General features: G+C 48.0%; 36 protein-coding genes, 2 long non-coding RNA genes and 3 other non-coding genes across 74 annotated transcripts in view; 13 read left to right on the top strand and 28 right to left on the bottom strand.

The window, feature by feature from the left end:
* The window catches only part of LOC9660278 (germin-like protein 5-1), an 8,176-nt gene extending 3,131 nt beyond the window's left edge, over positions 1-5,045 (top strand). The window contains exons 2-5 of the mRNA XM_024674390.1: positions 4,254-4,321; positions 4,386-4,522; positions 4,582-4,718; positions 4,765-5,045. Of these exons, the coding sequence (XP_024530158.1) occupies positions 4,254-4,321; positions 4,386-4,522; positions 4,582-4,718; positions 4,765-4,938 (516 nt within the window). The 3' untranslated portion in view covers positions 4,939-5,045. The remainder of the gene's footprint in view (positions 1-4,253; positions 4,322-4,385; positions 4,523-4,581; positions 4,719-4,764) is intronic.
* A 2,009-nt stretch (positions 5,046-7,054) lies between these two features.
* Positions 7,055-8,891, bottom strand: LOC112346080. Of its 2 annotated transcripts, XR_002992278.1 has the most exons (9): positions 8,806-8,891; positions 8,689-8,740; positions 8,493-8,608; positions 8,115-8,440; positions 7,929-8,053; positions 7,822-7,865; positions 7,588-7,739; positions 7,355-7,504; positions 7,055-7,295 (listed from the first exon to the last, which is right to left on the bottom strand). It is a non-coding gene; the product is annotated as an uncharacterized LOC112346080 (long non-coding RNA). The 2 variants fall into 2 exon arrangements; XR_002992279.1 differs by lacking the exon at positions 8,806-8,891 and having other exon boundaries at positions 8,527-8,608; positions 8,689-8,731.
* On the top strand, positions 8,627-10,687 carry LOC9659479 (regulatory protein NPR5). 4 transcript variants are annotated; one of them, XM_002969441.2, is made up of 4 exons: positions 8,739-8,789; positions 8,964-9,426; positions 9,496-10,255; positions 10,330-10,687. In XM_002969441.2, the coding sequence occupies exons 2-4, from the start codon at positions 9,007-9,009 to the stop codon at positions 10,470-10,472; spliced, it is 1,323 nt and encodes a 440-aa protein (XP_002969487.2). In that variant the 5' UTR covers positions 8,739-8,789; positions 8,964-9,006; the 3' UTR covers positions 10,473-10,687. The 4 variants fall into 4 exon arrangements, with proteins under 4 accessions (XP_024529901.1, XP_024529902.1, XP_024529900.1 ...); XM_024674133.1 differs by having other exon boundaries at positions 8,627-9,426; positions 9,496-10,266; XM_024674134.1 differs by having other exon boundaries at positions 8,627-9,426; positions 9,496-10,270; positions 10,330-10,403.
* An 804-nt stretch (positions 10,688-11,491) lies between these two features.
* On the bottom strand, positions 11,492-13,747 carry LOC112346077 (putative MYST-like histone acetyltransferase 1). 2 transcript variants are annotated; one of them, XM_024674130.1, is made up of 15 exons: positions 13,689-13,747; positions 13,536-13,617; positions 13,411-13,479; positions 13,126-13,364; positions 12,996-13,073; positions 12,908-12,942; positions 12,743-12,848; positions 12,560-12,691; positions 12,372-12,500; positions 12,224-12,317; positions 12,103-12,170; positions 11,977-12,051; positions 11,859-11,929; positions 11,752-11,812; positions 11,492-11,700 (listed from the first exon to the last, which is right to left on the bottom strand). In XM_024674130.1, the coding sequence occupies exons 1-15, from the start codon at positions 13,689-13,691 to the stop codon at positions 11,614-11,616; spliced, it is 1,329 nt and encodes a 442-aa protein (XP_024529898.1). In that variant the 5' UTR covers positions 13,692-13,747; the 3' UTR covers positions 11,492-11,613. The 2 variants fall into 2 exon arrangements, with proteins under 2 accessions (XP_024529898.1, XP_024529899.1); XM_024674131.1 differs by having other exon boundaries at positions 11,752-11,801.
* On the bottom strand, positions 13,717-17,399 carry LOC9659478. The gene is made up of 14 exons (XM_024674129.1): positions 17,115-17,399; positions 16,664-17,055; positions 16,412-16,583; positions 16,135-16,352; positions 16,030-16,090; positions 15,902-15,974; positions 15,776-15,853; positions 15,561-15,721; positions 15,342-15,510; positions 14,808-15,282; positions 14,434-14,745; positions 14,138-14,377; positions 13,944-14,077; positions 13,717-13,883 (listed from the first exon to the last, which is right to left on the bottom strand). The coding sequence occupies exons 1-14, from the start codon at positions 17,329-17,331 to the stop codon at positions 13,745-13,747; spliced, it is 2,841 nt and encodes a 946-aa protein (XP_024529897.1). The 5' UTR covers positions 17,332-17,399; the 3' UTR covers positions 13,717-13,744.
* Positions 17,400-18,500: 1,101 nt separating this feature from the next.
* Positions 18,501-19,916, bottom strand: LOC112346078 (zinc finger MYND domain-containing protein 10-like). 2 transcript variants are annotated; one of them, XM_024674135.1, is made up of 12 exons: positions 19,857-19,916; positions 19,737-19,802; positions 19,633-19,689; positions 19,532-19,576; positions 19,407-19,463; positions 19,237-19,350; positions 19,122-19,178; positions 19,003-19,072; positions 18,874-18,929; positions 18,721-18,805; positions 18,597-18,639; positions 18,501-18,544 (listed from the first exon to the last, which is right to left on the bottom strand). In XM_024674135.1, exons 1-11 carry the CDS (start codon positions 19,890-19,892, stop codon positions 18,599-18,601), a joined length of 684 nt encoding a protein of 227 aa, XP_024529903.1. In that variant the 5' UTR covers positions 19,893-19,916; the 3' UTR covers positions 18,501-18,544; positions 18,597-18,598. The 2 variants fall into 2 exon arrangements, with proteins under 2 accessions (XP_024529903.1, XP_024529904.1); XM_024674136.1 differs by lacking the exon at positions 18,501-18,544 and having other exon boundaries at positions 18,605-18,639; positions 18,701-18,805.
* Positions 19,917-19,934: 18 nt separating this feature from the next.
* LOC9660277 lies at positions 19,935-22,686 on the bottom strand. Its single transcript, XM_002969202.2, has 10 exons — positions 21,985-22,686; positions 21,778-21,903; positions 21,534-21,710; positions 21,306-21,440; positions 21,136-21,254; positions 20,951-21,086; positions 20,773-20,902; positions 20,640-20,719; positions 20,434-20,568; positions 19,935-20,373 (listed from the first exon to the last, which is right to left on the bottom strand). The coding sequence occupies exons 1-10, from the start codon at positions 22,546-22,548 to the stop codon at positions 20,155-20,157; spliced, it is 1,821 nt and encodes a 606-aa protein (XP_002969248.1). The 5' UTR covers positions 22,549-22,686; the 3' UTR covers positions 19,935-20,154.
* Positions 22,687-23,235: 549 nt separating this feature from the next.
* Positions 23,236-26,659, top strand: LOC9660276 (cryptochrome-1). Its single transcript, XM_002969440.2, has 3 exons — positions 23,236-24,532; positions 24,655-25,595; positions 25,656-26,659. Exons 1-3 carry the CDS (start codon positions 24,220-24,222, stop codon positions 26,466-26,468), a joined length of 2,067 nt encoding a protein of 688 aa, XP_002969486.2. The 5' UTR covers positions 23,236-24,219; the 3' UTR covers positions 26,469-26,659.
* Positions 26,660-30,931: 4,272 nt separating this feature from the next.
* On the bottom strand, positions 30,932-36,366 carry LOC9659475 (neurofilament heavy polypeptide). Of its 3 annotated transcripts, XR_002992287.1 has the most exons (7): positions 33,921-34,174; positions 32,549-33,861; positions 31,880-32,485; positions 31,735-31,803; positions 31,439-31,672; positions 31,279-31,351; positions 30,932-31,181 (listed from the first exon to the last, which is right to left on the bottom strand). XR_002992287.1 is itself a non-coding variant. In XM_024674224.1 (6 exons), exons 2-5 carry the CDS (start codon positions 33,404-33,406, stop codon positions 31,484-31,486), a joined length of 1,722 nt encoding a protein of 573 aa, XP_024529992.1. In that variant the 5' UTR covers positions 33,407-33,861; positions 33,921-34,174; the 3' UTR covers positions 31,177-31,351; positions 31,439-31,483. The 3 variants fall into 3 exon arrangements, 1 of the variants encoding a protein (XP_024529992.1); XM_024674224.1 differs by having other exon boundaries at positions 31,177-31,351; XR_002992286.1 differs by lacking the exons at positions 30,932-31,181; positions 31,279-31,351; positions 31,439-31,672; positions 31,735-31,803; positions 31,880-32,485 and adding exons at positions 35,173-35,801; positions 35,875-36,102; positions 36,248-36,366 and having other exon boundaries at positions 33,631-33,861; positions 33,921-35,108.
* A 4,947-nt stretch (positions 36,367-41,313) lies between these two features.
* On the bottom strand, positions 41,314-43,503 carry LOC9659473 (UDP-glucuronate:xylan alpha-glucuronosyltransferase 1). The gene is made up of 5 exons (XM_024674548.1): positions 43,407-43,503; positions 43,147-43,338; positions 42,466-43,097; positions 41,577-42,397; positions 41,314-41,526 (listed from the first exon to the last, which is right to left on the bottom strand). The coding sequence occupies exons 1-5, from the start codon at positions 43,433-43,435 to the stop codon at positions 41,452-41,454; spliced, it is 1,749 nt and encodes a 582-aa protein (XP_024530316.1). The 5' UTR covers positions 43,436-43,503; the 3' UTR covers positions 41,314-41,451.
* Positions 43,504-43,780: 277 nt separating this feature from the next.
* Positions 43,781-47,316, bottom strand: LOC9660275 (shikimate O-hydroxycinnamoyltransferase). 6 transcript variants are annotated; one of them, XM_024674113.1, is made up of 7 exons: positions 47,204-47,303; positions 47,094-47,153; positions 46,753-47,007; positions 46,429-46,652; positions 46,279-46,336; positions 45,281-46,136; positions 43,781-45,003 (listed from the first exon to the last, which is right to left on the bottom strand). In XM_024674113.1, the coding sequence occupies exons 6-7, from the start codon at positions 45,785-45,787 to the stop codon at positions 44,062-44,064; spliced, it is 1,449 nt and encodes a 482-aa protein (XP_024529881.1). In that variant the 5' UTR covers positions 45,788-46,136; positions 46,279-46,336; positions 46,429-46,652; positions 46,753-47,007; positions 47,094-47,153; positions 47,204-47,303; the 3' UTR covers positions 43,781-44,061. The 6 variants fall into 6 exon arrangements, with proteins under 6 accessions (XP_024529881.1, XP_024529883.1, XP_024529882.1 ...); XM_024674115.1 differs by lacking the exon at positions 47,094-47,153 and having other exon boundaries at positions 46,753-46,918; positions 47,204-47,316; XM_024674114.1 differs by lacking the exon at positions 47,094-47,153 and having other exon boundaries at positions 46,753-46,915; positions 47,204-47,310.
* A 77-nt stretch (positions 47,317-47,393) lies between these two features.
* On the top strand, positions 47,394-49,332 carry LOC9659472 (probable mitochondrial adenine nucleotide transporter BTL3). The gene is made up of 4 exons (XM_002969438.2): positions 47,394-48,192; positions 48,284-48,587; positions 48,651-49,109; positions 49,159-49,332. The coding sequence occupies exons 1-4, from the start codon at positions 47,639-47,641 to the stop codon at positions 49,225-49,227; spliced, it is 1,386 nt and encodes a 461-aa protein (XP_002969484.2). The 5' UTR covers positions 47,394-47,638; the 3' UTR covers positions 49,228-49,332.
* On the bottom strand, positions 49,308-50,206 carry LOC9659471 (uncharacterized protein C12B10.15c). 2 transcript variants are annotated; one of them, XM_024674119.1, is made up of 5 exons: positions 50,017-50,206; positions 49,865-49,957; positions 49,638-49,800; positions 49,539-49,593; positions 49,308-49,481 (listed from the first exon to the last, which is right to left on the bottom strand). In XM_024674119.1, exons 1-5 carry the CDS (start codon positions 50,156-50,158, stop codon positions 49,434-49,436), a joined length of 501 nt encoding a protein of 166 aa, XP_024529887.1. In that variant the 5' UTR covers positions 50,159-50,206; the 3' UTR covers positions 49,308-49,433. The 2 variants fall into 2 exon arrangements, with proteins under 2 accessions (XP_024529887.1, XP_002969243.2); XM_002969197.2 differs by having other exon boundaries at positions 49,643-49,800; positions 50,017-50,203.
* Positions 50,177-50,250, top strand: TRNAN-GUU. The gene has a single exon. It is a non-coding gene; the product is annotated as a tRNA-Asn (tRNA).
* A 78-nt stretch (positions 50,251-50,328) lies between these two features.
* LOC9659470 (28 kDa ribonucleoprotein, chloroplastic) lies at positions 50,329-51,814 on the bottom strand. Its single transcript, XM_024674118.1, has 5 exons — positions 51,726-51,814; positions 51,154-51,632; positions 50,971-51,072; positions 50,617-50,916; positions 50,329-50,554 (listed from the first exon to the last, which is right to left on the bottom strand). Exons 2-5 carry the CDS (start codon positions 51,616-51,618, stop codon positions 50,504-50,506), a joined length of 918 nt encoding a protein of 305 aa, XP_024529886.1. The 5' UTR covers positions 51,619-51,632; positions 51,726-51,814; the 3' UTR covers positions 50,329-50,503.
* Positions 51,815-51,950: 136 nt separating this feature from the next.
* Positions 51,951-54,648, bottom strand: LOC9660274 (probable methylenetetrahydrofolate reductase). 2 transcript variants are annotated; one of them, XM_024674111.1, is made up of 13 exons: positions 54,557-54,648; positions 54,270-54,510; positions 54,032-54,214; positions 53,899-53,959; positions 53,761-53,840; positions 53,536-53,709; positions 53,306-53,479; positions 53,134-53,234; positions 52,970-53,081; positions 52,835-52,915; positions 52,599-52,776; positions 52,208-52,545; positions 51,951-52,146 (listed from the first exon to the last, which is right to left on the bottom strand). In XM_024674111.1, exons 2-13 carry the CDS (start codon positions 54,486-54,488, stop codon positions 52,063-52,065), a joined length of 1,785 nt encoding a protein of 594 aa, XP_024529879.1. In that variant the 5' UTR covers positions 54,489-54,510; positions 54,557-54,648; the 3' UTR covers positions 51,951-52,062. The 2 variants fall into 2 exon arrangements, with proteins under 2 accessions (XP_024529879.1, XP_002969241.1); XM_002969195.2 differs by having other exon boundaries at positions 54,270-54,496; positions 54,557-54,642.
* Positions 54,649-54,727: 79 nt separating this feature from the next.
* LOC9660273 (tRNA (adenine(58)-N(1))-methyltransferase non-catalytic subunit trm6) lies at positions 54,728-57,444 on the top strand. 3 transcript variants are annotated; one of them, XM_024674384.1, is made up of 15 exons: positions 54,728-54,837; positions 54,897-55,006; positions 55,057-55,183; positions 55,235-55,316; positions 55,376-55,446; positions 55,510-55,551; positions 55,608-55,732; positions 55,786-55,879; positions 55,929-56,025; positions 56,125-56,336; positions 56,410-56,515; positions 56,571-56,657; positions 56,706-56,802; positions 56,862-57,031; positions 57,089-57,444. In XM_024674384.1, the coding sequence occupies exons 1-13, from the start codon at positions 54,752-54,754 to the stop codon at positions 56,790-56,792; spliced, it is 1,326 nt and encodes a 441-aa protein (XP_024530152.1). In that variant the 5' UTR covers positions 54,728-54,751; the 3' UTR covers positions 56,793-56,802; positions 56,862-57,031; positions 57,089-57,444. The 3 variants fall into 3 exon arrangements, with proteins under 3 accessions (XP_024530152.1, XP_024530151.1, XP_024530150.1); XM_024674383.1 differs by having other exon boundaries at positions 55,929-56,336; positions 56,956-57,031; XM_024674382.1 differs by having other exon boundaries at positions 55,929-56,336.
* On the bottom strand, positions 57,416-58,942 carry LOC112346145 (glycine-rich cell wall structural protein 1.0-like). 2 transcript variants are annotated; one of them, XM_024674386.1, is made up of 3 exons: positions 58,670-58,942; positions 58,135-58,618; positions 57,416-57,972 (listed from the first exon to the last, which is right to left on the bottom strand). In XM_024674386.1, exons 1-3 carry the CDS (start codon positions 58,845-58,847, stop codon positions 57,636-57,638), a joined length of 999 nt encoding a protein of 332 aa, XP_024530154.1. In that variant the 5' UTR covers positions 58,848-58,942; the 3' UTR covers positions 57,416-57,635. The 2 variants fall into 2 exon arrangements, with proteins under 2 accessions (XP_024530154.1, XP_024530153.1); XM_024674385.1 differs by having other exon boundaries at positions 58,135-58,942.
* A 2,560-nt stretch (positions 58,943-61,502) lies between these two features.
* LOC9659469 (putative oxidoreductase TDA3) lies at positions 61,503-62,879 on the top strand. The gene has a single exon (XM_002969435.2). It carries the CDS (start codon positions 61,621-61,623, stop codon positions 62,860-62,862), a length of 1,242 nt encoding a protein of 413 aa, XP_002969481.1. The 5' UTR covers positions 61,503-61,620; the 3' UTR covers positions 62,863-62,879.
* LOC112346131 (probable pre-mRNA-splicing factor ATP-dependent RNA helicase DEAH5) lies at positions 62,790-66,462 on the bottom strand. Of its 2 annotated transcripts, XM_024674306.1 has the most exons (3): positions 63,428-66,462; positions 62,926-63,368; positions 62,790-62,856 (listed from the first exon to the last, which is right to left on the bottom strand). In XM_024674306.1, the coding sequence occupies exons 1-2, from the start codon at positions 66,445-66,447 to the stop codon at positions 62,975-62,977; spliced, it is 3,414 nt and encodes a 1,137-aa protein (XP_024530074.1). In that variant the 5' UTR covers positions 66,448-66,462; the 3' UTR covers positions 62,790-62,856; positions 62,926-62,974. The 2 variants fall into 2 exon arrangements, with proteins under 2 accessions (XP_024530074.1, XP_024530072.1); XM_024674304.1 differs by lacking the exon at positions 62,790-62,856 and having other exon boundaries at positions 62,858-63,368.
* Positions 66,463-67,000: 538 nt separating this feature from the next.
* Positions 67,001-67,619, bottom strand: LOC112346167. The gene is made up of 3 exons (XM_024674446.1): positions 67,422-67,619; positions 67,122-67,358; positions 67,001-67,039 (listed from the first exon to the last, which is right to left on the bottom strand). The coding sequence occupies exons 1-3, from the start codon at positions 67,617-67,619 to the stop codon at positions 67,001-67,003; spliced, it is 474 nt and encodes a 157-aa protein (XP_024530214.1).
* A 1,129-nt stretch (positions 67,620-68,748) lies between these two features.
* LOC112346189 lies at positions 68,749-69,147 on the bottom strand. Its single transcript, XR_002992326.1, has 2 exons — positions 69,085-69,147; positions 68,749-69,044 (listed from the first exon to the last, which is right to left on the bottom strand). It is a non-coding gene; the product is annotated as an uncharacterized LOC112346189 (long non-coding RNA).
* An 8,295-nt stretch (positions 69,148-77,442) lies between these two features.
* LOC9659468 (peroxisomal (S)-2-hydroxy-acid oxidase) lies at positions 77,443-79,461 on the bottom strand. The gene is made up of 11 exons (XM_002969194.2): positions 79,174-79,461; positions 78,923-79,047; positions 78,815-78,861; positions 78,658-78,735; positions 78,463-78,587; positions 78,336-78,402; positions 78,217-78,279; positions 78,089-78,158; positions 77,924-78,024; positions 77,769-77,873; positions 77,443-77,696 (listed from the first exon to the last, which is right to left on the bottom strand). Exons 1-11 carry the CDS (start codon positions 79,320-79,322, stop codon positions 77,511-77,513), a joined length of 1,116 nt encoding a protein of 371 aa, XP_002969240.1. The 5' UTR covers positions 79,323-79,461; the 3' UTR covers positions 77,443-77,510.
* Positions 79,462-79,626: 165 nt separating this feature from the next.
* Positions 79,627-81,297, bottom strand: LOC9660271 (ER membrane protein complex subunit 8/9 homolog; the record flags this gene model as incomplete). Its single annotated transcript, XM_024674445.1, has 7 exons — positions 79,627-79,758; positions 79,815-80,004; positions 80,060-80,423; positions 80,478-80,638; positions 80,705-80,761; positions 80,826-80,978; positions 81,031-81,297. Coding segments are annotated over 5 exons (669 nt in total), but the record flags the coding sequence as incomplete, so codon positions are not given.
* On the top strand, positions 81,289-82,814 carry LOC9660270. Its single transcript, XM_002969434.2, has 2 exons — positions 81,289-81,516; positions 81,999-82,814. Exons 1-2 carry the CDS (start codon positions 81,323-81,325, stop codon positions 82,573-82,575), a joined length of 771 nt encoding a protein of 256 aa, XP_002969480.2. The 5' UTR covers positions 81,289-81,322; the 3' UTR covers positions 82,576-82,814.
* Positions 82,815-86,045: 3,231 nt separating this feature from the next.
* LOC9660269 (fructose-bisphosphate aldolase-lysine N-methyltransferase, chloroplastic) lies at positions 86,046-88,256 on the bottom strand. 3 transcript variants are annotated; one of them, XM_024674172.1, is made up of 15 exons: positions 88,153-88,256; positions 88,004-88,110; positions 87,873-87,936; positions 87,687-87,794; positions 87,558-87,617; positions 87,398-87,505; positions 87,274-87,346; positions 87,169-87,215; positions 87,037-87,114; positions 86,942-86,977; positions 86,801-86,884; positions 86,613-86,746; positions 86,463-86,551; positions 86,257-86,408; positions 86,046-86,203 (listed from the first exon to the last, which is right to left on the bottom strand). In XM_024674172.1, the coding sequence occupies exons 1-15, from the start codon at positions 88,243-88,245 to the stop codon at positions 86,078-86,080; spliced, it is 1,359 nt and encodes a 452-aa protein (XP_024529940.1). In that variant the 5' UTR covers positions 88,246-88,256; the 3' UTR covers positions 86,046-86,077. The 3 variants fall into 3 exon arrangements, with proteins under 3 accessions (XP_024529940.1, XP_024529941.1, XP_024529942.1); XM_024674173.1 differs by having other exon boundaries at positions 88,004-88,099; positions 88,153-88,242; XM_024674174.1 differs by having other exon boundaries at positions 88,004-88,103; positions 88,153-88,234.
* Positions 88,257-90,288: 2,032 nt separating this feature from the next.
* LOC9659465 (tubulin beta chain) lies at positions 90,289-92,081 on the top strand. Its single transcript, XM_002969432.2, has 4 exons — positions 90,289-90,375; positions 90,520-90,927; positions 90,987-91,256; positions 91,319-92,081. The coding sequence occupies exons 2-4, from the start codon at positions 90,534-90,536 to the stop codon at positions 91,990-91,992; spliced, it is 1,338 nt and encodes a 445-aa protein (XP_002969478.1). The 5' UTR covers positions 90,289-90,375; positions 90,520-90,533; the 3' UTR covers positions 91,993-92,081.
* Positions 92,082-92,174: 93 nt separating this feature from the next.
* LOC9660268 lies at positions 92,175-92,747 on the bottom strand. The gene is made up of 2 exons (XM_002969190.2): positions 92,533-92,747; positions 92,175-92,464 (listed from the first exon to the last, which is right to left on the bottom strand). The coding sequence occupies exons 1-2, from the start codon at positions 92,738-92,740 to the stop codon at positions 92,337-92,339; spliced, it is 336 nt and encodes a 111-aa protein (XP_002969236.1). The 5' UTR covers positions 92,741-92,747; the 3' UTR covers positions 92,175-92,336.
* A 210-nt stretch (positions 92,748-92,957) lies between these two features.
* LOC112346081 (pentatricopeptide repeat-containing protein At4g16835, mitochondrial-like) lies at positions 92,958-94,984 on the top strand. 2 transcript variants are annotated; one of them, XM_024674138.1, is made up of 2 exons: positions 92,958-93,376; positions 93,447-94,984. In XM_024674138.1, exon 2 carries the CDS (start codon positions 93,471-93,473, stop codon positions 94,719-94,721), a length of 1,251 nt encoding a protein of 416 aa, XP_024529906.1. In that variant the 5' UTR covers positions 92,958-93,376; positions 93,447-93,470; the 3' UTR covers positions 94,722-94,984. The 2 variants fall into 2 exon arrangements, with proteins under 2 accessions (XP_024529906.1, XP_024529907.1); XM_024674139.1 differs by lacking the exon at positions 92,958-93,376 and having other exon boundaries at positions 93,390-93,631; positions 93,680-94,984.
* TRNAP-UGG lies at positions 94,759-94,830 on the top strand. Its single transcript has one exon. It is a non-coding gene; the product is annotated as a tRNA-Pro (tRNA).
* Positions 94,985-96,379: 1,395 nt separating the features above from the next.
* On the top strand, positions 96,380-96,451 carry TRNAP-UGG. Its single transcript has one exon. It is a non-coding gene; the product is annotated as a tRNA-Pro (tRNA).
* Positions 96,452-97,571: 1,120 nt separating this feature from the next.
* LOC9659464 (glucan endo-1,3-beta-glucosidase 3) lies at positions 97,572-99,468 on the top strand. The gene is made up of 4 exons (XM_002969430.2): positions 97,572-97,751; positions 97,853-99,109; positions 99,166-99,196; positions 99,263-99,468. The coding sequence occupies exons 1-4, from the start codon at positions 97,664-97,666 to the stop codon at positions 99,390-99,392; spliced, it is 1,506 nt and encodes a 501-aa protein (XP_002969476.2). The 5' UTR covers positions 97,572-97,663; the 3' UTR covers positions 99,393-99,468.
* LOC9659234 (coiled-coil domain-containing protein 94 homolog) lies at positions 99,452-100,749 on the bottom strand. 2 transcript variants are annotated; one of them, XR_002992280.1, is made up of 4 exons: positions 100,522-100,749; positions 100,021-100,428; positions 99,596-99,968; positions 99,452-99,535 (listed from the first exon to the last, which is right to left on the bottom strand). XR_002992280.1 is itself a non-coding variant. In XM_002969189.2 (3 exons), the coding sequence occupies exons 1-3, from the start codon at positions 100,717-100,719 to the stop codon at positions 99,690-99,692; spliced, it is 885 nt and encodes a 294-aa protein (XP_002969235.2). In that variant the 5' UTR covers positions 100,720-100,749; the 3' UTR covers positions 99,462-99,689. The 2 variants fall into 2 exon arrangements, 1 of the variants encoding a protein (XP_002969235.2); XM_002969189.2 differs by having other exon boundaries at positions 99,462-99,968.
* Positions 100,750-100,760: 11 nt separating this feature from the next.
* Positions 100,761-101,717, bottom strand: LOC9659233 (thioredoxin domain-containing protein 9 homolog). Its single transcript, XM_024674140.1, has 4 exons — positions 101,660-101,717; positions 101,324-101,599; positions 101,098-101,256; positions 100,761-101,026 (listed from the first exon to the last, which is right to left on the bottom strand). Exons 1-4 carry the CDS (start codon positions 101,684-101,686, stop codon positions 100,844-100,846), a joined length of 645 nt encoding a protein of 214 aa, XP_024529908.1. The 5' UTR covers positions 101,687-101,717; the 3' UTR covers positions 100,761-100,843.
* A 1,998-nt stretch (positions 101,718-103,715) lies between these two features.
* LOC9659232 (pentatricopeptide repeat-containing protein At1g11290, chloroplastic) lies at positions 103,716-105,378 on the bottom strand. Its single transcript, XM_024674102.1, has 2 exons — positions 105,273-105,378; positions 103,716-105,225 (listed from the first exon to the last, which is right to left on the bottom strand). Exon 2 carries the CDS (start codon positions 105,208-105,210, stop codon positions 103,858-103,860), a length of 1,353 nt encoding a protein of 450 aa, XP_024529870.1. The 5' UTR covers positions 105,211-105,225; positions 105,273-105,378; the 3' UTR covers positions 103,716-103,857.
* On the bottom strand, positions 105,214-107,801 carry LOC112346073 (putative E3 ubiquitin-protein ligase RING1a). Its single transcript, XM_024674101.1, has 12 exons — positions 107,594-107,801; positions 107,491-107,530; positions 107,220-107,387; positions 107,117-107,168; positions 106,972-107,030; positions 106,833-106,914; positions 106,651-106,771; positions 106,541-106,582; positions 105,942-106,481; positions 105,749-105,871; positions 105,488-105,688; positions 105,214-105,432 (listed from the first exon to the last, which is right to left on the bottom strand). The coding sequence occupies exons 3-12, from the start codon at positions 107,377-107,379 to the stop codon at positions 105,403-105,405; spliced, it is 1,410 nt and encodes a 469-aa protein (XP_024529869.1). The 5' UTR covers positions 107,380-107,387; positions 107,491-107,530; positions 107,594-107,801; the 3' UTR covers positions 105,214-105,402.
* A 62-nt stretch (positions 107,802-107,863) lies between these two features.
* On the bottom strand, positions 107,864-110,168 carry LOC9659231 (high mobility group B protein 15). Its single transcript, XM_024674095.1, has 6 exons — positions 109,377-110,168; positions 109,221-109,299; positions 109,004-109,166; positions 108,863-108,949; positions 108,379-108,788; positions 107,864-108,315 (listed from the first exon to the last, which is right to left on the bottom strand). The coding sequence occupies exons 1-6, from the start codon at positions 110,153-110,155 to the stop codon at positions 107,983-107,985; spliced, it is 1,851 nt and encodes a 616-aa protein (XP_024529863.1). The 5' UTR covers positions 110,156-110,168; the 3' UTR covers positions 107,864-107,982.
* A 408-nt stretch (positions 110,169-110,576) lies between these two features.
* LOC9659230 (60S ribosomal protein L37a-1) lies at positions 110,577-111,199 on the bottom strand. The gene is made up of 5 exons (XM_002969185.2): positions 111,146-111,199; positions 111,054-111,093; positions 110,916-111,004; positions 110,776-110,858; positions 110,577-110,712 (listed from the first exon to the last, which is right to left on the bottom strand). The coding sequence occupies exons 1-5, from the start codon at positions 111,146-111,148 to the stop codon at positions 110,649-110,651; spliced, it is 279 nt and encodes a 92-aa protein (XP_002969231.1). The 5' UTR covers positions 111,149-111,199; the 3' UTR covers positions 110,577-110,648.
* A 74-nt stretch (positions 111,200-111,273) lies between these two features.
* Positions 111,274-113,899, bottom strand: LOC9659229 (formamidopyrimidine-DNA glycosylase). 6 transcript variants are annotated; one of them, XM_024674099.1, is made up of 12 exons: positions 113,642-113,899; positions 113,429-113,480; positions 113,301-113,358; positions 113,178-113,246; positions 112,988-113,113; positions 112,883-112,933; positions 112,755-112,832; positions 112,563-112,655; positions 112,417-112,516; positions 112,283-112,317; positions 111,931-112,227; positions 111,274-111,643 (listed from the first exon to the last, which is right to left on the bottom strand). In XM_024674099.1, exons 1-12 carry the CDS (start codon positions 113,865-113,867, stop codon positions 111,299-111,301), a joined length of 1,530 nt encoding a protein of 509 aa, XP_024529867.1. In that variant the 5' UTR covers positions 113,868-113,899; the 3' UTR covers positions 111,274-111,298. The 6 variants fall into 6 exon arrangements, 5 of the variants coding, with proteins under 5 accessions (XP_024529867.1, XP_002969230.2, XP_024529864.1 ...); XM_002969184.2 differs by lacking the exon at positions 112,417-112,516 and having other exon boundaries at positions 112,556-112,655; XM_024674096.1 differs by lacking the exon at positions 112,563-112,655.
* Positions 113,900-113,903: 4 nt separating this feature from the next.
* Positions 113,904-115,072, bottom strand: LOC112346074. Its single transcript, XM_024674103.1, has 5 exons — positions 114,757-115,072; positions 114,468-114,692; positions 114,381-114,408; positions 114,207-114,315; positions 113,904-114,137 (listed from the first exon to the last, which is right to left on the bottom strand). The coding sequence occupies exons 1-5, from the start codon at positions 115,015-115,017 to the stop codon at positions 114,053-114,055; spliced, it is 708 nt and encodes a 235-aa protein (XP_024529871.1). The 5' UTR covers positions 115,018-115,072; the 3' UTR covers positions 113,904-114,052.
* Positions 115,073-115,371: 299 nt separating this feature from the next.
* Positions 115,372-117,845, bottom strand: LOC112346072 (pentatricopeptide repeat-containing protein At2g33680-like). Of its 6 annotated transcripts, none has more exons than XM_024674093.1 (2): positions 115,555-117,845; positions 115,372-115,510 (listed from the first exon to the last, which is right to left on the bottom strand). In XM_024674093.1, exons 1-2 carry the CDS (start codon positions 117,817-117,819, stop codon positions 115,493-115,495), a joined length of 2,283 nt encoding a protein of 760 aa, XP_024529861.1. In that variant the 5' UTR covers positions 117,820-117,845; the 3' UTR covers positions 115,372-115,492. The 6 variants fall into 6 exon arrangements, with proteins under 6 accessions (XP_024529861.1, XP_024529857.1, XP_024529858.1 ...); XM_024674089.1 differs by having other exon boundaries at positions 115,372-115,706; positions 115,755-117,845; XM_024674090.1 differs by having other exon boundaries at positions 115,372-115,679; positions 115,755-117,845.
* Between the last annotated feature and the right edge of the window lie 3,570 nt (positions 117,846-121,415).

Here is a 121,415-nt window from a genome sequence, read left to right as displayed (position 1 = left end):
GGCTTTGAATAACACTGCAGAAACTTGCAAGCTGAAAATTACGCGCACACGGCAAGGTCCTGGGGATACCGTATTTTTAGAAAGGTTATTCTGAGTAACGTGGCGACCAGCACAAATCCTTGATGTGGCAGGACTCGCTACCGTGGTGGGACTCGCTGATATGGCAGGACACGCTGATGTGGCGGGACTCACTGACACGGCAGGACTCGAGAGCAGAGGCTCTAAGAGGTAAAACAAACTCTGTGTTGAGTTAAGTAGCGGCCAACACAAATCGCTGATGTGCCAGGACTCCTGGAAAGGTAAATCCTTTCGAAATTGAATGTTCGTTTTTTCAGGAAAGCATCGTTGCCATGTGTATTTTCGGTTCCCCCTACTCCAAGGTTGCAAAGAACAAGGAGATCCTGAACACATGCTACACTCCTTGACGAGCCAGAAGCTTTCCAGTTCCCATGGTATACTATTGTTTGTTACCAGATAGCAGCGAAAATAGTTGAAGAGTTCAAAGTTTACGAGAGACAAATTCGCTCACGTCACTGTATAACAATGCATTCATTGACGATGAGGCACTGACTGGTGGAAACAAGTCCTACTGGACTGCAAGGTTTCCTGAATCTGCATGAATGATTTCCAAACTCTCTATGGCATCAGCATCCTCAACATATCACCTTCTTCCGATCTGGTGACGGGGCTGAAGAAAAAGCCTGGCCCTTGCTGCCCTTGGTGGCCGATCTTGCTGACTTGATATCCATCTTCACCTGGAGCTTCCTCACAGCACTCTCGTTCTTCCACAATAGCTCTCACCGATAATCCTTGTGTATCTTTGTAGCTGGCCATCTCCCATTCCGGACAGCCACCGGGAAGGAAATCCAGCCAGAAAGGACAGTACTACACTTCAAAATCGCTAATGTCACACATGAGCCTGCTCCACATGTTGCAACATCCATCTACTTTTCGAAATTTTCATTTTTCCATTTGAAAAACCATAAATATAAATAAAGAAACCAATGATTTGCCTGAATGTTATTCTTTTCGAACTCAAATAACTGAGAATGTAAAATTGGCGCACTTAACTCCTTGTTCTGACGCATGCTCTGGTACATATCTAGCTCGTGCATCTTCATATACCAGGCCATAAACTCGTCAACTGCTTGCCTGTTCGACCTGCAAGTGCTTTAATTTGTGCTAACATCATCCCTTTTGATGCCAAGCATCAAATAGCAATTGAATTGATGTAGGATTAGGTTTCAATGATGGAAATTACTAAGCAACGCATGAGTAAGATAAGAAGCAAGCACCCAAGTGCAATCACTAATAAAACATCTAAATTTTGTCAAGTCAAGTATAATAGCAAACTCAAACTTCTAATCACTAGTGCTGACTTATGGAGAAAGTGGTGGTGGAATATGAATGGGATCAAAAGGGTGTGATAAAGAAATATTAAAGAAATATAATAAACACCAGTTTAGAATTATTTTTGCAAAATTTATGTAATTTATAATTTCTACCTATTTTGAAGTCCTAAAAGTAATATGCAAAAATAAATCTATATTGGTCTAACAACTTTATGTAATATCACATATCACAAAGTTCTTGGACAATTTATAATAAAGCTGGTAATAAAAACGCTAGCCATAGTATATGATTCTCAGTCTTGAGTTGTTACAATGGCCTTATCTGTATAACTTGGTAATATGAAAATTTAATTGGAACTTTTATCAAAGTCAATTTTTGTAACCTCTAACTACTAGTACTAGAGTTTAGTACACACCACAAGTATAACCTGGTAAAGGAAAGGTAATAATATGATAATTACTCCCACACTTTTTGGCAGCAAATGAAATGATAACCATGATTAATGGAAATGCATATAGGTTAGCCTTGAAGTACACCTTCGTATTTGCTGACCTAATTACCCAAAGCTTTGGCCTTCGTCCAAGGAATGAATTTTCAAAGTTTTGATGACTTTTTTGTCAACTTTTGAATTTAAATTTACTCTGATACAATCTGATTTAGTCAAACATAATCTTGAAATTTGAGAATCAAATTTGTTATGAAAACAAAGTTTGTACTTGGATTTTTAGTTGGGCCTTACGATCTAAAACAAGATGCCTCACCAACAAAAATAGCATCCAATTGTACACAACAATGTGACAATTTTACAACGTGACAGCCATGACTCAGATACTATTCGCTAGTAGTACTTCTCCACCTAGAGACGAAAAGAAAAAGTATTCAGGTGATCTTCAAATTGGGGACCTTGCTCATGTCATGTGTTCTTGGGCCCAGTCTTGGAGAAGTACTACAAGCGTGAATAGTTTCTGAGCCATGGCTGTGCTTCATCCATTCTATACGAGGCTTTAGCTCTTGCTATTGGCATTCTTTGCACTCTGACTTCCATTCGCATTAAAAATTTCCCAACCATAGATTTTCCCTTGATGAATGGGTATTATCTGCCTCCACGATGTAATAGTCTGAATGCGTGGAGCCATCAACCTTGTTGGTTACACCAACTTTGACACCATATTATATTTCGAGATTAGATACATGAAATCATTAGTGGAAATTTTAGGCCAGCTTGCAATCTGTAATTGTACAAAGGCAAAAAGAAGAAGAAAAAAATCCATGTAAGAAGCGTATAAATGAACCACTTTTTCACTGTCATAATCATGTGTGTCCGACTGAGGAGCATGGGACTAAACCTACATCACTCCCCCATGGTCCGCCATTCTTCGCCATCATTAATGGTGGTGATGGTGACTCACAATCACCACCAACAATATTTTCGAGACTTACTATATATTACTTGAGTTGCTTCCACTTTAGAGCAAAACCTTCACGGAGACTTCCAGTGTTCTACGACCGTAGATGGCTGGAAAGAGAAAATCAAATTCTCCAACGGTGTTCACGGAGATCCTTTTCCTGTGACCCTATGCAACAGTTTTGTCGCTCGTTTCCTCTTGTAAGCTCCAAAACTAGCTGGGAGTAGAAAATGGAATCGATTCCCTCCAACTAAGCTAAACGATGCACGAACTCGACACACTTTGCAAAGTGATCACCTGGATTTAAAGAAAGAAAAGGAAACAGAGAATGCTTGTATCGACTTTCAGAGTACCAAGTCGAAAGCTGCTTCTGGATTTTCTCGATAGAAACCATTCTGTTGGGTGACCTGATCAAGCTCCTCTATCCACCCGGCAGCACAAATCTCCAATGGTACGAGCTAAAACCATTGCAAAACTCGTTACAAGAATATTCGGAAGGGAAGGCCACTTTAAGAATCATGGCCGGATTGTTTGGGTGTGGCGGATGCAAGTCCGACGTCGTGGAGTTTCTCCGGGTGATGTGTCATTGGATTTTCCAAGAAAGACGCATCGCTGGAGAAGCTGGGGATGCTAAGCTGAGATTGACTAAGTTTCACTGATTTAAACAGTAACGTCTCCTCCCTAGAAGCCTGTCGTGAGAAATATCTGATTGTTCTGGGACTCAAGAGGAGTGCGTCATCCAAGACGGTGTATCCTGGGGAAAAGGTAACAAAACTTTGAGCTAAAGTTTCTCTCCAGGTTTGCGTGGACGGATTCGATGGAGAGAGTTCAGCCCGATTCTTGCGTAGCTATCTTCTTCTCTGTTTTGCTTTTGCGATAATTCTTCCTATAGATTATGACAGACACAGCACATTGAGCGAACAAAAAAAAGGAGAAAATATTTCCCGTATCTGACAAGTGTAAGTCTCCTTGTATGTACCAAAAACTCTACGTCATGTTTTTTCTTGCCATCTAAAACAATCAAAGGATTGGTTTGTAAGAACTTGTGAGTATGTATGCATTCGTAGAATCTACGATTTGGAACGTGAGTGAGACCTGGTCAGGTCAAAATAGTTTTACCTTAATTTTTTTCGTAAAGAAAATATTTAGAAACGTAACCAGCTTGGCAATTGAGACTACGCGTGTTTTTGGAGAGTTTTTAATCTCCGACTTTGAGACTTGCCACAGTATATAAACCCCACACTCTTGGCAGATTTATCATCGTTCGCCCCCTCTCGTTCTCTTCCTGAGTCGAAGTTTCTGACAAGGAGACGAGATAATCTTCCTTTGGCTAGATCTCGAGCGATGGAGTCCAAGAAGTCGATGCTGGTGGTAATGATCCTGGGCGCTGCCGCCGGGAATGTGTTTGTGAGCGCTGCCGACCCCGACCCGCTGCGAGATTTCGAGGGGTCGGGAGCTCTTAGCAATTTCGTGCTGCGAGATGTGTTCAAGAATGGCGTCGTGAGCAATGGACCCGGTGGCGTTCGCGCAGCGATCAACACGACACTGTTCCCAGGAATCACGTACTTTTCTTAACTCTTGGCCTTTGGAGATCCCAATCGAGGTTTTCCTTGGTTTTCTTTGCAGGTCTCAAGGGATAACTTATGTACACTTTAACATGGTTCCCTGTGGAGTCAATCTCCCACACACCCACCCTCGAGCTTCCGAGCTCCTCACCATGATCTCTGGCGGGCCACTTCAAGTTGGATTCGTGGATACAGCTGGTAGGAAAATAAGATTCTCTGTCTCGATCTTATAAAGAACATATGGGGTGATTTTCCAGGAGTACCACACATCAACCTCTTGAACCCGGGCGACATCACGATATTCCCGCGGGGAATGATGCACTTTGAGATCAACGTCGGGACCAAGCCTGCGTTTTACATCTCGGCTCTCAACAGCCAAAACCCAGGAACTCTGGTAAACAAAGCTTCTCTCTTAACGTTTTTCTGATGCGTGTGTGTAGACAAGTGGTGGTGCTCTCTTGATGATCCCGGACAGGTCCGCTGCAACTGCGCTCAACGTAGGGCTGGACGTGATCCGGAAGCTCAAGGCCAATATGCTGCCATATACACCCCGGCTCGAGTTGGCCCCGCCCGCCGTGTGCGTTCCCGGCCGAGACATCACCACCAAGATTTAAGGTCCTTTGTTTACATTGTCCACTGTAACTAAAGTGATCCATCCTTGACTTGTTTGGCTTTTTGATGGAAACACTTATATTTAAAGGCTGACTTTGTTTCGAAGCAAGAAGTCTCGTGCTGCTGCTGGATTTTCTGGACGATTTCCCTCTACCTACTGATTTCATTGCAGAATTGCTTGGGTAGTGGTTGATCAAGTGGTTTCTATTGCAAAAACGACTAGGTAGAGGATGAGAGCGACTTGATCGCTGTATCACCGAAGCTTGACTTAATGGAGCAAATGTAATGGCTGGGATGCCCCAACTAACTTTTCAAATGGTTGAAAACCTTTTCTATGAGAAAAGTCGAGATATGATAAAGAGATTGTTACTCGAAGGCTGTAAGGAATTTGAATTAAATTTTTTTCCAAAAACACACGTTCTCTTGAATGCATGCATGCAAGCTCGATGTCCTCTTCCCTCATTTCGTTCTTATTTTTCCTTTTTACACGTCTTTGATCCTCTCTCTCTCTTCTCCTATTGTTTCTCAAGCACAACGAGACATTGATCGCATTTGGATACTTTTTTTCTTTACCGTTGGATTTCAAGAAGCTTTGTTGGCAGTGGTGATCTTGGGTGCTTGAATGTGTTAGTCGCTGCCAATCCCGATCCACTGCGGGATTTCGCGGGGTAGGGAGCTCTTAGCGATTTCGTGCTACGAGATGTTAAGGGGGATGTTCGCAATAGCCCGGTTCGTCCTTGAGATCCTTTTCAGTGCATCGTTCGTCACAGGAAAACCATGAGATCGCCTGGGTACAAAAGACTTGGATACTTTCGTGGTGCTTTGGGATGCCCCAACTAACTTTTCAAATGGTTGAAAACCTTTTCTATGAGAAAAGTCGAGATATGATAAAGAGATTGTTACTCGAAGGCTGTAAGGAATTTGAATTTCGTGCTACGAGATGTTAAGGGGGATGTTCGCAATAGCCCGGTTCGTCCTTGAGGTTTTTCGTTCGTCACAGGAAAACCATGAGATCGCAGTGGTGAAGATTTCATGGTGGACATAAGTTATTCCTTGAGACTTTCGTAGAAACAAACGAAAGAACAAGCCATGAGTTCGAGGTGCTAACTAACTACCTCGTTGAGCTGAAAGTACATCGTTCGTCACAGGAAAACCATGAGATGTATCATTTATATCTAATTTGTTGGGGTTGAATGGGAGAGGATGCATGTTGCCAAAGTGTCTTTACGAGAGGCTGCAATCGTCCCAGACAATCTCTGGAATCACGTATTCTTTTTTCAGGCCTCGAACTCATGGCTTGTTCTTTCGTTTGTTTCTACGAAAGTCTCAAGGAATAACTTATGTCCACCATGAAATCTTCACCACTGCGATCTCATGGTTTTCCTGTGACGAACGAAAAACTGAAAAGGATCTCAAGGACGAACCGGGCTATTGCGAACATCTGATCTTGATATGATGATCATATCCTTGACTTGTTTGGCTTTTTGATGGGAACACTTATATTTAAAGGCTGACTTTGTTTCGAAGCAAGAAGTCTCGTAGCACGAAATCTCGTAGCAAGATTGGAAGGTTTTTTCAGTTCTCAAAACTCATGGCTTGTTCTTTCGTTTGTTTCTACGAAAGTCTCAAGGAATAACTTATGTCCACCATGAAATCTTCACCACTGACTTGAAATCGTTCACTTTCAGCTCAACGTTGGGACCAAGCCTGCGATTTACATCTCGGCTCTCAACAGCCAAAACCCAAGAACTCTGGTAAACAAAACAACATCGCCAGCTTCCTTCTTACTTTTTTTCTGAAGTTATTTACGTTATTCTTTTTTCTTAATAGTTTTTGTGTGTCTGTTTCAACAGACAAGTGGTGGTGCTCTGTTGATGACGACAGCGCTTAATGTAGAGGAGCTCAAAAGGCCAATATGCTGCCATACACACCCCGGCTCGAGTTGTGTGCGTTCCTGGCCGAGACATCGCCACCAAGATTTAATGTTCCAGGCTTTTCTTCTTTGTTTACATTAAAAAAATATCATGCCAATTAGCACAAAGGGGAGCATGGTGGTGTTTCTGTTGCGATCAATCTCTTTCTTTCAACTCATTGTCAATGAAGGTGAAAACTTCTGCAGAGTCAAACTTGATCTTAGTTTATATTTTAGCTTAAATTGGTATGATGTCTTCAAGTGGACAAGTTTGTGAAGCCATGCAACTATTAGGAACGCAGATTTCCGGCCAGCTAACACTGCTTGTAAAATAAGTACTTTTTGCCACTATAGTTAACGCTTTGAGCGCCAAATAAAAAAACCTCGTACCTGATTGATCCACGACGAACATCTTGCCTCACGCGTTGTAACGTATTTGTTCCAGTGCTGCCAAAGGAGCCAAAAACTTATTAATCTCCCACACCATGAGGAAACAAAGACCTCACCAAAGACATCGAGAGAAAATAGAACCGATATCCCCCTGTGTGGATCGCAAAGTTTCAAGGGCGCTGATTTCAATTCAGAGCCCAGCAACAGGGAACGTAGCCGCGACCTGAATTGGAACCAGCACCACCGAAACCTGCAATCCTTGGCTGCTGCAAAAACAAGCACAGGGACGGATTTTTATACACGGAGTGGCCACTGCAAATCGGCAAAAGAAAAAGAGATGTCTCCATACCACTGGAAGATGACAACATGCTCGCCTCCCGCTGCTAAACTCGCGTCCGGCAACTCGCTCGAAAGCTTTGGTGGGAGTGTCGCCATGTCATTCCAGAATGTCGACACACTGTACGCGCAGGGCGAGATGGTCCCCCTTTAAAAGTTGGATATCTGTATAGTGTAAACATCACATTAACAAAGAAACAAGAGAATCACTAGGTAGAAAAACAGAGAGGGGACAGGCACAGATTACCAGAAAGCTTTTCGAGGCTGGAGTTCCGGATATGTGTACCGCCTCTGAGAGCCAAATGAAAGAGAATGTCAGTGCCCATAATAAAAACTAGGAGAGGCATTTTTCACCGTCCCAATGCTGCCTCGTGAAACAAGCCCCGGAACAGCTCAACTGTCTCGCATAGATCCAGGATGATCCTACAACGTAATGCTAGTGCCCCTTTTTGTCGATGCTCTTTTTTATATCCCGTTGTCTGCCAAAGAGAAGCTGTAATCAAGAGAAAATCTCCTCTTAGAAAAGAAACGGACGCTTACCTGATAAGTCTCGTCACGGTGAGCGGAGCTTTTGACCTCGTTTGTGCTGCTCGTAAAAGGTCGCAGCACCCAAAGCTTCCGCTCGCTGGCTGGTTCGCTGGCTTGGAAGTTAATTTTCTGGCTTTAACACCCCCACCTGAGATAACGTAAGTCTCCGTACCGCATCCTTTAGTTATCTTTTCCAACTTTAAAAATTCTTTTTCTCGATGAACCAGTCATACCTGTGAAAGCAAGGTGCTAGACAAAAGTGTGCACTGGATGTGTACCTCTAGAGTCCCAATCATCGGGCCCCCTTGACCGGTTCTTCCCTTTCCAATGGCGGGTAGCTGCAAATATGAAAGTTAATAAGACCAAGCCAATCATCCAACCGAGACAAACCAAACGCGAAGAAAAAAACTGGAGTAGCGTTTACCCGTCCATTTCCTAGCATAAGGAAAAGACCGAGTCATCAATCCCCCATGCTAAAAAAAATGTAAGGAGCGGTAGCGGCCTTCCTAGAAAGAAAAAGAGAGCTCTCGAGTCAACTCCTAGGCACAGAAAAAAGTGTGAAATGGAGAGAATGAAAGAACAGCACCATGAATGGACAAACAGCGTTCTTGTTGCCTTTTCGCGGCCACAAAACATCCCTGTAGCGATCGAATCAGCAGATGTGTAATCAGAAGAAAGAATTCAAAGGTATGAAGCCTCTCACCTTTTTGATCTCGCTGATCACGACCAGTTGAGTGCTGAGTTCTTATAATCGTCTTAGACTTTTCCCGCCCCATCTCTTGCCATCTAAGAGCATAGAGTTCTTCATGAGATGAATCCTTGCACAGCTTTGCTTCAGGATCTTCACACGGTATTTCGCAGTCCCGGCTCCGCTGCTAGTTTGTTCTGAGAAAGGTTTCCCGGAATGAGTCTCGAGGATTCGGAGCCTTTGAAGCAACTGGCAGAGGACTTCTCGAACCTCCTAGATAATGGCCAGGCCTTCAGTGACGTTGCATTTGCAATCGACGGGAGGCACGTCTATGCTCACAAGTGTGTCCTGGCTGCACGGAGTCGATTCTTCCGGATGGTGCTGACTAGCAATGGACCAACGCAAGCCCCCCTGGTTATGCCGGTCTCGGCAGTCGGCCACGACGCCTTCATGCTCACGTTGCGATTTCTCTACAGTGGTCAGCTATGTTTGCTACCTTCGAATTCTCAGCCTGACAGAGGGTGCAAGGAAAGCTCTTGTTGGCATTCACAATGTAGAGCCGCGGTCGACTTCGCGCTGGAAGCCCTTCATGCCGCTCAAATGTTTGGCATTGACGAGCTCTCCGTCTTGGTACAGGTCTGTAAGAAAGAGAGAGAGAGAGAAGCCAATGATTTAAGTAATCCAACTTCTTTACCTTTACAACAGAAGGAGCTGGCTGCGATGGCTGAGAAGGCATCGATCGAGGACGCCATGAGAATCCTTGTCACAGCTCGCGAGCAGGACCTGCTCCAACTGTGGTCAGTGTGTTCCAAGCTTATAGCCAAGTCTGGCCTGTCAACGGAAGCGCTAGAGAAACATGTACCGGTGGAGATAGCTGCCGAGATAGAAGCCATCCGACATAAATGTGGCTACTACAATGCCTCCAGAGCCGATTGCAGCGACTCGCTGGACGAGCAACGGACACGGAGGATGCAAAAGGCACTGGATTCGTCGGATGTTGAGCTGGTGAAGCTTCTGGTCATGGAGGAAGGCCTCAGCCTCGACAAAACGTTCGCTCTTCACTATGCTGTCGCGCACTGCAGCCGAAAAGTTGTGAGCATCCTGCTACAGCTCGGAGCCGCCGATGTCAACGCTGTCGATGTCGAAGGAAGGACACCTCTACACATTGCTGGAGAACTCGCTGATCCAGAGATGATAGCGGTTTTGCTCGACCACCATGCGAGCCCACACGTACGTTCTCCAGCAGGAACCACCGCTCTGGACATGGTGCAAAGTCATGTGTTCCAAGCACTGACTTTAGCGTCGGAAGGTGGAGCACCGGCGGACCACAGTAAGCTCAAGCTGTGTCTGGAGCTGCTGCAGACTGCTGAGCCAGTTTCCTCACAAGAGCGTATCGTTCAGGATGAAGGTAACTGCTTGCTAATGGCTCCAGGGCGAAACAACGATTTCTACCCGGCTCCTAAAGGTACACAGTGAGTGAGTAAGCTTTGAGTTAGCGGATGAAATGAAGAGGCTTACCGATATAGTTTGTCAAAGCAGGCAATTCACCGACATGGAGCAGTGACAATGACGAGGTGATCGACCCGATAATACGGCTGGTGGTATCTCACCCACACTATTCTGCTCCTGTCCCGTTCATGAACCCGCACCAACAAGTGTCTCAGCATGACTCCGTATGGTAGCTCCAGAGACCATATACTCACTCCTGTAAATTCAACACAAATTGATTCTTGCACAGTAGTTGCCAAAGATAGAAGTCCTGTCAAAGAGAAGAAGTTCCGTCACGATAACACGATCGAATTGAAAAAAAAAAAGAAGCTAGGTAGCTACCTCGTCAGAAGACAAACAGTTTCCTTCTTGTTGGCCAATCTTTCGAGAATAAAGCAAGAGATCTGCACTCCAGAAGTCGTAAAAAATCGAAAAGAAACTAAAACGTGAAGCATAAAACTCGCACTTACCCGAGAAGACGACAGCACGCTGACTGACCCACATTCTTCTGAAGAGCCGTCCGAGAGGTAGCTAGCTCTACCCAGCTTTGTTTGCTAGCAGGCTTCCTGTTCTTGATGACTACTTCGAAGCTATCTGGATACGGAACGGCAGAAATGTCCAGACAACGCTAAGAAACAGTTGTAAATTCCCGCGGACAACGAACCTTCTCCGCAGCCTTCCTGTTCTTGTCCTGGAGCTTGAATGGTCTCTCATTTAAGCTGCTAGGCTTTTCCAACATCGCAGTCTGAATCTTCGGCCATGGATCTTCTCAGTAGCTCTTCATCAGCTCTGCTCCTTGTGAATTCTAGGACGCTGAGGAAAAACCTGTGCCGTTCTAGGCCCGTTCTCCATCGCACTAGGCGTGCCAGAGTCCAGATGTCTCTAGACTTTAGTTCGTCTTCGTTTTCTTCTTCCGATAGTCGCTTCAGTGCAGATGGTTTGAAAAGGGAGATGCGGCTGCTGAGTGAACGAATCCGTGAGGTAAAGGTGTCGGAAAGTCGCGGTGAGGACTCAGCCGTAGACGGGTTCAGTAGCACAAACTTTGCTAGTGACATGCTGCTGCTGAGAGAAAGGATTCGCCAGGTCCAGCTGCGAGAAGATGGTGCTAATTCTGACGAAGCTTCAAAGTCGGAGTGGATGCCTTGGGAGAAGAACTGCTATCCTGCTATCCAACTAGAGATATCGCTACTTCTGGGACTCCTACACGAACAGCTGTTGAATATGAGGCCGAGCAAAGTTCTTATAATCTTGTCCCTGCTCTCAACTGTCACAGCTGCATCATCTGTAGTCCTACTCACGTCTCTTACAGTCCTCCTTCGGTCCCTCTAAACTACGTCACCGTGGCCTTTTGATTGCATATGTTGTTGGAGTCCAGTTCATCTTCGCTGGATCAATGCTCCAGGTTGGTTGTGGTCCGACATTCTGCATTCAGCGAAATTGCGGGTCACATACCAGAGGAAAGAAATACGGCACCTTCAAATGCTCGTCAACCACGCGTGCTGTAACTGAAAGAATGTGCTGGCCTTTCCAGTACCTGGAAAGAATGAGAAAAAAAGTATAAAAAGGAAGACTCCACGTACTTGATAAGATTCAGAGATTGAAGAGTTTGAACAATGTCGTCAGTGCGAATGGCTGTCATGGTACTTAAATCCTATATGAATTATAAGAACATGATTTAGAAAAAGAAGACCAAGTAACCTTTATAGACAAATTTCCCCGATGATCCTTGAGAATGCTCAGTAGAATTCGCGTCCAGTAGCTTCTAAAGCTCACCTGCATCAAGTAAATATAAGGTGCAATAAAAACGAAGCTTGAACATTTAACCTTCCCAAGGTCAGATAGCGGGCGCTCTGGTGTCCCCGATTTACCCTCGCGCTTTGTAAGTTCATACGCTATGCCAGATCCATACATAAGTAGAAAAACAAACTTAAACGTCAGGGCGTACCAAAAGTAATCAGCAAGCGTCCGTATCCGCGTCGCTGAAAAGGAGGTAGCGTTAAAATGCAGGCCAAATTGTACTCCTCCAGTGAAAGCTTTTCCTGCAGAAGAAACACGAGAGATTAGAAAACGAAAAGCTGCTTTCAACAAGTTGCCTTTGAAAAATATCCCATTAAATGGAACCCGTCTTCATCAATCTCGGTGAGAATATAGAACAAGAAAGCCTCGACGTCATAAAATAGAGTCTTATGATCCAGAAAGAGCTTCGCAAACAGGCACAAGTTCTGTAAGGGAAAAATAAATAAATATCAACAGAAAATCTACACGGAACCAGGACAATTACCTGGCAATAGAGCTTTTGTAGTAACCCATCCACTTCAAAGAGAGCCAAAGTAGCTTTGCCGCTTCCATCGTCGGACTGGGCACTCATTCGATATATTTCCTTGCCTGGAGGCCGCTTCAGGTGGCACGTTATCTAAAACACATGAATAGTTATATGCAGTTCCGCACAGACAGCTTAAAGTACCTTATGTTGCTCAATAGTTCTTCTCTTCTTGACATACTTGAGACAAAACTCGCAAATGTAAAGCTTGTGCTCGTGCGCGTACTCATCTGGATAGGGCGAATAGTACCTGCGTAAGCCAAACAATAGTGTTTTAATCCTTGTGATATTGATGAGAAATGCACTTACCAGGTGTCCATCTCATATTTTCCCAGTTCCACAACCTGAAGAACAAGCACCTAGAATCATCGTAAACCTCTCGGGCCATGCTAAGAACCTGTATGTTCTTGATCTTCGTCTTCTCCTCGTGCTCCTTTTCTAGAGTTTGATCGATGGGTGCAAGCTCGTCCACTCCCTACAGAACAGCATTTCTTGAGCGACAAAGAAGTATAGAAAGTCTATAAAACCTTTTGGACGTTGTGAATCTCGTCATATCTCCGCTTAAAATTCCTGGTGAGCTTCCTGTCTGACGTGCCTGGAGTGTCGTGCTTGCTATCACAGGATCCCTGTCCACCTGAATTCGGTGTGCCAGGAATTGTGAGTGGAGCAAGCTTCTCAGCCATCATAGACTTCAACGTTGGAGCAACTTCCGTGTCCAATCTCTCTATCCGCCCTGGAGAAACCCACTCGTCCATGCGCTTGTTCACTACATCCACAACTCATCATCCCAGACCTCAAAGAAACCCACTCACGATCAATGTAGTGAACGTAGTACTCAATTCCATCCTTGGAGGCCCTGCGATCGATGATCTCGGCCGAATCTAGAGAGAAGGAGACGATCAAAACCGCTGGAAATATCCCAAAACCGGATACTTACGCCGCGCATTGTCCCACGACGAAACGCAGATAATCTTCGATCCAGCCACATATTTCGGATCAGCAGCGCCGATCGCCCTCTCCTAGAAAACAGGATCGACCATCAAGCCGAGAGAAGATCGTGGACGCGCGAGCGCGCCAGAGAAGAGCTTACCATTGCCAAGCCCCAAAACCCTAGCTTATGCCACGTGTCTAATGGGAGATTTTAGATTAGTTATCTGGAAGGACCCGGCCTAGCAGCTCGTTTGGAGTGCTAACTCCGGACTCTTCCATGTCTGTGAGAATGGCGATGGCGGCATCGTTCTCTTGGACGGACAAGCACGACATAACCGCGTCCTCGTAGAGCTTGCTGCGAGAGAGAGAGCAAAAACTTTGAGAAGAACAAAAACTTTAGAAGCTAAGCACTTGCCTTCCAAATTTGTGTCCACATTTGTGAGACTTTCTGATCAGCGTGACGACTGATTCCGGCCATGGGAGTTTCATCGCGTTCCGGACAAGCATGGCACAGTCGCTTAACGTAGGACTTCCTCCCAGCTCGAGAACCTGAGGAGACAAAGTATTTAGCACTTCCAAAGCTCGAAAAATCGTAAGGACGAAACTTGCCTTGTCCAGCAGCTGAATGCTCAGCTCAACTTCGCGCTTGCGCGTCCATATCTCCGGAGGTTGAGCTTGTAGATCTCTTTCCCAGGTCCATCCCCATATCTCCTCAATCTCGTCCATTTCTCTAAAGTCGAACTTCATTGCAGCAAGCTCTGCACGCTTCTCTTCCAGCGTCAATGGCTTGTAGGCTCCCTCGATGTTGTCCGACGCTGGTTCATTGCCAACTACAGCAGGGCTCACCTCCTACAAAAGCGAAAATGTGATCCTCACAAATGTAGAAGGAATCTTGGAGCACTTACCACGACTTCCTCTTCTTCTTCGTCTTCGTCGTCTGTTGTTTTCGATGCTTCTGTTGTTTCATCAACCTCACCACCGTCAACGGGTTGAATAATCTCTTCTTCATCTTCCCTGACTACATGTCCTTCTACCTCTCGTGGCTCTGCTTCAGCGTCCTCCTCCATCTCGCTGTCCGACTCCTCGATCACCATTCGTGGATTTTCTTTGTACAAGTTTTCAAGTCCCACTCCTTCAATAAAGCATTTTCGTCGATATTGTTGTCTCGGGTTTCTCAGATCTATTTTAGCCAAGACTGTTTCAAACTCTTCATCTACCTGCAATACAACGATGGAAGCCTTAGAAAAAGAATTTTAAAAAATTGCTTGAGAAGACAGACCTCTTCGATAGTTTCTTCTTCCGGTGGCATCCACAAAGGCGCTCCTTTGGCCAGATTTATCCTGCGCGCCTTTTGAACCCTTTGATACAGGAGCCTTCTGTTCCCGTCCGTTGGAAGACCCTGAGCTTCAAGTTCTTCCTTCATTTCAGCAACAGAAAGCTTACTTGCTGCCTTGGGCTTTCGAACGTCACTAAGTCTCTTCCGGACGTTCTCTTTTTTCAGCCTCTCTAGTATTGCAGTGTACTCTTCTTCCCTGGCATTTTCCCCCAAGGCATAGACGCCTTCAAATTGCAACAAATGAATCAGCTTTCGCTTATATTCTTGTCGCTTTATGCTGCAGTACTGTTTGTAAGACTTCTCCACTGGAGGTGAAAATCTGTAGCCATCATAATCGGGTAGAATCCTGTTTGGATCCTTACGAGCAGCGGGCGTCCATCTTCTCCGTGTGCCAGTTAGACCACCTTCTGCTATGTAACTGCAAATTACAAGCTTCGTATCAAGAGCATGAAATAAACTGTAAGAAAGAAAACTGACCGTGCAACAAAATCAATTTCGCATCCTATGTCTGCTTCCTCCTGTATGGGCTCAATCCACGAGCTTACTAACGTGCGTCCCTTTCGATTCATAAACATAGCTCTTGGAGTTAATTTCAGGCCTTCTTGTAGCATCAAATCCAAAACTTCGACAAGCTGTACAATTCTACCTGCATAAGCAATAGCAATGAACACAGAATCATTTTTTTTTCCAAGTTACCTTCCAAGCAAAGCGAGCGTATCAGCAGCGAGAGAGGATCACCGTGCTTCCCATCACAATGGAGAACGTGTAGAGAACCTGGGAATAATTTTGTGAGAGCCCGAAAATGACGCATTGCCTCGTCCATGAAGTTAAATTTCACGTAGCATTCAACGATCAGTCTGCATATCGAACGTAGGAAACAGGAAATGTTTATAATGATTAGACTCACTTACGCATATGTTCGAGCATTTGGCTTCACTTGAGGATACAGCTCCGTCATGTGTCCTATCAGCACTATGACTTCATGAACCCTGTGAATGGAAGGACGTTAGCATCTCTATACGCGTGACCAAACACACCTTTCTCCGTTGTCACAACGTGTTTGAGCTTGTATCATAAGGTTAAATGACTCGGTATCGGGTTTCGTGTCCGCTGCAAGCACAAGGCACTTTGTGAGTCATTGAGCACGTAAAACGTATGGACTCACGTCTTAGGTACTGCATCTCTTCAAAAGTGTCTTCTGCAATGTCTGGAAAATTGGCATTTCCCTGTCAAAAGTGTAAATAGAAACCAAGATTTTAAAAACTTTTACCTGAGCAAGAAGCAAACAATTGTAATGGAAGGTAGTGGCCAGCCTTCCTCTTGATTCCATCGACCTCAAAATATTTATGGCAACACCATGCTTGCCGGTTTTGCAGTTTTCCTCGACCAATATGTCGTACAAATGCTCACTGGCTCTGAAACCACCATTTGCACCTTTCATAAAAAGGTCATTTGCTTCGTTCAAGTATCCAGCATTGAAAAGCTCCTCTGCGCAGAATCCAGATCCATTCAACAACGGAAAAGATAAAGAAGAATAAAAAACGTACCACAAGTCACCACCCAAGCAGTACGAGTATCCAGGTTTGCACCTTCAATAGCTCCGAGAATTTTCTCCGCTCGATCACGAAGGCCAGCACGTCCAAGCAGCCTCGCGACGGCAACGAAAGTCTCTTGCAGAGGCGTCTCTCCCGACGCGATTTCCTTCCTCAAAGCCTGAAGCTGCACTGAAAGAAAAGAGAAAAGCTAAGTAGCCATCTCGTAATCTCTAGCGGAGAGGAAGAAAAAGGAGAGAAACTTACCGCTCCTTCAACGTCATTCGCTTGAGCGTAAGCAGCAACGAGGCCATGGAAGGATCGAGGCCCCGGTTTCAATCCAACAACGTCCATCTCGGACATGACCTCCTCCACACCATCAATGTTGCCACTCCTCGCGTTCTCCATGAGCGACTCGAGGAAGTAGAAACGGAGCTCTTTCTCCTCGGCATTCATCACCTTCCTGTACAAGCTCCTGGTCGCAGCAAACTCGTTGTCTCGCTGGATGGTAGAAGTTTCACCACCCCCTAGCGACTCAGCCTCCTGTTCTTCCGAAGAATCGGTGGTTTTCTTCTTCCTCGCAGAAGCCTTCTTTGGAGCCTGGGTTCCCCCTTCCACATTGGATTTCTTCGTCGAGCGCGAGCGTTTAGCTGCGGGATCTTAAATCCAAGAACTATGACTAGTAAGATCGTTGCGCAGTCGAATCGAAACTACTTACCAGCGGGTAGTGGCTCATCACTGGATGCCCCTGCCGCCGACGCTTTCACAAGAACAAGCCGCGAGGAGCCTATTTCGCAAGGAACGCATCCCATCAATACGATCAATCCAGCGGCATTGCCAGACGCCAGGCGCCGCTCGCCACACCCGAGAATCGCGCGGCATTTCTCCCGGCGGAACCTAAACGCGCAGCAGTACGAGCTCGCTAGCGCGGCCATAGCCAGGGTTTTGGGGACAGCGCCCGCGTAGGATCCACGTCAGCAGCCCCGTCAGCTCCACGTTTAAATTCAAACGTTGGCGCTAAAGCGTCGCTAGGCTAGGAGCTCTTCGTGTTAGCGCTTGAGACCAAGTCACATATCTTCTTGTGGATCTTCCAGTTTGCGACTTGGCAGCTCCGGCCACAATACCTGGAAGAGCAAAAACGTTTTACAAATTTCTCTTGGAATCGATCGAATTTTGCAAGCTCACCAATCATTTTTACAGCGTGAGCATCGTTTCTCCGCTGGAGCGCCGCAATCTGCGCACTTGGGCGTATCCATGGACTCGCCAAACTGGAACATCCGCATTAGTTCGTCCAGCTCTGCCGGGGAATCGCCACTCAATCGTGGGTCGGATCGTATCATCTCTATCTGATCTTCAGCAAGTTGTCCTGAAAAAACAAGAGAAAACGAGCATTTGCCAACTTCTTTTTTCGAAAACTAAGCTTACTCCAGTCTCGTCTGGCAAGCAGCGCTGTTCTCATTTCCGGTATCTGAAGTAATGTCGTCAATGTCAACGCCTTTGTAACATCGAGAACTCTGGTATTCGTACCTCCTCCATGATCAAGTGTGCAGTTCTTCGGTCCTCCTCCGTCGCAAACACTTTGAGAGAAATTTCTTCTAAAGCCTGTATAAACACAAATGTTGAATCGGTGATTTCAGCTACAGTGTTACCCATTGTAAATCCTTCAAAACCGGCAGCTGCTCCAGCACCATTTCATTCAGATACTTTCGCAGCTGGAGTGGATCCCGGTGTCAGGCAGGGACAGAAGACAAGGAAGAGAACCTTCTACCTTCAAGACTTGAGCCTGGCGGAAGTCATCGTAGGTGTATCTAGCACGGCACTGAATGTCTGCAACAAGATTATTCAATGCCAGCCAGACCTGCAAAGATCGACACTCAATCGCCTTGACAATTCGAGAGGAATTAAGAATTACCTGTGCTTCAGACTTGAAAATCCTGAACCGATCTTGTGGAGTAACCTCAACCCATTTTCCTTCCTCATACTTTTCTGTCTAGTATTCCAAATTCAAAAGAAGAAAAATGTTGTGAGCTGATAATTTGTAAAACGTACCACGACTTTGGCTTTAAGATTTCTTCGTCTTTCCCATGGGGGCGACTCCACAAGGTTGACAAGCCCCATAATCACATCATGCGTGTCAATCAGCCGGGCCTGTGCATTCATAGCTCAGAATGATAAAATAACACCTGATTGTCGATCTAACCATCACTCCTGGAGGAAGATCATTGACATAATCGCTGAAGTACCTAGATAAACAAAAACAGGAAAAAGAAATGATCAAAAGTCAGAGAGTGAATCAGCTCATGCCTTTGATTAGAAACGTTCACGTTTTATGTTATCAGCAACAGCAGACAGCATGTACCGCAAAATTGTCAAGGACGCGATGGCACAGCCAAACTGTATCTCGCCAGCCTGGAAGTCACCGAAGCTCTCTAAGTCAATTCAACTATGGCAGCGAATTGCGTAAAATCGACACTAACCTTTTCTTCCATCTCAAGTTCTGGCTTTAGAGACATGACTTGCTGGGCAGTTCTTTCTGTTCATCCAAAGATCCAAAGGTAAATATCCATTCTTAAGACTCAGCATTTTTTGAAGGATCTAAGCAAAACCTTTATAAGCGGCGTCTTTTGAAGCATTTGTGTTGAGATACACCAGTTTTCGATAGCAATAATCAACAAGCTGCGAGAAACAAAAAGTTATAGCAACAAAAAAGAAGTGGAAACCATACCTCAAGAAGGTTGCTGCTACCCAGTGCTTTACACGCTTCCTTGTGAAAGAGCATGATCTGCGAGGGAAACTAACTCTTGTTAACACTACGGGCTTCCAAATTTCGTCTATCGCACCTCAAACAACTTTATAACTGTTACTTCCTGATAGAAAATCAGGCTCAGCCTTATTGTAGATGACATTCCAGCCAAGTGCTTCATTATATGAGGCAAGACCTTCTCTTTCCAGATCTACGCTTGTCACAACGATCGAGTGAGCTCCATAGATAGATAGATATTTGTATTACCTCGATAGCAAGAAGCTCATGAATCAAAACTCCTAGCTTTTCAAACGAAAGCAAAGCCTGCAGCACAAAGAAAGAAGAAAAGACGATCAAACAAGTGTTTATCTACACAAGAATCGAGATCTCACCTCCATAATGAACTCGTCACAGTGAGCTATAGTGTTATAATGGGCCTGATCAAAAGAAACAAAAAGAATCACGCATCACAACGATCGCGATCTAGACAAACCTGGAGATTAAGCTTTTCTAGCTTCCGGTGTTGCTTCATCCACGCAGGACATCCCACCTGACAGCAAAACTTCACAGAAAAACGAAATGCAAGACAATCCATGCCTCTTTCACCGAGAAACACTTGAGATTCTCCACAATGTGCTCCGCCTCATGAGCTGTAAGCAGCACCTGGCATAAAATCGAGCAAGAATGAGACGAGAATCAAGCTCTCGACGATCAAACCCCGTCCACCGCCTTGAGATGCCCCGGCTTCTCCATAACCACAGCAAAGAGCCCTAAAATTTCGAAATTTTCCCCCTCAAAAGGCAAAGACTTCCATTCCTTATTATTACGAAGAAACAAACGGTGAAGAAAAAAAGAGAGAAGCGCCTATCCTACTCCAAAAGATCAAATTTTTTTCTTCACCGTCTCTAAGGTCTAAGAACTTGTCTTTGAATCACGTCGAGCATAGAACCTTTTTTTTTGGCTTTTGGTGTTGCTGTCGTCAATGGTAGCTTGCGATCGAGATAGAAGAGAGAAACTATAGATTGCTGAGAAGAATCTTACCGTCCCAGTTCCATGGGTTCTTGTCGGGGCTCAGAAGATAGAACGCGTAGCCAGCAGCCGCCGTGCACGCCAGAGCGACGCTCGCGCTCAAGCACGCATTCCACAAGCTCATCTTCTTCTGGAGAAACTTGCAGTGATCCAAAGCCTTGATCGACTCGGCTTCCAGCTTGGGATCTTGTTTCATCTTGAGACTCTGCACATACAAACAAGAGTTAGCGAACATCTCAAAGGAAAGGGCATTTTCAGCTCTCACCTGGAGCTTTAGTGATGTCACCGTGCTCTGTAACTCTTTGAGTGGCGAGAGCATGGACTGGGATTCCCTCCAAGTACCCCTAAGGAACTTTAGGACACGCACGCTGCCTTTCAACCTTTCCGGATAGAGCTTCTCCTGCAATAGTACAAGTTCGGTAGACACAAGAGTTCAAGGACTGTCACAAAGAAAACTTAAGCAGGACTCACCCATTGCTTGTAGCTATCGGGTGACTGAAACAAACACCACCTGAATAGATCGCAGCCTTCAAGGGACAACTCGGCATCATCTGCCAGGGCAAGCTTAGATGAGGGAGGCCATCAGATAATGCAGATAGTTTACCTTCTTCGGCCACGGTAAGGGACATCGGAAGAAGCTGCTGAGCTACAGTCTTTAGTGCTCGAGTGCGAGTAGAGCCTCCAAGAGAAATTTCTTTCACTGTGGGATAAATCGCCAAATACCTTTGCGTTGCCTGCACGCGAATGTCAATATCTTGCCCGCCAAAAATGAGTAGTTGTACCTTAGTTCTAGACGACTCGGGTGGATACGCCATATGGAGGCACGCAATGAGCGCGTGAGGAGAAATCAACCTCTCCTTCCTTGTAGCACCAGTCAAGAGAGAGGGGCGGTTCTTAGCGAGGTCTTTCATCACAAAGCTGCAATAAATGCAACCATCAGTCATGAGATAAACAAGAGCTATCGTACCCCTCAAAAAACTGGAGAGCAATGTCCCGAGTAACCGGAGTGCTGGAGCTACCAACAGCGAATGGCAGAAGATTATGGGACCACAGATATAATCCAGCAAGCAGATCCTCACGAGCTACCTGCGATAAATGTTAAAACCTTCGGAGCACAGGACAGTATCAAACACCAACCTGGCCGTACATCCAGGCCAGTACGTAAAGCTTCGGTGGAGCTTGAAACTTCGGTTGTCGAAGCGTTTCCATCATTCCCAGTAGCACTTCGGACCTTCTTCTCAGTAGTATGGCCACAACAACGAGCACAGCAATCTGCCAAAGACACGCGCAAGTTGGTTGCGACCGGTCAGGATATATGTGAAGAGATAAAAGAAATAGCGCCACAAAATGTCATGGGCTAGCTACCTTTGTGCTGTTGGAAACCGTAGGACCACTCTTCCCACCCTTTTGCTGGGGCTGAGCCTCGAACAAAACATCGTTGAGGGCCCAGGAGACGAATTGTGACAAAGCGTCCACGGACTTCTGTCCCAGCCAGTTAGCTGTGGCTCTACACACTTTGTCAGGAAGATCCCCGATAGGAACCTTGAAATGTGAAGGAAAACAGCCAGCATTAGTCTCTAAGCATCACGAGAAGCATTTAAACTCTCACCTGGACGCTCTTGAGCAGCGGATCCCTCGACATCTTGTCCCACGCGATCTCTACCGTATTTACAGGCGAGAAAATCTTGACGAAGTAATCCACGCAACGAATCAATTGAATATCGTCGTAAGACGCCTGGAGGAGAAATCCAAGTGTCAGCATGCATGGAATTCGAAAAAAGAAAAACCAAAGAAGAAAAAACGATGAAGAACATACCGACAAGGTGGCGAGATAGTCTGCCAGATCCACTGGGTCAATTGCAGCCGCAGCATCGGCAATAGAAACCTTTGGCTTCTTTGCCTTTTTTTTCTTCTCGCCTCCATTGGCGCTGCCTCCTCCTCCATTCGCAACAGCGGCATTCTTAGACTCAACATCGCTACCTTGCTCCTCATCGTCGCTGCCGTGAGGATCATGGACGCCATTCGCGGCGGGGGTGGCAGCGGCGGCGACACTGGCGCTCCATGCAGCCTTCCTCGACTTGCGCCGCTCGGTTCGCGCCTCCGCCTCCTTCTCCAGCGCCTCAAACGCCTTGGAGGAGTTCTTCCCATCTTGACCTAACCCAGCGCCCCCTTCGCCTCCTCCTCCCCCCTCGGCCTTGAGCTTCCTCTCCCGCAGCCGCTGCTTCTTAGGGTTTGTCACCTTGTGCCAGCCGTGATCCGGCGCGCCAGGAGCCCCCGATCCATTCCCGCTGCTGCTCGCAAGCTCGAAATCTCCATTGCTTTCCATCTCGTCGCTCCAATCCTGGAGCGGCGACGAATCCACGGCAGCTGCTGGCGCCATAGCCGCCCTCTTCCTAGCTACACTCTCTCCGTGATCTCAGGTCGATCTTCTCCTCGCGCTCTCCCTCTCACCGATTTCTCGCTCGCGCGCTACCTAGAATTTCCCTCACCTACAAAAAGAGGTTTAGCCTAGCGATCGTTTAAACACTAACGTGCCACGTCCCATTAGACAAAAGAATTACCTTTTTCACGCCATTTTTGTCATCGCGCCGGCATATTCTCTCAAAGGGTCTGCTAATAGAAAAGGACCTTGCGAATATTCAGTTAAGCCCCAGCATATTCTGCTGGCGCTGGGTATATTCGTTTTACGCTTTGGAAGCAAGAAACCGCGGGGAGACTCTCACTTCATAGACAGCTCTGCACAGCACAATCATGCAATCGAAAACAACATTGACACGGCATTCTTGACGAGATCTTGGGACTTAGATTGATTTATTTTGTTCCTTCTTGTTTTTGCATTGAAGGCTTTCTTTTTAATTGATCTTATTTTAACAGTAGGAGGTGGCGGGCCTTTGACTTCTCGATCCTTTGAGGTTTACATTTGCATCCATTGCACTGTGGTCTCATGACTCCATTTGAGCGCCAATCACCCCAAAACCATGTAATAATAATCGAAAAAGGTGGCTTGGTCAGCACAAAGCTTTTTTATTATAAAATTAGATCCCGAGATAAAACTAGGAATAAAATTTTATTGAACTAAATTTAAGTTTTTAGTAATATATCAACATTTTAACTTAGATTACTATTTGATCGACCTTTGTTCTTTCCGGATAGATTTCAGCATGAACTCATATGAACAGCAATGTAAAAAAAGCGGAGCTCCTCCAACGAGGTAAGATCGATCGCAAAGAGTGCGAGATAGGCCTAGCAAGACGCAAATTCTAGAAGATAGGCTCACCTCCCGCTTAGAGATGACGGCAGCGCTCGTCATTGTACAAAAGCTCCGACATGGCTGCGCGTGAATCGCCACTGGTCCGTCCACCTGGCGCCTCGTGATTCGTCCACGGGTGACTGCTCTTCCATGAATGGCATATTCCAATCCATGTACCAGAAAATGCCCCACGCAAGGGCGACAGGAAGAATATCTCTAAATCATCGGGCAAAGAGTGGAGAGTAACATTAGCCGTGGCACTGCACGCGGTGGTGGGGCGCTATACGGACGTAGACGTGGCGCTGATCACAGTGTGCCCTAATGCGCTGTTTGGCAGACCCATCTTCTTACTACTATCCACAAGCTCGCTCAGCAACTGGACAAAGCAGTGGAAGAGATAAGCCTTTTTTTTCTTTCCCTCTCTCTCTCTTCCTTGTGGATTGGCGAGGCAGTGGAAAAGCGAAAAAAGAGAAAGAAGGCACGGAATGCGCTAGCTGGGCAGCTGGAACAGCTATGGATTCCGCGACCCAAGAAGAGAGCGAGGCAAAAGGAGCCAGGAAAGCACCTGGAGTGAGAAGACAAGGTATGGCGCACCGCTGGGCCGGGGAATCTCTAATCGGCCTCTGCCCAATGCCATATTCGGGGCTGGGAGCCGAGCATGACTGAAATCGCGCTCGCATTTCACCTCCCAGGTCGCTGATCATCGCTTTCGGTCTCTAAAACAGAGAGAGAGAGAGGAGAGAGAGAGAGAGAGACCAAGCCTAAAGTAAGAGAGAGGGAGTGCGAGAGAAAGAGAAAGAGATGGGTAGCAGCACAACCATCGTGTGGTTTCGGCGAGATCTGCGAGTGGAGGACAATCCGGCGCTGGCGGCGGCGTCCAAAGCCGGGGCCGTGGTTCCGCTGTTCATCTGGTGCGCTGAGGAGGAGGGAGAGTTCCGCCCGGGGAGAGTGTCGCGATGGTGGCTCAAGCAAAGCTTGATGCACCTGAATTCCTCGCTCACCAAGCTCGGCTGCCCGCTCTTGATGCAAAAGTCCCGCGGCAGCAGCCTCAACGCACTGCTTCAGATCGCCAGGGACACCAAAGCTACTCAGGTTTTCTACAATCACCTCTATGGTGAGCACCATGGATTTTCCATCTTTCCTATAGTTCCTCGAGTTCTCTCCAGTTCCTCCAAGTTGTCTTTCGATAGCCAACTTCTCTTATGATCTAACTCTTTCGCTCCTCTTCCTCCACAGATCCCGTGTCGCTCATCCGAGACCACCACGTAAAGCACGGCCTCTCGCAGTACGGCATCACCGTACAGACCTTCAACGCGGATCTCCTCTACGAGCCGTGGGAGCTCTTCGACGCGCGAGGCAATCCATATACACACTTTCAATTGTTTTGGCAGCGCTACCTCGGCATGGACCACGAACCCGACGGCCCACTACTCCCGCCAAAGCGCCTCTCCCCGCCAGCCGAGCCGGGGCTCGGCCACCTCGGTCTCCCAGCCGAGGAGCTCGGCCTCGAGGACGACTTCGAGAAGAGCAGCAACGCGATGCTCGCCCGGACTTGGACGCCCGGCTGGAGCAACGCCAACAAGTCCCTGGACGCGTTCCTGGCCGGGCCGCTGGCCGACTATGGCGACAACCGCGGCAAGGTGGACGGTGGCACCACGTCCATGCTCTCGCCGCACTTGCACTACGGAGAGCTGAGCATCCGGAAGGTGTTCCACGCCGTGCGCAGCAAGCAGCTGCTGTGGATCACCGACGGCAGGCAGCCCGCGGAGCGCAGCGCGAGCTTGTTCCTGCGAGCGCTCGGCTACCGCGAGTACTCGAGGTACCTGTGCTTCCACTTCCCCTTCACTCACGAGCGATCGCTGCTGGGGCACCTGAGACACTTCCCCTGGAGAGTTGACGAGGGGTTCTTCAAGGCGTGGCGGCAGGGGCGAACCGGGTATCCTCTCGTCGACGCCGGGATGCGCGAGCTTTGGGCGACGGGCTGGCTCCACAACCGGATCCGCGTCATCGTCTCGAGCTTCTGCGTCAAGTTCCTCCAGCTCCCGTGGCGCTGGGGGATGAAGTACTTCTGGGACACGCTGCTGGACGCGGACCTCGAGTCGGACATCCTCGGGTGGCAGTACATCTCCGGGAGCCTCCCGGACGGCCACGAGCTGGACCGCATGGAGATCCCACACGTAAGCTTCCATTGCCCGCCATCTTTTCTCTCTCTAGACCAAACCCGGGGTTTTGTGCAGATCGAGGGGCGGCGGTTCGATCCGGATGGCAACTACGTCCGGAAGTGGCTGCCGGAGCTGTCGAGGCTGCCGACGGAGTGGATCCACGAGCCGTGGAACGCGCCCCCGAGCGTGCTGTGCGCGGCGGGGATCGAGCTGGGCTGCAACTACCCGAGGCCGGTGGTGGAGATCGCGGCGGCGCGGGAGCGGCTGCAGCGGGGGCTGCGGGACATGTGGGAGCACAACAGTAACAGTATCAGCAATGGCAGTGGGACGCCGGAGCCGCCGGAGATAAACAGTGACAATGGCGAGCAGCAGATCAGAGACTATGGCGGTAGCAACGGGCACCAGTGCCACGAGAGCCAGCGACGATCAAACGACCAGATGGTGATCGAGCGCCAAAACCAGCAGCAGCAGCAGCGAGACCGATGTTCGGACACCTCACACCCGGATCAGATCGTTCCAACGCTCCTCCCTGACTTTAACACGCTGCGGTCCGGGTCCAGCCGGATCCATCATCACCACCACCACCACCACCACCATCTTCAGCCGCAGCAGCACAACTTTGCGCTGGCGGGGCCGGGGGAAGATTTTCATCCCGCCAACCACAGACAGGAGCAGCATCCCCAGCAGCAGCAATTCCCTCAGCTGCAGCTGCAGCAGCCCCAGCAGCAGCATCAGCAGGCGGTCGAGATGATGGACAGCGATGTCAACTCCACCGCGGAGTCGTCATCAGCCTTTAGGAGGAATTACGACGGCTACGCGACAGCTGCGGCGGTATGGTTCCCCACACATAGCAATCGACGTAGGGTGGACTTCTCAGCTTACTTGTGAATATCTCTCTCTCTCTCTCTCTCTCTCTCTCCCTCTCTCTTTTCCAACTCTCTTCTCTCTCTCTTTCTCTCTCACGCACACACACAAAGGTAGCATAGAAAAGGATGGGTTTCTGTTGAAGTTTTTAGTAAGCTTTGTAGCATTGGTTTTGATCTGGAAGGAAAACTTTGTAGGAGCATCTCTTGCACTAACTTGCTGGGCTCTACACACAGCTTAATGAAAAGGAATCGGTGTGATTGGTGCGATGGGACTTGAATGGATGCCTCCGAGCAGGGGCTTGTGGAGAATTGCTGACTTTGGTGGGGTCTCGCGCAGGGGGAGAAGCTTTCGTATTTTATGAGTGGGAGTTGTGGGTTTTGTGGGAGGCAAAGCTTTATAGGCTTGTGCCGACAGATCCAGCCACAAACCATTGTATAAATGGTTTCGCTCGGTTTTCAGTGATTAAGCCATGAGAGATCCACTGATCGGTCACCGAGTATGATCGATCCGTGATCATCGGGAGCCCAAAAAACAAAAGGGTGTTTCAAGCCGGCACTTTGGACTAGGTATCATAGTCGCGGCCAATCCTTTTGGACGAGACCATATACCTTAATGCCATTGGGAGACATGCACTATCATTGTTTACAAGGCGGTGGTGGTGGTGGTGTTGATAGCGACGTATAGTATAAACATGAATTAAAACCTTGGGTTTGCATGGTTTCCTCCATCAAAACCTTGCTTCATTCTTTACTTATTTATAAACAAAGTGGAATCGTGGATGTGGATATGTGGGGATCTTTTCGCAAGCACGCCGGCCAATGGGAGGGCATTCCTCCGCCCCGTCAGCCAATCAAAACCAGCCTCTCGTTGCCGGGTCCACGTGCTTCATTGGACGGCCTTGCAGCCACGTCGGACGGGGCCCACCGCCACGCGTCGGCTGGAAAGAGGGCTGACGTCAAATCCAGGTACCCCATTGGCCGTTTATAAGTAGCTTGTAACCTTATTTTAAATCGGTCCTGGTTAAGGGGTGATGGCCCCTCGTGGGAGTAATGGCCACCAGACTCTGGACCAATCGGCTGCCTTTGGCCACGGGGTCGGGAGATATTTCGTACAGCCAGTGGCCACCCGCCAGCGCGACACTCTTCTTTTTCCTTTGCTTCTAAATTGGTGCTGAAAATCGGTTGGTGGTACGGCATCAATGTTGTCTGAAGCTTGGGTCCACTTAGGCTATTAAAATTCTTCCCTAAATGCTTTAATCACTCTTATATGCTTTGTCCAGCTGTAGTGGATCAGCAAATCTCTCCCGTGCACTATACATAGTAAGAATATAGCAAAGCCCTAAAAAATTTGCTCGCCGGAAACAAGGGCTTAAAATATTTTGTCCAAAGTCCCATTTTGCCCAATGGGGTACGGCTCCGAAGCAGCGTGGGCCACCCAGAGGCGTGGGGCCCAGGCCGCGACGCGTGTTTTGTTCGTGGTGGTGCGGCGAAAGCTAGTAGGTATGGTACCGGACCTGGTTGTCTGGGCTGGAAGTTTTCTTGTCGTAGGTAATTGGGCACGATATCAAAATCTGTGGCTGTGGTGGCTTGCCTGCCATCGATCCCCTTACCGCCCTCCATTTGATACACTCCAGTACCGTCAATAATGTTTTTTTTTTCTCGTCAAATTTTCTTAACTCTAGGTGACTTATACTTTAACCCTTTGATATCTGATTTTTTACCCTGTTCTTCAGTTTGTTCTCTTCGTTTTCTCTCTTCGCGCTGTCGTCTCCACTGCCTTGGCCAAGAACCGAGCGATTGCGTGCGAGGGCTGTGGTTTTAGGGCTCGGTGTCTGGAATCCGCGAGGCCAGCGCCGGATCGATCGGCTCCCGGGGGAATCTCTGAGTTTTTCTGTGCCGGTGCCTGTTTGGTTTGCACAGATTTCGTGAGAGGAGCTCGCCCGGGGGGCGGGATCTCTTAGGGTAGGAGGAGCGCCCGGATTGGAATGCGGGCAAGATCGCGATGGAGCGCCGAATTCCTGGGGATGGATCGATATTTCGGGCGGGGGAGGTGAGAATCGGGAGGAGGGGGCATGATTCACGAATGGGGAGGCGAGGAGGAAGAAGGTGGGGGATATTTCACTAGCGCGCGGCGATAGATCGTGGTGTTCTTCCCTCATGTTTCCCTTCTTCAACATGTATTCGTCCAAGGCGGAGCAGATCTTGTCGCGGTATCGTCCAATTGCGCCCAAGCCCCCTTCGGCGCCATCCAGCGCCACCGGCAGCGCCAAGCCCGATCAAGCCCCAGCGCCCGCCGATGCCCCGACGCAATCCTCCTCCTCGGTGTCGCCAGGGTGTAGGAAGGGGCGCAAGAGATCCGGCGATTCCTCGCTCGGCTCGCCCCGGAGCTACAAGCGATCGGCGGCCAACAATCGCAGCAAGCAGCAGAAGATTCACCAGCACCACCAGCAGCAGCAGCAGCAGCAGCAGCAAATCCAGCTCCAGATCCAGCAGCAAATCCACCACCAGAGCCAGCAGATGGTGCCAGTGATGGTGGACATCGCCGGGAGCTTGTCCACGGTCACTACGTCCGTATCGATGCTGTCGGACGCCCAGGCATTGCCCGGGTGGAAGATCATAAGGCCCGCGGTGGCAGTAGGAGGAGGATCGATTGGCAACACGAGCACACAGTCGTACGCCAGGAGCCCTAACGTCGTGCTCGAGGACGCGGGCAGCAGCGTCATGGTGGCGGTCAAGCCGCCAGCCACGCTGGCGAGCAGTGGCGGCGGCGGCGGTGGCTATAGCCTCCGAAAGAACAGCAGCAGCAATTCGAGATCGCTGGTGAGTGATCTAGGCTCCAATGTACAGCAAGTATCTCCTCCTCCTCCTCCACCACCGCCGCCACCACCACTACCTCCGCCGCCGCCGCCGCCGCCGCCTCGCCAGGCTTCTCCTCCAGCTCCCATCGCTGCCTTGGGAGATGGCAATGGCGATGACGAAAGGCCCAAGCTTGTGACGCTGTCGTTGCTGCCAGACACACCAGCGCAGCATCAGCTCGCGAATCCAGTCCCGGAGGTGGTGTCATCGATCGATTTGCTGGGGCGGCGGGACCGGGATAGATACAGGGACGATTCCAATCGGCTGGAGCTGAGCTTGTGCTCGGGCAGCTCGGCGCCGCCGGTGGCGCGGCGGTATGGCGCGGCGGCGCAGCCACGTACCGCCGCGGTACACGAGCAAAGGGTCCCTCAACAACAGCAACAAGAACAAAGCCGCCAGGATGCCTTCCACCATCAGCAGCACCGCGCCGGGATGGTGATCGACTCGAGCTACTTGGAGCAGGCCTATGGCGGATCGTCCGACCCGGTGGCCCTCACGGAGGATCTCGGCGGTGGCGCATCCAGCACCCGCTCCGTGGTGCTCTGGTCCAACCTCAGCTACGACAAGGTGGTGTCGGAGAGGCTGGGCGGTAAGCCGCAGCGCGCCGCCGGGCCGTACATCGATCCGCTGGGCCTCCCTACGCAGCTGGGATGCTTCCGGTATAGAATGCGGGGCTCGGAGTGCAATGCCGTGCTGTGGGGATTCCTCAAAAAGTTCATGCACACTGGCCTCCCGAGCTCTTCTTCGTCCAAGCCGGGTGGCAGGGCTGAGTTTGTGGAGCAAAGCTCGAGCTCGATGCCACAACAGCACCAGCACCAGCACCAGCACCAGCAGCAAAGGGTGATCGCTCCACAGCCGGTCCGTCCAGTGCCGCTGGTGGTCGGCTCCAACGTGTGCCTCGACTCCATAACCGAGGTGAACTCCTACGCGGGCTACCTCTCCGGGAGCCTGGAGACGGTGGAGTCGCAGCTGGAGAAGGACGGCCTCCCGGCGTTCGTCACGGACAGGAGCAACCGCGTGCGCTGGGTGAACGCCGCCTACAACCAGCTCGTGCGCTCCTCGTCGGGCGGCAGTAGCATCGGGCTGCAGGACTCGGCCAGTAGCAACAGCATGAACGCTGCTGCCACCACGGGCGCCATCGCCACCACCGTCCAGCCCGAGGTGGTGGTGGTGGCCGCGGCCCCCACGCCCACGCCGGAGGTATGCGTCACCTTCCAGAGCGAGCGGAGCCCCTACTCGGCCGTGAGCTTGGTCGGGCAGGCGAGAGTGGATTGGATGGAGGGCGTCAAGCGCTGCTACTTAAGCGGCGTGCCGTGCGAGATGCGGCGGCTGGACGACCAGCACCTGGGGAGCCTGTTCGTCTGGAAGCTCAACCTTAAAGTCGGTAGCGGCGGTACCGCGCGGTACGCCGCCGCCGCCGCCACCGCCACCGCCACCACCGCCGCCGCCGGCGGTAACCACAGTAGCAACGTCCAGGTGTACGGGCACGAGTGTTATGGTGTACGGGAGAGAGGATTTGTCTAAACCCTCTTTTTTTTTTTCTCTGAGCTGCTGTCTTTGTCACCACCACCACCATGAATGGAGTGAGTTGGACCAATCCGATTCTCAAAATGATCTTGGGTCCCGCAATGCCTGGCAAAGGAAATCTTTTCTTATTTTTCCGTCCATCCATACCATACGACCTTTGAATTTCTCTCCTCTAGCGGTGACATCACTGTGTGTTTGACGTCACTAAAGCCTTGCTGGTGGCGATGGTGGTGGCGATGGTGGTGGTGGAGAAGGATCAATCCCTTCTCCCTCTTCTCTCGCCTTTTTTTCTTCCAAGGCTGGGATCCACACTTCAGTCGCCATCTCAGGTCCTGGAAAACGATATCTAGTACTTTGGAAGTTTGATCATCGAATCGATCGATCCAAGTTCCAGCAAGAAAAATCAGCTCTCACTCTCTTTCGTAGCTAGAAAACTGGAGGGAACGTACCAAACGAAATTCTTTTGCACGGGTGGCTCTTAAAGAAGGTAAGGGGGGGCTCGAATCCTAGCTTTCTCGTTTCCTGGAAGAAGCACGGCTTTCAGATTTGGTCACAGAACAAAACAAAACAAGAAAAGAAAACCGTTTCTTTACTGAGGAGATTACAGACCTGAGAGTAGACTGACACGCGCACGCTTGAAACTCCATTGTTTCTCTAGGAATCGTCCTCCCAGTCCATGGACACGGCCTTGCGCAGCGCACCCATCATGTTTGGCTTGTCTCTAAACCTCGACCCGTCCTCCAAAACTTCTCTAAGCCGCCTCCCGTTGTCTAGGAAGATGAAGTCGCTCGGGTGCCGGGCAGTGCTACCTACGTGCTTCTCAAACGAGGACGCGTTGAAACCCTGCATTAGAATAAAGACATGGCTAGGACTCGAGAGAAACAAACAAACGTGAACTCACTCACCTGGTGGCTTTTACAATGTCGACAATTGCACAGAATGACACCGCTCTTGACAACTCCACTTCCTAACACCTGGACAAAGCGTCAACAAGGTGGTTGTCGTAAAAAAGAAACTGAAGATCACGAGATGAAAAACAAGATACCATACCTCTCCCGGCCGTGGCATGTACCGCACGGTGAGGCCCTCCAAAACTCCCGACTCGAGCAGCCACTTCGCCGACACAGTGAACTCTTTCACCACCGGATCCGGCGGAGGAGGAGCCGCCGCCTTACTCTTCCCGGGCTTGGAAGTCTCTTCTTCCTGAATCGACGTCTCAGCCGGCGGGGTGTCATTCGACTTGGAGGGACTAGCACGGTCAGTGTTTTGGCATTCTAGCTCGTTTGAGGTGCTGGTATCCGACGCTTTCTTATGTGAACCGTGTCGTGGCACCTGCTCTGGCTTGGCATCCTCCACCGGCGACTCGGTCTCGAACGGACACCTGTGTCCTTTCTTTGGTGCCAAGCATCTGCTACACCGGTAAATCGCACGGGAACCAGGGCCGCCTTTCTTTCTCATCTCCGGCAAGCAGCTCATGGAGCCATCGTCGTGCCATGGGTTGCCGAAGAACATTGGAGACAGCATCTCCTCTTCCGGCAGCGAGAGGCCATCTTCTTCACTGGATTGAGCGACCAGGCCATCGTGACGTAACCGTAGCACTTCTGAGCCTGTGATTGCCGACGAGAAGCCGTGGATGTCAACTTCGTCAAACACCACCTGAACAGCACGAGCGGTAAGGAAAAAAGAAGAAAAAGAGGAAGAGCTACGAGGAAAGCTTGCCTTTTCATCGGCATCCACCGTCTCGTCTCCACCGGGAAGCGGAAGCGCGGACCGCACGGCGGGCGGAGCTGGCAACGCCGATCTCACGGCCGGAGGAGCTGCTGTAGGCGTCGCGGTGATGACCGGAGGCACTGCAGCCGGCAGAGGAAACGGAAGCGGCGATCGTTTCGCAGGCACAAACAACGGCGTCCGCGTAGCCGTCACCGCAACTAAAGTTTGTCCGTCCATCGCCCGCTCCTCGTCGGCGTGACGCTTCTTGGAGCTCTTGGAGTCCGCCGAGCACGAAGGCTCGGACGAGACGCTCGCTTCGGAGCGATCGGCCACCATATCCGTGTTGACGGTGCAGCAAAACCGCCCAGCCGATCCAGCCACCTCCTCCTTCACAGCCGTGGCCTCCTCCAAAACACCACCCGTGTTGTTGGTCTCCTCGCGAGAAGGTGACGCATTCTCGGTGGCCGGACTAGCTTTGCTTTTCACAGCCGAGGGAGGAGCTTTGGTCTCGGGCGCGGGTGTACTTCGCTCCTGCTCTTCCTCCTCGTCCTCCTCCTCCTCATCTCTCTTCTCTTCTCCATGGAGCCGCTGCTGCCTGTGAATTCCCCTTTTGTGCTTCTTGATCACCAGTGCCTCCTGTGCTTCTGGAGCTTTTCTCTTGAGGACGATCTTTAGCCCCTCCCTCTTGGCGGCCGCTTGCCGTTCCCTCAGCGACTCGCTGCGCGTGCCATACCGGCCATTGCTGCTGATCTTGAGCTTGATCTTCTTGATCAACCCTGGCGACGAGGATTTCCCTGTGCCTGTCCCTGTCCTCCTCGGCTCCACCTCTGCGTCATCGGACAGCAAGGCCTGCGCCCTGGTTCTCATGAACAAGACCTAGAGCTGCCGGCACTGGCAATCCAGGGAAGAGAATTTTATCTCCGCCAAATCCAAATCTGGCCGCGCTGCCCCCGCTACCAGAAATCTCAGCAGCGCGCGCGCCACTCACCTCGCAACCGCATTCCCTGGCACCCCGGCGCTCGCGCTACGCTCCCTCGATTGGCTTGCTGCTCGCGCCAAACCCTAAATTTCAATCCCGTCTGCCCCTAGCGTTGAAAGAAAGGACGGTGCCGTACGTGCACGGCGGTGACGATATTTTAAATGTGGATATTCCGTGAGAAGGATATCCGCAGTATATTCCCGAATCAGGCATATTCCCCGTCGTCAAACACCCAGGGCTCTCGCTCGTAGAGCTCTCGCCCGTTCATCCGCGCGCGCCCGGCGGCGATATCCTCGCGCCGCTTGCGCGATCGCTCCGCCGCCACTGCCGCCGCCTCCGCATCCTGGAATCAAAGCAGAATCGATCGATCGATCGCTCGATCCAATGAAGAGGGGAGTCTACCTTGCGCTGCTTCCAATCGCGGTACTGGAGCAGTGTGATGCGCCCTTGCGCAGGAGCTAGCGCCTTGCCGATGCCCTCTTCCTCCCCCATTTCCCTCACCTAGGTTAGATCTCTCTCTTTCTTTCTCTTCTCTCTTAATACTTGGGCGTTGTTCTTTCGTTCTTTCTTTTTCCATTCATTTACAGCGTTACGAGAAAACAATCTTCTAATCGTCTATCGCCTCCCCTCCACGAGTTCTTCCAGTTTTTTTTCAATCTTCCAGCAATCTCCTCCGCTTTCTCACGCTCTGCGATTTCACTCCGTGCCACCTCGGGTCCTCGATCTTGATCTTCCAGTGCCCGTCCGGGTAGCGCTTCCTCTTCGCCTTGATAATGTCCCACTCGAGCAAGAACTTCTGCGTCCCCTGGAGCACGCAAAACTTCTGGAGCTCCGCCGGCATGGTGTCGTGGATCTTCCACCACATCGCGTGCACGGGGTCGCTCGCGAAGATGTGGAGCTGGTCCTGGTTCCAGTTGCAATCGTAGTCCCGGAAGCACAGCCACGGCTTGATTCCCAAGAAGTGCATTGCGTACAGCACCGGAGGCTCGGCCGTGAAGAGCTGGAGCTTGCGCCGGTTCTCCACCGTGTTGTTGTCGAAGTGCTTGAGAAAGTTGACGGTCCCGGGGAGCCTGTGCCACCAGGTGAAGATCTCGTTCAGGTACCCCTGGTCGCCACCATTGTAGGAATCGATGCTGCCGATGTTGTCAACCAGGAAGTCGAACGTACAGTTGCAAGGCTCGATCACCATCACCCCCGAGTTGAACAGGCTCTGGTCGTTTCTCGTCGCGGTGATCTCGGGCAAGTCGAACAGGAAGTCGAGGTTGCGGAGGAGAACAATGTCGGCGTCGATGTAGATGATCTTGTCGTACTGCGTGAGCTGCCAGAGCCGGAACTTGCTGTAGTTCCACTCGTTGTAGGACGAAGGCTCGGCCTTTGGGTTCCTGATCCTCTGGATGGTGAAAACTTTCCAGCCTGCCAGCTCCAGCCCCTGTCTCTGATCCGGTCTAATGCTCTCGTCCACGAGAAGAACTAAGTCCCGAGTCGAGCCGGTCGATCTAATGCTGTGAGCCAAACTGATAGCACCGCATACGTACGATTGGGCCGAGTGAAGGATCGTTGCGTACGCCTCCCGCGACTCGACGTGCTCCACTGTGATCATCACATCACGCACAAAAAGAGCTTAAGTTGCTGTGGAGAGAAAACGGAGGTCTACCTTTGGCTTTTGGTGGCATCGCTAACTGGCACGATCCGACTGGTAGCGCGAGCAGTCCCCGGACTCTTTTAAGATTAAGCTTGTATAGCCAGTAACCGTCTTGATGTTCGATGAGTTCCTGGCAGACAAAGAGGTTTGGGATCGGCCTACATTTCCCACACAAGGCGACGTAGACGAAATCTGTCCCCGTGTTAGCTGCCACCTTGGCTGCTGCGAGAAAAGCTTGCAAGCAATTCACATTCCTGGCCCAGTCGTTGCTCGGCGAGTCGCACGGAATGCTGGCGACGACAAGATCCAGAGTCAGGTTGTTCGGCACGGACGGCATCGGCATGTTCGGACAGCTCGAGTTCGTTGGATCATTTTCGTCTATGTCCTCTGGGAAAAAAGCGGACCAGTCGAGCCTCTTCTTTACCGTCTTGAACTTGAATACGTGTGGGCTCTCGTCCCCGCCACTGAAGAGCTCCCACTTGATAGACTCGGGCTTTTTGAAATTAACCAGACCAACTTGCAATGCTTCTTTAGTCCGCTTCAACGCTCGGATCTCCTTGGACGACTGCAGCCATCTCAAGAGACCATCCTCATTGCAAGTCGGATACGGCCTTTGATCCAACTGTCTTCTATCCTGGGATCTGGACGAAAAAAGGAAATGCCGGTCCAGCGATTTAGAGAGGAGATCCTTGGCGAAAGAAAGGAACCAATTACCTCAAGTTTTGTAGAACAACATCGCTCTGAGAAGTTGTGAGCAGCAGCAATGTAATTAGGGAGGCTGCGGCAAATACCAGAGCTGTGAAGGCCTTGTTCCTCTTCCGTTCCAGGAATGTGTAGCTGAATGACCCAGATTCCTCAAGTTTCTTCTTCTCCGCATCCTTTCGAACTTTCTTCTCATCCCAATTCGACAGCAAATTGGTTGGCGAAAGATCGTCACCCTCCCTGAACGAAAGAACAGAACACTATCATCAGTATGACATGAATTGGAGACAGCCTCTGCTGAGAGAACAAAGATCTTGAAACTAAAGACGCGCAGTCAGCTAGAATTGTGCGAGCAAGAGACCGAGAAAGCAGCGAAAATCTCTACCCAGTCTGACGATGCCGAGGCTCGGCCACCGTGTTGGAAATCCTCATCTCAGGAATCCCGAAAAAATGCAAAAGGATAATCGCTCGAGCTTCTAGAATTGAATCAATCAAGTAGTAATTGCCAACCTTATAACCCAAGAGACTTTCAGCCAATGCGGGCCGCTGCCCCTTTCCCAGCCATGCTTTTTTTTTTCTTTTCAGCAAATGAGGGACCGATCGAACAAACGAGTGACACCGACAGGAGACTTCACCGACGTAAAAAACAGCAACAGAAAAGAAGGAAGAAGGAAGATCCAAGAAGAAAAAGTTGGAGGCGAGAAGTGGAAGTACCTGGTAGAGTTGGAGTGACGCTACTACAGTAAGACGACTCTGACGCATTCATCGAGCCTAAAATCCAAAAAGAAGAGAGTTAGTGAGCCACGATGACGAGCGATTCTTTGTCAAATAGTAGAGAGATCACACTTACCTTGATTGCCAAGACTAAGTTCCCGTTGAAACACGCAAGCAACGCTGTCGCTGTGGCTGCCGCCATGGCTGCCGTGGGGCCAAGCAAACGATTAGATGAAGATTTCCAGGGCATCGACCGGATCAACGCGTGCGCGATCGAGCGAAACAATGAAAGAAAAACCGAAATTTCGAGAACATGATCACTATTCCTTGCTTTTGTTTGCTTCCCGTGCCTACCTGATGGCGACGCCCCATCCTGCGCGACATAGCCGTCGAGCGGCCGTGCCAGGAAACCCTAGAAAAACAATGGCGCTGTGACGACGACGATGCCGCAGCTACCCCCGCGCTGCTCGACAAATGCCAGCTCCGCGCTAGGGCTTGAATGGGGCCGTAAAGGCCACCAAACGCGAAAGTGCCATGGCCGGGAAAAGGAGCCCTATAAGAATATTCCACTTTTCAAATTTGAAACTTTTAGCGCCCTCTTTTGGGGAGAATGGAATCTTTTGCCGGTGGTTCTCTATCATCGATCGGAGTATCATTCGAGGGAGATGTTCCAACGCCTCGATCTTTCTTTGATTCGTGATTTCTATCATTCGATCAAAGAGATATAACGCTAGAGAATGAAGTACCAACACTGCGAGGAAATTAGAGTCAAAAAAGAGAGGGACCCCTCTTGGTGATGGTCCAGATAGTTGCATTGGAGCGATAAAAAGAAGAGAACCTTTGATCACTGTGTAGCCGGTTAAAGTGAGTTGTCTTTTGATATCTGATCTTCTCTTTTCTCTCAATGCTTGTGCCTGCGAACAGAGTTCTCAGGTTTACAAATGAAAGAAATATGGAACGAACCTGATGAACAGTAGTCGGTGGTGACAATCTCCTCTTTGGATTGACCCGGCACAGCCTCGGTAGCTCCTCCGGCATTTCATCATGCCAGCTCCACCACTTGGAGTGCACGAAATCGTTGAAAAGATCTCGTTCAGGTAGCCTTGGTCCCCGCCGTTGTACGACTTGATTCGAGAGATCCCGTCGACCAACATGTTAAAAACGTGCAGTTGGATGGCTCTATCACCACACTCCGGAGTTAAAAGCGCTCTTGTGGTTTTGCGGGCCGCGGACAGCTCCAGAGGAAGTCCATGTTTCTCGTCACCACCACAAACACCACTTCACCACTTTGAGCTGCCACAGCCGGAACTTGCTGTACTTCCACAGCTTGGGTCTATAACCAGAATTAAATCTCGCTGTGAGTGAGCGAGAAGCAATGACGGAATGGAGGATGAAAGGAAAACCGAAATTTCGAGAACATGATTTTACGCCTTTATCCTGCGCCGTTCAAATGGAGCCCTATAAGAATATTCCACATTTTAGATTTGAAACTTTTGGCGCATTGTTCCATTACAAGGCGATCTTTTTCTAGCTGATGCTTACAGCGCTAGAGAAAACTTCGGGAAAAAAACTTGGGACGATGGCCATGGATGGCGATCGCTTGTACGTGGATGCCTATCTCTGACTTGACGGCAGAACCTCTACCCTGGGCAGCTTGCAACTTCGAGCGGAGAAGAGGATTGAGAACCGAAGTCAAAAAAGGGGGTATCTCCCAGTTCCTGTGACAAAAGCTTTAGAATCTCTCCTAGAACCGATCGAATGTTGCGAGCTCACCACTTATCTTTGGAGAACTTTAGCGGCCAACTCTTCTTTTCGTTCAATTTCCTGCTGCACAACACTGGCCACCTGATTTAGCTCGTCAAGAGGCTTTAGCCTGAAAATAAAAGTATTAAACAAGCTACTAACCTCATGTACTGCAGTGGATCGTCCACCAGAGTTCCTTTGACGATGGAAGCTAATCTTTCAAACTCTTGCCTCCTCAAAAACGCTTTCCTTGTGTCATCTGGTGACCAATATAACACTTTGTCACCTAGGATGATCTGCAGCATGCCCTCAATGAAAGCTCGTGAAGATCGATTGCTCAAGTTGTTGGCCTTTGGGAGATCATGCCACTACAAACATCTGATTAGCAAGTAGCAGCTAATGAATAACAAAACATACCTCGTCATTGATGTAGAGATCTTTAATTAAAAATGTTTTCTCGGAATACTACTTATTTGATAAACCACACCAGTGCTTGAGTTCATGCAAATCATTGTTCAACCATGCCATTAACACTTCCTCCTTCAGAGGACATAAACCTCTTTTTTTGCAGGATTCTTTAAACATAAAACATTGGCAAAACATAGAATATACTATCGTATAATAGTACCTTTGTACAAGTTGTAGTCAATTTGGTTGCTTTGAACATTCATTATGGCATGTATGTCAAGTTTAGCATATGTAAACTTTGTACCACAAAAAACAGGGAGGTACATCCAATCGTAGTATCCAGAGGAAATGTTCATATCTCTACTCGGGCATAGCCACAGAACAGCTTCTTCCTCACACTGAGTGAAGAGTCCTTGCACTTTAGTGTTCTGAACTTGATATCAGTTCTAATTGCTTCCATGTTGTCAATCACATTGAGTGGCCTGACGAGAAGAGGCGTCCTGCCAGAAAAATTAGGACACAACTACAATGAGAAAACATAGTTTGATACACTAACTGAGTTGTCGTCATTGGACTCTGGTCGAGTCTTCCCAGACGGGCTCTGAGATTGACTACCACCACCACCCGAGGATGGCCCCTCTTCCATCTCATTGTGCGCAGTATCCTGCATTACAAAATGAGGAAATTACAAACAGATCAGACTGTGGCAAGAACTACTTACCTCGTTGTATTCTAAAGCAAAACCTTCCAAGTCAGTGGCCCAATTCTCCACTTGCAAGCACTTCAAAGCAAGCAAACTCTTCAAGAGCCTTAAGGTGGGGGAGCTGTGCCAAGAGCTTCGTAGGTGGCATCTCGTCACGACAGGGTGCAAGGTAATGTCCAATTATAGATTTCATGGCATTTGAGTTGCGATCCGCTTTTTTCCCTTATAATAGGTCACCAGACTCGACAATGCAATTAGTGAGTTGCAGTGAGGCAGCTGTAAGTGCAAGACCGAGAGCAGCAAACCGAGAAATGGGAGGATTAGCACAATCAGGAGGAGTGGCAAATGGGCAAGAGTGGCAAACCAAGCGTGATCAGAAGGAGCAGAAAGGTCACAAAAACAGGCGAGAGTGGCAAACCGATCCTGCTGATCCCTGTTTTGCCACTTTTGCCCGTTTTTGTGACCTTGCCATTTGTCCTGATCGTGTTGATCCTCGGTTTGCCACTCTCGCTCGTTCTTGTGACCTTGCCACTCCTCCTGATCACAATGAAGTTTGCCACTCTCACCCATTCTTGTGACCTTGCCAATTGATCATGCTAATCCTCTCATTTCCCGGTTTGCCACCCTCGGCTTTACGTTTACAGCTACCTTCTTGCAGCTCACTGATCACATTATTGAGTTTGGTGACCTATTACAAAGGATCACAACTAAAACACCATGAAATCTATAATTGGATATTATTAAAAGGAAATGGATCATTTTGTCCCCTTTTGTTGCTGAGAGCTATGGCGGCGTCGTGTATTTCCGCTCTCTCGTCTACAGCTATTGGCTGCGCCTCCCAGAGCCGTGGCGCTGCACGCCTCGGGCTAATATTCTTATAGTACGATCTTATATATATACCTTTTGCAGTTTTCCTTAACCACCAATATGTCCTTTCATAAAAATGTGATTTGCTTCGTTCAAGTATCCAGCATTGATAAGAAGATACATTTGCTTTCATTCTTCGTTATCTCTTTCGTTGTTGAATGGTGCTGGATGCTGCGCAGAGGGAATTTTCTACATAGTCCGCAAGAATGAGATACATACCCCAAACAGTGCGAGTATCCAGGTTTGCACTTTCAATAGCTCAGAGAATTTTCTACGCTCGATCACGAAGTGCAGCACGTCCAAGCAGTCCCCTGACGGCAACGAAAGTCTATTGTAAAGGCATCTCACCCGACGCGATTTCCTTCCTCAGAAAAGCTAAGTAGCCATCTCACTATCTCTAGTAGAGAGGAAGAAACAGGGGAGTAGCCTTCGACTTCATTTGCATGAGCGCAGCAACGAGGCCATGGAAGGATCGAGGCCCCGGTTTCAAATTTAACAACATCCATCTCGGACATGAACTCCTCAATGTTCCCACTTCTCGCGTTCTCCATGAGCAACTCGAGGAAGTAGAAACGAAGCTCTTCTCCTCGGCATTCATCACCTTCTCGTACAAGCTCCTGGTCGCACTAAATTCGTTGTCTCGCTGGATGGTATAAGTTGCACCACCTCAGCCTCATGTTCATCCGAAGAATCGGATGGGACCCCAAGGAAGGCCACAGCGAGGACCCCAAGAGCAGTACTGAAACTAAAAAACACAGTATTGACTGGTGGTGGAACAGGAAATCGATTGACACAGGACAAAAGAAAACGAGAAAAACGAACCCAGGACTTGCGACGGATGAAAGAAACTTCTCTCAAAGATAGAGCTTGAAAGAATTGTCGAGCGTTTAGCTGCTTGTTCTTGTGAGAGGCAGCGGCAGAATATTCCATTTTTCGAATTTGAAACTTTTGACGGAGTGATGTCCCAACGCCTCGATCTTACGCCTCGATCACGCTAGAGAATGAAGAAGAACTCGGGGAAAAAGAAAGAATACATAGAGTCAAAAACAGAGAGGGACGTTTTACCCCTCTTGGTGATGATCCTACTGTTCTAGAGCTCCGAAAATTGAATTGGAGCGAGAGAGGAGAAAAAGGGATTTAAAAGGGAAGAACCTTCACTGTGTAACCGGGTGCGTTTTCCTTTTAAATCTCGAGAAACTTGATCTTCTCTTTTCGCTGGATGCTTGTGCCTGCGAACAGAGCTCTCAGGTTTACAAAATGAAAGAAATATAGAACAAACCTGACGAACAGTCGGTGGAGACAATCTTCTCTTTGGATTGATCCGGCACAGCCGCTGTAGCTCCACCGGCATTTCATCATGCCAGCTCCACCACTTGGAGTGCACGAAATCGTTGGAAAACATCCTCTGTGACGAGATCTTCGCGTTACAGTCGGGGCCCCTCCCGCAGAGCCACGGCTTTCTTCCCAGGAAATGCACAGCGTACAGCACCGGAGGTTCGGCGGCAAAGAGCTCCATCTTGTACTCGTTCTCTTCGGCATCGTCGTCAAAGTGCTTGAGAAAGTTCATGCTCCTGGGAAGCCTGTGCCACCACGTAAAGATCTCGTTCAGGTAGCCTTGGTCCCCGCCGTTGTACGACTTGATCCGAGAGATCCCGTCCACCAACAAGTTGAAAGTGCAGTTGGACGGCTCTATCACCATCACTCCGGAGTTGAAAACGCTCTTGTGGTTGCGGGCCGCGGACAGCTCCGGTAAGTCGAAGAGGAAGTCCATGTTTCTCGTCACCACCACGTCCGCGTCTATGAACACGACTTTGTCATACTGCGTCAGCTGCCATAGCCGGAACTTGCTGTAGTTCCACTCGTTGTAAGCGTCTGGACGAGCTCTCGGGTTCCTGATCCTTTCAATGTGATGGATTTTCCAGCCAGCAGCTTCTAACCCCTGCCTGTCTTCGAGATTTATGTGTTGGTCTATAACCAGAATTAAATCTCGAGTCGAGCCACTCTTTCGGATGCTGTGAGCGAGAAGCACCGCTCCACAGACGTAAGACTTGACGGAATGGAGGATGGTCGCATAAGCTTCTCGAGAAACAGTATGCTCACCTGAGTTAAAAACAAAGACGAGAGAATCAGAATCACAAAATTAAGAGTAACAAATAAAGCTTGCTTACTTGTCAGCGTTGGAACTTGAACAGTCTTGCAAGAGCCAACTGGTAAGCTCATTAGCTTTCCAATCCTTTCCAGATCGAGTTTGTAAAGCCCAACACCTTTCTCTTGCCGGACAAGCTCCTTGCACTTAAAAACGTTTGGATCAAGCATACAATCGCTTACTCCAATGATGTGTGAGGCGCCAGTTTTGAGAGAAATATGAGCAGCAGAAACCGCAGCCTGCAAGCGGTCGATGTCTCTGAAGTTGGATTCGCCACACGGTATTCTCGCCACAACAAAGTCGAGCTTGAGATCTTCTGGAACCGATGGCAGTGGCATGTCCGGGCACTCTCTGTTCTGGACTTCTTCGTCTCTGTCGATGGCCTCGGGGAAAAAAGCCGACCAGGAAAAATCTCTCTTTTTGTCGATGCTAAAAAGTACCGGCTTTCGGCCTCCGCCAAGAGCCTTCCACTTTGCAACATCCGGCTTTGGAAAATTCACCAGCCCGATCCTCAAGAACCCGTTGTTCTGCAACTTGATCGAATCAATCTCCGGAGACCCTTGGAGGAATTTGAGCACTTGTTTGTCGCTGCTCGGCACAAGCTTCGTGCGCTGCTCATCTTCCGACGAGATGAGCTTCTTGTGCGCCCCGTGCCTGTGGATCAATCAATCTTTCATCATTTCAGTTTGAGTTTGTAAAGTACCTCGGCAATGGAGTGTCCAGAACGATCTTTCTGTTGAAGAACGTACCTAGAAACAGCAAAACGAGGAACGCAAACAAGAATGCGCTCGAAAGTAGCTGCGCCTTCGGTCCAATCTTCTCGTGGCATCCCACCTTTTTTCTTTGGTGCCTCTTCTCGTCTCTCGAACCCGAGAGAAATTCATGAAGTTCGTCCCTGGATCAAGGCTATAATCTATCAAGAATACTCTCAAGAACAAAATCTCGCTCAATTCAACCACGTACCCGCTCTGGCGATGCCGAGCTTCGTTCATCGTTGCCGCCACCAAAAGAACAAAACCCGACGAGAATCGCCAAGCTTTTGTTGCGCGCCGACGTGCGGGCACGCTCCGGCCATCGTACCAGCTTACGGACAAGGATAATCTATCCCTAGAAACGCTTCCATGGCCCGCCAAAACTATTCCATCCTGCCACGACCACGATCGTGCTGTCACGCAAGAACCCTAGAAACAGAGCACCAAAAGCCCTAGTCCAAAATTTTCAAATGCACGGCCACGATGCAGCAACACCGACGGCTCCGCGAGCATGCGAACGAATATCCTAAATTTTAAAAAAAGCTTTAGACATTTTAAAACGGACGGTCCTGATAAACATTCAAGTTGCGGACGAATATCCCGAATATATAAATTTAGAGAATTTTTAAACTATATTCTGCCCCGCGAAGAGATGCGCACGAATATGCCAGATTCAAAACAAACTTAGAAACGTGCGGTCCCGATGGCACTGCATCGACGGCCCTGCTTCATTCGAAAGAACAAAAGTTTAGTATACAAAGCCAAAGCGTTTTTGATTCCTTCTTCTTTCTTCTTCGATCGCTGGTGGCACGATTCTTCGTTGGGCTGGAGCTCTTCGTCCTTCCCTCGCTCCGCCGAGAATGCCGCTAGAGAAGATCATCACGATAGCACAATTCCTGGAGCTTCTCGATCTCCGGCTCGAAAAGAGCCACCACCGCATCGATGCTCCCGTCCTGCGTGTGCGATGGCAGTAAGATCATGATCCCCTCGTACAGATCCAGTACGTTGCCGACGTAGAGCGGCGTTCCCCAGCCGAAATCCACGTCGTAGAGCGGGAACCTCACCCAGCTCGTCACCACGACGTGAGGAGACATGCTGGGAGGGACGACCACCTCCGCCACCTCCTCGTCTTTCATCATCCTGTTCTGGAGCTCCATAAGTTCCAGCGCGCTGCGCAAGTAGCTACTGTCGGCCTTGACGATGGCGCCGTGGACGAGCTGCGCTGCGTAGCACAGTGGCCGGCTCGTCAGCTCCCCGGCCTCGGTCCCGGACGACGGCATGAAAGTCGCGTTGCCGAAGTAGCTCTCGGGGATGGCCGGCTCCAGCCGGCTTCTCCCGTTCATGGGGATCATTATCTGCGTCTTGGTGTCGCCGGTGATGCCGCGGGCTTTGGTGATGCACCGCCACAAGTGAGCGGTCAGGCTCTCGAAAGTTGTGACGCCTCTGGTGGTGGAGGAGGCCGGCTCGTCCGTAGAGCTGTCTCCCCCGGCTCTTCTCTTGATCCTCTGGAGCAAATCCATGCTAAAGTGGAACTTCCTCGCCGCGAGAGGAGGAGTTTTGGCAGCACCTGGGTCCGGAGCCGGCGCTGGAACCTGAGGAGGCGACAGCAGCAAGTAGTCATCCTGGAGCGGCTGAGCAGTTTCCCCGGCATTTAATGCACTTCTATCGCGAAACGGGCTGCAAGCCAGTGGAGCGCCTCGGGTGAGCCGAGACCAGTTGTCCATGAAGCTGAAGAAAGCCTGTCCATCTGCGAGACGGTGGTGCCAGGCAACGCCGAGAACTATGCCACCACATTTGAAGCTGGTCACCTGGAAACAAAAAAAGAAAACAGAGGAAACACAAGCGTCAGAGATAACCAACAGCCAGAGAAAAGAAAAAGAAAAACTTTGCAACTTCGATGAGAGAAAACAAAAGATCAAATGCAGCTCTGATGCATTCTTTTGATGCATTCTTTTCCTCAATCAATCAATCAAGCAAGCAAGAAAGCAAGCAAGCAAGCAAGCAAGCAAGCATTGAGCAGCAAGCAAGAAGCATTAGTCTAGAAGCGGTAAGCTAAAACAGCAGACAGAGAATCTATGCTAGTACCTGGACAAGGAGCAGTTCTTCAACAGATTTCGTAGCTGGAACCAGCTGGAAAAGCAGGGGACATGGGTTAAAAGGCATCAAATCCTGGAGACAGCAGTCCATGCTTGCTTCCATTAGTGCAACCCCGTCATCATTGAGATCAATAACCACCTTGCTAGAGCCGACGCTGCCGCTCAAACCAGAGGAGCAAGAAGACGATGATGATGAAGATGAGGACGAAGAGTCCTTGCACAGCCTGCCTGCCCATTCCGGATACTCGTCCAAAGCCTCTGCCAGACCCCTTTCCAGCTCCTCAACCACACCAGGCCTGGTGGGTGCCTTGAATGCGTAGATTGCCATGGCGTACACATTCGGGATTGCCAAATCACAGGTACTTAGCGGGACGTTCCTTCTTCCGCTTTTCTTGCTGCTGCTACTGTTCCTGGGCTTCACTGATCGACGAGCTTTGAGAGAGGATTGCCTTTGAGCTGCTCCTGCTGCTGCTGCTGCTGCTGCTGCTTCTTCCATAACCCGACCCGAGCAAAGTGGAGAAGACAGCACGGGTTGCCTTATAAAGAGGGAGAAACTGTTGCGGTAACAGCTAGTTCCCAGCTCCTCAGATATGAATTCCCGGTCGCAGATGGCGCTAGTACCGCAAGATTACCAGTCGTTGTTCCTTCCTCGTCATTGTCAACTTTTCGGCGTTTGTTAAGCGCTTGTTTAATCCCCGAGCACATGAAGAGTTGCCCAAGACCCACAGTGTGTACCAGGATTGGAAGGCATGCCCATTGAGCGGCACCAGCCGAAACTCGCACAATACGCTGGACTAGGCCATTATCATATCCGCGCCTAGAGCACAATATATAGCTCCCTGCCCCTGGTACCTCGCAAGCAAACCAAAAGACTGTTGCAGTCCACACGGATAATGGAATGGAGAAAAAAAAAATGCTTAAAGGCTATGCAAGAAGCAGGAGCTAACTTAGCTTCTTCCTGGTCAAGAACAGAGCTGTAGCACTCACCAAGTTATTGAAAGTTGCGCGTATCTATGCGGAAAGAAGGCTCCGCCCGTCCCCTCTCCTGCAAAAGAAAAGCAAGAGAGACTGAGACCTCTTCGTAAAACAACAAAAAGGAACCACATCGCTGCCTCTAGTGCCATACAAACCACGCACCTCTTGTCCGTCCAATAAAGAAGCTGGGGCTGCGAGTATTTAAATCCCTGTAGGAGCCGAGCCACAACATGCCTGCCATATGCTATAGCAATTGTTTTCCCTTTTGGCTTCAGCACAGGGTGGACCAATTTGCTGGAGGAGAGTCATACGTAGCCCGTAGACAATATATATAAAAAGGCCGAGAAAAGGAAGCGCCATTCTCTCTCTCTCCTGGATCCGAGAAGCTGTGAACAGAGAGACAAGACGAAGGAAAGTAAGTAGAAACAAGAAACAAGAAACTTAGAGCTCGAAAAGAACACCAAGAACAAAAGCAAAAAAAAAAACCTCTTGTTTGACGCTTGCTTGGTTGGCAGCCATAAATTTTTCTTTTCCTCGCGCTTGGTCGCTGCTGCCAGACCGGGGGGTTGATTGGCATGCCTGCATTTCTTAATCCTTTCTCTCCTCCATGGATGCGGACACATCCCGCCGAGGTGGCCCAAGTCAGCTCCTGCTGTGGCGGCGGCATCGGCAGAGAAGGGATTGATTAATTCGTATCTGGTTGGCGCTGCCCATGGAATCATGTCTCTCAGAGCCTCGCAACTGGAAGTTTGGCAGGCAAGGAAAAGGACGCACAAGAGAGGAAGAGTCAAACAAGAGGGAAGAAAGAAAACACACGACGGACTGACCAGGCAGCGGTCTCTTTCCCCCTCCCCATGCTATCAGCCAGGAATTCGAGAGCGAAATCACTGCATCGCAGCCTTGCAACGCGACAAGAGATGTGGCAAGAGCAACATACCTCAAATCAGCAGCGCCAGTTGCTTGGATCCGAGGCGGCATTGTCCGCGCCAGCGCCAGGCACGCGAAAATCATCCATCGCTGTCGCGACGGCGTCCTCGCGCTAGGGTTCTTGGCCCGCCATCACTAATGAAAATTATATCACTTTTGCGCGCTAGCGGAATATGCCGTGCGTGGGATATGCCGTTAGGGCAAGGAGGGCCCGGCGATGATATCCCATGTGTTTCATATGCGAAGAACCCACGCGGGCAGAGAATGGGGAAAGGCGATCGCGATGGCGTCGGTCGTGGCGGCTGGTCTTGGCAGACTTTAGATCCTTCTTCTCTCCGCGCGGCGCTCCTCGGGTATGATCTTTAGGGTTCTTCCTTGGGTCTCGGCAGCATTCCCTCGATCTCTGCTGTGATCCACCCCAAGAGGCCGGGCGGGCAATATTTCGATGGGCTACGATGTAGATTCTTGCGCCAGAAGCCGATCGGCATCGATCTTTGCATCGTCCGAGCTCGCATTCATCACGCTGAGCGGGGCCGACGATCCGTCGTGGCGATGCTTCCTCCCCGGCCGCGATTGCGATCCGCTCCAATGCTTCCTGCCATCGCCATTCTCCGCGTCATCGCTCTCGTCCCTGCTTCCATCCATGCCCGCCAGCTCCGCCAGCTACTGCCTGGCATCGGTGTCCATAGCGGAATCCGGCAAGCGCCAGCTCTCGAGCAGGGCGAATTCCAGCGCGTGGTCATCGGCATTGGGGTTTGCTATCCACGGGAGCAGCAAGCTTGGCAGGAGGAGCAACGCTCATCAAGCGCAGGAAAGATCTCTGGAAAACTCTCTGGAATACTTGGAGCACAGCGCGGATGAATCCATCTCCATCGCCACCACCACCCAGCGGCAAGAGAAGAGAAGTTCCAGCGGCGATTACTCCCAGTCTTTGAAGGCCGGGTCTTTGAAGACGTCCAAACATCTCTTGGCCGGAGCCTTGTCAGCGTGTATCTCCAGGTATGGTTTTCCTCCTCTTTTCTCCATAGTTTTCCTTATAGTTTTCCTACTTGGATCTTTCTAACTTCGCGATTCTTTGTTGGTCTTCTAGAACTCTCGTGGCGCCACTTGAGAGGCTAAAGCTCGAGTACATCGTACGTGGAGCCACGTCTGATGCGATGGATGTGGTGAGGACGATTCTTGCGTCAGAGGGAGTCCAAGGCTTCTGGAAGGGCAACCTCGTCAACCTCATCCGGACGGCTCCCTTCAAGTCCATCAACTTCTATGCGTACGACACGATTCGCAAGAGAATCACGACCGTGACTGGGAGAAAAGACGTGACGCCACTTGAGAAGTTGGCGGCCGGGGCCGCTGCCGGGATCTTTGCCACCATAGTCTGCTTCCCAATGGACACTGTAAGTTCTTCTCGCTCGAAGTCTAGTTTTTTATTGGATTGAGTTGATCGGTCTTTCTTCCAGATTCGAACAAGACTTGTTGCTCAGGGAGGCGACGCACTAGGAGGGATCTCCGGCTGCTTCCGCCACATAATCACCAGCCAAGGCTTCACTTCCCTCTACGCTGGGATTGTGCCGGCGATCGTGAGCATGGCCCCGGCTGGTGCGGTGTTCTACGGTGTCTACGACATCCTCAAGACAAACTATCTTGCGTCTCCTGCTGGCCAGGAAGAGCAGCGAAGGAGGATGAGTGGCAGCAAAGGGAGTGACCAGATGGAGCTCGGGCCTTTGAGAACGCTGCTCTACGGTGCCATCGCTGGTGCTTGTGCCGAGACGATGACTTATCCCCTGGAAGTCGTGAGGAGGCATCTCCAGTTGCAAAGCGCAGCGAGCAGGCTCGGTTTGATGCCAACGATCCAGGGGCTGGTGAATCGGGGTGGTGTTGGAGCTCTCTACGCTGGAATATTTCCCAGCACACTCCAGGTTTGGGAGCTCTTTGATTTCTCTTTTGCTCATGTGTTGCGTTCTCCAGGTTCTTCCGTCGGCGGCCTTGAGCTACTTCGTCTACGAGTGGATGAAGGTGACGATGAAAGTTTCGTGAGACACATTCTTCTCTCGCGTCGTGGTTGTGGAAGTGTGTATATATATATACCACGGACGATGATTGTTTCGCGATTGATCTTTGAAAATCCTGACGTTTGATTCATCCTCGTGGGCCGTTCCAGGGATCTATCTCTAAGAAAGAACTTGTGATGAGTTCCTGGCATGACATGGTGATTGAAAGAACGATGAAACGAAGAAGATTTTTTATGCTGCGCTACTAGACTTCGGATTTTCTTTTGCCAGCCATCGCTTCTGGAAAGGAAGTGATTGATCGTACGGGAAACTTCGCGAGAAAAAAAAAATGGTTACCTTCTTCGATTGGAAGAACACTCGCAACTTGATCAGCGGTGACGGGCTTGTGGATCTGCAAAGAAACAATGAGACGGGAAGAAAGGAGCGATAATTTACTTTACCGACGCAGAAATGTTGAGCCAATCGATGCAGCGAGGCAGAGAATCGCAAAACGATGGCATGGTATCGTGGTTCCAGTACGTGATCTCGCGAAACTCCGATCTCACAACCCACTCGTCTGGATCATCAGGGTTGCTTGGAGCTTTCTCAAGAACAAATCCTACATAGAAAGAACATTAACAGGGAAAAGAAATCCGAGAACTTTTGATTCTGGTTGCTCAAACCTCGGTGGTTTTGCGGCAGCGGCAGCGTCGATCCCAGCAGCCTCCTGCCCCGAAATGCTGCTTCCTGGATCTCCATTCCATCCGCCTTCGCGCCTTTCCTCGCCATTTCTTTGCATTAGCCGAAAGCAAAATTTCCAGGCAATCCACCATACCAGTGCTCTTGCTGCCGAAATACGCCGAGACATTAGCTGGCCCGTTGTGCGCGATGCTACAGGGAAGATGATGGAGCGAGCATGGCGAGAGTTTGTCGCCATAACCAACAATGCGCCCTACTTCTTCTTTTTCCATAGCCATTCACGCTTGTTCAAATGTGCTGGAGTAGCTCAGTTGGTCAGAGCGTGTGGCTGTTAACCACAAGGTCGGAGGTTCGAGCCCTCCTTCTAGCGAAAAACTTTAACGCATCGTAATAATTTTAATTTATATTTTTTATTAGTTATTTCATCACCTTTAAAGCTTACGCTTGATTAACCGAAAACCATTTGCGACTGTTTTTGATCCCAAAAAAATCTACAAACCATCATAGCAATGTAGACATGCTCTTTCTCTAAGACACTTTCTCACTAAAACTCGATCCATTCCTCTTGCATGGAAATGCGCCATTCCATCTTTCCTTCATTGTCAGCTGGTTGTGATCGTCGCTCATTGCCTTCCAGTCGCCAAAGCCACGCGAATCGATCTACCTCCCAATTCCTGGAGCAAAACGAGTGAGCCAAGAGAACACACAAACCAAAGGAAAGATCGATCGAACTTACTGCTCCATCCAAAGCGCTGATGGCGTTGTTGGCCTCGTCTGGGGTGGCAAAAGTGACGAACCCAATCCCCCGTGACCTCCCGCTCTCGGCATCGGTTAGAATCCGGCAGTCTACCACCGTTCCGTGCGAGCTGAAAAACTCTTGCAGGCCTTGGTCGTCCACGGACCACGGGATGTTGGCGACGAAGCACTTGGCCGGGTTCGCTGGGATGCTCGGTCTGGTCCCAAAGCCACCGCCAAAGCCTCCGCCTCCTCGGGGAACTTGCGGGTAGTTTACTCTCAAAGGCCGCCCCTCGAGTTCCTGGAAGAAGGATAACGCAGTTGCTCTAACTGAGATGCAATGATAAGCGCTTACATGACCATCAAGTTTCTCGATGGCAGTCTTCGCAGCATCCTCCGTGGAGAGAGTGACGAAGGCAAAACCGCGACTCTTTCCAAGCATCCGATCATACATCACCTACAAAGCACAAGAGAAAGAAAGATCTTAGCAACTAAGTTGAACGAAAACGATGGAAGGAACAGTGAAAAGAGTACTCACATTGACTTCTTCCAGTTCTGTGATGCCCACGCCATTGAAGCAGTCTGCCAGCATCTTGCTATCGACGTTCCATGCAATGTTGCCGACGTAGAGCTTGGTGTTGGGCGCTGGCTCGCTGCGAAAGCTCCCAAAGTCCCTCTCGTCGGGCTCTGGCACCACGAACTCCTTGTCCACTGGCTCCGATGGCTCCGGGGGCAAGTCACTGAGATTGGGCGGAGGTGGTGCCCAATCCTCCTTGTCAATCGACTCGGCTCCGTACCCACCATACGACTTGGCCACAAATTCTAGGGGTCTTCTCCTGGATAGTACGGCACCGAGATGGAAGGTCTCGCCCAGCGAGAGAGAAAGGGGCCTCGACGGCACCGAAACCCCAGCGATGCACAGCGCCATGGCTCTGGGAGGCGCCGCCAGCGCCGCGGCACCGCCAATGGCTGTAGACGAGAGCGAAATACACGAGGCCGCCATAGCTCTTTTCCTCTCTAGAACAGGAACAACACCAAAATCAGGCTCGCATTTTCCAATCCGGCCTCCAGCTACACAATGCATCTAAATCCTTCCACAATCCTTCTTACCTTCGCAGTGGAATCGTCGCCGGCGTCGCGCGAGCGCCTCAAAACCCTTGGCGCCCTCTACCAAGAGGGAAGAACAAAATGCCTTCTAGGGGATAAGCAGGGCTTTAAGGCGTCGGGGTCATGCAGACGTGGCGGTATCTGGGCCGTCCGCTAGTGGCCATCGACGGCGACAAATGGCCATGTAAGGGAAAATATCTGGCCCAAAATCATAAATTAGGGCACGTAAATGATCCAATGGCCAGGATGGCATCTTATCTGGTTTGCATCAACGGTCAAAGAGCTCACACAAGCTTATGATTTTTCTGTCAAAGAATTATCGCTGTAGTAGCAAAAACTTTTAGATGCCACTGAAGAACGCGAATAGATCACCACCAATGTAATCGTTGTCCACCAAGCTTACTAGATAGTAGCTCTCCTTGATCTGGAGCAAGGACGCAAAAAGCTTTAGAACTTTAGAGAGAGAGCTTCGAATGCTTGATTACCTCGAGAAGGATTTTCTTTGCTGGATCGTCTTTGGCTTTGTACAACGAGGCCCATTCGTCTTCCCAGCCTTGGAAGGCTTCGTCCTTCCAAGACATGAAGCTTATCGGATCCACCACCGTCGGCTGGATCACTTCCTTGGCAGGAAAGACTCCCCAAGTGACTGCATTCACGTCTCCCGGCCCGACGTTCGACTTTGTTTCTCCCACGGAATTCACTGCGATGTAGGTGAGCGAAGGAAACTCTTCGGCTTTTCGAATGAGCTTCTCCAGCTTCTCTGGAGAGCAAAAGAATTCGACGTAGGCCTTCTGATAGACGTATCCTCCAGGGCCTCCCCAACCTGTACAAAAACACGTCTTTAGTTTTAGAAATTCAAAGGCTTGTCGAGCTTACCAACAGCAGGAGAGTCCGATTTTTCGCCATTGACAGCAGGCTGGCTGTTGATTGTCAAAAAGCCGTCTTTGTTAATCTTTACGAGCTCGCTGTTGATTTTCTTGGTCTCTAACTGGAGACCTTCCAGCTCGGACCAGGGAAAGCTCTTTAGTTTTCCAGCACAATAGTTGGCAAATTTCTGGTCCAGTGAAAACATAACGATTCAGAAGAAAGTTGGAATAACGAATGTGAATTACCTCTGCAATATCTTCGACGGAACTCAGAGGAACAACCCACTCCTCTTGAATCTTCTTGTTCCGGGAGCGTCGTCTCAAAAACTGAAAAAAAAAACCGCTCTATTACAAGCTCACAAAACACATAACTTCCTCTACCTGATAGTCTGTCAATGCACCGTAAGCAGGGCTGCGAGAGTCGCCCCATCGACCACTTGGATACTGGTCCCAAGCAGTTGTTCGTGAAATGTAGCTCTTGGGACGATTGGCCCTGCCAAGGAAAATAAGAGCTCTCTTTTGACAAGTAAACTTCCAAAGCTTACCAAAAAATTGGTCGGACATCTTCCCTTGTTCGCCTTACATTTGTTGGAGGCCTCCAGGGAAGTGATCGTCTTACTTGGCTTATGTCGATCAGTCCGAGGTTCTGTCGAAAAATATAAAACATAAAATGTTAGAAAAAAAAAAAAAACAGATGTCGCGAAGTTGCAAAGTTACTTGAAGAATTGCAATGGCAGACTTCTCCATATTCAGCGTGTACAAATGTACTGCATTGATCCCCGAAGCCAAAATCTTTTTGCACATCTCTGTCCCAAGATGGACGCCGAAAGATCTCACTGCTTCGTCGTTATCTTTGATCGGCTCCAAAGCGGCGGTGATGTCTGCAGGAATCTGTCATATCCAACTCAAAGTAAAGTTTTCTCCAATCTGTTATGCTTTAAACTTACTTTTGTCTTGCAGAACCCAGTCATTCTAAGAAACCCCTTATAATTGTTGATCGGCATTATCCCCGGGACGATAGGACAAGTGATTCCAATCTCACGACAGTCGTTAACGAACCGAAGAAACAAGTCTGTGTCATAAAAGAGCTGCGTGATTATAAAATCACCTCCAGCATCCACCTGTGGACAAAGAATTCTTCATCACGTACAAATCACTCTTCATGATCTTACCTTTTCCTTGAGGTAAGCGAGATCCTTCTCGTATGCTTCTTGAGTTGCAGCATCACCAGAAATCACGTCGGGATGAGCCTCTAAATGATGAAACCGTGTAAGCACAACGGAAAACTAGCAAGCAACAGCAATACTAACCAGGATATCCAGCAACAGTGATGCCAAAATAGCCACCATATTTTTTGCGTATGTGTTTCACCTGCAAAAATACAAAGCTTGAATCATTCCATTCCCGAGAAAAGCAGGACGAAGAAGAAAAACAAATGCTAACCAGATCAAGAGCGCAAGAGAATCCATCCTCCACTTGAACGAACTTGTCCTGGCCATGCGGAGGATCTCCACGCAGAGCCAGAATGTTTTGGACGCCATTGGCTTTCACATTCCCAAGAGCAAAGTCAAGTTTACTCACTGGCATGTTTGTGCAAGTCAAGTGCATCATGGATTCCACACAGATCTGGAAGAAGAAATAAGGAAAACAGAAAATTGTGGCAACCGAAAAAAGATCTTACCATGTTTTGCATCTTGTTGACGATCTCCAGAGTTAAATCCGAGGTGGAGCCACCGGCGCCCCATGTAATGTCGCAGAATGCAGGCTGGTGCATCACCATCCGGTCCATCCGCTCGAACAGATTCTCGACGCCCTCATCGGTCTTGGGCGGGAAGTACTCGAAGGAGAAGATCGTCCGATTCTCCCGCTGCGCATCCTTGATCTTGTCCACAATCCGCATTGTAGGCGCTGCGAGCAAAGATCTGCATTGAGATTGAGGTGAGATACTGCGTGGATCGGGATCCCTACCTGGATCGAGAAGCGCGCCTCGCGCCCTCGCGCCCTCACGCCCTCAGCCACTAAAATACAACCGTACGGTAAACACTGTGAGGTACGAAAACCTAAGTAAGTAGCTTGACTTTTTTTGACTGTTAGCTGAGATTTAAAGGAAATAAAATATGCCCTAGCTCGCATCATAGCCCTAAAGTTTGGGTTTAGGGTTCTATGGAAGTCGTGAAGGCGGGATCGTGCGTGCTGCTCGACATCAACAATGGCGAGCATTTCGTGTTCTCGCGTCTTACCCCGGCCGCGTAAGCGTGAAATCCTTGTGTATTTCTTGCAATATCGAAGATTTCTTCCCTTCTTTCAGCACTGTCAAGCTTGGCAAGGCCAAGTATTCTCTTGCGCCGGTCATTGGATGCCCGTTTGGATCGCAATTCGAGCCCAAGTCCTCGTCGCTGGAACGATCGTCTCGCGCTGGTGATGGGAAGGTTTGGGATCGCTGGTCTGAAAATTTGGTATTGTTGCAGAGGACAATAACGCTGGCGAAGAGGAAGAGGAGGAAGAAGAAAATGCTGCAACGAAGGATAACAGGAACCTCATCGATGATAACACTGCGCAGACACTCTCGGCCGAGGAGATCCATAGCATGAAAAGGTTCTATCTTTTCATCTTCTTTTTTATCTTCTAAGATCACGGGCTTTGTAGAGAAGGCTCCTCCGGACAAGAGATTGTGAATGCGTTGATTGCAAATAGCGCGTCGTTTGAGTCAAAGACTACTTTCTCACAGGTTTTTCTTCCATTTTAGCCAAGCTCAACTACAACCTATTTACTCTTTTACTTTTGCAGGAGAAGTACAAGCGGAAAAAGCAGAAAAAGTACGCTCCTCGGGTCATAATCAGGTGTCCTACTGCTAAAAGGTTGAATCTGTTTCTAGTTTCGACGTTGGCGTGGGACTAAACGTTTTTCTTCATTTTTTCCAGTGTTTGTGAGGCATATTTTTCTAAAACTCCAGCGAAGATCGGGTAAACTAAACGATAGAAGTTTTCATTTGTTGTGACTTTTCTTCTACTTGTTGCAGGTTTATAAGAGTTGATAGTTTGTCAATGATCTTGTCATTAGCCAATGTAGGCGAGATGTCCAACGTTTTGGTCTCAGATATGGTCGGAGGACTCTTGACGGCTGCAGTCGCAGAACGTTTGAGCGGTAAGTTGATTTGTTTCTTTAAAAGATGTGAAACCTTTATCCTTTCACTTCAGGCTTTGGCACGGTTTGTAGTGTCTACTATACTCCAAAAGCTCCATCTCTGGACATTGTGGGCCTCTTTAACTTTGACTCCGCAACATCTAGTAGGTAAATGGTTATTTCCAATACACTTCATATAGTGACTGGGATGGTGTAGGATATTTCGAGTTCGGCTTTCTACGCTTCTAGAAAGCTACAATTCTGGTTTACAAAACGGAGAGCCAGCACCTCTTGTCGTAGAACAGGAGAAAAACATGGAAGATGATTCAGGCACAGGCAAACTCCCGCAAAGCGAGCAACCGATGGATGTGCAACCGGAAAAGGCTGTTACCGAGGCAGAACAGGAGAAAGACATGGAAGATGATTCAGGCACAGGCAAACCACTGCAAAGCAACCCATCGATGGACGTGCAACCGGAAAAGGCTGTGACCGAGGCCTCACAAACAAGCGTGTCCCAGATCTCCGAGAACTTGGAACCGGTCTCTACGAATCCAACAAAGCAACGACTGATACAGCAACCATCGAACGAAGACGTTTCTGATTGGGTGAAAACTGGATTCTCGAGGTAAGGTTTTCTATCTTTCTCTGCCGTTTTCGTGCTCTTACAACGCGTAATGTGTTCGTCCTTATCTATGCAGTCTGATAGTCGGGGCTTTAAACGCCGATCCTTTGAAGACTTTGCAGCAACTCCTTCCGCTTCTAGCCCCCTCCGCTCCTTTTGTCATCTATCATACTTACCTGCAAGTAAGTATTTCTTTCTTAGATTCAGCTGTTTGAGAAAATCGTTCCTTTGCGACAGCCTCTTGCGGACTGCATGTTTGCCTTGCAAAAGGAACGCACGGCAGTCAGTTTGCAGCTCTCGGAGCCATGGATGAGAGAGTACCAGGTTTGTACTACCGGTGCTGAAGGAAAAATGTTTAATCTTTTCTCGCAGGTTCTTCCATCCCGCACGCATCCCCACATGCAAATGAGCTCCACAGGTGGATATATACTAAGTGGTATCAAAACTCTACCACAATGAAACACAAAAGGTGACTTTTTCTTTGACAAAATTTAGACCAAGAGCTTCATCGTTTCGATCTCTTAGCAGCTTGATTTATGATCTTCCATTACTTGCTGACCAAATAAGGATCGAGAAATTTGTTTGCAAGATGATCTTCGCAGCCCAATGAAACTCGAGGCAGAAAAATCCTCAGGAACAAAACAACAACAAAGCGATAAAACTTCGCAAGAGGCGACAGCTCACATATGGACTGAGTGGTATAGGCCTTTTTTCCCTTCATTCAAGGCCTGACCAGATTGGAATTTGTGTGGCAGAAGCGTTAGGTGATGTTGCTCCGGCAGCTGCCTTCATTTCCCAGCTTGTCCAAGAGCGGTGCAACAGATAAGTCTTAAAAACTCTCCTTTTTCTTTCTCTTTCAGAAAGGGATTTGCTTGCAAGTTGCAACTAGAACAGACAGAAAAGAATGCTGTCCTTGAAACCACTAGAACTTGGTCGGCTGGGCACGACTCAACGTCGTGGAGTCGCAAATTCATTGATTGAAAGTGTGGAGTGAGATGGATTGAATTCTTGTAGGATGCATGCAATGTTCTTGGTTTGCTTTGAAGCTCTGGGTTTGCTTTGAAACTCTTGGACATTTCATGAAGAATAAAGATCTTATCACAATTTCTTAGATAGGATTTGGACAAACGATGCATGTGGCAAGAGGAAACTATCGACGTTATTCAAGAACTAGCACGCCTTTTACTAGTGAATCTTTCTGTGCCAACAAAAACCAATACAACTATCCAAACCACCGAGGAGATACTGAGAACAAGAGTTCCAAAAGAGAAGAGAAGAGAAAGGACGAAGAAGAGCCTTTCTTTATGTGCAGACGGTATTCACGCCATATCCTCGGTTGGCGTTGGCAAACTTGGCGGCTTGCACGGCGGCGGCCTGGGGAGAGACGAGTGCGGCGTTGAAATGGCTGCGAACGGCAAGAGGGGTGTACTGGAAGTTTGGACGAGAGTAGGCGTTGAGCATGGCTGCGGTGCCTTGGCGGAGGAGCTGGCTGTAAGGATCCGACCTCCTCGTCTGCAGCGCAGTGAGAAGCGTGGTGCTGGGTCCGAAAGTGTTCCCGGCGAGACCCCCGAACACGGCCGAGACGGTGGAGATCAGCTGGAGTGGATCCGGCCACGAGTTGACGTGAGCAGCCCAGAAGCTGTCCATATCACAACAACCAAACCATAGAATATCAATATCGATATCAAGAACGAGACAAACAGAAGATCTAGGGAGTGAAAGATGGAACAAACGAGCAAAGCCCACGAAGGAAACGAGCAAGACAAGCAAGCCCAAGCTCGTGAAAACCATGGAAACTTACTCGCAAGAGCAACCGGAGGAAGGAGTTCCAGTGGAAGGAATGCCGCCAGTGCCACCACCAACGGAAGGAACAGTAGGAATGCCGCCGCTAGAGGGAATGCCTCCGCTAGAGGGAATGCCGCCGCTGGAAGGCACGGTTGGAATGCTACCACTGCCTGGATCAACGCTACCGCCGCCTGGGCTACCACCGTAACTTGGGACGGAGCCGGAGCCGGAGCCGGAGCCGGAGCCAGGATTTCCATAGCCACCACCACCACCGCCAGTGCTTGGGACGGAACCAGAGCCAGAGCCAGAGCTGGGGCTGCCACCACCGTAGCCACCGCCACCACCGCCAGTGCTTGGGACGGAGCCAGAGCCAGAGCCAGAGCCAGAGCTGGGGCTGCCACCACCGTAGCCACCGCCACCAGAGCCGGAGCCGGAGCTGGGACTGCCACCACCGCCGCTGGAGCCGGAGCCAGAGCCGGAGCCGGAGCTGGGACTGCCACCACCGCCGCTGGAGCCGGAGCCAGAGCCGGAGCCGGAGCTGGGACTGCCACCACCGCCGCTGGAGCTGGAGCCGGAGCCGGATGATCCAGAGTAGCTTAGAGACTGATCGTAGCCACCAAAGTTCTGGGGCTCAAAGTATCGCTCTTGCTGCTCGTAGCTCTGGAACTCATTGGCCAGCGCCGCCGAAGCAATGCAGGCGATGACGAGGAGGGAGCTTAAGCTCGCCATGAAGGACGATCGATCGCCAAGAACGAAGAAGAGGAAGATATCTCTCTCTCTTTTTTGTTCCTGGAGGGAAGACCTGGAGGGAAGACAAGGGTACAACTGAGAGTGCCTTATGTTCTTATACTCGGGGACGCTTCTTTCGGTTCCTTTACTCACAGAAAAATTCGTTTTTTCCTTCGTTTATTTGCTGTCTACGTGTTTTTCTTTTAAGGAGGGTGGTGGAGGTGGTGCTGGCACGCATTTCATTTAGTTTTCCTTGACCTTGGTGCGGCTTGATGAAGTGACGCAGATTGCTACTTCATATGGTTTTCAAAGATTGAATCGTTTTTGGAGTTTTGGGAGATTTTGGAGTTTGATTTCTCCCTCTCGAGTTTTGATTCCATAAGCTTGCATGGCATGATGAGCGAAAAACACTCTCTGGAGTCCTGCGAGCATTGAGTGCCCTGGATCAGACACACATGAAACTTACATTTTTTTTACTGTTTTTTTCCTTCCTGTACGCTGGACTGGCAAGGGAGAGATTTTAAAGGAGCCAACCTCTCGCTCTCGCTCGGTGACCAGCAGGGACAATTTATACGCTAGTACTAGCCTCTGGTGGTGGAAAAACTTACAGTGTTCTTGCTAAAGTTTTAGCTGGTCTTTCTGCCATAGCCGGCTGCCTGCAAGCTTTGAAAGGTTTTAAGCACGAGATTTAAGAAGCAAATCACTCTCAAATCTTTCTCTTCCTCTTTCTTTCCTTCTCATGTCCCTGACTTTCTGCGCGCCCCCGTTTGTGAGATGAAAGCATTAAAGTTTCCAGCGAGTCCAAGCAAATAACGACGTTCCTTTTCATGCCAAGCTGTGCGGGAATTTAATGGAGTCGACAGGGGCACTCCCTCCCACTTTGTATACGGGTTTTATTCTACGCGCGCTGGCTGCTGGAATCATCAAGGAATCTCTTCAAGCTCATATAAATCCATGAAGACGACGAAACCATGTATCGATTCAAAGCCTCTTTCTCGCTACTGGAATAGCAGAAACTCTCTGGTTTTGAAAGCTAAGAGAGGAGAGGAGTTTGATTGATCGAGAGGGACTCTCGCGTGAGGATATGAGATCATATCGTACGACTGCGCAAAGGCACGTGAAACTCTCCCAAATCTACATGCTCATTTGTTTAGATCCATTGGATTGAATCAATCGATACGCGCTTCCAGTAATAGACACCGATCGGCAAGATCAAGAGATCTTTTGATGCCTTGTTTGTTATTTCTTGTGCCAGGAGAACTTGTGTGTATTTTAACTATCACTTCCTCGGCACGTTGGCTTGTGTAAATGTATGCATTCAAGGACCGCACATGGTGTATAGTATACCCACAGCCTATCACGGCATAGCTTTCACTATTCATTCTGTGCCACCATGGATTAATGACGTAGCAATCTGCAACGTGGCATGCATGATGTTGTTGATGAATTTTATTTAACACACTTGATATAATTTACATTTCAACATCATCAGAAAAGTGGAAATTGATTAACATTAACATTCAAATTGATAAACTGGTGACTACACCTCAGGATTGCATTCAGGCTTGAACCCATGATGTACGGCAGGTAGATTAGCGAAGCCTAGGATGAGGACAGAAGGCTTGGTGGTATAAGACTTCAAGGAGTTTAGCAAATGAATGGCTCAAAGATTATAATCTGTCAATATCATGCATTATAAAACCTCATAAACAGCTAACGAATAAATGAATGATAATTCACTAAGTGCAAATTAACCAATCATAAATTTATTAAAAGCATGATTAACTTTAGAAATTTGAAAAGTACTGAAAAGTTGCAAAAAAAAAAAACACATTTTTTTTAAAAATATTTTAACCTTTTGTATATAACAAAAGGCATCTTATAATAGGGTAAATCTAGTGCTCTAATTACATGATATTTTAACATAATTCTTAAAATATTTAAAGAATATTTATAGAAGTTAAAGATGGAATTATAAGCTATAATATACTGAACTATAAGGAAATAAAAACAATTTTATATATTTATTAATCTAATAGTTATATTTAATTTTACTAAAAAAAAGTTTACCAGATTATATACTCAACTCAAAATAGGATTAATAAATAGGCAAATAATGCAATAAAGGAGAAATGAACTAATAAATAATATAGGGATTTGGTAAGGTGAGATATGACATTTACATGTTATAATGGTTAGGAAAAAAATTTTAAAAAGTGAATAAATTTTTTAAAACTTATTTATTCATAATTTTTAGAAAAAATCAAATCTGTGCAATAAGTTTTATTCTGAAACTAAATGTAAACATCACAAAACTAATTTAAAAGCTATAGGAGAAAACTTTGTTAAACTATAGTTGCTAAAAGAAGAATAAAATAAATATACAAATAACAAATATACACCAAATCTAGAAACAAACATGAAACAATTCAAAACTTAACTAAAAAAATATATAACAAATATAATACAAAACATTTCAAAGACTTCAATAAAGATTCAAAAGGACTAAAAGAACTCAAAAAAAAAAAGATACACTTTAAAAATGAAGGAAACAACAAGAAATAACAAAATTGTTGATTATGATCAATAAAACATCTTTTATTATTCACAAATTTGTTTTCTATGACATGACGTGGCACTGATTTTCACCTTCCTGTTCCTAGGGCCAAGACACCCAACCGTTGTCTTTTCTTTTCCTCTCCGCCGCGCCGCGGATGATCCCAACGCCAGGCGCAGGGTGCGCGGCGGCGACGCGGGCACCTCCAACAATCCAATGGATCCGACTCCGCCCACTCCAATCGATCCCAGCGCCAGTAGCAGCAGCAGCAGCAGCGACCCGTCTCCCAGCCCCGGCCACGCCATCGTGTGCGGCGCGGGTGTGATCGGCGCCTGCACAGCCTACTTCCTCGCCAAGAAGGGCGTCCGCGTCACGGTCGTGGAGCGCTGCAGCGTCGCCTGCGCCGCCTCGGGCAAGGCCGGCGGTTTCCTCGCGCTCGACTGGTGCGACGGCAGCCCCCTCGGCAAGCTCGCGCGCGCCAGCTTCCTCATGCACCAGCGCCTCGCCGCCGAGCTCGACGGCGCGCATCGCTACGGCTATCGCCCCCTCGACACGCTCAGCCTCGTCGTGGAGGAGCCAAGGTCCGGCACTGACAACCATCACGCTGGTGGCGGCGAGGTGGTGAACGCTTCCACCCCCTCGGTTCTTCCATCCTGGACCGATGGCCCTGTCAAAGGTGCCACCCCGATTGGAAACCAGACCACCACCGCGCAGGTCCATCCGGCTCTCTTCACGCAAGCGGTGCTCTCCGCCGCCGAGGCCGAGTTTGGCGTCCGGGTCATCCGCGGCGAGGTGGAGGAGCTCCGCCTGGATCCACACCGGATGAAGCTGCTGGGAGTTGTCGTGGACAAGGAGCTCATCCCGGCCGAGGTGGCGGTGGTGGCGCTCGGCCCCTGGTCCAGCAATCTCAGCTCCATCTCGGACCTCACCAGGATCTCGGGGAGGAAGGCTCACAGCATCGTCGTCCGGCCCAAGAGCTCGCAAGATCTCACCCCGCACGCGCTGCTGCTGAGGTACAAGACCCGGGAAGGCAAGCAGCTCGCTCCGGAGGTCTACCCGCGTCCCACCGGCGAAGTTTACGTCTCGGGCATGTCCGAGGAGGCCGAGCTGCCCGCTACTGCCCACCAAGTCAAGCCCAGGAACGAGGCCGTCGCCATGTTGAGGAGAGTGTCCGAGACCGTCTCCTCCCACCTCCAAGGGGCCGAGCTCGAGACCGCCCAGGCCTGCTTCATGCCGCTATCGGAAGATGGACGGCCGCTCATTGGAAAGCTTCCAAACGTCGAGGGAGCGTACGTTGCCACCGGACACGGCTACTGGGGGATTCTTAACGGACCGGCCACCGGGGCCTTCTTGTCGGAGCTCATCGTCGATGGCGAATGCAAGACTTTGGACTTGAAGTACTTTGATCCGGCCAGGTTCTTTAGGAACAATGCCCGGAGGAAAGACTGCTTCCTGTAACGAGTAGAAAACGAAGAGTTTCGAAAACGAGAGTGAAAGAGAATTCAAAACCATGGAAAAAACCTGTAGAGGCTTTTTGACAATCCTGCCATGGTGAAATTTAGCCAGCCACTTATCCTCGTCGTTTGCTCAGACGCCACGAGTTCGGCTCGTGGTACCGATCGTACAGCGGCTCTATACGTTCCTGCCGCTTTCTCTTGCTCAGCTTCGTTGGATCGGCTTCCTTGAAGAACCTGGGAGCGAGCTCGACCAGCCACTTTGGATCGATGAGTGTAACTTCTCGCATGTACTCCTTCGTCGTCATAACTAGCTCGTGGTAGATCACCCAGTCGGGCTGACGCTGGAACAGTGCACTGCTTGGATGAATGTAGACGGGCTGGTTCTCCACTATCGTCCTGTATCCTTCCTGAGGATCCTTGCGCCCGGCATGGAAGAAGAATCCAGCACATATTGCTTTCCTGATCCTTGTGAAGTTCTTCCCAGCACTAACCACATCCAGCTTATATCTGCACACAAACAAGAACACATGAGAAAAACGAAAAGGAAAAAAGAAAACTTGTCTTACTTGTCCATGATCGTGAGCAGCTGCTTCCTCACGTCTTGTGCTCTCCTCAGTGATCGAGACTGTACAAAATTCTCGAAGCACCATGGTCCGGAGAAATTTTTAGCTCTCCACGCCTCGTAAACAGCAAGCAACGTCAGGTGATCACCCTCCGGCTGGAAGAACTTGGCTCTCTTCTGATCTGCCTGGGCCTGCTTCTCACGAGGACGATAGAAAATGTTTTGCGCCTGGAGCATCGAGATGATTGTGAGGATCTCGTCGCTGCAACCAAGGTCCACGCTCGCCAGGAGCATCTTCGACAGAGGTGGCTCCAAAGGAAACTCCGCCATCTTTCGCCCCAGCTTGGTCAGCAAACCTTCTTCATCCAACGCTTGCAAGCTGTAGAGTTGCTCCATAGCAGAAATAAGCGCCTGGGACTGTGGAGGATCCATGAAGTCGAACGAGAGTAAATCGTTGATCCCCATGGCCTTCATCATCAGAACCGTCATCCCGAGATTGATCCTCTGTATCTCCGGCACGGTCGTCGGAAGCATCTCGTTCCAGAACGAGCTCTCAGTGTAAAGTCGATAACACTTCCCGGGACCTGTTCTTCCGGCACGACCAGCTCGCTGCTTCGCTGACGCTTGAGATATAGGAGTGATCACGAGCGAGTCGAGTCCCAGCTTCGGGTTGTACACCTTCTGCTTTGCGAATCCCGGATCAACGACGTAGTAAATGCCATCAATTGTCAGGGACGCCTCCGCAATATTAGTAGCAACGACGACTTTCCTCGTCCCTGCAGGAGGTGGATCGAAGATTCGAGTTTGCATCTCGCTGGGAAGAGCGCTGTAGACCGGCAAGATGATCAACTCTGGCACGTTCGGTCCCAGACCCTTCATCCGTTCATACAAAATCTGGCAAGCGGTGTCGATCTCCTCTTGACCCGTCAAAAAGAGCAAGACGTCCCCCTCCGGCTCCGTAAGATGAATTTGCATCACCGTGATCAATGCTGCGTCTAAGTAGTCGGTCTCTGGCTGTTTGGTGTAGAGAATCTCGACTGGATATGACCGTCCTGGTATGGTGAAGATGTTACAGTCGTAAAAGTAACCCGAGAACTTCTCTGCGTCCAGAGTTGCCGACGTAACGATCAGCCGCAAATCAGGCCGCCGCTTGACTAAGCTCTTGAGCAACCCGAAAAGAACGTCCGTATGGATGGTTCTCTCGTGAGCTTCATCCAGCATGATCACCGAGTATGCTGAGAGGTTTTCATCCACAAGTATCTCTCGGAGAAGCATACCATCTGTCATGTACTTTATAACAGTCTCGGGCCCTGTGCAGTCCTCGAAACGGATAGCATATCCAACCTCCTCACCCAAACGGCAACCGAACTCTTCCGCCACCCTCTTCGCCACGGACATGGCAGCCACTCTACGAGGCTGTGTGCAGCCGATTTTCCCCCTCGAAGTATATCCCGCCTCAGCCAGGTACTGTGTCATCTGAGTCGTCTTTCCCGAGCCGGTCTCACCAATCACGACCAGGACCTGGTTCTCGTTCACAGCCTTCACAAGCTCCATCTTCAGCTTATAAATCGGCAAGCTCTGTCTCTGCTCTTGAATCGAAAGCTTCGACCGTTGTCCAAAAGTTGGAGCCTTCCCAAACGCATCCTTCTTCCACTCGGGCATGTCGTATGCAGACAGTCCTACACCCCGGAGTTCCTGCGCTAGGTGCCGCTCTCCTGTCTCTGGCATGGGATCCTCCCATGGACGATTCAAGTCCTTGGGAATAGAATCCAGCATTGTCCGCTGCTGCTGTTCGCGAAGCTCCCTTCTCTCTTTAGCCAGAGCCGACTGAGTTGTTGCTGCTCTCTGCAACGAACCGTCGGGGTTCTTGACGATCTTCACAGGCGAGAGATCCACCGAGTATCTTGTTTGTCCCCTCAAAAACGCAGGCTCGTCCTCGTTAAGCTCGATTTCAAGCTCTTCTTCAGCACCCTCGTCGTGATACAGCATACCACCACCGTCGTCGTCATACAGGGGATTCTCTCGGATGCCGACCACCCCTGAAGCAGCCAGCTGCTTTATCTCCCACCTCTCTGGAGAGCTCATCTTCTTCGAAGGCCTTCTGGAGTGCGATACGTCTGGGTCGTCGTCGATCAACGGAATCCCAGAAAGACCCTTCCTTGTCGTCGACGGCTTGTTGGCAATGGACGGATTGGTTCTAAACGCATCCTCTTCATTTCCCAATGGCTTGTGAATAGGAACCAAATCGCCCCCGGTTTTCTGGTCCACGTCTCTCATAGAAAGACTCATCTTCTGCCCCGTCAAAGACACCACCTTCACCCAAACCTCCTGGTCCCTCTCCACAGCATCCTTGGCATGCCCAACCTTTCGAGAAGCCATCTGAGAGATATGAACTAGTCCCTCCTTGCGCCCCCAGAACCCATTCAGCTGGACAAAGCAGCCAAAGTCCATTATCCTCGCCACCCTGCCCTTGTAGATCTTGTAGAGCTCTGGCTCCTCCGGCCGGGACTCGGGCTCCCGACGCTGGTCTCTTCCATTTTCCTCGTCTCTCCTTCTCCTACTGGTCCTGCTATCCCTGCTATCCCTGTCCCTGTGCCTTTCTCTATCTCTATCTTTCTCCCTATCTCGGTCCCGCTCTCTATCCCTTTCCCTCTCCCTGTTCTCTTTCTCTCGCTCCTTCTCTTTGTGCTCTCTATCTTTCTCCTTCTCCCGGTCTCTCTCCTTCTCCTTCCTCTCCTTGTCCCTCTCCTTCTCCTTCTCCTTCCTCACGGGCGGCAGAATGGCGTGAATGATCGTCAGCAGCGTCTTGACGAAGTAATCCGGCATCTCCGCCCCATTCTCCTTGAGCTTGCCGCCGAATTCCTCCACGCTCTCGCTGCCCCGGCCCAGCTCGATGATAAACTCGGCCAGCGTCTTGTCGCTGCACCCTACGTGCGTCTCCAGCTCGGCACATACCTTGGACACGAGCGACAAGTACTCGAGCTTCTTCTGGAGCACCGCCTCGCCGTCTCTCGCCTTCTCCATCGCTGCTTCTCTGCCCTAGCCCTAGCAACCCCTAAATCAAGGAAAACAAGAATATTCCATCTTTTATCTAACATTCCATATTCTATCTAACAAGGCGCTACATTCATAGATTTGAAATCTAATGGTATGAAATCCTCCAGGAGATACACGCCCTTCTCTGCTTTCTCCAGTTTCACGCCCAAGTTCTTGCAAAACAGTACATCTTGGCCTGGAAGTAAGTTACCACGATCAGCACAAGGATTGAAGATAGCTCACTCGCAATCTAATTAACTTACAGTCTTGCCTCCAGTACTCGCGAGGAAGTAAATAGTCGTTCTTGTAGTGATCCTCGTAGATCATCTGAGAAAACCGCGTAAGCTTTCCACAAAAGAGAGCACTATACTCACGTCAACCAGGTAGATGATCATGTCGTTGATCTGACTCATCCGTGTTTCCAGCCGAGGTTTGTGAACTTGATACCGCCCATTCCACGCTCTAGCTCGTATCCCCTGGAGCTCTTCCAGCGAGCACTCGAGCATTCCCGAGTCCTTCCAGCGACAGTTCTCGCACAGGCTCACAAAGACACCGCGGAATGCTGCTCCGAAAACGCTGGCTGCCGCATCGTAAAGCTCCTCGCACCTGTCCTCCTCCTCCTCGTCGGTAGCTCCCTGGAGGCTCCACTTGACGTGCTCCACGAACGACTTGGTGGTGACCCCGCACAGCTTCTGGAGCTCCGCGTGATCACTCTTGCCTCTCGTCGTCAACGTCCAGGTGTAGAGCAAGCGGCCCATTGTCTCGCTCTCGTCACTGTACGGGTGGAAGTCCCATCGTTGTTTTCGGTAAAGTCGCGAACGTTTTGTGAGCCAGTCTTCGACAAAAGCACTCGTCGCAGCACTGACATTCTCGATGTCAGTGCCTCGCAGTTTCACTTCCTGAACATTAGGAAACAAAAGCATCAGATCGAGGATCGAGAAAAGTGGCAAATGCTTACTTACCTCGAGCATCTGGCGGACAGCGGCAGTGAGCTCAATCGACTTGCACTCTATCCTTGGGACGGTATCAAGCCATGGGACAAGCAGCTCGATTATCTCCTCCGACGGTGGAGACTGGTAGTTCTCTGCGAAAAACACCAGTGCAGCGTGAGTGGCAGCGTCCGCAAGAGCCCGCGTCTCGAAAGCAGCCAGCCATTCCATTGCCTGATCGTAGCTCTCCCCGTCAAGCTGAAGTAGCAGCCAGGTATGTATAACATCGCAGGCTGCCTCACTCATGTCAAACAGCCGAGCAGCATCCTCGACGATTGTTTGTGGCATGCAAGTCGAAGGGACTTTCGCCACTGCGTCCGCCATGGCTGGAAGGTTTCTCGTGTTAGAAGTAACAATGAAAAGCAAAAAGAAAAGAGAGAGAAGGCCATGTACATACATGCCAGTGCTTCTTCGGTCGCATCTATGTTGAAGATCATACCATCCTTCTGCAGCAAGGAACCTTAGCTTCTGGATCGTAAACATAAGAAACCACTTAGTACCTCGTCATCGAAAATCCTTGCCACGTCCTGGAACATAAAGGAAAAGAGAGGCAGCTGCTGTTCGTAGAAGTCAGCAGCGAAGATTGCGAGCAAGTAAACATCCGGGACGGTCGTCTGAAGGACGTGACGAAGGGCATGGTGCCAAATTCTCCACTTGAGATCGCAAACTTGGACTTCGCGCTGGGCTGTCGAGTGGTAGAAGCTGAGAGACTCGGTGTTGTCCAGACCAAACCGAGAGAACAAAGCTCTCACAACGTGTTGCACCTGTTCACCGATCTCTGTCTCTCTCCACTTGCTAAAGGGATTCGCCATGGTTCCGGCCTTAGGATAAACTTGAGTATATATATAAGGGATATAAAAGGGGAGAGACTTACCAGCGTCACGGTTGAGCAAAAAAATCAATAGCAAAATATGTGAAACATGTTAATTATTGAAAAGAGACCCAGCGTTCTACAATGCAAGAAATGAGCTCTACAAAGAGATCACAACATTCGTCTTCTTTCATCACGAGCACACGAACTGAAAAAGATCGGCTCAAACACCGCAGTGCCCTGTTGGAGTTAGAGCTGATCGATCGCCACTCCAAAAAAAAATTCACAAATTAATAAATTAGGTTTTTTATTATAAAAACTAACCAATATTTGGTGTTGAAATTTTGTCTCTTTACTTATCATATAGCCAAATCAGTGTGGATCATCCAGATACGCGATGAATTCTAGAGATGCCAACCCTTCAATCCAGTCTAACATTAAAAATGAGCTAGAGTCAACCGGCCTCGAATATTCGCAAGAAAGTGCTCATTTAAAAATTCCAACATCTTGAGTTGAAAGTTTCTCTGTTGTAGAATGGGCGTGGCAAGAGGTTAAGAAGCTGTGCTTCACCACCAAGTAGCGGCGAGGAGTATGACAACAGGTGTCTCTATGAGCCTGTGCGATAACACTCGTCGGGAATGGTTGAGTGTTAGAGCTCCAGGGACTACGAGCTAGAATGGGCGGTGACATTGGTATAGAGCTTCTACTTGTGGAAAGCTCACAGTGTTTCAGATGGATCACTACAAGAATGTTTATTTGATTCCTCGCGAGTACTGGAAACAAGACTGCAAGTTAATTTAGCTTGCGACAGAGGCAGTTTCAAACCTTCCAGGCCAACTACAGCTGACGAATATAAAGTGTTTGGAATCAGAAGACCTGGGAATGAAAATGAATTGCCCCACAGTGGTCAATCGGAAGAGGAAAGGAAAGCCATTACTCTGTTGGATCGATCCACCGTAAAGGAAAGCATTTTTTGTGTCCCGTGCAATAGGTCTGTTGGAAAAACTTTACATACTTGAGGTCTTTCATGGATATCTGTTGTGACCTGCGAGAAAGAGATCGACAGTGAGTAGTTACAGCAAGAAAGATTGAAGAAGGAACGTTGAAACTCCACAAGAGATCTCGACACTCAATTTTAAGGACAGTACCTGTACGAAGATAGAAGATTCAAGAAAATAAATTCCATCATTTTGTGCAAGGCCTCGTCCTCACGAGCTCCTTGACCTGTGTACAACTGCGGGATGGTCTCCTCACTGATCAAACGGCTTAAGATTTCTAGAAATGACCGTCTTTAGCACCCAGAGTCAAGAGCATGGTTTTGACGAGTGGCACGCTTGTGCTACAGCGATGAAGCTGGCAGCCTCTTTGATAAGATTGAAGAACAGCCAACGCTGAGAGACTGAAGGAGATAAAAATGTTCAAACAGTGTGTTGAAAAGAAACGAATGCTTACTTGGATGGTTCCTTGGTTGCAACACCTTGAGATACCCAGCGTTTTGGATGTGCCATGAAGAAAAAAGTTTGGAGAATGTAGTGCACGGTGAGGAGGTAGTGTCTATAATGCACAAAAAGAAGGAAATAGCTGCATGTCTGCTCTAAGTCTCATTTAGTTCTTCGACAATGCCAAACAAGACGATAGAAGAAAGAACATAGCTTACCTCCATATTTCAATCTATCTCTGTGTCAGGCAAGGCTGAATGCAGGAAGCCCGATCGATTCCAAGCCACTGCCTCGAAATATCGCAGCCGCGCGCTCCGCACACTGGCTCGTAGCTCCCCGGCGGGCATCCAGCGCGCTCTACCTTGTGCCAATGCGTTGACCTAATGCCCGGCAAAGATTTCAAATCCTCTATGGAGGATCCCTTTAGGATCTTCTTTGACAGGGCTGCTGGGGATTGCTTTCCTGCTATAGCCGTGAAGACGAAGTGGGGTCTAGGTGAGCTGTTTCTGGATGGCATGATTGTGGATCACACGACGCCACTGTAGGGCGTGGTTGGGGAGATGGGAGCAAGGAGAATCCTCTTGCGGTCCAAGCCTTTGTCAAGGCACTACCTCAACTTTGAAATTGACGGCCTGCCCAGGCTTCCTCGTGGATTTGTTATTCCAGGCCGTGTTAGGGTGAGGCAATTATAGCAGGAAACGTGCCCGGGAGATCTTCCGCTACAGAGGGAGCGGTTGGAGTTTTTCCGCTGGGTCAGTACCTTAGAACGTCCATAGTCAGTAGCTTGTCTGTGTAGCTTCTGTCTGAATATGCCACGTGTGCCTGATGCCCAAGGAAGCGTTCAGTAGCCTGTGCCTCACGTGCTTTATCATGGGGGATTATGTGCTCATTAAATTACCTCTTTCTTTCATGGATGATGGTATTATCTTCGTACTGGGTTGTGCTCTACAAGCTTGCTCTGTTTCTTCAGCGTTTAGGCTTTCTGCATGTTGAGACTTCTGGTGAATGGTCAAAGTTCTAAGTGGCAACAAACCACTTACAAAATAAAACAAAAAACCAAAGTGAGTGAGGTGAAGTGGAGACTGACATTCCTAAAATCTATATTGCTAATTTTTAATCTTGTCCAACAAATTTTATTTGAGTTATCAAAACTCAAATAAATTAAATATACTACATGTTTTTTTCACCTTTTATCATATAGTGAAACCACAAAATGGAACCCAACCCTTGGACATATGTGCCAAGGGTAACAAAGCAAAACTGGAGCTTTAGGGCTTTGGGCCATTGAATGAAAAAATAGAGTTAAATTCTAAAATATATAGCTAAGGAGTGAAAAAACTAAAGCACGAAATAAATCTTAATCATATATAGAAACAAGAAATATTGAATACTCTTAAAGCATTTAACATCCTAACGCTATTTTAGCATATTAGTGGTGTAACACAAAATATGAATACTCCACTAATTAGCATCTTGGGCTTAGACTTAATGCAAATAGAAAAAAAAATAAACACATTAATGTATTAATTTAGTTTGCCGTGCTTGACCTACCCATTATCTTTAAACTCTAAACCCTTTACTAAATATGAAAGCATACTTTATGCTTTCACTTCAATCCCAAGTGTTAGTCTTTGGGACAATCTTCAAAACTTACTAAATATTAAATAACATTATATTGCAAATTTGGAGGTAAGAATAACATCATTGTGTATAAAACAATTTCTACATTTCTTAAATATACTTAATTAACAAATATAGACACTTTTATAAGTAACCAATACGACTGAATAAAGCCAATACATAGGGTATGATAAAAAGGGTGTTTTGGCAAACATAGTAAATTTATCATATAGTGAATATTGAAGGACCAAGTCCAATATTGTGGGGGTTTCTAAGTGTAAACCATGAGTGCGTGCAAATAATATAAATTTCTCATCATTTTTTAAAGTATGCTTGATTAATGACACCTTAAAATTTCCTTCTTTAGTGCCCTTTTGGTCTAACATGTATTAATTAATTTCTTAACTAGTTTAGGTAGAGATTAATAAAGGGAACTTGCAATATCAACCTCTTGTCATTATGACAGTAAAAATAGAATAACTGAAAGGACTCACTAATAAATAGCTTTTGATACTTATAGTCATTTCACAATACTATTCAAATCTAATTGTACAATAATAATTTTATTAACACATCTAACTAATACCTCTAATGATTGAAGAGGCTAATTATAAATTATCAATACTTAACTGAAGCTAAAAAGGAGACTATTAAATGGACTTGTATAAGTACACAACCTTTAATAGTATAGGCTTCAATACATGTATTAATACCTCAACTACAAATAACTAACCTAGACATCTAATACTAAGTCAAAATCAATGAGAGCACACTACTCTCATTAATTATAATCCAAATGTAAAGTGTAACATGTTATCAAGTATAATATTAAAAAAAAAAGGCATAAAAGTCACCTCTCAAGAAAAAACGCAACAACCACTTTTCTATAACTCTAGATTGCATTAAACTTAATTGTTTTTTACCATCTTTTAAAGTCTAAACCAACTGAAATAAACTCCCACCCTTCCACTAGTTTGTAATGGCTCACAAAAATAGAATGATTTCTTAGAAAAATAATCAGGAAATCATCCATTGAAAAAGTAAAAAAACAATTCTGAAAAAAGCTTTCATCCTAAAAAAAGAATGACTTTTAGTCCAAAAATGCAAATTCTTAAAGCTCAACTAACTTCCTTCTATTTAAAATATTGCATGGATTCACTTTAACACAAATTCTTGTGACCCAATAATATGCATAAATATTTAATAATATATATTCAATATCCAACAATGATATCTATAAATGTCTTAGTGAATACCAAAGACTCAATTATAAAGGTCAAATCTTTTGATATTCATATCACACTAACAGTCTTCTTCAATCATGTTCAAATCCAATACAAAGTTAAAATACTAATAAGAAAAATAGATGAAAAATTAAGCTTTAAGAAAAACACTTTATTATTTGAAATAACAATGCCACTTCTACTAATATAGGTGCTAGTAATGTTAATGCTTCAACTACACAACTTTCTTATCTAATAGCTTACTTCAAGTGCCAACAAATGCACTATTAAGTTATAATACATGAATGTTATAACATTTACCAACATCCAATGAGTGAATTCAATAAAAACTAAAGTACCAATACTAATTTAGAATAAAGGATCACTTATTGAAAATTTAGTCAAAGCTATTATAATGTTAATATTTGCAAGTAGACTAGCATCACTATTAACTACTTTAGGGTTGATAATTGTTTGAATAAATAACTTGCAAGACCATATAAATATGATATAAGAATTATAATGATTCAATCATTAATCAAACAATATCACAAGTAAGCATGTATTACTAATATAAAAGCTTATGGTAGTGCCTAGTGCTAACTCAAACTACAAAATATAATATACATTCTATATTCTATTGATAGAGATTTATGACACATAACATCACCAACTTCATTTTTGTGTCTACCCCTCTCTTTTGACCAAATTTAAAATTAATCTAACACTAAGCATTTTAACTCAAATTTCCAATAGCAAGCTTAAATAAAATTTTTTAACACTTTATCAATCTATTCCACAACATAAGACCATTATAATTTATATATATAGAAGTGGGGACTCTCATTTACATGATAAAAATATGAGCAATGAAATAATGCAAATCATCTTTTAAAGAAGAGAAGATGATTTACATGTTTGATCCTTTGTCCCTAATGACCTTATTTTGGACTAAACTTGACTAAACCCTAAACTTGTATTTGCACTACTTATATAATCCAGTTTAATAAAAGTTTATAAGAGAGTACAATAATGACTACTTAAACTAATAGGCTAATCCCTTCAATCTTGATTTATCTAATAATAATCATGCCTAAAAAGGATCCATTAATGCTGTGTTAAATAGCTATGGATTAGCTTATAACAAAGCTATAGGTAACTATCAATTATAGACTAACATCAATTTTGCAAATTCAAAGTGTAACCAAGTTGCTAATGTGCCTTACTTATGAACCCAAGCTTAAGCTTGTACAAATGGTAGATCTTAAATCCATTTAATAAACCCAAGTATAAACTCATACAATATGGTATAAAATGGTATGCAAAAAAACCTATACTTGAATACTTATGCAAAGCTATTACAACCAAATATGTAACCACTTTGTTCACTATATGTAGGTAATTAGATTATTTGCCCAATTTAGTTGGATAGTACTCATTGAGATGATACCAAATATAGCATATATGGTGAATTACCATAATGTAACTATAAACTAGTTGAATTTCAGGGCTGAGCAAAGGGACAGAATTGAATCCCTAAGTATATAATTAAAGAATAAAGGAATAAAAGTATGGAGTGGAATAATCCTATCTAATCCTAACACCAAAATAAATATGTAAAATAAAACCATTATTTTTTCCTATTAATAGCGTAATATGAGTATATATAGGGCTTGGGATTAAATTTAAGCTAGATGTAAAATAAGGAGTCAAACAATGTATTATGTACATTCATGCTTAATTTACCCACTATCCTTATTATACATTTGGAACCTTCTATAAAAAATGTTAATAATTCTATCAAGAACATAAAAAGACCACAAAACACAATAACATAATGTTCACCATTGCAAGTATAGTGGATAAACCAAGGCTTTATAAGTGATTGCCAATAGCTATTTAGATTGAGTGTCAACAAGGATAGCTTTTCTTTCTTCTTAATAATCCATATTTAATATTTTTTTATGAGCTCAATAGTTTGAGTGCACATAAATAAATTCATTGACATATATTGCATGTAACTTAATATTTTTTCCATTTCTATAGCTCCTTTATCTCAAATGCTTTTATAAACTAATGTTTATCAGGAATAAGGATTTGTAATGTAATTTCTAGTTGATGTTAAAGACTGATATGGGCTTCATGCCAAAATCTCTTTTATGATTTGGTAAAGTGAGCAAATGATTATATATATATGAATTAATAGGACTTTCTTAAAACCTGAAGAATCTAATATTTTTCAGAGAGAGAAAAACTTAAACTAATTAGTTGCCTCAAGATGTTCTTCATATCAAAAGAAAATTTGAAGATGCATATCACAAACTAAAAAGAATATTGTAAAAAATAATGATTGAGGACAAAGGAAAAATGACTAGAAAATTTAGAAGGAATTTGTAAGGTGAGAGAATAGAAAAATAGAACCTTTTTCTTATTTTAGTGTACCTGGGGCTTATTTTTAACTTCAAAAGCACAGATGGTTACAACTAATTATTAAGAGGGCCTTATTTGTGTCAAAGTCAAAGAGCATGAAGAGATTAATGTACTTTTTGAGCCAAATGATTGTTACATCACAAAATTCATCTATGGAATTTTTAAAGGGAATGGAAAAGCATGAAAGAAAAATATAAGAAACAAAACTAACATAAAAGGGATTGAAACAAAAGTAGAAATAAAACTTTTAAATGGAATAAAAATGAGAAGAATATAAAAGATATAGAAAAGTATAAAACAAAGAGCAAAATCCTCAAATTTTAAGCTTTTCCCTCCTCATTTTATACTTATATCATGCCAAGTGACTTTAAAGTCATAATTAGCATGATTATAGGGAATGAAAATTGCCTCCACCACAGAATACAATTATAGATGACAATGTATAGCAATAGGTTAAGCAATCAAAGATAAACTCAAACCATATTAATCAACACAAAGAGCTCCTATTATAAAAATGAGCTTAAAAGTAAACATTTAGTGAGTTGATATTGAAAATAATAAGCCTTGTGATAAGGATGGAGGGATTGTTTTATTCAAGTGAGGGGCCCTCCATTACTCATGCACTCCTTGTTTCTAGGAAAAATTAAATTCTTCCATTACAATAACACTAATAAAATGTTATTGACACTAAGAACTTACATAAAAAATACTAATATGGGAAATGTCAATAATGTTAATATATGTGACCAACATTGTCATAGGCATAATAGTGAATACTATAGATATGACCACATCTTTATCCTTGTCCTTGAACACAAATAATACCATCCCTCACAAGAAGGAGAGTTGAAAAACATGCAATGAAAAATTTAATATTTCATAGCATTACACTAGTTGAAGAGCATTGTTAAGGGTGCTTAGAGCAAGTGCATGAATAATTTTCATAAAGTTATGAAGAGTTAGCCACAACATACCTAATTTGATCTATTTTGATATACAAAGTAAGAGGTTTTATATTGATAATTGTGATAATGCCTTTCAGCAATTGCATTGTATTTTTTAAGGTTCATTTTTATCCAAATGTACATTTGAAAACATCTAAAAATTCCACATAAGTTGTTAACATTAAATTATTTTACTATTGTAAAGATATCTTGAAAAAAAGTGGAAAACTTACGCAAATACCAAGTATTGTCTTAAGAATGATAGATGGTAATTAGATCAAAGTAGTGGTATATATTATTCTTAGGTTTCCATAAAAGAAATTTGGCCAAACTCAAAAATTGGTAATAAGAGTGGGAGGAGTTTGCCATATGCAAGTGAGTTTAATTTTTTGATTGCATTTATAACATTAAGCTCATTTCCAAGATCAAAACCACTGTTTCTAAGTTCTTCATTGAACCTGCTGTCCAAAGTTTCAAAAATAGTATTCACTTATTTTCTTTAACTTTTCTTCTTTTAATCCATGACTGAGTAACATACTCTTCCTTTGAAACAGCCTTAAGAAATTTAAATAATAAAAATTCTAGATATAATTAAATAAATGTAAATTTAAATGCGTTTTAGGGACAATCAAAGGTGCCTCTCACCTTCATCAAAGTGAGTGTTTGAAATACAAAAATGTGCATGATCAAAACTTTAATTTATACAAAAAAGTAAATGGTTTAAATATCATAATCCCACTACATTAATAATCTATAATAATAAGAACAAAGGGTCCAGACCCTGCAACAGTCCGATCCCAGGCCTAGGGCAGCCTCAGAAGCTATAGTTCTTGGGAAGGGGAGGCCACCCCAAGCCCAGGCTAGGGCCAATGGCCATAGTTAGCAGGAATATCAACTCAATGTTGTGGCAGCCAATGGGAGGGATGCACGTGTGGCCAGGAAGGGAAGAGGGCATGGTGACAGGTGTTACACCATGCACTCCTAGGGCTCTATGGCTGCTTTGCTTAGACACAATTGTGTGGGCATTCCTGTGAGAGTCTCTACATCTGTAAGCTCCTAGAGGAGGTGCTCATAGGGATAACAGGGACAAGTAGAATGGTAGTCGAGCACACAATCCAGCCTCCTTTCAGCTTCAACTCACTTGCGAGCGGTGAGTGAGCAGCACCACAGGCAAGGCTGGTGAGGGAGTGTGCTAGAAATGAAGAGCTTTGGAGCTGACTGGCACCATGGCAGCGGGTGTGGGTGATGCAAGGTATGCAAGTGACCTGAAGGTATGTGTGACCTGAAGGCATCAAGGGAGTTCTTTGAGCTGTCAAAGGACGGGAAGCTGAAGTAGCACAGCTGGTGTTTGCTCCGCCTGGACGTATCTGAGCATCAGGGTCGTCCATGAGACAACGTTGTGCCTCTCCATCTGGCATCCGGTTGAAGACTCTCCACACATCCACCTCTTTGTAAACTACTTAGCATTTGCTGGGCAAATACTTCTAATATATAACATCATACTTGGACCTCTAATTTAAGTGCACATTATTTGAAACTAGGTTTATTAGATCCCATTGTTTAACGTATGAAACACGTCAGGGAGAAAGAGAGAACTAGAGCCTGGCAGCGATGCGGATTCTATCAATGTCTGTCTCAACGTGACTCCTGTTGATCTCGCTCACTTTGGTGCACCCGGCCAGCGCCATTGCAATCTCGAATTCGTCGCGTAGCATCTGGAGGACTTTTCTCACTCCAGTTTCGCCGTGAACAGCGAGAGAGAACACGACGGGCCTTCCAATCTATAGACAGAAAAAGAGTTAAGCAACAAGAAGCAAGCAAAATGGAAAAAAGAAGAGATTTATAGTTCTTACAAAAACTCCAGCAGCTCCAAGAGCCAAGGCTTTGAGAGCGTCAGTTCCTCTGCGAACGCCTCCGTCCAAGAACACGGGAACTCTTCCAGCGGCAGCTTGCACAACCTGCGCGGATTTCATCATTTCATCTCAGTTTCCAGGGAGAACCTGATTACCTCTTCCAGCGCGCTGATTGTTGCCGGCACGTAATCGAGCTGTCGAGCTCCATGGTTTGAAACGATGATCCCGGCTGCTCCAGCCTCCACAGCGATGTGTGCTGCATCATAGCCAAGAAAAATCCGATCGAACTTCTTTTGAATTTCTCTCTTCTTTTGGCTCACCGTCTTCGGCTGTTATAACTCCTTTCACGAGGATCGGAAGGCTAGTGATTGTTTTCAGCCACTTGACATCCTGTTCCGGGAAGACTTCCATTACAAAGAGCAAAATAGTTTGCAAAGAGAGTTCTCACCTTCCAGCTCAGAGATCTATCGATCTGTCCCGCAACGTAGGTGGCTAGTCCAGAATCTTGAGACTATAACCATAAACCAAATTCCAGCGTTTCGTTCTTCCCGATTCTTTGACTATTACCTTGTCCATCTTCCCGAGATCCAGTCCATCGAAGTTCTTAAGGGTCAAGTGACCCGGTAGAACAAATCTGCAAAGAAAGCCGCGAGTGTAAAAATCAGGAACACATTGAAAACTTGAAGAGATTTACCTGTTCTTAATGTCCGATTCTCTACGTCCAAGCCTTGGCGTGTCTACTGTTAATGCAATGGCCTTAAAACCAGCTTTCTCAGCTCGTCGGACCAGCTGAGCCACAACGTTTCTATCCTTGTAAACCTGGAGAGAAAAGAAAAACCACAGAAAAAGCTAAGTTTTCCACCAAGAAAAAGAACAAGAATTTACTCACGTAAAGCTGGAAGAATCGAATTCCTGGACCAGTTGACGCGACTTCCTCCACGCTACTAGTAGCCCAAGACGAGAGCGTCTGAGAAAAAACCACCAGCCAAAGTAAGAGAAGAATTTCTCGAGCTCAAAGTTCTAAGCAAGTTCTTGAGATAAGTTACCATTATAGTTCCATGGGATGATACTGCTCTTGCCGTTGCAAGCTCACCTAGATGATACACGATCGTTTACATAAACTGTGAAGCTTGATCTCACAAAAGTTTTTCTACCTTCTGGATGGGCCATTCTTTGAAACGCGGTCGGCGCAACCATGATGGGCATTGAGATCTTAAAACCCAACACGGTGGTAGTCATATCCACATTCGTCACGTCCACCAAGATTCGTGGACGAAACCTACGACGAACAAATTCCCAGCGAAGATTATCTCAAAGAAGGAAAATCACCGCCTAGCGCAGGCAAGCCTCGAGACAATTCAATGCCACCGATCGAAATCACCCAATCCAGCTCGAGAGAATTTACCTGATTCGCTCAAAGGCGGTTCTATTCTCTTTGAGCGTCCACTGATCCTCGGCGCCGGAAGCGTAGTAATCGAAGGCCATCTTGGGCAGCCGCTGCTTGGCGAGCTCCTCGTACTCGGTGACATTGGTGATCTCCTCGATGTTCACCATCGCCCTCTTCCTTCAACCAAAGCAAAGAAGAAAAAAAAAAGAGGAAGAGAGGAAAAAACTTGGAAGGAGAACACTATCTTGAAGCCGCGACCAAGGGAAATTGTGGTTGACAATAATTCATCTAACATCTGGGGCATATTCGCAGTGATCTCTAGTTTGCTTATACGAGCTCTCACCTAAACGCTCGAAAGACAGCCAGGCTATGGGAAGCAACGCTGCCACGTGGTCGGTGTGGATAAGACACACCCGTCGCCATGTTATCTCAAGCTTTAGCTTGTGATCGAAAAACTATTCTTCGCTAGAAAAAAACTTGATAGTTATCTCTTGAGAAGATTTCTAGCAAAACCATGGTTTATTTACAAAAAGATGGGAGATCTTCAAGCATGGCATCGTCCTCCACATTGAGGACACATGATTCTTCCAGCGCCACCGCAACCTGTGATTGGACAAGACAATAGATCCTCGAGAAAGAGAAAAGAGTCCCAGGCTTACCCAAACATCGGACTTTTGCGATGATCCCTTGGCTCTCTAGAATGGACTCCACGTACAGTCCCGTCCCCGAGCATGTCAAGCACTGCACAGAGCCACTGGATCCACACCGAGAGCAGCAAGCAGCTGGATCACCGCCCAAGACATCTCTGGCGTCCTTCCCGGCGCGATCGCCATCCAATTGGCCGTTGTTCTTCAAAAAGAGGAGGAGAAAACTAAGGATCGATTAACTGGAGCTGGAGCTTTACCTTGGCGGCGATTGGATGGGCCGCATTGGACGATCTTAGCTTGACGCTACGGTGGCGCTCTTGGAAATTGCGGCGCCCAAATCGCCACTGAGAGAATCCGGGCGAGGAAATCGGGAAGAGCATGGCTGCCGCCATCGCCAGGGCTGCGTGCTTCTTTGTCACCCAACACTATTAGGGAGAGTCCACGGTCCACGGTCCGCGGCCTATAGTCTGCTGGCGGACTATCTCATGCAAGAAAAATGTTGACCTCATTGACCACATTGACCGAGCGTTGACAACGCAACAAGGAGTTTTTCTTATGGGCCATTTATAAATTTGTAGTACTTTTGCTGATCAATCGAACAAGCCTGGGTTCAACCAATCCCTGAAAAAATTTGTAAGAATTTTGATAGCTACAAATGAAACCATCTCGTCTTACTTGCTTATATCGTCCAAATGATCGTCAAAGTCTGTGACACTTTGCTCCCTCCCTTCCAGGATGTAATCGTAGAGAATCTCGTTCGCGGTGGATTCGGCGAGGACGAGATCACTGCTTCCTGGTGCCGAGCGCCATCCTCGAGAGGAATCGCGTGTAAAAAGCTGTGAGAACTCTTCAATCTCAGCTCAAAGCCAAAGAGGGACATGACAAGGATCGACGAAACTTGCCTGGACAGCCGGTTTTTTTCCGGCTTTAGCGAGCGACTCTAGCAACCTGTTGTCTAGCTGAAGAGAAGTTAGAAAATTTCTAGCACGAAGCAGAAGGAAAAACAAAGGATCATAGCCTCACCAGAAGGACGCAAGCCGAGGAGAAATAGCGAGCAATGTGATCGCCAATCTTTCGAGGGATTCCACTCAGATCGTAGTCGTCAAATCGCTCATTCGCATGGTAGCATCCAACAATGCTAAGGCCCTCTTGATGGGAGGAAAAATACTCTTCGATCTAGGATCAAAAGTAGAAAAAAACCATTCTTTCTGGAGGAAGAATCGCTTACCTGTGTCAAAGCAAGCTCTAGCATGGGAAGCAAACCCAACTGGCCGTGAAAGAGGGGCACACAGTCCACAATCGAGACGGTAGAGGCGGAATCCTCCTCCGCCCCTCCGCCGCCGCCCCCGCCGCTTACTCTGCCGACTAGAATCCCATTCACAGCTGCTGATCTGTGCTTGAGGGCGTGGAGCGCAAGCTTGACGTAGGCCGTCTGGGAGATCTGGTACTTCATTCTCGACCAGATGGGAAGAGCCCTAAATTTCTTGTCAAAATATTTCTAGGGTTTATGCGACGACGCGATGCCGAGATCGGGATTTTGGAAGGATCAGCTGCTCAAGGCGGCGGAGAAGATGTGCCGCAACCGGATGAAGAGTAACAGGGCCAGGGTTGTGCTGAATGGCGAGAAGATCATCATGGGCCGGGCCAAGCGTGGCATTTTCGCTGGTCGCCACATCCAGTTTGGGAACAAAGTGAGCGAGAAGGGGGGTAACAAGTAAGTATCAAGCCTGCATTGTGTTCTTGGTCTTCTTTTTTCTTCTTGTGCATTACTGTAAGCTTCCAGTAAAGATTGGTCTTTGGTTTGCTAGGAAGATTTCTAAAGGATTTCCTGACGAGCTTTTGGAAGTTTTGGCATTGTGTTCTTGTCCCTTCTTTTTTCTGCTTTCTGGCTGAATTTGTGCTAGTGTGCATTGATAGTTAATTGGTTTTGATGCTCGGAGGATTTCCAAAAGCTTTTTTGACGATCAAAAGAGTATTTTTTGTCTCACTTATTGTGTTACCTGATCGTCGTTCCCAAGCATAGAAACAAAGAAAAAGCGTCCTAGCTTGCATTAGCAGAACCATCAGCTCTAAATTGATCGAGCTTTTGTTTGCCTTGCCTTTGACGATTGTTTGCATCAGTGCTAGTCATTCCGATTGTAGCTCTTTCATATTTCTCACAAAGGCTGATGATCTCAAACTTTTCTACCTTCGCAGGACTCGGCGGACATGGAAACCCAACGTTCGGCTCAAGCGTCTCTACAGCTTCAGCCTTGACAGATTCATCCGCGTGCACGTCACCACCCACGCCCTCCGCTGCATCGACAAGGCCGGGGGGCTGGACGAATACCTCCTCAACAAGCCCGACCACAAGCTCGAGAACGATCTCTGCCTCTACTGGAAGCGGGAGCTCCAGACCATGAACAGGTTCCTCTTCAAGCTCCAGTGTGGTAACGTCCCCCCGGAGCTCCACAAGGAGGTCCTCCATGCCTACGTCTCTCGCATGGCTTCGCGGCGAGGCCTCGCGCAGACCAAGCCGATTGTGATCCAAGAGGCTGAGGCTGCCGCTGCCGCCGCTAGTGCCGATGCCGCGATTGACGAAGAACCATCCGAGCACAGCGAAAGAGAAGAAGAAGATAGCAGAGGGAAGAAGAAGAAGAGGTTTGTGACGCCCAGGCTCAACATGGCTGGAGGAGGGAACACGCTCTTCTACGGCAAATGCAAGAGCAAGCGAGGAGTTCCTGGCAAGAGTGGAACCAAGAGGCGTCTCCGGCAAACCAACAAGTGGGCCTGACAAAAGCTATCAAAGAACGGAAGAACGATTGTTGGCCCTTCGATCAAAAGAGCAGGCTCGAAGACCCAGATGAAGACCTCGAGCTCCTCTTTAAGACGCTTGGACCTCAACAAAAACGACTGCTTGAGACTTTGCGCTGCGTGATCCAGTTTTTGGGAAGAATAGAGGAGAGAGATTAGGGTTTAGAAGTTCCCGGTAGTTTAGGGCAACGTGTCCTAAACTGAAGATTAGATTATAAAGGTGACAATATGTAAATGGAGCATATTCCAGAATTTAGGGTTTGAGCGAGAATGTGGGATGTGGGTATGGCTGAGGGAAATTTCGAGCCGCCAGGTACGCTCCAGGATTTCTCGCTGCCAGTTCCTCCACGACTCGGCAGCGCGATCGCCCCGGGAATGGCCGGCGTCGGAGCAGCAGCAGCAGCCGCAGGAATCCTTGATCGAGCGGCGGCGGCGGGAGCATCTGGCCGCGAGGCGAGCGCGGCGGCAGCAAGAGGCCCGCCAAGAGTTCCCGGAGACGGTGGACACGACGAGGAAGAGGATGACCAAGGCGGAGAAGAGGAAGTGGAAGAGGGCGGGGGGCCATCACGAGCTGCGGCGCAAGCGAGAGCTAGGTGGGGAGCCGCCGATCTACCAGTGGCAGGCAATGCCGGCGGCGGAGCTCCTGGAGGAGCAAGGATTGGGTGAGCTGCGGATGATCAGCACGCGAGCGATGCCTGGAGGGCCGACCGAGCGTGACAATTGCCTCATCTCCGCCAACATGCCATTCCCATACCGGACGCGGCAGCAGAAGCTGGAAGAACACGCGAGGCTCATGGCGACGATCCGGCACGACGTGAGCGTCGTGGAGGCCGAGAACGCGAGACACAAGTGGAGCCGCGAGGCCCCCGATAAGCTCCGCCGCTGGCAGCGCGACTACATTCTTATGGAGCTCTACAAGGAGGAGAAGAGGGAGAAGCAGGCTGTGAAGGTGGCCGAGAATATGAGTGAGGTGGAGAAGAGATATAGCCGGCGGGTGCAAGGCTTGCCAGAGTCGGATGACGAGGAGGAGAGGGTCCCCTGGCGATCGCCAGAGATTTTGAAGCGATTGAGGAGGAAGAAGCCCAAGAGGATACAGCCGCCACCTTTCCATTCTCTGTGGGTGAAGCGACCCAGGAACTTGAATGCTGTATACACCGGAGTGCTGCCGGAGGAGATGGACAATCCAAGTCGCAGTGAAGATCATCAGCAAGAGAGTGGCTTGGAGGAGGGAGAAGAAGAAGGGGTAGAAGAGGAACAGGACGAAGGAGCGAGACAAAAAGCTCCAAGGACGGAGGAAGAATTGTCAGCTCGAGAGGACCGGCGGTTTGACAGGTTCCAGAGATACGTCGAGAAGCTGGTTCCACGGTTTGAGGATCATCCTAGCGAGGTACAAGCTTCTTCACCGTCGCTGGTAGAAGCCGTGGAGAGTGGTGGTACTACCACTCAGCTGGCGGTCGTCAAGCCAACTTACGAGGTTCCTCCGCTTATTCCTGGGCGTGGAGCAGTGATCGTTGCGAGCTTGTCCGAGATCCTCAACGCTGGAGGACCTTGGGACAAAGACAAAGTAGCGACACTGGAGAAGTTCAAGCACGCCAAGATTCTTCCTTACCAGGTGTGCGAGGTGCTCAAGCGAGTCAGAGACTGGCGGGTGGCTCTCGAGTTTTTTACATGGGCCAAGTCGGTCCCTTTCTTCAAGCACGATGCGATGAACTACTCGATGATGATCCGGGTGCTGGGAACTTGCGGGAACTACACACAGGGTCGAAAACTATTCGACGAGATGCGTGAGAAGGGCCTCAAGCCGGATCTCGTCACGGTGAACAACATGATAAAGTGCTACGGCTGTGCAAATCGGGTGGACGACGCCATGGACTTGTTCAGGGAATTTCCGGACTTTGGCTTCGAGCCGGACGTTTGCACGTATGCTCTTCTCATCGACTTGCTGGGGAAAGCCGGGCGAGTGAGCGAAGTGAGGAAGCTCTTCCTCGAGCTACAGTCCAGGAAGCTCAAGCCCGACGAGTACGTCTTTAACAGCATGATCGCCAACTTCAGCAAGTGGAAAGACTTGGGCCTGGCCGACGAGGCTCTCGACTACATGAAAGTTTGCGGCATCCGTCCCTCGACGGTGACTTACGCAATCGTCCTCAACATGTACGCAAAGTCGCTCAACTTCATGCTCGCCGAGAAGATCTACTGCGAGTATCTCAACTCCAACTTGCCGCCGGACTTATACGTCTACAACAACGCTATTCTCTTCTTCGGCCTTGCCGGTCGCTGCCGGGAGGCGGAGTGGGCCGTGGAGGACATCGAAAAGGCCGGCCTGGTCCCGGACAAGTTCTCATACTGCACGATCATCAGCGCTTGGGCCAGGCAGGGGTGTGCTCCTGATGCGAAGAAATGGTTCGACAAGGCCAGGAGCCGGGGGATTACTCCCAGTCCCGAGATGTGCAACGCTCTCATCGACGCTTACATCAAAGCACTCGACTTGGAGCCAGTGGCAGCCATTCTCGACGCGATGCCGGGGTGGGGTGTCAAGGCGACTCTACAAACTTACACGTACCTCTTCAACTATTACTGCGAGTGCTGCAAGGAGTACGTGGATCTCTTGCGGGATTACATGCGCAAGACTGGGCACCCGGCGGATAAGTTTCTGGAAGACGTCCTGGGAGGCAAAGTCCCGCTCCAGCAGCTCCGGAGGGTGTCACAGCGTTTCTTCGACAGCCTGAGGCTGGAGAGGTCGGGGTGGGCGTCCAAGTTCGCGGACGCGCTCGTCCACTACCTCCAGACGTATGGCTACGAGGCGGAGGCGCACGAGATCTTCGCGGCGGCGGCCGCCACCCGGCTCTTCCGGAGGAACCTGTGGGAGAACGCGAACGATCACTGGTTCATATGGCTGGTGGACATGGACGAAGGCACGGCGCTTGTGGGGCTCAAGCAGGGATTGCTCATCAGCAGGGACAAGCTCCGCAAGGAGCCGGCGAGGAGGCCGGCCATGGCGACGGTGGTGACGGGGTTTGGCAAGCACAGGGAGACGAGGAGCGCGCTGGCGGTGAGGAGCGCGCTCGAGGAGCTCGACTCGCCGTTCCGGACGGATCTCGTCTACGCCAGGCTCGAGAGCCGAGGGGACTTGTTTGCCGAGTGGCTGGCCGGGAACAAGATCGAGCTAGACATTCCGTTCAATCACCCGGACTACGTCTATCCGCCAAACACGCGGGTTTGCCTGAGATTTACCAACTTGTGAGCTTTACCAATTCATATTTCTTCCTATCTAAAAGAGTAATGGTTTGTTTCACTTGTCAAGAACGATGTGCTATGCATTTCATGCTCGCGCAAAATCTATTTTCCAGGGCCTCATCAAAAAGATGATCGACAATGATCCGGCAAAAGAGAATAACACTGGACGAGTTTTAAGACGATCTTTCTTGCAACACCACCACAAACAAGCGCTCAAACAAAAATTGTAACCAAATGAATAAATTGCCTCAATAATCGTTTCCATACCTCTGGATCTCTGAGGTGGAGGCCTTCAATAGCAAAGAAAGCTCGCCTTGTAACACACACTCGGCAATGTACCGGCGCTCTGGTCTCAAAGCAGTAGCTTCCAGGCTCTAGGAAAGAAATCCAGTAAGAAAAACTAGAGACTTGAACGTAAGAAACTTGCCTGGATTGCTCTTTTGTGCTCATCCGCGTGAGCCTCAATGAGAGCGAGAAGTAGGTTCGTAGCTCGCTGCTCTTTTCTTCTGTCATGCCTTGGCCGGGATGCGAAGGGCACAACGCCATAAACTTCCGATTCTCTGTTTAGCTCCTCCAAGTCTAGTGCGCAAAACAAGAGATGTAAAAGAGAGAAAACGCTCCAGCGACATTTACCAGCCAAAGAATCCGACGTGATGATCCGAGCGAACGCACGCGCAGCGGAAGGAACTACCACTTCTTTCCCGCCTCGGCTGGTCACCTCCCTGTTCGAAAAAAATCCACTAGAGTGACTCGGAGAAACCTTGCAAATGCTTACTACCCTACATTATAGTGAACGGCCGTCCACCGGTTTGAGTGCCATTCGAATCCTGCAATGTGTTCATGTTGTTTTGCGCCATGTACTGGAGTTTGATCTCGCGAAGAGGGTCTTCAGATGGGATCTCCAGGAAGATCTCAGCCTGTAACGAAGCAAAGATATATGAGCTGGTTTCAAGAAATCGAAGCAGGAAAACCTCGTCGAAAGGATTGTCGGGAACAACAAAGCCGTAGTCCAGTGCTAAAACTGCGTTAGAATGGTCACCATAACAAATGTGAACCTTGAGGTGGAAGTTCTCTTAGCCCGGAAAAATATGTGTGTCTTAAGTTACACTTACTTCGTCTCCAGTTTGGTAGTCTCGAGATGCTACGACCTGCGACACACCACAAGGATATATGAGGTAAGGAACACCAAAAGAATGAAGAGCCTTACTACTGTACAATTGTCGTCTGCGTGAGAAAAAAGTGTCCGGGACCGCGGATCGTGATTGGCAAAATCGACAAGAGGAATCTGCAAAAAAACGTGATAACTTTCAGTCCATGCTCGAAGGAAAGATTTAGATACCATTGTCATGTCACTGTGAGGCCCTTGACCCCAAGCGCGAGAAGAAACTGCAAGACGAACAGAAAAAATATCACGGAAGAAAATCATCTAGCTCGAGAAGCTAACCTGTTGCATACTCGTGCTTGAACTGTTCAAGCGACACATCTGGATCGTATAAATGCGGACAAGACTCTACAACCTGGTAGTATAAGATGAAAAACGCAGACAAGACTAGAGAAAACTATCTTACTTTTTTCACTTCCCTGTACTCCGATTGTAAGAGGGCGTTTCTCTCGCCCGTCCCACGATGTATAGGACTGCATTCGAGGCAAGCCAACTCTTTCGGGTCCCAGAAGATCTATGCATTCACTTCCAAGTTTAACGAATTTGCAAGCAGCAGCGGGACTTACAGTGCTGTGAATTTCACCGAAGGACGGTAGACATTCGATGTAAGGTGCCCACGCCGAGTTCTTCACGGAGATTTCTTAACGATAAGAAAGTAGAAGAGAGAGAAGAAAAAGAAAGGAGGAACCAATTACCTGGCCTTTGCGTTTCTCGGCCATGACAAGAAGTGAGACCCGCGTAAACTCGTTTGCTTGATCCAACAAGGCAATCACTTCGCAGGGAAGTTTTTCAGGAGTAAGCACCTGCCTTTGGAGTTAAAAACACTTGTATATTCCAGGAGCGCAAGAGCTACTGTTATCTCTCGTGAAAGAGCGACATACCAGATCTTGTGAGAACTTGATCATGCATTCGCCGGCACACATTGGTCGATGAGCGAACAAAGCCCTGCACGAAAACAAAATCGAGGCAAAAGAAGCAGGCAAAAAGAAAACGATAGTCTTCTTCTCCATACCTCCCGTGTTTAGACATCCCAATGGCGACAGCAATGCTGTTCATATCTTCGCCGCGGCTTCTTAGCCATGACATAAACTCTAGATGCGTTCGCGAACTACCTAAGTTCTAGAACATCCAAAGGTTACAAATAATTCATTCGGAGAGTACCTGGGCATAAGCGTGTATGCGCGTGGAGCAGGAGAACCTGCGGCCTAGCCCCGCATTTCCATCGATCGCCAGGCAAAGGGCTCTCGCCCACATTCTTGGGACCTAAAACCCTAAACCTCGAGATTTTAGAATTTTTATTTCATTAATGTATTTTAAAGTAAAAATTGTGCAACATTAATACACTTTAACCGATAAAAAATTATTTATTTAATTATTAATGTGCAAACTTAGCACAAGGTAAAACAAAATATTTTATTACCTGATTATATATAAATGTATAAAAAAGAATAATAATAAAATGGTTATATCAATTCAATAAAAAAGTAGTTTTTACTATTTTAGTAAAAATATTTCTAATATAACAATTTTCATATTGTCATTTTATTTGATATTGTGAATTTAATCAAAATAATATATAATTAAAAGATTTGAAGGATATCAAACCTTTTACTTTTACCATCACAGTGAAAAATAAATAAATCCCCAAGAAAATAAATATAAAGTATATTATAATCTTATAATAAATTTTAATAATACTTAAGATCTAATATGTCACACTCAAATCCCCACCTTTAAGTTAATTAAAATAAAATTTATAATAATTAAGTTGAAACTTACATTTAATATGTGTTCATAATAGATGAAATATATTTTGTTGAAGTGAACAAAATTAAACACTTATTTATAATTTTTTAACTAACAACTTACCTGAATTGCGTAGCAATTGATAGCTTCTGTTCAAAGCCATAGTTACGATGCAGGAAACAAATATAATGTTTACATTCATTAAAAATACTTTTTTATAAATTTAAAGTATTTAAAACATTTTTACAATTTTGAATGTTTTATTTCAATTAAAAAATTAATGCATTTTAAAGTTGTAATGTAAATAATGATCAATACTTCAGAAAAAAAAAAGGTAATGAGAATATGGTGAGAGATATTAAAATATAAATAAAAATATAAAAATATTACAAACTTATTTTTCATGTTAACTAAGGATTTACAAAATGATGTTTATCAATTGCTTAATTTTACAATTTATTTCACTATTAATGAAAAATAATTTAAACTAAAGTTTTTTCTTTGTGTGATTGTGATGAAGATTGCATTTGAACGAGATATACTAAAATATATAATTTTATAATAATGAAGATAATTGTATTTAAAGAAATAAATTTTAACGTTTTAATAAAAATTGATATAAAAATAAATGGAACAATTAGATTTATAATATAACGATCACAGTATGGAAAAAATAATATATTTATAAATTAGTTACTAAGTCCTTCAACAGAGATAGGTTTGGCTAAAATAATTTAATAAATTATTTCAGAAAAAATAAGTGGTTTTTTCTATCTTTCAGAAAAAAAATTCTGTATAATACAATTATTTTACTGTATAGAACACCAGATTATATAAAATCATATCTTCAACTTGATAGTGCCATGCTTAAATAGTTCTGATTTGAATTTTTCATTTGCATGTAAATTGTCCTTTTTGTGATCTTCCGTTTCTTTTGTATTGAGAGTTGCTACAACAATACATGTTCCTTTTACAGGATGAGCCAATTACAGCAAATTCCAGGTTCGTTTCCACTGTCATCCATTCCATTTCTCTCTCCCAAATAATCCCAACCTCCCAACCTCTCACATGCAAGGAAGTTTTAAACCACAATGGGATCAAGTTTTGAAAAGTTCAAGTGCAATTTGATGATCGTAATGTCCCTCCTACATTGAAATCACAAGCAAGCCAAGCGTTGAATCAAAGAAAATAAAAGCGCTAGAATTCGTCCCCGAGAGCTCCCCGTGATCTGAAAATCAGAGTAGAAAAAACTTAAAAAAGGAAGAGATATCATGTGTGTCAACATCGATGTGAAACCTCACCTATCCTGTGTGTCTGCGTTTGCTCTCACGTTCCCATTGGAAAAGAGAAGTTTGGTGGGAGCAAACACGACAAAACATCGCAGGTTCGATTCCTGCCACCAGGCTAGCGTCCGCCCGGACCTCACGCCGCCCTCAAATTCCAGTGGATATTTTTTCCCTCTCCACCGGACGTGAGCATCGCTATCACATTCGATGGACGGACGCCATCCCTCAAACCAATCCGGCTAAATCCAGCCGGCCTGATATATATTGGGCGTGGGTGCTGCGAGGGCTTTCCCTCTTTTTCCAAGCGCCAAGCCGTTCTTTCCTCGCCGCCAAGCGTTTTTCGACACTCCAGGTATGACTTCTTGCCTCGATTCGCTCCAATGTAGGCCACATTTCGATCGAAGATCGCAACCTACGAGCTCGATCGATCGAAATATCCTCTGAAGAGGGAGATCTGTGAGATTTCTAACGGGAATCGTGATTCTTTTCTTTTCAGCGCCTCCGATCATCATGCGTGAGATTCTCCACATCCAGGGCGGCCAATGCGGCAACCAGATCGGTGCCAAGTTCTGGGAGGTGATCTGCGATGAGCACGGGATCGATCCGACGGGGTGCTACCACGGCGATTCCGACTTGCAGTTAGAGCGGATCAATGTCTACTACAACGAGGCGACTGGTGGGCGCTATGTCCCGCGAGCTGTGCTCATGGATCTGGAACCTGGGACCATGGATAGCGTCCGCTCGGGGGTGTTTGGGCAGATCTTTCGGCCCGACAATTTCGTTTTTGGGCAGACTGGAGCAGGGAACAACTGGGCGAAGGGTCACTACACAGAAGGAGCCGAGCTTATCGACTCAGTTCTTGACGTCGTCCGAAAGGAAGCCGAGAGCTGTGATTGCTTGCAAGGTAAGGAGAAATCTGAATTATATAGTTTGTTCTTCACGTTCTTCTTTCTTTCTGAACAGGATTCCAAGTTTGTCACTCACTTGGTGGCGGCACGGGGTCCGGCATGGGGACGTTGCTCATCTCCAAGATCCGTGAAGAGTACCCGGACAGGATGATGCTCACCTTCTCGGTGTTTCCATCTCCAAAGGTGTCCGACACAGTCGTGGAGCCATACAATGCGACACTGTCCGTCCACCAGCTCGTGGAGAACGCGGACGAGTGTATGGTGCTGGACAACGAGGCACTGTACGACATTTGCTTCCGCACGCTCAAGCTCACCACTCCAACATGTAAGCTTCGGTCTCTTACCATAGTTGTTTGTCTCTAAGAATTTTTCTTTCTCTTGATCCAGTCGGAGATCTAAACCACCTCATCTCGGCTACCATGAGTGGAGTGACTTGCTGCCTGAGATTCCCCGGCCAGCTCAACTCGGACCTCCGCAAGCTGGCGGTGAACCTCATCCCGTTCCCTCGCCTCCACTTCTTCATGGTGGGATTCGCCCCTCTCACGTCCCGAGGCTCGCAGCAGTACCGAGCGCTCACAGTCCCGGAGCTGACGCAGCAAATGTGGGACGCCAAGAACATGATGTGCGCCGCCGACCCCCGCCACGGCCGATACCTGACCGCCTCGGCGATGTTCCGCGGCCGCATGAGCACCAAGGAGGTGGACGAGCAGATGATCAACGTCCAGAACAAGAACTCGTCCTACTTCGTCGAGTGGATCCCGAACAACGTCAAGTCGAGCGTGTGCGACATCCCTCCCAACGGGCTCAAGATGGCGTCGACTTTCATCGGGAACTCGACGTCGATCCAGGAGATGTTCCGGCGAGTGAGCGACCAGTTCACGGCCATGTTCCGGAGGAAGGCGTTCCTGCACTGGTACACGGGTGAGGGGATGGACGAGATGGAGTTCACCGAGGCGGAGAGCAACATGCACGATCTGGTGTCCGAGTACCAGCAGTACCAGGACGCGAGCGCCGATGACGAGTACGATGAGGAGGAGCCCGAGGAAGAGCTCCAAAGCTAGAGAGATTTGGAGGATCTCTCTTCATTGCTTATAACGTACGCGAAGAAGTTTGTAAATCAAGCAATTCAAAGCTGCTCTAAATTCCTATATCTCTGGCATCGTTTGCGTTACAAAAAATTAAAAAATCTGAAAAAGATGCCAGCCAGAACAAGTCAAGAGATTAAAATGACAAAGTCAAGACATTTGAACGATAGAATCAAAGACAAGTCAAGAGATTGGAATGACAAGATCAAATCTTAAATTTGATCCACAAAGACAATTCAAAGTTCTCCAAGATTTCCGAAACGTTCATAGATATAGACTGGAATTTAAGAGAAACAAAAGCTAACCTCCGATATATCAGATCAAGCTTCTACTGCGAGTTTGGTCTTAGGACGAACGACCGTGGTGTAGATCCCCTTGTCCAGCCCAACGTAGAACTCCTCGCAGTGCCTCCTCCAGTTGAGGTGATAGATCTTCCAGAGGGCACCACCTACATTGTGGCGTGGACGCGATTGGGAAAGAAGAATCCAGAGAGAACAAGATCACCATGGCAGTTACCTGCGAACCCTAAGGCCAGGCCGATTGTGAGCTCGCGAAGAACGTTGGGCGAGTGCTTCTTGTGGAAAGCCTCGGCCGCGGCCCTGGCGGCGGCGATCTTGGGCGAGATTCGGCGCCCTGCGAAATCATCCGGCTTCTTTGGCGGCGGCACAGCAGCGGCGGGACCATGCTGGGGCCTGGCGGGGGGCTTGGGCTGAGGCGACGCCATCTCTCGATCTTCTCGGTCCAACAAACGCGGAGGATAGATTGGAACCCTAGGCGATCAAGAAGCGCGCCAAGTGGCCGCCATGCAAAACTATGACCGTTGACCATTTTAAATATAAACTCAAAGCCCTAAATATTGACCAAGATCAAACGATTCTAAGAATATGCTTACGTCTCGCTGAAAATCATGGATGAGGGAATTTTTGGCGCGTCGCTTGCAGCAATGTAGCGCAGCGAGGGATTTGGCGGGCGGGCGGCGCGTCCACGCCGACATCTCCAGCGCCGACCTCGACCGCGATGCGTTCCTGGCGGCCATTCTCGTCCAGTTCTATGGCCGATGCGGCTGGGTGGAGGCGGCGCGGGCGGCGTTTGATAGGGCCTGGGGAAGAACGGCATTCTTGTGCTCCAGCTTGATCTCCGCCTATGGCGACAACGGCTGCCTTCTCCAGGCCCGGGACGTGTTCGATCGAATGCCACAGCAGAGCGTTGTCTCGGCCACGGCGGTCCTCAAGGCGTGCTCCAGCGCCGGGGATTTGCGGGAGGCGAGGTCGTTCTTTGATCGAATGGCTCACAGGAACATTGTCTCCTGGACTGTGCTCATCGCGGCACTCGCGCAGGGCGGGCATGTCGCGATCGCCAGGCAAGTTTTCCATCTCATACCCGCTTTTGATGTGATCTCATCCACTGCGATGCTTGCTGCGCTTGCCCAGAACGGGGAGATCCACCAGGCGAGGATGCTGTTCGAGTCGATGCCGGAGAAGAATGTCGTCTCATGGAATGCGATGATTAGTGGGCTCTCGGATCACTCCCTTCTTGGCGAGGCAAAGAAGCTGTTTGATGAAATGGATCAACGAGACGAGGCGTCGTGGAATTCAATGATCTCTTCAAATGCCAGGTCTGGGGATTTTGAATTGGCAGAGGAGCTGATGAGAAAGATGCCTAGGTGGAGCTTGATCTCCCAAAATGCGATGATCGTGTCATCCGGTAAGATGGAAGGCCATACTTTTCCAAAAAGAATCTTCGATTCGATTCACGAGAAGGATTCAAGTCAGTGGACTGCGATGCTCTCTGCATATGCCGGGAAAGGGGACATTTCCGAGACGCTGGATTTCTTTGAGAAGCTGCCAGAGTGGTCTATCGTCACCTGGACGATCATGACGGCAGCTCTGGCGAGAAATGGCCGGATCGAAGATGCCAAGCTGCTGTTCGATCGAGCACCGCGGGATCAGAGGGACGCTGCGGCTTGGAACGTGATGATATCGGCACTGCTCGAGTGCGATCTACACGAGGAAGCCTTCGGCATGGTCCAGGCTATGGATCTCGACGGTGTCCGTCCAAACAAGGTGACCCTCGTTGCCGCTCTCGAGGCGTGCTGTGGCTGCTCGTCCCTTTCAAGAGCAAAGACCATCCACTCGCTGCTCCGGGAGAACGATCACTTGGGCGATCCGGCAGTCAGAACAGCGGTCACCAACACATTTGGAAGGCTCGGGGACTCGAGCTTGATACAGGATCATCCAGCCGACACTCACGCCTGGAACGCGATCCTCAGCGCTCACTCCCAGCGCGGCGGCTTCCAAGAGGCGGTGGACGCATTCCTCGCTATGAATCTGGAAGGGATCGCTCCCGACTCGATCACTTTCATGACAACGCTCGCGCTGTGCGGCCACACGGGCGCCCCTGACGAAGGCTGGCGGGAGTTTGTGTCCATGGAGGTGGATCACGGCGTAAGGCCGGAAACCGGGCACTACGCTTGCATGGTGGACGTGCTAGCGCGGGCAGGGAGGCTGGCGGAGGCGGAGGAGCTCGTCATGAGCATGCCTTTCGAGCCGGACGAGCTTGCGCTGAGAGCTATTCTCGCGGCTTGCAAGCTTCATGTGGATTGCAAGCAAGGTGTGCGGGCAGTCGAGAAGATTGTGGAGCTCGACTCGGGTGATGGAATGCCATACATAATGCTGCTCTCAAGCTTGTGTCCTTCCACTGGCTGAAATAGAAATTTTTAAAACAGATTAATGATGTCTAAATGGGCATTTGGTCTAGTGGTATGATTCTCGCTTTGGGTGCGAGAGGCCGCGAGTTCGACTCTCGCAATGCCCCAGAAATTTACCCAGTAAAAAACAATTCACAATAAGAATGGTTATTTTCTCTTATAGCGATTATAACATTAAACGGTTGAGCTTAATGAATCTATAAATTCACAATCTATTAATTGAGTTCTCTTCAGAGCAATTTGTTTAACATAATCTTTTAATATGCTGTGTTAAACATAAGATTAGTAATAATATAATAAATCTAATTTGTTAATTTTCTTTTATGTTCAATATTAAGAATATAGAAAATCTTAATAAGTTTTATTTATTAAATGGTTCTGGTTCATGTGGTGCACAATAAAGCTCACCATTAATATTTACAATTCCACAATCTACTAATTGAGTTATCTCATTATTTCCAGCATCTACGCATAGAAATTGACCAATACCAAAAACAGAGCAACTTGTTACCTCTTTGACACAATCTTTTATTTGAATATGTGTTTGAACACTTATTAATGGATCATATGTTAAACATGAAGCTGTTAAATATCCATTAATACAAGTGGAAAGACTACAAGATTCAAGAAATTGCCCATTACATTCATCCCCAATAGCAAATATGTTGGTCCACTAAGGATATGATAGAAAAGTTGATTAGAGAACATACAAAATGGGTTAGAAAACAAAAGAAATTTATTTACTCACCAATAAAGAGTATATTATGAGGAAAAGAAAAATATTTAGTTTCTTGAACATTATTAGCAAAATTTGTTTATAGATAAATGATAAATAATCTAATTATTTATGAAAGTGTTTGTATGGAAGTGCTTTTCTAAAGTAGAGAGCATAGGATTTAGCTAATATAAGATATTAAAGTATTTAAAAAAAGATTTTTTATTTTTAATTTAAATTAAATTAGTTTTGTCTTATTTGATATAAATTAACTACACAATCCTTTATTGTTACTCAAGCTACTTACTCAAGCTAAAATCTTGTGAAATAACAAGTATCTCCTTTGTATACATGTTGAGAGAAAATCGATCTCAAAATAAAACCAAGCTGAAGTTAAGCCACGTGAAGAATGGTTCACCATCATTTTGAGCTCTTCCGCCAGCAAGCATCTTCAAATCATCTTTAATTGCTACATAAGCAGAGAATATCTATCTATCTATCTATATGCTGTTATGATAGTCTAGTGGTGCCCAACTGGAAGCATGGGTTGGATTGTCCTTTCTCAAGATATTTTTCCTTTCTCACCATCTCTTAGGATCTTACCAAGCTGTTTAAAACAGCACACACATGAGACAGAATCCTAGTGCAGCACTCCATCCTTTAATTGAGCATCATCAATCTAAACACCACGACGTCTCCCGTGGCTCTCAATGCAGAACTTCCACGAACGAGGCAGCCGCGCTTCCATCACGCCAAAGATGCTGAGAGCTCCGCTTGGAGAGCTGCACGTCAGATACGCAGCTCGCTTCCACTTCTTCGTCCCCAGTCACCCCGAAGCTCTCAGCACGGCCGCGAAGGAGATCCTATTTGGAGTCTCGACTCGCATTTGCCCGCGCCACCACCAAAAAGATTGACATAGAACGATTAACTATTGTGTAAATGGGCATTTGGTCTAGTGGTATGATTCTCGCTTTGGGTGCGAGAGGCCGCGAGTTCGATTCTCGCAATGCCCCACTTTTTGTAAGCTGGTTTTTGCAATGCCTGTACTGGCAGTGGCATTTGCTAATAACAAATAGCTGGGGCGATAACAAATGCTTGGCTTGAAGCAGAAGTGTGAGACCCGCCATGGAGGAGTTAATCATCTATCGTATTCCAAGTCAGTTAGTGCGTCTTTGAGTTTGAGAGATTCCCCGGTTCCTATTCTCTCTAGTGTGCACGAAACCAAAAGCCAGCCACTCAGGGTGACAGAATTGTATACTTTCTAGAAAAGAGCTTGTATAAGCCAACAACAACAAACAAAGAAATCTTTTAGATCAAGAAATTCCAAGAGCCATACATTTGCCAAAAGTTCCCGAGGAGAAATAGGAGAGAGAAAAGATGGCAGACATCTCATTCATTCATGAAAATATTGGTCCCGGAGGGCAACTTGGGTTGGTAATCGAGTACCACAGAACATTTCACATCAAAAACCTGGCAAGTTTTACCCAGCCAGTCGAGCCAGGGACAGGCATCGCAGCGCAGCGCAACAAGACGGACGTTGCAGTCAAACTTCCGTGCCACAATCCAGTGAGGTGACGGATAATACCAATAATATTGAATATTAACAATAATAAATAGCTTAAGATTGATAAAATATGGTTATCAATGTAATAATGAAATAATACAATTCGTTGAGACCCTTACAAACGTATGATATTGATTTCGATCGATCAAACGACGGTGGTGTGCTATGGCTTTCGAGGTTTGTGGATTTGCGATCCAGTAATGGTAATGATGTGGTATTGCGAGGCATTATTGCAGGATTATTCTCCATCGTACGTAACAGCAAAGCCAGTAAAGAAAGAATAAAATGGAAAAAGAGCGCTTTGTATGTATTGTACCTGTGTATGTCTCTCTCTGTGTTGTGTGTGTGTGTGTGTGTGTGCAAGGAAGGAAAAGAAAGAGAGAGCTTTTTGATCATCTCGTGTCTGGGAGTCTCTTTCCAGCATTGCGAGTGACAACGGTCGATTTTCCACGATCAAGGCGAACAAATTGGTGGTGAATCCATGGAGCAATCCAGCTATAATCCATTTCTCGCCATGAACTAAGAAGCCTAACAGATTCTTCTGCGCGAGCGAGCGAGGGAAGGAGAGAGAGAGTCTTGTGGAGTTATTGCCAGCGCCAGGACAGGCTTTGGGCTTTTGGTCTTTTCTCCAAAAGAGGGCATTCATCCATCCCTTCTCGCAATGGAGGCGCGCTCCGCCAAGAAGAAGAAGCTCCCGGCGATGGCGTCGATCGTCTTGGCTCTCACCCTCTTCCTCCACTCCGCCTCAGGTAAGCAACCCTTTACGATCACAGCGCGATTGATTCATATTCGTTTTCCTCGTCCTCGATCGATCGATCGATCCGTGGATGGATGGATGGATGGAGTTTAGGTGCGTTCGTGGGTGTGAGCTTCGGCACCGCGGTCTCCAATCTCCCCCGCCCGGAGCACGTCTGCGACCTCCTCACGAGCATGGGCGTGGATCACGTCCGCCTCTACGACGCCAGCTCCGACACTCTCGCCGCCTTCGCGGGCTCGGGCATCCGGGTCCTGGTGGCGCTGCCAAACAACGCCATCCACAGCGTCGCCGCCTCGCCCGCCGCCGCCGCCGCCTGGCTCAAGAACAACGTCCTCGCCTTCCTCCCCAACACCAACATCACCGGCATTGTCGTGGGCGACGCCGTGCTCACCGGCTACCCCATCGCCGCGCCGCTGCTCGTCCCCGCCATGCGCTCCCTCCACCGCGCGCTCGTCCACGCCGGCCGCCTGGATCGCTCCATCAAGATCACCAGCGCCCACTCGAGCACCATCCTCATGGGCGCCTTCCCGCCCTCGCGCGCCTTCTTCAACCTCTCCTTCGCGGACGCGGTGCTCGCGCCCATGCTCGACTTCCTCGCCGCCACCGACTCCTACTTCCTGCTCGACCTGGATCCCCTCGCCATCTACGAGCAGAGCGCCAGCATCACGCCGATCGAGTACGCGCTCTTCCAGCCCAACCGCGGCGCGATCGACGCCACCACGCAGCTCAACTACACCAATCTCTTCGACGCGATCGTGGACGCGGCCTTGAGCGCCATGGCGGCGATGAACCACACGGACGTGCCGCTGGTGATCGGCGCCGCGGGGTGGCCGTGGAAGGGCGAGTCGCCCGACGCCACGATCGAGAAGGCCGAGATCTTCAACACCAATCTGGTGGAGCACGTCCTCACCAACCGCGCGTCGCCGATGCGCCCCGGGTTGGAGGTGGACACGTACATCCACGAGCTCTACAGCGAGGATCGCAAGAGTGGTGGCGATGGCGGGCGATTGTGGGGGCTCTTCCACGCCAACCAGACGCCCGTCTACAAGCTCGACGTCTCGGGCGTGACCATGCTTCGCGATTCCTCCACTGGGAATGGATCGATCGCCAAGACGTGGTGCGTTGCCAGGAGTGGAGCCAGCGACGCGGATCTGGAGTCCGCGCTGAATTGGGCGTGTGGAATCGGCAATGCCGATTGCTCCGCGATCCAGCAGGGAGGGGCTTGCTACTCGCCCGACTCGGTGGCATCGCACGCTTCCTATGCGTTCAATAGCTACTTCCAGAGGAACGTCCAAGGGAATGGGACTTGCGATTTCAATGGCTGTGCCACGCTCACCAGCACCGATCCAAGTAAGTATGCTTTCTTTCGATCGACATCCATCGCTATAACTTGCGTGATCTTGCAGGCTATAATAGTTGCATTTACTCGTCTGGGAGGTGAGCTTTAATCTCATTCTTTGGTTGGAACTTGGATTGGATCATGGATATTTGTTCTTTTGGCAGCGTCAACTCGATCATACCGCAAAACTCCACCGCCACCCCGAGCAGCAGCAGCAGCAGCAGCTTGAACAGCTTCCCGGCGGGATTGGAGCGAGTGATCTTGCTAACAGCGTTTGCTCTAGTTGGATTCTAACAGGAAGAACGACCAAGAACTGTACATTTCAAACCCAGGAATTTTGGAAAAGGAAACTCTTTACCGGTGGAAAAAAGATAGAATTTAGAGTGTAGGATTATAGGAGTCAAACTGAAGTGATGCGTGTGTCCTTTCCAAAGACCCTGGAAAAGTTCTCACTCTCAGTAGTAGCAAACTATAGAATCAGTTACTGTTTCTCCCACCGTGATTGTGACGATGGAGCTGCGGTGAAGTATCTATGATCTTCGCTTAGCAGCTAGCTCCAATGATCTGGGAACTTCTCCTGGGCTTCTGGAGCTATTCCTCGTCGTCGTCGTCGTCCGAAGCATAGGCCCCAAGCGAGGAGAGCGCACCGTTAGCTTGAGGAGCAGCACTACTTACGTTGCTCTTCTCGACTGGTTTGATGCTTTTCTCGACTGGTTTGATGATGAACTTTGGGCCGCCACTTGCTTTCTTGGCAGCCGCTGGCAATGGCGGCTTAGGCACTGGATTCGTTTCCACGTTTTGCTTCTTCCTTGGCTCATCTTCGCCGTCGTCTTCGTCGTCCATGAGCCTTTTCACGTAGCCCTCCGAGTTCTAAAGAAACTCAAAGCTTAGAACCAAAAACGACAAGGAAGGAAGAACTTACTCTGAAAACCACGGTTCGTAGAATCTCCTCGTCCTCCTCATCGATCCTCTTCTGCATGTTTGCAGCGGCGGTGCGTTGCAGGACCTCGAGCATCGCGGCCGTGTCCACTTGAGCGTGCCTCGCTCGCATCGACTTCATCTCGTCCAGCGCCGCCATGATGTCCATCTCCTGCTTGGAATCCACGGTCTTGTTCTCCAGCGCCTTCATCGCATCGCCCATCTCATCGATCTCCCGCTGCTTCTTCGCGTTCTCCATCGCCTCGTCCTGCTCCCGCCACGGCTCAAAGTTCCGCTTCGCTCCAGACTCCATCACGTAGTCACTGTTTTGAGGATCCGTCACCATAGCCAGCTCCGCGGAGCACTTGGTACACTTGAAGTAGAAGCGGAAGATTTGTATGCCCAGGTAAGTCTGCACAGTACACCCAAGATACTAAGTAGAGTGTCCGATCGAGCTAGGAAAGAAAGAAAATACAAAGAGAGTAACCCCAAGAACTCTACATACCTTTCCCACAACGTCTTCCTTGCGAGAGTTGAATTTGGTGCCCTTGTAGATGTAATTCCCGCAGGTGTTGCACCGGATGCTCATGGGAAGCATCATACGCACCTTGATCTGCTTCTTCTCGGTCTTGGGCAGCCGCCGAAGAATCGCCGGATCAAAATCCGGCGGGTAGTACTTGTTCAAGACCTTGCGCTCTCCCATCGCTCCTCAAGAACCCTAAAATTCCCAAAAGAAAACGAAAATGGAAAACCCCAGATATATAGATAAGCAAGAAAAGGATATTTCGACAAGCGCTACGGATATTCTGTTATGTTCTACTAAGCCGTCAGTCATCGTCCGAGTTGGAGTCGCTATCGCGGCTGCTTTGACGAACATTTCGCCGGACTGTCTCTCTGGATCTGTCCAGCGAGCTCTGCCCGTCCGCCATGACGATGCTCGATCTCGCGAGCCTCTCCTCCAGCTCTTCCGTGCTGAATTCATCGGTGGCACCGAGCTCATCGAATCCAACCTGTTGATCGATCGAGGCAAAAGTTTTTGGAGCTCTCGCATGGAATGGAGGCAAAGCTGATTTATACTCACCACGTAATCGTCGACCTTGCCTTTCTTGATGAGAGCCAGCGTGGGCAGCATGACGATCTTGAGCCTCTCCGTGAGGAAGGGGCTCTTCTCGGCATGGATCTTCACGAATCTCGTCTCGAGGTGTTGCTTTGCGAGGATGTTGAGATGCTTGTCCATCACCTGAGAAGGAAGAAATGCTGCGTAACAGAAGAGAGAAAGAGAGAAAGGGAAGAAGAGGAGAATGTACCTTGCAGGGCCAGTTTTCCCTGTAAAAGTGACACACGACGCGCTCGCTGGCCTTGGCCACCGCGAAGAAATCCTTCTCCGAGTGGATCTCCTGGTAGTCGCCATGGCCGAGGGCGAGCCACTGCTGCCTCTTGGCGGCCATTAGCTTCATCTGCGCCAGGCGCTGCTCGCGCAGCCTCTCCAGATCGTCGTCGTCGAGCCTGTCGAGCTTGGAGATCTCATCGTCGAGCTGCTCCTCGATCACCTTGGCAACTGTCAGCACCTGTTGCTCCACAGCCTGCGAGGCACAAAGCGTCCAAGGGGGAGTGCTGCATTCTCTCCATCCAGACTTACTCACCTGTTGGATCACGGAGGGATCCGCCATGACCTAGCGCGGAGATTTTAGGGCAAAACTATTTGTTAAGAAAATGCTTGGTTAAGTTAATCTAAAAACGTAAAGTTTTAAGCCAATATCAGCCCCAACTATGCTTGCCAACTGTGGAAACTCCAACTCTGGTTCCAGCGTATACGATCCCTGAGGAGGATCACAGTCAAGAGTATGGTGTTTTGAAGAAAAATCTGGATGGTTTGCCGATGAAGGCTGAGGATGTCAAGTAATAGGACATGTCTGAGGGTGAGACATGATCGAGAGGCAGATCATGAAGCTACTACTCAAGGTGAAGAATGGCAAGAGAGGGAGCTGGCTATGACAAAGCTCGAGAGTTTGGCCAGCTTTTCAACCAGATACTCCCGCTAGCGCTCGAAGATCAAGAATGCCACCTTCTAGTCAAAGATTTTGTAAAAACTGGACGAGCTTGTGAGGCCGTACGGTCACAAGCTCCTGGTCGTGATCGTCGAGCTTGGGGTGAGGGACAAGAGATCATCTCGAACTTGGGGCTTGTGAGCATGATCTCGGTGTTGAGGCCTGATCTTGACAACATTTGCAAGTACATGAGAAAAACAACAGAGCCCTACATTACGCGTGACCCTGACGCAGTGGATTTACCAAGCCAGCATTGCCTATGCAGTGATGCTCCGGAAGTGCTTCGTGGTGAAGTGGGATTAGCCACTACCATGTGAGGTAAAGACCAAGCCAAGAAACCCTTGCTTGAAATGCTTCTTAAACACCTCCGCCTGGAAAGTGGCATAATCCTAGGCCAAATTGGCCCTCCAGCTATGAGTAGAAGTTGGTACGAAGGTGGTATACAAGCCCAAGGTGATCTGTTTCTTCTATGATAAAAGAATATTGATATCCAGGAATATGCCTGGATATTCTCCAAGTTTTATCTCTTCTGCCTGTGCATGTTAAGGAATCAAGAAAGAAGTCACTATTATTCCAAACACTAGAGCTGGGCTTAGAGCCATATTAAGTCCAGAGCATGAAGAAACATTGGCAAAAGTTCTATATCTTTCATTCTTCTGAGTAACATATGGTTTAGCATGTGGTACCTTAACCGTATTCTCTTTATATTTTTGCATTTAATCAAATATTATATGAATTTAACTAGAACTCAATTTAGAGCATAATATAATTTCAAATCTCGGTAACGAATGCTTCCAACACTTACAATGGCTCTTTGAATCTGATTGAGAAGAAACTGTTGCTCAATCCCACCAGCTCAATTGATTTATCCTAGATCTAATTAGATCAAAGAGATCTTTGTCAAACAGTGAAGAACACTCACTAGGGAGATGTTGAGTGGTTAATAATAACATTATCAGTAGTTTAATATTAGTAATAAGCTAATCAGTTTAACTTTAATATCATTTTAATGAAATAATTATTTTGATTAAATTAAAACCTTGATGAAATTTAAAAATATACTACAATAAAAACTATTATATCTACTACCATACATAATAAATTTAGAATAATTTAATACTTTATTTATTATTCAAGTAAATGGCTCCTCTGGATCATGTGGTACACAAGAGAGTTGACCATTAGTATTTACAATTTCACAAAATACTTCTTGAGTTATCTCATTACCTCCGGCATCCACACATGTAAACTCACCAGCATTACCCACACTACAATTTGTTACCTCTGGAACACAATTTTCTATTTGGATATGTGTTTGAACACTAATGGTGATATCAGTTGTTAAACATGAAGCTGTTAAATTCCTGTTAATACATGTCAAAAGACTACAAGATAGATTAAATTGCCCATTACATTCATCCCCATAACCAAAAATATTAATCCACTACAAAGAAGAAATGGGTTAAAAAACATAATAAAAATTATTCGCTCACCAATATAAAAGAAACTATGATGAAAATAGAAAATTTTAATTGGGTAGACATGACTTAGCTATAGATGCAATTTCATCTAACCCATCTTTTATTTACCCCAGCATTGTTTGTTGTGAAAGTGTTTTTTAAGAGCACAGAATAAAGCAAGTATAAAAATATTTTAAAATAAATATTCTTCCTTAAAGAAAAGAATTTCGTTAATTGACAACCATTTTGTCTTGCTAGCTCACTGGCATTTGGACATTGACGACAAAGATAAAGAAAGGTTTACTAAAGAGAGCTTTTTTAAATTCTGTCTTTTCATGCAAACGTTTCAGGATCTTGCCAAGCCAGTTCCTCTGCCAATTCCAGCCCGGCTTCTTTAGCACACGCACGGACGAGCTCTACATCAGCCCGTGTTTCACAGAATCCAAGCGCAGCACCCAGCGTAACTCCATCCACTGCTGCTGCCCCTTGATCCAGCATCATCAATCTAAACACCACCACGTCTCCCGCGGCTCGCAAGGCAGAGCTCCACGAACGAGGAGGCCGCGATACCATCGAGCCAAAGATCCCGAGAGCTCCGCTTGGAGAGCCGCACGCCAGATACGCATCCAGGAGGCTCGCTTGCACCTCTTCGTCCCCAGCCACCCCCAACTCCATCGCAAGACCATGAACTCTCTCGGTCTGCCTCGAGTCCTGGAGACCGGCACAAGCTCTCAGCACGGCCGCGAAGGAGATCCTGTTTGGAGTTACTCGGTTCTCGGCTCGCATTTGCCAGAAGGTGTGCACGGCCTCGCGGAAGTGACCCGCGGCTTCATAAGCCGCCACCATAGTGTTCCAGGCAACGATGTCCCGCTCCACTATCCCCTCGAAGATCCTCGTAGCAATCCCCGCGAGCTTTGCTCTCCCATAAGCCTTGATCAACGCGGTCTGGACGAGAAGCTCGCCTTGAAAACCACTCTCGGTCACCAGCCCATGTATCCATTCTACTTCCTCCGCCATGGACGGGCCAACGCAGGCGTTTAGCACGGCGACGAACGTCACCTGGTTCCCTCTGATCCCTTGCAAGCACATCCGCTGAAACAAGCTGACAACCTCGCCGCAGTAGAGCTCCACATACCCGCTCTGGGTATACGCAGTGATCATCGCGTTCCACAGCACTGGCGAGCTCGAAGTGATCCTGCCGAACATGAGCCGAGCGTTCCGGATGCTACCGCACTTGGCATACAAGTTGACGAGAGCAGTCCCGACTATGATATCAGCCTCGTAGCCAGACCTGTAGAGGTAGCCATGGATAAACTTTGCCTTGTCCAAGTTCCCAATCCCACCGTAAGCACCCACGACTGCTACGAAGCAAACTCGATCTGGCTTTCTCCCTTCTAGCAGCATTCTCTGGAACCAGCCGACTGCGTCGTGAAATCTTCCTTCCCTGACCAGAGCCGAGATGAGCAGGGTGTACTGCATAACATCCTGCGTGTGGAGCTTGCTGAAGAGTTTCTCGGCCTGGTCAATGCCCCCACACCGGAGATGCATTCTGAAAGCCTCCTGCTTCCACGCTGCTGAAAAGTCGAGGGGCTCGTCCCTAGTAACTTCTACTTTCTTATCAAACAGCACGCTTTTCCCCCGCCATGCAGGCGAGTGGGGAAGAACCTTGTTGATAGAAAAATCCATATCTTAGCTTCAAACCTGCGGAGAAAACTCTTTTAAAGCTCAACAAAGTGGACAATCCATACCTCGAGGAAGAAAATGTGTCTGCAAAGTGTTTCCTCGTCAATATACATGCAAAAAACTAGCTCAATGTCCTCTAACTGACTACAAAGTGTGCTTGCTATGGTACACTGCTCACGCGTCACGGGTTACAAGTTATTGACACTTTCTCCGGTACAGCAAGGACTGCGGGCAACAGAAATAGGTTACTACACAAAGAAGAATGACGCTAATGACTTACCAAGTTGTTGTATCTATTCCAGTAAGCAGTATAAACGTCGCCTAGAGTAGCATTCATGTCGAGAATCTCCACAAATTTCCCGCTATTGGCACTGGGCTCCTTGTTTTGCAGTTTTTCACGGACGAGGGGATCTCTGCAATCACATTCCGCAACAATTTCGAGTTCCGTATCCATTGGGAACAAGTCGTGACTCATAAGAAACTGCAAGTGATAGCAGTCAGTAACTGATTCCCTAAAACAAGGAAACTTGTAACAGCATACCGAACAAACTTGTTGGATAGACAGTTTTGGTGAGCAGCACAAGTGAGGCCTCTCGAGACTTGGAAGATTGTTTGCGGCATTCGAGTCATCCATCATCGGCATTAAACTGAACTGGACATCGAGCTGCAAAATAAAAATTCGTTATAAGTTTTGCTAAGAAAACAAAACGAGAAAACAAGGTCAATCTACAAACCTCATTGATATCTTTGTACGTAGCAGCGGCCAGAGACTCAAGTAGAACTGTAGCACGCATACACCGCAGGTGCCTGGCACTGTTTCCAGCGCCAGTACTAACGCTTCCATACCGTGTGTGACTGCGAGTGCCAGCTCTTGCCCAGGTTACCATAGCGTCTCCATTTCCTGTCGCTGGAGATGCATGCCTTCTGCGAGCTACGACATCGTCCACTTCGTCGTCACTGTCGTTACTTTCTTCCTCAATGCTGACACTTAGCGACGAGTCAAACGTAACAGGTCTCTGTCTCTTGCGAGTAGACGTTCTCCTTGGCTCCACAGGAACGTCTTTCTCCATATAATAGTCACTTTCGTCTTCCAAAGGCGAAAGTTCTCTTCTCGAACTTCTCCGCCTGGAGCCGCCTCGCCCCCTTCGACCTGAAACAGGCCTGAACTTACCGTGGGCCTTTCTGACAATCGCAGCAGCAGTGGCTTTAGCTGTTCTGCGTTTGGCGAGTGCTTCGGACTGTCGTTTGGCGGTTTCCGCGATGTCAGCCTGGATCTGGAAGCCGTTCGACGTTAACAACCAGCGAGCGATGCAGGGTCAACCGAGATGGTTACCTGCTTATTCTTCCACGTCTCTTCTTCGAGCAAAGACATTTCCTAGATGAAAAGTTGATACTGTTAAAACATACAGCTTAGCACATAAACATAAAAGTTGGGCTTCGTACCTCTTCTTCATACTTGTCGATATCCTGGTACAACGCCGCAATTAATGAATCAAAATTCGGATCATCCCGTAAAGACCTCCTACTGGCGCAATGGGTACGACATGCAGGGCACTCATTGTTCCTGTAGATCACCCAAGTTATTAGACACGAACATGAAAGAAAAAGAAAAACGCTCATCGTACCCCAAACGCATCGACTTGTCTATACACTCTCTACAAAATCTGTGCAAGCACTCCATAACCGTCCTTGTCTTCCGGATGATACCTGCAACAAAAATCCACAAGTTACTGTAGCCAAACTGCGGGTAGCCGTGTGAAATACCCAAACAAATGGGACACTGCATCTCCTTTCGAATCTCGCTTAAGTACACTGTGATGTACCTGGAACATTTAAGAAAAAGAGGGAAAAAAAAATTCCATATATGCCACTCAAGGCGACTAAATATCAAGAGCACCAAACAGCTTACTCATTGGAGCCATCGACAGGAGGAGATTGAGCCGGAGTAGCGTCGGCAGCCACTGCAAAAGAATCCAAACTAAGCACCAAAGTCCTCAAGCAAAAGTTTTTACCTGGACCATCACCAGCAGTAGCAGCAGTAGCAGCAGCAGTAGCAGCATCAGCCGGAGTAGTAGCATCCACGGCAGGAGCAGCAGCAGCATCGTTACTACATTCCGGTGATGGGTCTTCGTTGGGGGCCTCTCCCCCGTTTCCACGCTCCTCAGACGGCATCTTTCTACCTGCGAACATCACACCGGATCCCGAAATTTCACGCTCTCTTTCACAAATCTAGAGTCGGCGCAGGCAAAGATACTCGAGAGACAGAGAAAGCGGCATTCTTACCTCACCGGAGCTTCTTCTTCTTCCCGTCGCCTTGGCGCTTCTGACGTAGTACGAGAAACACAGAATGAGCACCAAAGATCGACATGCGCCGCGCATCGCTCACCTTAGACGGCACGCAGCAGCTGAAATCTCGTGAGAATGGGCCAACTTTGAGTGACCTAGCAGCAGCATCGATCAGCGGCAGCACGGCGCCATGGCCAGCGCCAGCGCCATCCACGAACCCGATGCCCTAAAATAAATCCCTAAAGCCACCAGCACTGCAATGCATGGGCACAGCTTCTATATAGCCTCCATTCCACGAGCCCGGCGTTAGCATTACCAACCCCTCGCAGCCCTTGGATCAAGCCCATGGATCGACGGCAGCCAATGCGTGTGGATGAAACAAAGAAGTTGACTTACAGGAACAAGAGAAAAATAAACACGACGGACATAAGCTTCAAAAAAAGGTAGAACAAAACTAGTTAGAGTTTCCTGTGAGTTTTCTATCCAATCTTACGTCTCCTGTACACGAGCTTGTTGATAGTGCAAATGGTTTGGAGTAAAATCGGCTTGTTGGTGCTGAGTGAAATCGATCGGATGCTCCAAATAGTTTGGAGCAAAGTTCTCGATTTGCTGCTCGTTCGTGTTGAGCTGAACGTTGTATCTTTCGACCGTATTTTCGCTCCTAGCTTGCTTTTCGTCATCGTCTTCGTCGTCGTCGTCGCCACCGTCGTCTTCCAGACCCGAATCCAAATGACCCTCTGAAGCGCGAAGTTCTCGCTGCTTCTTTTCTTCCACTTCTCGGCTGAATCGTTCTTTGTCCCTCTTGCTCATCTCCCTGTAAGGCTGAAAAACGAAGAACAACCTATCTTAGATCGAAAGAACACCGTAAAAGAGTGGAAGACGAACCTCTTTCTCTTCCTCCGAGAGTTTGGACCAGAGATCCCCGATGATCTTACTCATTTCATCTCGTCCTCCTCCGCCTTTGAGTTTCTGTCTTTGCTCCCCGACGAAGAAGTTGTATCCATTCCTCACCGATTTGATTCCCTCCACCCTTCGCTTTCGTTTCTCCTTCTTCGGAGGACGAGCTTTTATGTTACCAGCTTTTTTGTCGGGCGGATCCAGCAACTGCGGATTCTCGGCAGTGTTGCTCTCTACATCTGCGAATTGCTCCTGTGCTTCGGCCAGACTTTGAGGAACACTGTAGATCACACCTCGTAGTTTCTCTGATCCAACCACGACTGTGACGAAGTATCCATGCTCGAACTTTCCTTCGATGGCTCCGGTTACAGTATGGCCGAGTGAAGATGCTGGATTTGCTACAAGAAAAAAAAAACATAGATACCAGATTGTCACAGTTATTTATTTATTTTATTTCGTGAAAATAACTCACCTGGAGTTTGATTCAATTTGCTACTATCGTTATTCGAGTCATGGTCTTTGATGTTTTCTGAAACTGGAGCTGGCATTGGCAAAGGTCCTGTTTGAGAATTATCAGATCAGCTTTGCGACAAAAACAAAGAATTTTGTTTACCGGGTGGTGGAATGTGTGCTCCAGTTTTTCTGTGAAAATACACTTGCTCGTAGTGATGAAGAAACGTCTCGTAGTTTTTACGCAGGAAAAACACGGGGTTCGTCACGTTTCGAGGAAGATCAAATGCTGTGGCGATATCTTTCCATTTCTTCTCCCTGATAACCTGCAAGACACGAAGCTAGTTTCGGGATTGTTCTCTTTCTCGCGAGAAGAAAACCTTAAGCATGCCTCCTTGCTCCGAGACCTCGCAATACAGCCGATGGATCTCAAAGTCTTTGCCATGGAAGCGAGGAAGCCTGCCAGGAAAACCAAGTAATAAAGTCTCGAGAGCAATAGAAAAAAGAATGTTTTTTTTATGATCGCAAGCTCTTACCGGAGTGGAGTTCCACCCATGGCTTCGTAAAACTTCGAGAGCGTGCTGAGAAAGAGCTTCTCGTCCGCGACAACTTCTCGATGATCCGCGAGTGGAGCCGGATAAACTCTCGATTCCGGCTGCTCCAGGTCCTCTCTACCGAAGGGGCTCGATCTTTGCGGCGGCGGCGGAGTTTGCACAGCCGGCATTTCCATTCTCTTTGATTTCTTTGCCTGTCTCGCCTCGTTCTTGGAGGAGAAATGGCGCTTGGAAAGATCGAGCGGCTGCTGGAGCTGCTGGCACTGAGCTCGAGGAGGAGGAGGCGGAGGAGGCGGAAGAACAGGCGCCAAAGGCGATGTTTCTTTCAAGAACGTCGTTTGATCCACGAGAGCTCCGGCGCGCTCGAGGAAGACCATGTGCTGCGATTTTTGGTGGTGTCGGGCATAGAATCCGAGCTGGGCCGGCGAGGCCGGGCTGTTCAAGTCGGGGGCTGGAGATGGTCTCTGAAAATTTAGGTTTCCACGAAACCCACCTTGCTGCTGCTGCTGCTGGAGATGATACCGCTGCTGCTGCTGCTGCTGCGGTGGGATCGCGATGAAGCGCTGCTGCGGCATTTGCTGGAACTCCAGCGATTGTGGATGCGGCAGCATCATCGGTGGAGCGGCCATTTGCTGCCGCTGCTGCTGTTGCCCCTGGGCGTGAATCGACCAGATGGGCTGCGGGCTGAGCGTCGGGAATTGGAAGAGCAACGGGGGCGCTGGCGGCCTCGCCGGTGGCCTTGGATTCGACTCCCCCGCCATAGCTTTGGATTACGAACAAGCGCTCTTTTCTGTCTTTGCCCACATCCAACGGCCTCGGTTGGGTCCCGCGCGGCCGTTGGATCCCGCCCATCCAACGGCCCAGGAAAATCTAAGGTGTCTGAATCGTTCGCAGTAAAATTCATTACACAGTCGGACGGTGGTCGAAAGAAAATGATTTGGAGAACAAAGTATGGGAAGAATAACGAGAACTTGGAAAAACGTTCTACGGATCTCTGGAGAAACTCGAGCTTCTCTCGCGATTCATCGCTGGATCAATTCTCTCGCGAGTTACGCTGGAGCAATTCCTGGAAGCGATGATCACTTCGATTTTGGCTGGATAAATTCAAAGAGGAGCAAGCCTCCTCTAGAAGTGATGATCACTGCGATCTTCTATCAAATAGATTCCTGGGAGACAAGCTACTTCAAGTTAAAAGAGGGCTCTTGAAATTTTTCCTTCCGGATTGAAACAAAACACAGCGAGAGAGATTTCTACTTAGCTCTCGGTCTGCTCCCTCAAACGCCTGATCGTGCTCCTCACTGTGACGGCACTGGCAGTACTGCAGCGAGAAATAGATCTCGATCAAAACAGGCAACAAAAGCAAAGCGAAAGAGGCTCTCACTTGAGCGTGTAAGCGCCGCCAGCCTTGATCTTGCCGCAATCCTTGCAGTTCCAGATTCCCACGGCCTTCCTCTTCACTGCGAACTACACAAGACCAAGGAATAGATCAAAACCTCGTCGAAATCTCTCTCTTTCTCTCACCTTGCCACAGAATTCGCAGAAGTACTTGGAGTGCTGGCTGACCTCCATCTTCTTGATCTGCTTACGCAGACTGGCGCCATAGCGAGTTCCTGGCGCGCACGAGAAATCAGCACACGAAAATGCAAGAGCGGTACATACCGTATTTGCCGACAATTCCAGCCTTCTTCGTGCGCTTCGCCTGCACAGACACAATCCGGCTAAGAACGAGCAAAGAGAAGAATGGCGCTCACCATAGCCGCCTGCGCTGGAGAGAACTAGAACCCTAAGTCCAGAACCCTAGCAAATGAACGATTGGGATGGTGTTTTATCTCAACGGACAGGATTTCACACCAAATTATCCAACGGTGGAGACTACGAGAACTTAGAAAAAAACTTGTATTTGCTTATAAGTAGGCGGATTTTCGGAGAACGTAGGACAGGAATTTAATCCCGAGTCGCCCTTCTTCTCTCAAAGGAGCCCGAGAGACGATTGGAGTCAACGCACTTAACCTGTTGCTACTACAGCTAGAAATCCCGATCGTAAAGCACTGGTGCTGCTGCTGCTGACTATAAGGATACGAATTCAAAGAGGGGCAAGCCTCTCTGAATCTCGGAAACTTACCGAGAAACGATGACCACTGCGATCTTACTGCTGCTGCCACTGTGCTCGGATTTAATCCACTTCCACCACCAACGCATTTTGCTCCGAGGCCATAACTTAAGTCCTCGTCGTCCAGCTTAGCCTCATCCTGCACAAAGACGAACAGTAAGAACGTCGAAAAAACCGAGAGAGAACTTCACAGCTCTAGTAGACTATTACTCTCGAACCACAGCTAGAAAAGAAAGACCGAAGAAATCAAACCTCACCACCTTTGGAAAGCCCATCAACGCGCTTTCACGATGACTGCTTAGAGGAGCTCACTTTCGCTTTTTTCTTCCCACTTTGCGACTTGGAGCCCCCCCGGCCTCTTTTAACTCTTCCCGAACTGACTTTCTCATCCTGCTCCTCATCGCTACCCGGAAGAACAGTGCCTACCTTTGCTTGATTCCTTGCAGGCCTTCCCCTTTTCTTTGGTGCTTCTTGCTCAACGTCATCGCTTTTTGCCTTCACTGCACCCCCTTTCCTCTTTGGTTTGTCATCACCATCAGATTCCCCGTCGTCGTCCACGGGTTTTTTCTTCCGGGAGACAGCCTTCTTCTTTGGCGCGGCTTCCTCCTCTTCTTCCACTTCATTCTCGTCGTCCACTTTCCCCTTGATAGATTTCTTCCTCGATGGCGTCTTCTTCTTTGGAACCCCATCGTACTTCTGCAGCTCCGGCACATAAGCAGACGTCTGACAGCCAAAAACACACTGTGACCAAGAGCCTCACGACATAAAGTTCACATACCCTTCCGCCAACAGTGATGAACTCGATCTTTTTCCCTGGAAAAGTGCCAACCGAGATTAAAAACAAAGTGGATAAACGAAAAAGTAAAAAGAAAAGAAAAAACACCAACGATATGCACGCATGAGAATGCAGACCATTCACAGTAGCACCAGATTTCTTCTCGCGGTGTTGATAAATCCAGTCGTCTGGATAATGGGACGAATCGCCTTCCACAGAGATGGCCGTTTCAAGAACCTGCCATATGCGCAATATTAAAACTCTTAGGAAACTCACCATTTACACTGCCAGGCTTTTTACCCCAGCGGTGATGAAAAAGCCAATCTCTAGGAAAGCGTTCAAGATCAGCATCAACGTCAACCGCAGTCATCACAACCTACATGTATATGCACTTGAATTCTAAGTTTTCTAAGTCTTTGGAATTAAAGACCAGTAAGCAAAAACAAAGATTAAAAAACTGGGATTGTGGTCTAACCTCTTTGATAGCCCCACGAAGTCGCTCGCAATCTATAGCTGTTAAGGTGGACGCTGGTTGCTCAGGATGTATTCTAGACTGCCATAACAACTGTAAGACCAGAAACGGCACACAAAGTTTTTGCCTACCTGATAGAGTACTTCATCAGCAATCCAGTTGCCAATCCCCGCGATAAAGCTCTGCTTGGAGCAAAGATAACAGTCAGACAAAACAAAACGAGGAAATCGCCACACCTGGTCAAGTAGAACAGCCTTGATAGCCGTCTTCTTTTTCGCAACAGAGTCGGCGAAAGTAGTTTCATCCGGAAGCTCTGTGTAAGCATCCGGTCCCAGCTCAGATATTGGCGGAGACAAGCGTGGCTTCAAGGCGGAAAAAGCCATCAGAGAAACCACCAAAATAAAATTAAAAAAACGAGCTACGTACATCTTGTATAAGTCGGACCCGAGCAAACCTGCGCTTGTCCGTGAACGACATCTCCACACCAGTGTCCAGCTGATGAAACAAAGATAAGTTGCGCACATTGCACATTCATCTAGCTAAACGCACCACGAGATGAACTTTGGAGTATTTGGAGGGCCACTCATCTTCATCCTTCACAGCAGACCTACAAGCACCAAAACAAAAAATGTAAGCGCTGCAAGCAAAAGAGAAAAAGCAACTCGAACACCACTCACCTCACATACTTCGTGCTCTTAACTCCTTTCACATACACAGCTCCGGCCATGCCTGCACAGAGCAAACACTAGAACAAAAACTTTCACAAGAAAAAAATGCTATCACAAAAAAAGAGGAAGGAAGCAAAGAACAATCCAATGTAGCCTAGGAAATTCACAAAGAACACATAACAAAAAAGAGGAAGGAAAATGTAGCCCAGGAAATCGACATACCAAACTGGAAGCAAATGCTTGGGGGCTCGTCCAGCTCCAGCCACAGCTGCTTGCCTTTGCGATGCGCCGCGACGATCCTCTTGGCCACAAGGCGGCGCTGCATATCAAACGGCGCCATGCCTTCGATCACGGTCGTGTCGTCGGCGACGCTGGCGCGGCAAATGAGGCCCTTGCAGTGGAGCTCCACCGCCCGCCGCGCGGCCTCTACCTCGGGAAGCTCCGGCATAGCTATCTATTCGAAAACACAATTAAAACCCTAGGGTTTTATAAGAAGAAATCCATTAAGGTTTTTTAGTCTTCCATTCATCGTCCATTTTCATCGTTGTAACCGCTAAGAAATCATAATGTACAGATTTTTTACAAGCTTTTTAGCTTCGATTCGATTGATTTGCGAATTTTGTTCCTCGCCTTTTAGCGGAGAAGTCTGAGGAGAAGAGTCACTGTTGTTCGAATTGCCATGAAAGCTGCTCGAACAAGGACCGGGTTTCTGTATAGCCTGTAGCAAGGAAAGTTTTAGCTTCAGTCCAGGAAGAAGTAGCAAAAAAAAATTAAAATCATGGCTTACCCCACGCCAGTGGCGGTCCAAGACGCGATCGTGTACATTACTTTGCCCGCTCCCCAAAGCCTCCGAAAGAATCCCGGCTTGTCCTTGGCGGAAAACGCTTTGCTAAGAGCTGAGACACACGGCAAAGGAGAATTATAGAAGACACAGAAACGAGAGATTTCGATCGAGCTTTACCATTTTGCAGTTCATCCGGAGACATGTTCTAGCAAAACCTCCAGAAGTTAGAAGCCATCGCGAGAAACAAACTTGCAAGAGCGTTACCTGAGCTTTGGGTTGAGTTGCGAGGTACTTTGCCATGTACGAGGCAATGCTATCGACAATATCCTCTTGAGTGATCACAACGTAATCCTCGGCCCCCTCCATCCCATCCAAGACAACCCAAGTGTTCTCCTTCTCGCCATCCTCCTTGTCTTTGGACGTGACAATCGTTCCCAGTTTCTCCAAAAACTCGGGAGAATCGACTCGCTCTTTGAGTTTATCACACAGCTGACAACCACAATGACCCAATTCGTCTCAATTCTCCAAAAGGGAACAGGAGAGATCGACTAACCTGATCCGGATCCATCCCATTCAACTGATGCATATGCTCCAGCAATCCCCTGGACGAGAATTCCTGGATCACATCCCTGTACATGTCGAGCGCCGAGCGAAGCTTGTCATTCTCGGCCCTTTCCTTCACCAGCGCTTCCTCGGCATCCCGCTGCACCGCCACGGCGTGGTGCTTGCGACGCTCGTATGCTCCCATGGCGGCATCGGCGAGCTCGGCCACAGCTGCCGCGACCTCCAAACCCTCCACGGCAGCGTGCGCCATAGCCCAAGAGCCCTAAATCCCCCTCTGACTTAGAAGGGCAAAATTTAGGGCTAACCCTAAAAGGATGCTTGCTCCCCAATGATCACGATGCAGCGCCTCTCGTGGCATTCGCTGATACGCTGGGAGCGAAGAGTGATGCTTTGGGGCCATTCCTTGTGAGATTTTTCCTGTCTAAACGCCATAGAATCATCTCACAGAGTGTCCTCGACAGTGAGTGTTTGATTCTCTCTCGCAGAGAGCGAAGAAATCTTTTCCTCCGACTAAAAGGAGCTCTTCCATTTTGTATAGAAGTAGCTAGAAGAGGTGCTTTCTTTCTCTTCCTGGAATGCTATTCAAGCTAAGCGATCAAGGAGAGAAGCAAGAGAAAGTTTCCATATACCCAAGTTATAGATCTAAACAGAAAAACGCTGGGTTCTTCCAGATCTAGAACCCAGCAGCATTGTCTTGGGTATTCTCTAAAATGTTAGCCATCAAGTCATGAGCCGCTGTGTGCCTGGAATCCAATCTCAGTAGCGACTCAAAAGCAATTCTTCCCACCTCTACGTTCTTCCACTTCCGGCAGGCGGTCAGTACAATCGTCCATGTAACCACGTTGGCTTTGTGAGGCATCGACTTCACCATCGCCACTGCCTCCTCGAGCTGGTTGGCTCTTCCCAGCATATCTATCACACAGTGGTAATGCTCAAGCTCTGGAGCTAGCCCATACTTGGAGCCCATGGAAAAGAAAAACTCCTTACCTCTGTCAACCAGGCCGGCATGACTGCACGCGCTTAAGACTGCCAGGAGCGTCACTTTGTTTGGATCCAAGCCATCGTCTCTCATGTCGCGGAGCAGGCAGAAAACTCTGTCGATCTCGCCTCTTTGACTGTATCCTGCAATCAGCGAAGTCCAAGATATCACATCTCTGGAAGAAATCGAGTTGAATACCTCCTGAGCTTCCACCATGCTGCCACACTTGCCGTAGAAGTCCAACAGGCAGTTCGCCACCATTGTGTCGTCCATCAGGCCAGAAATCCGAAGTTCCCTGTGTAGACTTCGTCCCACTTCCAGTGCTCCGGTGCTCGAGCAGGCCTTCAGAGCCACACTGAATGCCCCGCTGTCCGGCACGAAGCCTTCCAAGTTCATGCACGCGAACAAGTGTAGTGCCGTCTCTGCTTCTCCGTTGTGGACGCAAGCCTGTAGCATTGCCTTCCAAGTTACCGAGTTGTGTTTCTCCATCCGGTTGAAGACACGGCTAGCATCCTCCAGGCTTCCACACATTGCGTAAAAGTCGACTAGTGTGCTCGCCACAAAGATGTCCGGCTCGTAGCCTCTTCGAGCGGCCTCGGAGTGGACGGCCATTCCTCTCTCGAGTTTAAGCAGCTTCCCGTCAGCGTCCTCCAGCCCTTCCAGCGGACTCGTGCATGCCTTCAGAGCTGCAACGAAGCTCTGAGAGTTTACCAAGTTCTTGTCAAGAGCTATTTGAAAGAGAAGTAACGCATGCTCACCTTCTCCGTTCTGAGCGTACCCGAGGATCAACGTTGTCCAAGAAACAACGTCATGAAACTTCATCAGGTCAAACACCTCCTGAGCACGCAAGATACTTCCACACTTCGCGTACATGTTGATCAAGCTGCTGCCCAAGAAAACATCAGAACTAAAACCCGCTTGAACAGCTTGAAAATGAATGCTCGTACCTTTTCTCAGCAGCAATGACTTCGAGCTCTTCTTCGTCTTGCCTTCGTCCTCATCTTCCATAGCTGCCAAGCTCGCGCAGGCCTGCAAGGCAACAACGAAGGTCTTAGCATCCGGAGAGCAACCTTCCTGCTGCATCAACGCAAAAAGTTCCAAAGCTACCATTGGTCTCCCGACCTGGACGTATCCTAGGATGAGCGTCGTCCAAGACACCACATTCTTACGTGGAATCCCGTCAAAGACTCGACGAGCATCCACCACACTCCCGCACTTGAGATACATCTCCACCAGGCTACTCGTAACGAATTGGTCGCATCCGCAGTTGGCTGCCTGAGAGTGGATCACTCTTCCTTTCTCCAACGATTTTTCCTTCACGACCACCTTGCAACCATATCTCTTTCGGCCTTCTTCTTTCGCTGCCAAGCCACTGCACGCCTTGATCGCAGCGACAAAAGTTTGATCTCCCGGATCACAGCCTTCCAGCTGCATCCGAGCAAAGAGCGCCAATCCAGTCGCGAACTCCCCGTTTTGCACGTAGCCGAAAACCATGGCAGTCCACGAGACCACATTGTTGCGTGGAATCCCGCGGAAAACCCGAAGAGCATCCACCAAGCTCCCACACTTGACGTACATATCCACCAAGCTACTCGCCACGAAGATATCTTCTTCCAATCCATTCTTCGCAGCAAGACAATGGATGTCCGCCCCCTTCTCTAAGCAGCTCCTTCTCAAGCTCTCGCATTCCTGTCCCTTGGCAGCCAGATTCCGGCAGGCCGTAAGCGCCGCTAGGAGAGTCGATCGATCCAGCGAAGTGGCACAGTGCTGGAGCTGCTGGAACAGTCCCAGCGCGAGCTCGGGTTCCCCGTTCTGCGCGTATCCCAGCATGAGAGCGGTCCAGGAGACCAGATTCCGGCTGGGCATGGCGTCGAAGACCTTGCGCGCGTCGGCCATGCTGCCGCATTTGGAGTACATGCTTACCAGCGTCGTGGCGACGAAGATGTCCGCCGCGAGGCCGGATTGGATCGCATCGCCGTGGACGATCCTTCCCCGCAGGAGATCCCGCGCGCTGCCGCATTCCTTGAGCGCCAGGAGAAGCGAGGAGACACTGGGCTGTTGTAGCATTTGCATAAAGCCCTAAAGGAGGGACGATGTAATCAAATTCTAGGGCTTTGCTTTTTCGATCGATCTCTCGATCCAGCGCTCTATCGATTTCCTGATCCAGCGCGGCGATGTGGGCGACAAAGGCAATCCCAGGTCTGCAGCACCATGGATGAGAACGCATCTAGCTTGGGGAGCTCTTGATCGCCTGAAACTATAGATGGATCCTCTAGAAAAAGCCAGGGATGATATGCAAGCGATCTGGATGACATAATCGGACTGGGCGCGCGAAGATATAGTGGATTACTTCTTCTCGCGGACGACCAAGGAAGAGGAGAAAGAAGCACTCGTGGGGGTTTTCCACAAGGCCGGGATGTAGGATTTGTGGATATGGCTCGGTAGCTACTTCATTGCGTCTTGGTGGTTCTATACAAGAGGATGTGACGACTCTTGACGGTTGGCTAGTGATGTGGACCTTGTGCTTCCCAACACTCCTCCTCAAGGTTTCCGTCACCTAGCTTGAGTGTCTTTAGGAAGACTTGATGCTGTACACGAGGTAAAGCCTTGGTCAGGACGTCTGCCAGCATTGTGTTGGTAGGACAAAATTCCAGAAGAATTTTGCCTTTGTCAATGAGTTCCCACAAGGAACTCTCGATTCTATTCAAGAACGAAGCACATCAAACTGAGGTTCCATTTCATCTGAGAGACTGATTGTCACACTAAAGCTTGATGGGAGGGACTCGGATTCGCAAGTCTTCAAGCAGCTTGCTCAGCCACACTGCTTCTTTTGCTGCTGCTGCTGCTGCTACGTATTCTGATTCCGTTGAGGACATGGCTGTGATAGCCTGCTTCTTCGAGCATCAGCTCACCACGTTCCCATTCAGGAGGAAGACATAGCCTGTCGTTGATCTCCTGTCATTTACGTCTCCCGCCCAGTTGGCATCAGAGGTGGAGCTCTCTCCTCTGGAAAATTGAAGAGAGTAGTGCTTAGTTCCAGCAACCTCAGGATTCTCTTAACAGCAGCAAAGTGTTCTTGCGATAGATTTTCCAAGTACTTTGCCACGCAGCCTACCAAATCTGGCCTTGTTGAAATCACGAGATATATCAAGCTGCTGACCATCGAACGGTAGAGAGTTCTGGCGCTTTTCTCCTCCTCGGCAGTGCATTATGTCTCGGATGTAGAAGCTTTAGAAAGCTTAAGGCCTGAGGGCTTAGGAGTGGCCACAGGATTAGCATCGAGCATAGAGTACCTCTGAAGTACATCTAAGATGTATTTTTCTTGAGAGAGCTCGAGAATCCCATGTCTCCTGTTGCGTCGTACTTGGATTCCAAGGCAGTAATGCAGCTCACCAAGGTCCGCCATCTCGAATTTTGCAAAGAGATATGTCTTAAAAGGCAAAGGATTTCTCTTCCTAGAGCTTTATGTGGACACCATCCTCACTTCTAACCAAGTCCGGCTTATTCACTTTGCTTTGCATCTGGCACGTCTCTCTCTCCTCCAGCGCCTCGAGTCCCGTGATCCTCTCCATCAGCTGCCAGTTACTTGCTTCTCCAGCCTCGCCTTTGCACTTCCAAACTCCGCCATCACGTGCTCTCGCCGAGAGCTCCACCTCGTGCAGCGGATTCGACTCCGTCAGCCATTATCCCCTGGGGCTTCTCCTTCAAGAACTCCTGTCCGAACACTTCCCTCATTCCACCAGATGACAGAGAACGTCTAGCGTAGTCTGTCTTATAGTCTCTGCAGCCATCCGAAACCCCAGTCACGAGCAGCTTCAGCTATATCGTCTTCTCGCCATCTTGCAGCCATCTGACACTGGTTTACGTCGTTCCTCGCTACTACCATGGACAGCCTTACCGCAGCAGGCGCTCCTGAATCATCTCCGTCCACTGGAAAGCCGATAAGATAGATCCCTCCTTGCTCCAGACACTGTAGAGTGTAGCCCAACTTGATCCATTGATCTTCTCTTGACTTAGAAGAGTGTGGAGGCGGGCTAGCCTGTTTAGATGCCGAAGTTTGATGGACTCTGCTGCACTTCCAGCCGACTGCTCCGCCTGGAGCCTCGTCAACCGCCGCTTTCGACTCTCCATCTCGGCCACCATCTTCCGAAACTTTCAATTCCAGTCGTTGATCTTCCCTCGACTTAGAGTGTGGAGACTGGTCTTTAGCTCAGACTTGACGCTTTAGTGACCTGCTACTGTGGTGCTCGACTTGCTTGGATATTTGGCCACAGCTCCGAGTTTTCCCGCTCCAACTTTTGGATTTGATTTCCCTTGAAGCAATCTGACACTGAGTTCTTTGCTGATACTTTCATCCGAGCAGCTGTACGAGCATTCCTGGACAGCCCTGACCCGTTTTCAAAGTCTCCGTCAACTAGAGAGCTCTACCAGATGACAGAGAACGTCGAGTGTAGTCTGTCTTATAGTCTCTGCAGCCCTCTCTGTGAATCCGAATACCCCCACCGTCACGAGCAGCTTCAGCTATATCATATTCTCGCTATCACCATCTCGTTGCAGTCGTTCCCTTGCTACTATTCCTTCAAGCTGTGAACATTATACCGCAGCAGTATCTCCTGTCTCATCTCCGTCGACTGGAAAGCTGATAAGATAGATCCCTCCTTGCTCCAGACACTGTAGAGTGTAGTCAAACTTGATCCATTGATCTTCTCTTGACTTAGAAGAGTGTGGAGGCTGGTCGCTGGCCTGTTTAGACGCCTGAAGTGTGATGGACTTCTCCGCCTGGAGCCCTGAGACACGGTTGTCACGCACTGCTTTCACGTCTTGGACAGTTGCAAATCTTTGGAGTCGAGTCCTCGAGAAGGTCGATCTTCTCTCGACTTAACTGGTCTATAGCTTTAGTGGCCTCCTCCTGTGCTGCTCAACTTGCTTGGAGATCCAACTTCTGGATTTGACTCTTGAGAGTTGGCTTCTCCGATGCTAGAGTCCGAGCACTGGCCTCCAGTTGACCAATCCTTGCAGCCAACTTCTCGAGCTCGGAGCCAACTTCATTTCTCGTTTCTTCATTTTGGTCATGTTTGCTGTTGAGCTGCATGAACTCAGAATGGACTCATAGGATGTTGTATCTAAAAAAGAACAAATAAAAAGTTTTGTGTCTGCTAAATTCAATGTCATACAACAGTTTCAAAAAGCAAATTGGTGGCAGAAGTATGTGTGCTTGGTAACAAGATCGTCAAGCTCATGTGGTTCAGAGGAAGGAGGAGAAGCTGTTTTTAGTGATGGAGAGCATGTGGAGTTCAAGGACAATATTAGGGATGATGCTATTGCTTATATGGTGGAAGAATCGTCATCAGATGGAGATCAAGATGCAGAGAAACTTATTTTCGGTCTCAAGGAGATATTTGATTTCAGCCATATCCCACTAAAGAAGCAATCTTGAATTCTGAATAAAGAAGAACAGTATTTCTCTGTATTACAAACAATGCTTTATGAGGGATGCAAATTGTCTAGCTTCCCAACTTTAACAACTTCAAATAATACACTGTTATGACCTAGCACTAAATAACAAAGACAAAGATGTTTAACCTTGCATAAACTATGTTATGCCTTCTCTTGAGGTTCCTTTAATTATTCTACATATAGTTGAGTTATCAAATAGTGATTAAAAGTCT

This window comes from Selaginella moellendorffii, unplaced genomic scaffold, assembly GCF_000143415.4.
Source record: "Selaginella moellendorffii unplaced genomic scaffold, v1.0 SELMOscaffold_12, whole genome shotgun sequence".
Taxonomy (NCBI): domain Eukaryota; kingdom Viridiplantae; phylum Streptophyta; class Lycopodiopsida; order Selaginellales; family Selaginellaceae; genus Selaginella; species Selaginella moellendorffii.
The sequence above is the reverse complement of the archived record's forward strand: the minus strand, read 5'-3'. Positions and strand labels throughout refer to the sequence as shown.

Bases quoted from the DNA above. Each gene is read 5' to 3' on its own strand.
- LOC9659479 (XM_002969441.2), top strand. From the start codon at position 9,007: ATGAGTCTCGAGGATTCGGAGCCTTTGAAGCAACTGGCAGAGGACTTC. The intron at 9,427-9,495 runs GTCTGTAAGAAA...CCTTTACAACAG, and splicing joins AGCTCTCCGTCTTGGTACAG to AAGGAGCTGGCTGCGATGGC. The intron at 10,256-10,329 runs GTACACAGTGAG...TTGTCAAAGCAG, and splicing joins TTTCTACCCGGCTCCTAAAG to GCAATTCACCGACATGGAGC.
- LOC112346077 (XM_024674130.1), bottom strand. The intron at 13,480-13,535 runs GTAAGTATCCGG...CCTTCTCTCTAG, and splicing joins GTCGTGGGACAATGCGCGGC to ATTCGGCCGAGATCATCGAT. The intron at 12,692-12,742 runs GTACTTTAAGCT...CATGTGTTTTAG, and splicing joins GAACTATTGAGCAACATAAG to ATAACGTGCCACCTGAAGCG.
- LOC9659478 (XM_024674129.1), bottom strand. From the start codon at position 17,331: ATGGCCGCGCTAGCGAGCTCGTACTGCTGCGCGTTTAGGTTCCGCCGG. The intron at 15,283-15,341 runs GTCAGTTTTCTT...TGTAATTTGCAG, and splicing joins GAAATTGATTTTGTTGCACG to TTACATAGCAGAAGGTGGTC. The intron at 14,078-14,137 runs GCAAGTTTCGTC...TTGTCTCCTCAG, and splicing joins GCATTCAGCTGCTGGACAAG to GTTCTCGAGCTGGGAGGAAG.
- LOC112346078 (XM_024674135.1), bottom strand. From the start codon at position 19,892: ATGGAGAAGCCGGGGCATCTCAAGGCGGTGGACGGG. The intron at 19,464-19,531 runs GTGAGATCTCGA...TTTGTGCTGCAG, and splicing joins GTGACGAGTTCATTATGGAG to GCTTTGCTTTCGTTTGAAAA. The intron at 18,930-19,002 runs GTTTTGCTTAGA...TTGGATGAACAG, and splicing joins AAAAGACGCCGCTTATAAAG to AAAGAACTGCCCAGCAAGTC.
- LOC9660277 (XM_002969202.2), bottom strand. From the start codon at position 22,548: ATGGCGCCAGCAGCTGCCGTGGATTCGTCGCCGCTCCAGGATTGGAGC. The intron at 21,441-21,533 runs GTAGCTAGCCCA...TGTCTTTGGCAG, and splicing joins CGGTTTCCAACAGCACAAAG to ATTGCTGTGCTCGTTGTTGT. The intron at 20,903-20,950 runs GTACAACTACTC...ATTCGCGTGCAG, and splicing joins CCGAGTCGTCTAGAACTAAG to GCAACGCAAAGGTATTTGGC.
- LOC9660276 (XM_002969440.2), top strand. From the start codon at position 24,220: ATGGGTAGCAGCACAACCATCGTGTGGTTTCGGCGAGATCTGCGAGTG. The intron at 24,533-24,654 runs GTGAGCACCATG...CTTCCTCCACAG, and splicing joins TTTCTACAATCACCTCTATG to ATCCCGTGTCGCTCATCCGA. The intron at 25,596-25,655 runs GTAAGCTTCCAT...GGTTTTGTGCAG, and splicing joins ACCGCATGGAGATCCCACAC to ATCGAGGGGCGGCGGTTCGA.
- LOC9659475 (XM_024674224.1), bottom strand. From the start codon at position 33,406: ATGAGAACCAGGGCGCAGGCCTTGCTGTCCGATGACGCAGAGGTGGAG. The intron at 32,486-32,548 runs GCAAGCTTTCCT...CGTGCTGTTCAG, and splicing joins CGGTGGATGCCGATGAAAAG to GTGGTGTTTGACGAAGTTGA. The intron at 31,673-31,734 runs GTGAGTGAGTTC...ATTCTAATGCAG, and splicing joins GACATTGTAAAAGCCACCAG to GGTTTCAACGCGTCCTCGTT.
- LOC9659473 (XM_024674548.1), bottom strand. From the start codon at position 43,435: ATGAACGAAGCTCGGCATCGCCAGAGCGG. The intron at 43,339-43,406 runs GTACGTGGTTGA...GCCTTGATCCAG, and splicing joins GCTCGGCATCGCCAGAGCGG to GGACGAACTTCATGAATTTC. The intron at 43,098-43,146 runs GTACTTTACAAA...ATTGATCCACAG, and splicing joins CTGGACACTCCATTGCCGAG to GCACGGGGCGCACAAGAAGC.
- LOC9660275 (XM_024674115.1), bottom strand. From the start codon at position 45,787: ATGGAAGAAGCAGCAGCAGCAGCAGCAGCAGCAGGAGCAGCTCAAAGG. The intron at 45,004-45,280 runs GTACTAGCATAG...TTTTGTTTCCAG, and splicing joins AAGAACTGCTCCTTGTCCAG to GTGACCAGCTTCAAATGTGG.
- LOC9659472 (XM_002969438.2), top strand. From the start codon at position 47,639: ATGGGCTACGATGTAGATTCTTGCGCCAGAAGCCGATCGGCATCGATC. The intron at 48,193-48,283 runs GTATGGTTTTCC...TTGGTCTTCTAG, and splicing joins TTGTCAGCGTGTATCTCCAG to AACTCTCGTGGCGCCACTTG. The intron at 49,110-49,158 runs GTTTGGGAGCTC...TGCGTTCTCCAG, and splicing joins TATTTCCCAGCACACTCCAG to GTTCTTCCGTCGGCGGCCTT.
- LOC9659471 (XM_024674119.1), bottom strand. From the start codon at position 50,158: ATGGCTATGGAAAAAGAAGAAGTAGGGCGCATTGTTGGTTATGGCGAC. The intron at 49,594-49,637 runs GTAAATTATCGC...GTTTCTTTGCAG, and splicing joins AACATTTCTGCGTCGGTAAA to ATCCACAAGCCCGTCACCGC. The intron at 49,482-49,538 runs GTAACCATTTTT...CTTCCTTTCCAG, and splicing joins TGTTCTTCCAATCGAAGAAG to AAGCGATGGCTGGCAAAAGA.
- LOC9659470 (XM_024674118.1), bottom strand. From the start codon at position 51,618: ATGGCGGCCTCGTGTATTTCGCTCTCGTCTACAGCCATTGGCGGTGCC. The intron at 51,073-51,153 runs GTGAGTACTCTT...TGTGCTTTGTAG, and splicing joins CAGAACTGGAAGAAGTCAAT to GTGATGTATGATCGGATGCT. The intron at 50,555-50,616 runs GTAAGTTCGATC...GTTTTGCTCCAG, and splicing joins TCAGCGCTTTGGATGGAGCA to GAATTGGGAGGTAGATCGAT.
- LOC9660274 (XM_024674111.1), bottom strand. From the start codon at position 54,488: ATGCGGATTGTGGACAAGATCAAGGATGCGCAGCGGGAGAATCGGACG. The intron at 53,710-53,760 runs GTAAGATCATGA...CTTTGTCCACAG, and splicing joins TCGCTTACCTCAAGGAAAAG to GTGGATGCTGGAGGTGATTT. The intron at 53,480-53,535 runs GTAAGTTTAAAG...TGGATATGACAG, and splicing joins CTGGGTTCTGCAAGACAAAA to ATTCCTGCAGACATCACCGC.
- LOC9660273 (XM_024674383.1), top strand. From the start codon at position 54,752: ATGGAAGTCGTGAAGGCGGGATCGTGCGTGCTGCTCGACATCAACAAT. The intron at 55,317-55,375 runs GTTTTTCTTCCA...TTACTTTTGCAG, and splicing joins CAAAGACTACTTTCTCACAG to GAGAAGTACAAGCGGAAAAA. The intron at 55,447-55,509 runs GTTGAATCTGTT...CATTTTTTCCAG, and splicing joins AGGTGTCCTACTGCTAAAAG to TGTTTGTGAGGCATATTTTT.
- LOC112346145 (XM_024674385.1), bottom strand. From the start codon at position 58,847: ATGGCGAGCTTAAGCTCCCTCCTCGTCATCGCCTGCATTGCTTCGGCG. The intron at 57,973-58,134 runs GTAAGTTTCCAT...TGATATGGACAG, and splicing joins TCCTCCGGTTGCTCTTGCGA to CTTCTGGGCTGCTCACGTCA.
- LOC9659469 (XM_002969435.2), top strand. From the start codon at position 61,621: ATGGATCCGACTCCGCCCACTCCAATCGATCCCAGCGCCAGTAGCAGC.
- LOC112346131 (XM_024674306.1), bottom strand. From the start codon at position 66,447: ATGGAGAAGGCGAGAGACGGCGAGGCGGTGCTCCAGAAGAAGCTCGAG. The intron at 63,369-63,427 runs GTAAGACAAGTT...GTTTGTGTGCAG, and splicing joins CTGCTCACGATCATGGACAA to ATATAAGCTGGATGTGGTTA.
- LOC112346167 (XM_024674446.1), bottom strand. From the start codon at position 67,619: ATGGAATGGCTGGCTGCTTTCGAGACGCGGGCTCTTGCGGACGCTGCC. The intron at 67,359-67,421 runs GTAAGTAAGCAT...CCTAATGTTCAG, and splicing joins CTGTCCGCCAGATGCTCGAG to GAAGTGAAACTGCGAGGCAC. The intron at 67,040-67,121 runs GTGGAGCACGTC...ACGATGCGGCAG, and splicing joins GGGTCACCACCAAGTCGTTC to CCAGCGTTTTCGGAGCAGCA.
- LOC9659468 (XM_002969194.2), bottom strand. From the start codon at position 79,322: ATGGTGAACATCGAGGAGATCACCAATGTCACCGAGTACGAGGAGCTC. The intron at 78,588-78,657 runs GTGAGTAAATTC...TTTTCTCTCCAG, and splicing joins TTCGATTCTTCCAGCTTTAC to GTTTACAAGGATAGAAACGT. The intron at 78,403-78,462 runs GTAAATCTCTTC...CTTTCTTTGCAG, and splicing joins GAATCGGACATTAAGAACAG to ATTTGTTCTACCGGGTCACT.
- LOC9660270 (XM_002969434.2), top strand. From the start codon at position 81,323: ATGCCGAGATCGGGATTTTGGAAGGATCAGCTGCTCAAGGCGGCGGAG. The intron at 81,517-81,998 runs GTAAGTATCAAG...CTACCTTCGCAG, and splicing joins AGCGAGAAGGGGGGTAACAA to GACTCGGCGGACATGGAAAC.
- LOC9660269 (XM_024674172.1), bottom strand. From the start codon at position 88,245: ATGTGGGCGAGAGCCCTTTGCCTGGCGATCGATGGAAATGCGGGGCTA. The intron at 87,347-87,397 runs GTAAGATAGTTT...TTATACTACCAG, and splicing joins AGTACAGGGAAGTGAAAAAA to GTTGTAGAGTCTTGTCCGCA. The intron at 86,409-86,462 runs GTAAATGTCGCT...TTTGCGCACTAG, and splicing joins CACGTCGGATTCTTTGGCTG to ACTTGGAGGAGCTAAACAGA.
- LOC9659465 (XM_002969432.2), top strand. From the start codon at position 90,534: ATGCGTGAGATTCTCCACATCCAGGGCGGCCAATGCGGCAACCAGATC. The intron at 90,928-90,986 runs GTAAGGAGAAAT...CTTTCTGAACAG, and splicing joins GAGCTGTGATTGCTTGCAAG to GATTCCAAGTTTGTCACTCA. The intron at 91,257-91,318 runs GTAAGCTTCGGT...CTCTTGATCCAG, and splicing joins CAAGCTCACCACTCCAACAT to TCGGAGATCTAAACCACCTC.
- LOC9660268 (XM_002969190.2), bottom strand. From the start codon at position 92,740: ATGGCGTCGCCTCAGCCCAAGCCCCCCGCCAGGCCCCAGCATGGTCCC. The intron at 92,465-92,532 runs GTAACTGCCATG...GCCACAATGTAG, and splicing joins CCTGGCCTTAGGGTTCGCAG to GTGGTGCCCTCTGGAAGATC.
- LOC112346081 (XM_024674138.1), top strand. From the start codon at position 93,471: ATGCTGTTCGAGTCGATGCCGGAGAAGAATGTCGTCTCATGGAATGCG.
- LOC9659464 (XM_002969430.2), top strand. From the start codon at position 97,664: ATGGAGGCGCGCTCCGCCAAGAAGAAGAAGCTCCCGGCGATGGCGTCG. The intron at 97,752-97,852 runs GTAAGCAACCCT...GATGGAGTTTAG, and splicing joins CTTCCTCCACTCCGCCTCAG to GTGCGTTCGTGGGTGTGAGC. The intron at 99,197-99,262 runs GTGAGCTTTAAT...TTCTTTTGGCAG, and splicing joins TGCATTTACTCGTCTGGGAG to CGTCAACTCGATCATACCGC.
- LOC9659234 (XM_002969189.2), bottom strand. From the start codon at position 100,719: ATGGGAGAGCGCAAGGTCTTGAACAAGTACTACCCGCCGGATTTTGAT. The intron at 100,429-100,521 runs GTATGTAGAGTT...TGTACTGTGCAG, and splicing joins AGGAAGACGTTGTGGGAAAG to ACTTACCTGGGCATACAAAT. The intron at 99,969-100,020 runs GTAAGTTCTTCC...GAGTTTCTTTAG, and splicing joins TACGAACCGTGGTTTTCAGA to AACTCGGAGGGCTACGTGAA.
- LOC9659233 (XM_024674140.1), bottom strand. From the start codon at position 101,686: ATGGCGGATCCCTCCGTGATCCAACAG. The intron at 101,600-101,659 runs GTGAGTAAGTCT...TGTGCCTCGCAG, and splicing joins ATCCCTCCGTGATCCAACAG to GCTGTGGAGCAACAGGTGCT. The intron at 101,257-101,323 runs GTACATTCTCCT...CTTCCTTCTCAG, and splicing joins GGGAAAACTGGCCCTGCAAG to GTGATGGACAAGCATCTCAA.
- LOC9659232 (XM_024674102.1), bottom strand. From the start codon at position 105,210: ATGGATTTTTCTATCAACAAGGTTCTTCCCCACTCGCCTGCATGGCGG.
- LOC112346073 (XM_024674101.1), bottom strand. From the start codon at position 107,379: ATGCCGTCTGAGGAGCGTGGAAACGGGGGAGAGGCCCCCAACGAAGAC. The intron at 106,915-106,971 runs GTATTTCACACG...TTTTTGTTGCAG, and splicing joins GCAGTGTCCCATTTGTTTGG to GTATCATCCGGAAGACAAGG. The intron at 105,872-105,941 runs GTTTGTAGATTG...TTTATTTTGCAG, and splicing joins CGTACAAAGATATCAATGAG to CTCGATGTCCAGTTCAGTTT.
- LOC9659231 (XM_024674095.1), bottom strand. From the start codon at position 110,155: ATGGCGGGGGAGTCGAATCCAAGGCCACCGGCGAGGCCGCCAGCGCCC. The intron at 108,789-108,862 runs GTGAGTTATTTT...TTTTTCTTGTAG, and splicing joins CAAATTGAATCAAACTCCAG to CAAATCCAGCATCTTCACTC. The intron at 108,316-108,378 runs GTTCGTCTTCCA...TTCGTTTTTCAG, and splicing joins TCTCGGAGGAAGAGAAAGAG to CCTTACAGGGAGATGAGCAA.
- LOC9659230 (XM_002969185.2), bottom strand. The intron at 110,859-110,915 runs GTGAGAGAAAGA...GGTCTTGTGTAG, and splicing joins TCTGCGAATTCTGTGGCAAG to TTCGCAGTGAAGAGGAAGGC. The intron at 110,713-110,775 runs GTGAGAGCCTCT...TTCTCGCTGCAG, and splicing joins GGCGGCGCTTACACGCTCAA to TACTGCCAGTGCCGTCACAG.
- LOC9659229 (XM_024674099.1), bottom strand. From the start codon at position 113,867: ATGCCGGAGCTTCCCGAGGTAGAGGCCGCGCGGCGGGCGGTGGAGCTC. The intron at 112,656-112,754 runs GTTAGACCACAA...ATATACATGTAG, and splicing joins TTCGTGGGGCTATCAAAGAG to GTTGTGATGACTGCGGTTGA. The intron at 112,228-112,282 runs GTATGTGAACTT...TTTGGCTGTCAG, and splicing joins TCATCACTGTTGGCGGAAGG to ACGTCTGCTTATGTGCCGGA.
- LOC112346074 (XM_024674103.1), bottom strand. From the start codon at position 115,017: ATGGCGCACGCTGCCGTGGAGGGTTTGGAGGTCGCGGCAGCTGTGGCC. The intron at 114,409-114,467 runs GTAACGCTCTTG...AGGTTTTGCTAG, and splicing joins CAACTCAACCCAAAGCTCAG to AACATGTCTCCGGATGAACT. The intron at 114,138-114,206 runs GTAAGCCATGAT...TCCTTGCTACAG, and splicing joins TGGACCGCCACTGGCGTGGG to GCTATACAGAAACCCGGTCC.
- LOC112346072 (XM_024674089.1), bottom strand. From the start codon at position 117,819: ATGCAAATGCTACAACAGCCCAGTGTCTCCTCGCTTCTCCTGGCGCTC. The intron at 115,707-115,754 runs GTAAGGAGTTTT...GGCTAGCTCCAG, and splicing joins TGCCGGCCTGGTTGACAGAG to AGCTTGAGCATTACCACTGT.